Source organism: Erigeron canadensis, chromosome 8, assembly GCF_010389155.1.
Source record: "Erigeron canadensis isolate Cc75 chromosome 8, C_canadensis_v1, whole genome shotgun sequence".
Lineage (NCBI taxonomy): Eukaryota > Viridiplantae > Streptophyta > Magnoliopsida > Asterales > Asteraceae > Erigeron > Erigeron canadensis.
This window is the reverse complement of record NC_057768.1, coordinates 2,288,961-2,433,139: the sequence shown is the minus strand read 5'-3', so window position 1 is coordinate 2,433,139 and position 144,179 is coordinate 2,288,961. Positions and strand designations below refer to the sequence as shown.

Here is a 144,179-nt window from a genome sequence, read left to right as displayed (position 1 = left end):
TTTTAATTATGATGTCATAAATTTAGATATAACAAAAACAAACAATGGTTTGTTACAATCGGCCAAAAAACATTTTACATTTCATAACGCAAGCTCAACAATTTTATGTACGTTAATAACAACGCATATAATTGTCATTAGCAAGACCGGTAATATTAAATTAATTTGTTTAATTGGAAATCCTTCAATAAACAAATTTGAGTATTTATTTTTGATTCATAATTAACTAATAGCTCGCATCAAAATTACCTAACTAATGAAGTAGATATAGTAAAAGAAAAAAAATTGCATTGGTTGATAATTCATTAAAATGTAAAAACTTTATTAATTACAACACAAACAAAATAAAACATAGTATAAGAAGTAGAAAAGTGTTAATTTTTTCTGTTATATATCACATTTTGAAATTATTATTAGTATCGTTTTCTATTTTGAACTTTTTTTTTGTGTGTTTTTTATATTGGAATAAACTTAATTTATATGTTATTATAAATGTATGCGTATTACACCGTTAACTATGTTGTCAAATTTCCATATTTTTCATTTACATCATAATTTCTATAACTATAACAAGTTATCATAATATTATCCGGGTATTACCCGGGTGCTTAAGCTAGTATACTAAATATACCTATATGACTATATATAAACAATATATATAATAATAATTAATGATCCTCACCTGAGAAATAGTCAACCGGCCTTTCCCTTATCATGCAACCAGCAATATACACATCCACCATATCTTTTTTTTTTGAAATTTGAATTTTATTCACCAAAAGACCACCCACCAAATGAGTGGGAAGGTCACCAAATATGTACACATTTATACAATGTCAAAACAACACCATTTGTGCCAAGTAATCACATCCTTTTTCTTCCTAACTTTATACCATAAGAAGCTAATATCTTTGATGTCCTGTACAATCTTCTTAATGCTTGGTTTTTCTTTGTTGAACACAGTGTCATTCCTAGTCTTCCAAAGAATCCAGCAGGTTATGGACACAATTCCTTTAAAGGTCGACCTCCTTTCCTTGCAAAAACCAGCCGTCTTATGAAGATCAAAGATGTCTTTAACGTCGAACAAGAACACCGGTGGCGACTTGCACCACACCCCTACATGATACCAGACGTCCATGGCCACCCTGCACGAACAGAAAAGATGTTCCACGGTCTCTTCTCCGTTGTTGCATAAGCCACACATCAACGAGCCGAAGTTGCAGTTGCGAATCTTTAGAGCCATGTGAGTGGGAAGACGATCCAACCTGACCCTCCACATGAAAATGTTGCATTTTTTTGCTACACACTTGGACCACTTGAACACAAAGTTGTTATTGGTGTTCTGCTCGCTTCTAATGATACCTTTAACCGTCTTCACTGAAAACTCGGATTTCTTTTCCCCGTTCCAAACCCATCTATCTTTTTGGTCTTTGAGAGAGATACCCTCGAGAAGTATCCTGATCTTGTGTAGTTTTTCTTTGGCCCCGTCTTCCACTAAAACATTCCCATTATTCCAAATGGCCTCGAAGCTTCTTGTAACTTGGTCATATTTATCCGCAACCTTGCATTTTTTGTTTTTATCTATGTGAAAGAGCAATGGACATACCTGTTTGAGAGGTTCCTTGACGATCCAGGGGTCAATCCAGAAGCGCACCTCCTTACCATCGCCCACCTCTCCTTTCAGCAAGTTCTCTAACCCGATCCCGGACATTCTGGTCTTGTTCAGAGTTTTGACAATAGAGCTCCACACCCCACCGAGTGTCTTGTTGATCGGAAGTGTGGACCAGCACTTCCTAGTTTCGTGCAGCGCCACAATCACCCTCCTCCAAAGACACGATGCTTCAGTACGGAATCTCCATAACCATTTTGATAATAATGCAACATTGGAATCTGCCAACTTGCATAGCCCAAGTCCACCTTTTGAGACAGGTAAAGTGACCGTGTCCCAAGCAACCCAATGAATTTTTTTGGATTCCGTCGACCCGCACCATAGAATTTTCCTTATAATTCCTTCCAAACCATCAATAACCTTGATGGGGCCTTGAACAACGAAAGATAATATGTTGAGAGGCTCTCCAAAACTGCCTTCATGATTGTCACACGCCCTCCTAGAGAAAGGCAAGAAGCTTTCCACCATATCTATTACGTAATTATTATACCATAACAAGTCAAGGGACTTGATCATGATGATCAATAATTCAATATGATATATTTAATTGGTTATTGTTTCATAATCTATATTATGTTACTCGTATTAAATTTTTCTCTATGAATTTTAAGTTTCAATATTTACTTTCTTAAAATATCTCCTATCTATTCTATATTTATTTAAAATAACTATAATATCCTTTCTATCTCCTTAAATCTCAACCAATCATTTTTTTTTCTCTCTCATCCATAAATCATTTATTCATTCAATACCTTCAAAAAAATTTATCTCAAAAACCATAAATTATAAAAACCTATATGGGTGTTCTTAAAATTTCATGCTTTTTCACTAGACATGTCATTCTTAAAATTTATTCATACTAAGACTTTCTGGCGACGGCCCCACCAAAAAATCATGTGTAACACGCATGATTTTTCTGTGGGGCCGTCGCTGGAAAGTCTTAGTGTTTTTACAAAAAAGTCTTGTATATCGTAGTAGATGATGGTGGTGGTGTATAAGTTACGAAAATCAATGGTCCTTTTTTTGAACTTTTTTTAGTTGATCTCAAATTATCTTTCCCATATATATATATATATATATATACGAGCATAGTGCGCGCGCGTTGCAACGGCTAGAAAGTGATGATAATATAAAAGGGACGCGGTAGTGGAGAGCGAGGGCGGCGGTGGAGAAGGAGGGCGGCGGCGGAAGGTGATAGAAAGTCGATAAGAGTATGTAATGATTAGAGCAAATGGGGAAATGAGGATATATAAGGGTATTATGTTTAAGTAGGGGTATTTTGGAAAGAAAAAAAGTGCTGAATTAAGATATCCAATACTCTTTATAAGGGAGTATAGATATATATAAATGAAAGTTTGTTTTAATAGATGTTTTTTTTCCGAACATTAAATTAATATAGATGTTAATAAGGTTTTTTGTGTATCGTTAATAAACAGAGTAATATAGTTTATATTTTCTTTAATGTGGAGATATATTATTATTATTATGCGGATTAAAGTACGATCCACAATTGAAACATTTATGAGTTTTTAAATTTTCTCTATGAAGTTATGTTTTTAGTAATTATTATTATTAATCATTAAAAGTTAAAAAGTAAAAAAAAAATAGAACAATATTAGTCACACTCATTTAAAAAATTTGTTTTGTCACATACTCACATTCACCTGGTCCATAGACTACAAATAATCCAATGACCACAACGTGTGACATCCTATAGTTTTTATTCTATGATCTTTTACCTTGAGCCTTAGTCAATGTTAACTTGTCATTAAGTGACATATTATTTATGTGAATAATTTTATTATGTTATCTGGATAATTATGCGGTAATTAAATAGATAAAAATGTATCATCTATGTAGAAAAGCCGTGTCATGTTTCCGTTAGTGTAATATGTCGTTATATGGAGTTAATTTGTCATTAATGTGGTGTTTAAGTGAGGGCAAAGAGGTGATTTGGCATGAGACACAACAAGTTAGGGTACAATTAGAGTGTCATTCGTTTAACAAAGAGTTGCAGATGGAGCCAAAGATGCCACTGGCCGGCATAAACAAATGAACCTCAAGCTAGGGATTATTTCATAAACTATCATGACTATCTTTTCAACAAATATACCCCCACTTTTGATTTTAGGATTTTTATTTTTTTCTTTGTATTTATATATTTTTTTTCTCATACCGTTGAATTACAAAAAGAAGAATGTTGATGTACTTGATCCGCTCTTAAATTTGTTCTAATAAATTCTAGTATTGAGGTAATCATATATCACCCGCGCTGCTATTTTCTGTATACGTTTGTATCATTGTGCATTACTAGCATACCCGTCCGAAATCATTTGATGGACTAACCGCAACTAAAAATGACTAAACATGTCAGAGCTATTTCTTGTATTATACATCACCAGTTTTCATGTTAGGTTTGTACGTGGCAATATATCCAAGATACAATATTACAACAATTGATATGACAACATTTCAATCGACTTGTGATCATTATATAGACAAACATGGTACATGGTACATGCATGTTTTTCTTTTACAATGACATCAAACTACCTAAGGACTCAGGACTCAAGGTTAAGGTTTTGTTTTCATATTTTTAATACATGAAAAATCCATATACCATTATTTAGAAACGTTAAAAAATTGGTACACTACAAATAAACTGTCATTTAGTGGCACACAAAAAGTGTCACTAAATGTAAAAGAAGTGCCACTAAAAATCGATTTAAGATGCAGTGGCATACAAAAAAAGTGCCACTACAGGCGGTGCCACTAAAGCCTTTTTGTGGCACTTTTTGCTTGTGCCGCTGCAACCTTATATGTTTATTATGGCACTTTTTTGTATGCCATTGTTAACAAAATTCACTTTTGTGGCATATGTATTGTGTCACTAAAACTGCCAATGAATTTCAAGAAATTATGCTAATTTTTGGTTTAGCTAAACTAATTTGTCATTCATACTTATAATTAATTGTAATATAATAACAGAAGGAACATACGAAACAACACAAAGTATTATTAGTTCATTACCATAAATTGGAATAAAATTCAATTGTCTATTGATATTGTTCTACAAAGTACATACATTTGGAAATGAATTTAGCTAAATACAATACAAAATTATACACAGAATTGATGCTTCAGAAGCTATCATAATAAAAGCATTCTACTTCTCATCTGCGTTGTCCATACCTGCTTGTTCTCGCCATCACTTACACTTGTAAATTCCGGTTAACTAGCTCTGCACATATTGTAGCAGTTAATTCTTGAGATTCCAGGTAATATCACAAAGCATGAAAATATCATCATTTATATACCGCGCTATCTGATGAAAATTTAAAGCTTCAAGGATGATATTTAAGCAAATAAAGTACCCTGCGGTGCTTTATCTATAACCCATAAACAATCCATTGATTTTCACTTATAGCTAAAATAACAACTTTAACAGTAATCGATTGATTTTCACACCTAAAACAATTTGACTACAAGATAACATTCACCATTAATAAATTGAACTCAACAGCTAATAACCCAAAAAAATTTCCAACAACAATATATAAATTTATAAATCAAAATAATGAAAAAAACCTGAAATTAGAATCTTGGTTAATGTCCTCTCGTTCTTTCTCTCGTTCAACCTGTGAAACCCGATTCCTTGGACGATTATTTGCAATCAACATCACTGATAAGAATTGATATAATAGTATTAGAATAAAAAATCAGTCCTGAAAAAGCCTAACAAACATAAATATTCATAGATTAATTATGACTATATTATATATAGCTAGGATATTTATAGAAAATTGTAAAAAATAATAGAAGGACCTAACATAATAATGAATTAAGAAAAAATGAGAATGCATAAAAACGCGACTTAATTCCCTGAACCGTTGTTTCAAATCAATTAAAAAAAAACATTAGTTACCTACTTACTTGATGTTGTTTGAAACCTTAAGGATTTGTTATCATTGCTAAATGGATAAGAACCCATTTATATCTTCGAAATACATCTCAAATTAGAGGGACTCATGGTGGAGAGATTTAAAGTGTAATTTAGGAAAGATATCTGAATTAGAGGGGAAATGAAATAGACTAAAATTTTGAGGGCCAAAATCATTTTCTTTACCAACACAGACACAATTGGAGAATCAAAAGTTAATTAAATAAATTTAATGATATAAGTTTATATATGTAACACAAAATCTAGTTATTTATGATGACTTACTATATCTTGTTACCAAATACTATGTACATTAATGGCATAAGTTGTAAAGTGCCACTAATGTTCTCTTTCTATAGTGGCATAAAAGTTAAGTGCCATTAAAATCTTTTCTATAATGGCACATAGGGTATTTGCCATTAAAAAAATGTGCCACTAAATGGCATTTTATTTATAGTGGTACTTAACCCGTCTCACATATCCATAGTTAAGATATATCGATTTTGACATTGTTAATTAGTAATTTTCACTTATATAAGGTGAAATGACTCTGTTTTTTTCCTAGTAATCAAAGTGTATATATTTTACTTTAATTTTTAAAATTAGTTCAATAGAATGTCGTGCGGTTTATCTTGTATATCTTGTTTAAACCAAACCATACTAAAGATGAAGAAAAAAACGCTTTAGTACTGGTTTTTGTATGTTGGGCTACTTTACACCCCAATAAGGCGGAAACATGGGGCATTAATAGAAAAGCTGAGCGTGACATAGAAATTAAGTAGAGGCAACTAAATGCATTCAAGGATTGAGTAATCCATACATAATTCAAGTACAATTTCAAGTTATAAATCAAATAATGCACCAGGAACACAACACCATCAATAGTTTACAAAAATGGATCAAATGATGGTTAACGATCCTAGGCATAACCCAAAAGCGGGAGCAATGAATCACGGATTCACAAAAGTTCAAGCTCAATCCTATCGCATGCAATACAATCATCCTTCACGTCTTTGATTCACCTGATTACCTAAAAACTGTACTAAAATGCGTCAACATAAAGTTGGTGAGTTCATAGTTTTGACTTTAAGAAACAAGTTTCGGGATTACAACCGTTTAACCTTGATTAAAAATCATAACGATCATATAACCTTGATTAGGTCATTAAATGACCACATAACCTTGAAACCTTGATTTAGATCGGTAAACGATCACATAACCTTGATACGATCATATATCGATCATACAAGCTTGATTCAACGATTAAACGAACATATACCCTTGATAAAACAATTAAACGAGCATATAACCCTGATAAAACAATCAAGCGAGAATATAACCTTGATAAAACAATCAAACGAACATATAACGATCAAACAAACCATAAAAACACGTTGTACACTTTTCACCCCAAAATCATGTAAATAAGGGGGCTACGAACTCACATTTGCCTTGTATCGTCAAGTTATAATTTAATTGTCAGTGTGCAACGAGTTACAAGTATCCCGAATTCCTTAATGGTCACAACCTATCATTATGCGTATACGACACGATTATTAATATAGATACATTTCTCATTTCTATACATACCTATATATGTATATATCTATGTTAGGTTTTATACATGACTATATATATGTATCTATATATATATATATATATATACACATATATACATAACTAGGTTCTAGGTAAAATAAAACAACTATTAAAATAAAACAAATAAAACATTAAGTTTCCCTTTACCGTGCATCAGGATAATCATCGTGCATCAATATACATTTGTGTTTCATGAATCTTTGTTCATCAAATTTACCATGATCTAAGGGTCGAGATTTTGTTTTATTTGTTTTACTTTAATACTTGTTATATGTATACACGTATATACATACACACACACACACACATATATATATATACATATACATGCATACATAGATTCAAGTTCAACCGACAAGATTAGCTTAAGGATTCCCGTCCCTGGACTCTTCCCATAGGCTAAATACAACATTAAGGAGGACAAAAAACGTATTTAACAAAGCTTGAAACAGTTTCAACAATGGAAAACCCAAAATAAGAATCTAAGAAAAGTGGAGAACCACACCACTGTAAATTACGCTGGTGGTAGTGGTCGTAAGGTATGGTGGAGGAAGATTCAAGGGCGTAAGGTATGGTAGATGGAATGTGGTAAGGAACGGTGCCATGCAAAGTTGAATTCTGGCGTCTGGTAGGTGTAAACAGTAGGTGAGGTTTCAAAAACGAAAATGAGAGATAGAGGGGGGCGTAAGGGCGTAGCTTACGTTGGATCTGCACGAAAAACGAGCAGCAACAGCAAGAACCCTAGGAGAAGAGCCACAAACGCTAAAACTTGATTTTTGACTTTAAAAACGATTTGTGCAGCTCAAAAACGAGGTATTATCAGGAATATAACATGTTTAAACATGAATGGTGCTAACCCATCTCTTGAACTCAAATCATAACACCAAAATCTTACCCAAGGAGTCACTTGACCCATTTCAAAATACTACAAACCTTAATTCAACTTGGAATTCGGTTGGAGGGATTTAAAGCTCACTTTGAAGCATAATCGACATATTTAGACATTAATAAGTATAACTCATGTCACAATTTCGACTCAACACAAATCCAAGCATGGAAATCGAATTTGACCCATTTTGACTTATATGAATCCTAGATTTGACCAAATGAAGCTTTGACCTGGATTTGACCAATGATTTAGAAGGGTTGACTATAAAACAAGTTTATAATCATAAAATGATGAATTTGGGATGAGTTTACTAACCCAATTCTTCCACTCAAGTGATAAACCCGAATTTGAACTGATTTATGTTATTCCTTGCACCTCAAGACGCTGACTTTTGATATGATGTTAAATCGACGATGATAATGAAAACCCCAAATAAATTCTTGCTTGAAACATCAATTGTGTGTATTAAATTCTAGAGAGAGAGTGAGATGGAAGAAAAGTGGGTGCTCTTATAATAAATGAAAGAGAGAAATGTGTAAGCAATTATATGGGTGGATAGGGTGGTGGTGGAGGATAAGGTTGGGTCAACCATATGGGTCATGGGTCAACCATGTCCAGAGATAGTCCAACTTCACATTTCTAGTAAATTAAACACCACTGCCCAACAAACTATTAATTAAATCGACCACTAGATGCCAAGTAGCACACGAAGACAATGCAAGTAAAAACAATCATCATATCGTATATGCACCTTGAACTCGATTAAATTGTCAAATAACTCAATCATATATCACTAAATTAATTATAATTAGTCAAGCGTACATATACTTAACGGGTCTACCAAAGTTAAATTTCACGAATGTTACATTAGTACATCAACTTCTAGGAATTCAAATATCATTAGAACATTCGAAAATGCAATTTTCATTCTTTCCTTCATTTTTGGACACAAAATCATTTCAATCGATAACTTTTGATCCCATCTAATTAAAGAACCACACCATATAATGTGGGCTTGTGGCCAAACTGGAGGACATAAATGGACCCCTAAACCAAATATGAAGACCAAAAGATGTTTCTCTTTTCAAAAAGAAAACAAAGAAAAATGAAAAGCATATGAAGTTTATTTCGGTGGAGCTGGGGGGCCTTTCCATAGAAAAAATTGCCATATCCACAATTCTCTCTATATACAAAAAATATCTATAACTTTTAAAAATGAAACTAAAGATCCGGATTATGACTTTGAGTTATAGTCGTCTTATGCTACGTACACAGAATAGACCACTTCTAAAGATTATGACCGATAAAGATGTACCTTCGTATTTTTACTAGTAACTTAAAGTAGAGTTAAAAGATTGTTTAGACACGAAATTAACTATAATGTTATTATGAGAAAAGGCTAATTAATGAGTTAAAACATAATTGATCGAGTACTAAACATGTCTTGGTGTATCTTCTAATCTTCTATGGTCTTAATTAACACAATCTCTACTCCTTAATAAAGCAAATCCCCTCCCCCTATTAAATATTTCTGTCTTTGAAATATTTTATCTGCCCTTGAACTTTTTTGTTTTTTTTTCTTTACGTAATTACCCAAAATCCCTAATAAAGCAGACCGTTTTCCCCAATACTGTCGTCGCATTGCGCGGGTACCATGCTCGTTCTTAAAGACAAATTTGAATATAACAATGTAATCATAGCTACAATACACCATCATTTAACCAAAATAAAAAGGTCCCGACCAAACACCATCCTATAACTTGAAACAAAAAATGTCAAGCAATTTACCGATCAAGTGATCGAGGAATTATGTCATGTAGTTTTTTGAACAAAAAACTTCACAGGGCACGCACAAGGCGGACAGGCAGTGCAATACATTTTGGTTAGAAGGATTTTAGCCACAATATTTGATATTAAAGGAGGTCGCTTGCTTGATTTTTTTTTTTTTTTTTTGGGGGGGGAGGGATTTAAGTTTTGTTAATTGGAAAGAATCGACATCCTCTTGACCCCTAATAATTTCGTTTCTTGATTACAAGTACGTCATACATACATCAAAGAAAGAAAAAAAAAACCATACAAGAAATGCAACAAATTAAATGCAAACTCATTAAAGATATCCTATAGTCCTATGCATGTTTGGAACTTTGGATATACAAAATATAAAAATAAATTTGTAATGCTTTGCTTCTTAAAGTGTTTTGGAATTGCATATATATGTTCTCATGACATGCAATGTTTTAATTTTATTTTAAAAGATATAAATATATTTTTCATCAGTTAAGCTCGTCTTTAAAAATAAAACAAGAGACCATAGAACTAACATTATCTTATCTTATATGGCAATCCGGCTAATTTTGTGTCACTTACCAAATCGCTCTAGTCTTAACATGTAAGGGGTAAACCTTTATCGAAGGATTGTTATTCTTAAGTATTTTTGAAAAATTTATGATATGCATGGTAAGTCTATGATTTTTTAGAAGATTTTTATTTTAGTTATGATGTTATTTAAAATTTTTTTAAAGTAATTAACCTCTTAAATGCTCAATAGAAGTCCTAATCATTTATTGGAATGAAATGACTTATCCTTATAATTCAACTAGCTTTGTATCCGCCCGATGCAGCGAGATATAGGAAAAAAACACTGGTTAAGTAGTTGTACCGTGTTATTACATGAATGTATGATTTAACTCAAGTATTTCTTACCACCGTTATTATTTTTAGAGTGGGCTTTTTTTATGTTGATTGATTATTAAATTCGGTAACGCATGTGTGTATTTTGGTATACTATGTGAGCAACTTAAGGAAAGAAAAGGGACACGCGTAAGGTTTTTTTTAAGAGTATTTTTAGAATTCCAGGAATAAAGTATTTTATGATAATATAGATTAAAAGGGTAAATTGGAGATTTTAAAGGTAGAATGTTAAATTTTAGGGAGAGTAGTTTGTTTATAAAGATAGTATAGATAGTCAATATTATTAATTTATAAATTATTATCTTATTACATACATATATTATTTAAATATATATTTTTTTAAAAAAAATTTAATTGAGATGTTTGATTTGAACCCGAATTAATTAACTAGTCAAGTTAAATAAGAAGTCAAACTAGGGATGTGCAAATGATCCGACCCGCGAAAACCCGGCCTGACCCGCAACCCGCAAAAACAAGAAAATCGTAACCGTGACCCGGCCCGTGATGGTTCGGTTTGGGCGGGTCACGGGTTTCCTTCACCTTTTTTCGTTTTTGGCTTGACCCGCACAACCCGTGACCCGAAAATGCAACAAAAACTTGACCCGTGACTTGATCCGTTAGTCCTTCGGGCGGGTCGGTTCAAGCTGGTTTCGGGTCGGGTAACGGGTTTCGGTTTTTTTCTCATCCCTAAGTCAAACCACATAAAAATATCTACACAAAAATCAAACACCACACATTTATAGTTAGTATGGAGATTTTACAATTAAATTTTACCCTCAACCAACTCATTTCATATATGGCGGTACTGTATGGTGAGCGAGGCAATGTCCCCCTCAAAATTTAGTCATGATTTTAAATTTTTTATGAATTTTAAAAAAATTAGTTATTTAACATTTTGTCCATTTTGTCTCTTCTGAAAAAATTTTATGGTACCGTCCGTCGATAATGTATATAGCAACTGTTATGCAAAAATGGAAATTTGATAATGTTGTTCCAACATGATTTCACATGCTTTTTCTTTTATTATATATTTTCATGTGAAACATATATGCGTGGGTTTTAATTTATAACATATGTTTATAACAATATTAATATTAATACATGTGGATATATAACAATAACAATATAGCATGCAGTGGCCATAAGTACAAATTTATCTTTCTAAAATGATTGAACGAGAATAGTAAAAGGGAAATTGTTGTCGAATTATCATATCGAAACATGGGGATTAAAAAAACAAAAAACGAGATGATTAGAATTTGCTATTCGATCTTTTTGTAAATATATGTCGAATATCTTCTTTTTTTTTTGTTTATAAAAGATCTCAAAAGGCGGGGTTTTTTTTCTATTTGGGTAGAAGTTGAAAACAACATCTTTATCTAGGTAGAAGTTGTTTATAATGAAAGTGAACAAGTGTTTCTTGTCGCTAGTCGTCGACAACGATTCATGCTAGCTGCTTGTTAGCATCAACACGATAACACACAAAAGTATTCATCGGTAACTTATATCGATTAGTGACCCATGTCGATTAATAATGGCTTATGTTGATCATGCAACAAATTAAAGCTGACTTTTTGTGCGTCTATATATAGTAAATGGATCGTTTCTATAACTTCTATATTTTAGTGTTATATATATATATGAAACATACAAACAACAACAACAACATCGATCCAGTTTCGGGATTTGAGGAAGTGGAATGTAAATAATTATGCCTCTATTTTAGGATAAAAAGACCGATTTCATGATAACTTATGAAAAAAAGGTGTTATAGCTTATAAGAAAAAGAGGAATTGAAATATACAAACAAGAGTTACATAATTGCAATGCTTGTACAAAACTTCACTTTAAAAAGTGAAAACAGACTAACAGAGAGTAATACAGTCCTATTCAGCCACAGTATTACTCGTGCAACACAAATTCACCCAACAATGTGTGTTTTTGTTCCAAAAATTGTACTCTCACTCTCCCTCCTGTAATTTTGGATGATTGTGCTTTGTTTCTTACCCACCCCCTCACCAGGCCCCCACGTAATCACATTTCACATAGACACATACATCCCCTTTTTATCCATTATTACAAAATGTATTTTCGATTTTTAGTTAATGATTGCGAACAATTTTATATGGGAAGGTGGTCGCATTTAGAGGCAAAAATTAAAAAAACTAGAAAAACTGAACAAGGTAAAAACCAAACGAAACCGATTGGGTTGGTTTTGGTTTTGCGAAAACCAATAAAAACAGAACGACAAAAAACGAATCCTTGGTTTTTGGTTTTAAAATTTTTGCTTTTAGATAATACCCGATCCAAACCGAATTGTATTCACCTATAGTTCGATGTATCTATGTATTCAAAACTTTGCAACAATCAAGTAATCGGTTTTGATATGTAGTTCATGATGTTCCTAGTTTTTATCTGCTAATTATCTTAATGTGATACTCGTACAAGTGGTGCCGTGGTGGATACAAACTATAATAACGTAAAGTTAGACTATTTGCCATTTCTTTTGACCTAATTCGATGAAGGCCAGGGCATCTAATTACCCAATAACACTTTATCACTTTACAACACAGTTAGCTCGATACATTTGGTTTGGCATAAGGCGTGTCAAAATTTTAATGTTCATCGAATCATATAAAAGTTAGGGAAACTAATGCATTATATTATATGCTTGGTTAGTAGAGAGCAATTAAGTGTAAATGTAAAGAGAATCTTTATTTCGTGATTTTTTTTTATTTTTTTTTTTGAGAACTTTTAAGTTATGTATCAAATCATATTTGTTTAAAATTTGTTAAAATATGAAACGATATGTCATATAACAAACTTTGTTTTCAAAACCTTATAAATTATTATTTAATATATTACAAGTAGTTTTCTATGAAATCACGATCCTTAGTAATGAACTCATCTTCTTCAAATAGATAAACAAATATGTTTTTTAATTCCATCCTAATAATATGTATTTCATCTCACCTATTACTACAAGATACCAATCACAACCTTAAGTGTTCAGTTTTGGTAATTTTTGGTTCCAGTTTTTGTGATTTCTGGCAAGCTATCTGGTCCGCTTTTTTATATATATCAAGGTTTTCTTTTACACCTCCCTAATAAAGATAATAACAATTTGTTATTCTACTAGGGTAGATTGGATATCAAGGTAGCATTTGGGTGCCTTTAGTTAGCTATAAATAAAGGACCATTCTTCCCAATATAAGCGTGTGACAAAAGTAAATTCTATGAGTAATATATTGAATCATCACTCAATAAAGCCTCCATTTGAAACTTAAAATCACCCCCTTCCGGGTATATTGGGTCCTAATGTATTATATAAATTTGGTAATAACATATTTAATAATTAAACACTTCTAATTTTTTTGGTTCATGTATTTCAATCTGGCTCAGGTTAAGCTAATACAGCTTACCATCAGAATTTGACTTAGATCACACTTCATGTATTGTAATCTAATATCTTATGGAAGTAAATGTTCTTCAAGTTGCATCAACAATGTTCATAGCATTCAATCCAAATCGAAAAGAAGGATTGAAGATAGAAGACCAAGTTGGGAGTGAAAGTCAGCTTGTGATTATTAGTCAGCTTGGAAGCACTTAAGCAGATTGAGTTTTGACAAATGGCTCAATCTGTGTCAGGCAATCAAGCGAAGAATCAATCTGGATTGAAGATAAGGATAACTGATGTGACTAGGCACAATCCTAGCATTCCAGATTGGTGGTTTGGTTTGCATATGCATGTCTATACTCTTATTGACATAAAGAAGACTTATGATAGTACCTGGGGACGACAAGTACTATGAACAGGCATGATCAAATATTCACTCTGACATGCCAATGAAAAAAGAATACGTGGTTGATTTGGACACTAATAGCAGTAGGGTCTTTTCCTATAAAAGTCTCATTCATTGGTAACATATATGTCTCATTCCTTGGAATTAATCTCACACAAAGTTTTATTGCTCATACACACAACTTAGCCTGTGAAAGATCAAGTTTTGACTGATTCTTTAGAGTAGAAATTTACCGCTTGTAATTTATCTAGGTGAAAAAACTGTTCATTTTATTGAGACTTGAGATAAAGCATCAGTGTCGGCTTAAGCTAATTTGGGGCTTTAAACAAGACCAAATTTGGAGGTCTAGCTCATAAGCATATAATCTAAGTGTAGTGAGCTTTAAGGTTCAAACCTAAAAGGCATTTATATTATCAGCATGTTAGGAAAAAGAAAACTTATAGTCTTTACTTATAATACATCCTTTATTTGAATTTGTAAAACGATTTTTTTAAAAGTTAGTAAAAGGTTTTTTTTATCTAGGTGAAAAATTTGTTCATTTTATTGAGTGTTGAGACAAAGCATCAGTGTCGGCTTAAGCTATTTTAGGGCTTTAAATGAGCTCAAGTCTGGGGGTCTAGTTCATAAGCATACAATCTAAATGTAGCGAGCTTTAAGGTTCAAACCTAAAATGCATTTATATTATCAGCACGTTAGGAAAAGAGAAAACTTATTGCACTTCTAAAACTGTCCTTGGGATTTAGCCCAACTGGACATTTAATGTCTCTTATGTCTTTCAGTCAAATGTTGATCACAGATTCGTAACCTTTGAAAGGCATATATTGGGAAGTCCTTGCCAATGAGGTGGGGTTTGGGGGTTTTCTCTAACATTTAGTTGGTTTCCTCCAGAATGGTAGTGGGACTTCCACTGCCAGTCATGCCCTCCGATTGACTGTGTTGGTGACGTGGTCGATATCTATCGGATGATGAAGAGGCATGCCGCTAAGTCCAATCACCATTGCTGTTAAAAAAAAGAGAAAAAACTATATCAAAATGGAATAATAATCAAGCGTTGAAAAATGGAGAGATTCTTCGAAACTTTCCTCTTAATCACATATGGGGGCTGTTAAAATTGAGAGATAATATAAAAACCGTTTGGGGCTGTTAAAATTGAGAGATAATATAAAAACCGTTTGAGAGATTGGAAGAATGTAAGCATCATGACATGTAGCGGCATCCGTCTTATCCTAAGTTTTTTTAAGCCCAAACTGAATAGAGAATGATAAATCTACAACACTTTTTAACCATCTACAACAATTGTACATGTTATATTGTACATAGTACAAGTGTATACAACATATATTGTTGTAGATGGTTAAATATAGTTGTAGATTTATCATTTTCCAAACTGAATACATTAAAGCCTAATTGCTAAAAAAAAAATTGAGAGGCTTTATCATTTGGTGGCTCTAAGGCCATTGCCTAACCCACTTTTATAGTAAAAGGGTTTTTGATTTATAAAATTTTTATTTTTATACGTGTAATAAACTATCTTGGTGTTATTATTAACATTTTCCTTATTTTTAGCACCACAATCTACCCAGATATAATAGTACAAAGAATATATAGTATCGTATCAACACAAATAACGCATACCTTCCATCCCAAATTCCCAATCTTCCTTTATGGTCACATCCAACAAACAAAATCCAAACTCAAAGCTCTTTTTCACCTTGAATTCATTGCATTCTTTAACATTTTCCACTTAAAATAAATAACATATGTGAGAGTATTAAATGGCCAAATTCAGGGAATGTTTTTATTCCTAATTGTCCCTACCTGAAAATGAAAAATAATTTAATATAATATAAACTAAAAACTCATGTACACATGGATATGTAAAAGCCCATTAAAGATTTCTATGTTTACCATGTGGGGGTGCAACTTTTATCAACTAAATTTAACCAAAAGTAATATTCTTGGAGTAGTATGATATAATAAGTCCCATAATCTCCATCTGCTATACTTTTTTAATATGACAAATAAAATCAATTTATTATCGTCTCATTCGCCGGTCTCACGACTAAGATCAGATTAGAAAAGGTAAATGAAGTAGCACTATAATTGATAAAAAAAAAAAAAAAAAAAAATTTGACCATAAACTTAAACCAATAAGTTCTACTTTTATGCATGCCTTCCACTATTATAACGACATTAGAAAACGCAAATACATATTTTAAGCAACAAGAGATCAAGGGAACCATCAACAATCATTTCTCTCCCTTCAATAATTTTACCTTTATTTGTTGGTTGCTTTATTTTAGTTTAAAGTTTACTCAAATTGTCAGGACACATAACAAAAGTAATATTATTTACATTTTTTTTTGGTTTATTTTGGCTCTGTCCCAGTGCCAGGCATGCTACACTTCTCTTTATACTACAAGAAAACAACACAAAAGAGCTCAGCCTGCTTTTTCTTGGGTCTATCAGATTATTGTGTAAAATGGGCATCATCAAGTTTTAAACTTTAACCATATAAAACTCAAAAACAAGTCCATTTTGATTGCATTCCATCATTAAATCACTTGCATTTCAAGTTTCTTTGAAATGAGATTTCAAAGAAAGATTGGTGCTTTTTGTTTCTTGATATGTTTCTTGTGGCTTTTTGATTATTCAAATTGCTTGCTTTCACCTAAAGGTGTAAACTTTGAAGGTAAATTTGTTTCTGTCCTATAAAATTTTGTTGTTTTAAGCTTAAAAACAAGATTCTTGATGTTGGTTTTTGAAATTTCAGTGCAAGCTTTAATAAGCATAAAAGCTTCATTATTGGACCCTCATGGTGTACTTGAAAATTGGGATGCTGATTCTGTTGATCCATGTAGCTGGACTATGGTTACTTGCTCTTCAGAATCTTTAGTTATTGGTTTGTAAGTCTTTTTTCATAAACCTTCACATACTTTTGGTGTCTAGTGTGACAGTATGTGATTAACTATCTTGTTAGACGAAACGGTTTCTCTATCGTCGGTATAGATATGACTGTCTACATCCAACGTAATTTTGATGATATTTGAAAATTTGTTAAATGATCATTTTCAGGGGAACACCTAGCCAAAATTTATCTGGCACACTTTCACCAAGCATTGGGAACTTAACCAATCTTCAAATTGTGTAAGTGTCAATCAAGTCATCTAAAGTTTATAAAATGACCAAAATGGGAATCTTTTAGTAACATTTAATGTGTTACTATTTCACAGATTGTTGCAGAATAATCATATTACAGGGCCAATCCCAGTAGAACTTGGCAAACTTAAGAAACTTCAAACAATTGATCTTTCTGATAACCATTTCACCAATGAAATCCCTTCTTCTTTAGGCCAGTTGACAAGTCTCCAATACATGTAAGTTTGTTTAAGTTGTATGTAACATATTTAAATCATTCTATAATCACTATTTAGAGTTTGGGTTCCTTATCAGACTAATTTCGAAATTTTCAGGAGGCTCAACAACAATAGTCTTTCTGGACCAATTCCACAATCAGTAGCCAATATGACCCAACTTGCCTTTGTGTAAGATTTCTCTCTTAACTTAAAATTAATTACATTGCAACTTAAAATTAAATACATTGCAAAAGATTAAAATCGACGGAGAAACCTTTGAGCCTATGTGTCCTTTGGACACCGCCCGAATGAATATTTGGTAGAAGAATGATGCTAGTAGACCCGAAAGCGACCATCAAACATCACTACATTACAAACATTTTTATATACAATGTGATAGCTTTTGTAACATGCTATATGATAAAAGGTGGTTAGGTAGAACTTACCAAATGGTGTTTGTATGCAAACATACATCTCCTCAAGTACCCATTCACTATATTAGTATTGATGATTAGGGACCACTATATAATTCATCAAGTCCTTGTTAAGTACAGTTTTAACATGATAATATTTTGGTCATGTAGGACATACTAGATATACCTGCAATGTGTTGAGACACATCATTCATAAGTACATTAGTTGTGGTAATATTGAGGTCATATAGGCCCTACTTCACGGGGCTTATTTGTGAAAATGAAAAACACAACTTTTTTCTTCAACCAAGGACAACTTATTGCGAACATATTGAGGTTATGGAGGGTTATTGTGTGGATAATCAGCTTTATGAAACCGGAATAATTAGATAACTTGAATTCACAATAATCACTTGAAAAAAAATACAAATCCAAACATCTCCTTACAAAGTTTGCATCAACTGCAGGGACTTATCTTTTAATAACTTAAGTGGACCAGTTCCCAGGTTTCCTTCCAAGACCTTCAAGTAAGCTTTCCATTTTTCCCCTTTTTTCATGTGTATATATTGATGGATGTGTAATGTTTGTATCTAAATGTATATCTATTAATGGCAGCATTGTAGGGAATCCTTTAATATGCCAAACAGGAGCTGAAAGAGAATGCCATGGAATAACACTTATGCCCATTTCAATGACTTTAAACACTACTGATCAAGGTACTATGTTTTCCACATTTTCTTCATTTAGCAATCAGATTAGTTGATAGTTGTTAAGTATTTAATTCATTATCTCTGTCTTTTCCGAAGATGCTTACACTTTGCCACGACAAAAAAGTCACAAAGTTGCTCTCGCCATCAGTACAAGCCTTGGATGCATCTCTTTGCTCATCTTTGGCCTCGCGTTAATTTGGTGGAGGCGAAAACATAGTCAAGAACCTTTCTTCGATGTCAAAGGTTCGTAAATTTAAGGTGTAAAGTTTACGTTACAAACCTCTATGGAATAAACTGATTTTTGCTTAAAATAATGCAGACCGGCATCATGAGGAAGTTTCGTTAGGAAATCTACAGAAATTCCAGTTCAGGGAACTTCAGATTGCAACACATAACTTTAGCAATAAGAACATATTAGGGAAAGGAGGTTATGGGCATGTCTATAAAGGGCAACTCAATGATGGGACGTACGTAGCAGTGAAGCGCCTTAAAGATGGTGGTGCCGCCGGAGGAGAAAGACAGTTTCAGACAGAAGTTGAGATGATCAGCTTAGCAGTACATCGGAACCTTCTCAGATTATACGGGTTCTGTATGACTCCAACAGAAAAGCTCTTGGTCTACCCTTATATGTCCAATGGCAGTGTTGCTTCGCGTCTGAAAGGTACCATTTTTATTGCATTTCCAGGCTTCTTCCAACTCATAAAAATATATCAAGAATGTATCAGCTAACTGTCGTCATTTATTTCACATCGTTTTGACAGCAAAACCGGTCTTAGATTGGGGAACACGAAAGAAAATTGCATTAGGGGCAGCCAGAGGATTGTTATATCTTCATGAACAATGTGACCCAAAAGTTATTCATAGAGATGTGAAAGCTGCAAATATATTGCTTGATGATTATTGTGAGGCGGTTGTTGGTGACTTTGGGTTAGCAAAGCTTCTAGACCATCAAGATTCTCATGTTACCACTGCAGTTCGTGGCACAGTCGGCCATATAGCACCAGAGTATCTCTCCACTGGGCAGTCATCGGAAAAAACTGATGTTTTTGGATTTGGAATCCTTCTCCTTGAACTTATAACCGGACAACGAGCTTTAGAGTTTGGCAAAGCTGCTAACCAGAAAGGAGCAATGCTTGATTGGGTAAGTCATATATATTTGATATCAGCATATTATAAACATTTTTGTATTGGGGTAAAAAGTTTTTTAAATACAATGATAAAACTTATAGTATCGCATCAAAGATGGTCTTTTTACAAGTCATGATGAGATCATGGCTTTTTTCAGGTGAAAAAAATTCATCAAGAAAAACAATTAGATATTTTAGTTGACAAAGACTTGAAGAGCAATTATGATAGGATCGAATTAGAGGAAATCGTTAAAGTAGCAATGTTGTGCACACAATATCTTCCGGGCCACAGGCCAAAGATGTCGGAAGTTGTAAGAATGTTAGAAGGGGATGGACTTGCAGAGAGATGGGAAGCTGCACAGGGAGTCGAGTCAAGTTCAAAGTTCCGAACAGGGGAGCTTTCATCGTCAGAGCGATACTCAGACCTCACAGAGGACTATTCCCTGCTTGGACAAGCCATAGAACTCTCCGGTCCCCGATAAGTTAGCATTGAAGTAGAAATCAATGGGAAAGAAGGAAGAGAAGATTATATATATTTTTTTTACTTTGTATATGTTCAAATTTTCAAAGTGTAGTTGATTTTGAGTGAGTTATAGTATAATGTAGTTTTTTTTTTAGATATATAGTCATAATCTTTTTAAAAGGCAGAATATTATGAGTACAAAATGATCATTTAAAGGCTATAATATCCAAAAGAAATCTCCTGCAAGCTGCACAAAATGAAAAATAGTCATACCACCATCAATGTCACCGAATGACTAGGTTCGAATCTTCTTATGTAAAAATCTTCGGGTGACAAGAGAAAAGGTTCATAAACGGTCATGAGATACCCCGTTGACCACATATAAAGACTCACCTTCTCATGGTAAACTAAGCCATGAAAAAAAAATTCATTTGCTTTTTTTCTTTCTCAACTTATAAACAAATAAAGAACAAAAAGAATTAAAAGAGTCAACTTACAAACCAAGGGACATTCAAAGTTCCAAACACAAAAAAAAAAATTTTAAAAATTCCAAACACAAAATGACCCACATATATAACTTCTTTAACTTAGTTTATAGATACACGATTGAACAAACGTCAACGAAAACAAAGACTAGAAGTAAAGGAAAAATATTTCACTACCCACTAAAGTACTAAACCATTTCTGTTATGGTAGTTAAAGACTGATTAGAGTCAACATAGTTTGACTAAACTGTGTACCTACTAGAGTACTAGGCTACTACATGTCTACGAAAAACTACTGAAAAAAGACCAAATTTGGGCCAGTTCATGAGGTGATATTACATAGGGCCCATAATGTTTTGAGGCCAAGAATATTAATTCCACATTAAATGCTAAGGCTAATGCAGCCCAATATCCGGGCCCAACTTCTGTTCTGATATGCTTATTATGCCCAAAAACTGGAAGGAAAATATTCCAATCGCTGTGTATCTTGCATTTGCATTCGAAAATTAGAAATCAATAAAAAAAATAAAATAAAAATTTATTATCTTTTAAACGGAAAAATATACACTTTTTTTTCATTAAAACTTTTATTGGAAATGTTAGTTAGAAATTAACCCGAATAATTTAAGTACATGTCTGCGTTGGCGGCCGTATATGGGGTCGCCTTTTATAACCGTTAAGGAATTACCCCAAGTAGCCAATTGGTCGTTTAAAAAAAATTCTTTAAAATATTTAGGGAGAATTTTATATTTACTCAATATTAACATGCTAATTACATATATATCTAATTAAAATTAATAATTCTATATATACCTAATTTTAATTTAAATTTTATCATATCTGTTCATTCTCTCTTCTCCTTCCCTCAATTGATAGCATGGTTCCATTGATTAAGAGAAACAAGATCAGATTTATGAACTAATGCCGATTGTCATCCAAATATATGGTAGTATAAAATGCTGCATATATTCATTGAACAACGTAAAGCTTATGTAATGTATTTGCAAAACTAAGCATAGAAAGTAACTTCCAATGCCGTTTTTCATTGATCCAATGTATTTGCAAAACTAAGCATAGAAAGTAACTTCCAATGCCGTTTTTCATTGATTTTGGGTCCTAATACCGTCTTCGACGGTGTATGGGGGAGGTTGATATGTAGACAGTCTTACCCCTACCAAAGGTAGAGAGGCTGCTTTTATGTTCTACCATAGGTAGAAAAAGAACCTCCAGCCTTGCTGAGCATGAGAATCGAACCCATAACCTCTGTTTCCAGAGGCATGAGCTCCAACCAATGATCCAACCCTATGAGATTATCCACCTTTGACTTCCTATGCAACAAGCGAAAATTATCGAACATTGAATTTTAAGATTAACAATATCAATAAGCAATTATCGAATAGAACTGTATGAGTTTTAAATTTCATTCACTAGAAAAGAGCCTTTGAAGATGTAACCTTATACATGATGATAAAAATCTCATCGCAATTTCATCTAATCACAGTTGAAGAACTACAACCAAGTAGTCACACATCTACAAAAGGATTAAAATTCACCATAACGTACTACGCAATCCCAAATACTGATTTTCGTTTCAATACAACTACTTAAATCCATAGGTCATATTATTCGATACTAAATAGGCAGATGTGATACTATCTAAATTAAAAGGGGGAAGAGAATATGAGTTTGTTAGGGATCTAAACCCCTCACATGGCATAAAACCATAAAAAACATAGGGCCACAACATTTATTTAAAATATTAAAAAAATTAGTATGTGAGGATTTTTCATCTAAGTTGAGTGCATAACAGCCTCATACTAACTTTTCCCAAATTAAAATTGGGTATATATGAAATTATTAATTTTAATTGGGTAAATATGTAATTAGGGTGTTAATGTTGGGTATATATGAAATTCTCAAGTATTTGTTAATGTTTTTTCTTCCATAAAAGGCTACAAGTTAAGCCTATACTTATTTTTAATTAGATTAAATAAAACCTATAGTGAGATTATTTTTGTTTGCAGTCAAATTAATTGAAGCTTAAAATTTTTAATACTAGTTAATACGTACAAGTTTTTTTCTTAATATATTATTTGGATACCTAGCTAGCTATGACACTTACAAAATTAGTTGCAACATTAATTCGAATAAAAGGGAATTAAATCAGAAAAACTAAAAAAGTTTACCAACCTTTAGCCAAGTATATGCTCAAGTGCAACTAATTTCGCACTTTTGTTGCATACATACAAGTTTACGTACAACCAAAGGGAATTAGTTATTTAGCTAGTACGTACTACAAAGTACGAAATTGATATTAAAGCTACTATAAAACATTTCTCGATCACTATATCACACACACATTCCTACGTACGCTTCTTTCTTAAATTCATTTTATTTCATATCACACAATATATAAAAATAATATAATGATGACAATGACGACACTTACAACCAACATATCGCCATCACCATCAAAAACATACAACTCGTTTTGGCGATTTGATTCGCCGATAGTTTACTTGTTTGGTGGAATAGTTTCAATGCTTGCTGTCAGGGACGGTTCTACAATGGGGGCAGTGTGGGCAACTGCCTCCATTTCAATTTTGGTACAATGTAATTTTTTAAAGGTATATTTGTAATTTTGTTCTTAAAAAATATAAATAAACAAATACATACAAATATCACCATCGTTGTCATACGCCTCTTCTTTGGAAGTATGTTACTTATGTTGGAAGCATTAGTTTTGAGATAAAATCCTCTATTAATAAAGTAAAAATCTTGAGTTATTTTGGTTTTTAATAGAGTTTAAAAAGATAAGTTGAAAAAAGTCTTGATTTTTAATAGAGTTTAAAAGTAGAAGTTGAAAAAAATGTTTTATTTGTTTGAGTTAATGTATCATACATTGATAAATAATATAGCTGTGAAAATGATATTTTATTTTCAAATTATTATATAATAGTAATCACAATAGTAAGGTGAAAATTTATGTAGAGACTAAATTGCATATCATTGATTTCGATGAAATTATTTTATGTTGTTTAATATAATGCAACCCCTCCTTCTGCACATTTACCAAAATTGCAAAGACCAATGTTCAAGTTCCCATAACTAGTACTCACACGAAATTATTTTAAGAGTCCATATTTTCTAATTCCCATGTGAGGGTCAAATTTTTTTAAAAAAATTAAATTTTTTTTAAAAAATTTCTTTAAAAAATGACTCTAATAAATATACCGTATAAAATAATTTCTGGCTCTGTCACTGCTTGCTTTCATAACTGTCGCCTTAATCGTCAAACCACCACCCGTCAAGATGTTGAAAATAGCAAGGCGGAAAAGCTGTTTCGAAAAGAAGATCAAGGTGACGTCAGCCCTAAGATTGTTGTCATTATGGCTGGAAATATTCTCCCCACGTACTTAATTAGCCAATCCCACTGGTTTAAAGTGAGTGATATATAAATTCATTTATCTTTTTATTTGTTACTACTGTATTTAATTTTTAATCTTAGAGCTAGTGTGTAAAATTGATGAAACATTAAATTTTTTTTTTTAATACATAATAATTTTTAAAATGAATTTTAAGATTTTTGTTACCCAATTAATTTTAATTTTTTGTTGACGTATTCATGGATTTTTGGTTTATTTTTTTAGCGGTCAACGAATAAAGTCCAATAACATGGGATAATCTAGTAACGAAAGACGACCACATGCACAAGCAAAACAACGACAGCGCTGATTGCCCCAAATCCATCACGTTCGATATCTCGTTTATTAAAGTGTGAATGTGATCGAAGATGGAAGATTACGTACAAAATGGTAATTGAGATGTGGAGTTTGTACCTTGTGAAGAGAATTAAACGATAATGGGATGCGGCTGGCCGACGTCAGGATTAATTTGTTATTGAGATGTGGTAGGGTTTGACCATCACAATTCTTGTCAAGTCCAATTACTTAATTGTCCACACGTAGTTGCACGTTTATGGTTAATTTTTATATAGTAGATCGGTAGATCGTCCTGTGTTTTACAAAATTATCTACCAATAGGTTTTGAACTTTTTGTTTATTGAAAACATCAAAATTCTCTTTTGCTTTGACACTATGGTTTTTACATTCTTTAATGTAGGTTGTCAATGAATTCGGGGTCACCGGTTGAATATAACCAACCTGAACTTGTCAATCCATCAACGCAAACCCAACCTACCAACTAAGGAAAAATCAGGTTGGTAGTTTGATTTTAGGTTAAATAGGCTTCGGGTTGTTGGGTTGTTAGGTCAAATGGGTTGATTGATCGACTTATCTATACTTCTATATTTATACTATCTTATAAAGCATTTTATTCTTTTTTAAAATCTCAAAAGATGATTTGAACTACCTAAATTACCTCTCTTTTTTATTCACTAATTTAAATATCTCTACCTAATATACCAATAATACCCTTAAATCTCAACCACTCATTTTTCCCTCTATCCTCAAATCTCAACCACTAATTTTTTTTCTCTCTTCTCCATAAATTATTTTAGGGTTATTTACAAAAATGGTACCTGAACTATCCATCATATTACACAAATCATACCCATGGTTTATTAATTACGTTCGTCATACCCAAACTTACCATTTTTCCACTCGGACCATACCTGGACATAACGTCCGTTAGTTGTGATGTTAAGTGCCCCAAGTACAAGTACGAAATCTGTAATTTTCATTATACTTCAGGTACTATTTTTGTAATTTACCCTTATAATTAATATTTTAGTTAATAAAACTATATTTTATCAATTAGTATTATTTAATAAAAATTAATATTTCTAATGACTATTATTTAGTAATAAATTATAATTTTTTAAATTTTCTTAAATATTTTTTTAATATTTATTTTTAAAAAAATATTTACTTTTATTTTATAAATAATATTTAATTTTTACAAAAGATTCTTTCTATTCTATAAAAGTTATTAATTTTTATAATAAATGTACTTTATTAAAAACTATAAATTTATTGAATTATAGATCCATGATTATTTTGATAAATGCATATTTTCATATTTATTTATTTTTTTAAAAACTATTGTGTGGTGGACTGGTGGTTGTGTAGTACTAATGCGATACAAGATATTAAGACATTCTTTCTATTTACTTTTTTTAAAATAGGAAAATAAATCTTGAAATACATATCTATCAAAATCATTATAGATACACAATTCAAAATGTAACAGCTTTTTAATAAAATTTAAATATTAAAAAAATAATACCTTTTATAGACTAATCTACAATTTTTTTTATAAAATAAAATGTTATATTTTAAAGCAATATAAATATTTATAATATATTAATAAATTTTTATAAAATTATAATTGAGTACTACATAATAATCATTAACAAATTTTAAATTAACTATAACAATATTAATTGATAAAATATAATTTTATATAGTAAGGTATTAATAATAAAGGGGGAGAGAATATGAGGCTGTTAGCACCTAAGTTGCGTGAAAAACCCTTTACATATTTTTTTTAACCATAAAAATAATGGGGCCCAATAATTTATGCAAAATATTAAAATATTGGTATGTGTGGGGGTTTCACCAAAGTTGGATGCATAACAACCCCATATTGAATTGTGTATTTATAATGATTTTGATAAAGTATTAATAAATATTAATACTTATTAATAAATGTCAATAATTTTTATAAATAATATTAATAAGTTTTTATAAATTTATAAGTTTATAATTATAAATTTGTAAAAAAAATAATACTAATTTATAAATTATATTTTATTACTAAATAAAAGTCATTAACAATATTAATATTTATTAAATAATACTAATTGATAAACTATAGTTTTATAAACTAAAATATTAATATTAAAGGTAAATTACAAAAATGGTACCTGAAGTATACTGAAAATTTCAGATTTCATACTTATACTTGGGTCACTTAACAACACAACTAACGAACGTTAGGTCCAGGTATGGTTCGAGGGGAAAAATGGTAAGTTTGGGTATGACGGGCGTAATTAATTAACCCTGGATATGGTTTGTGCAATATGATGGATAGTTCAGGTACCATTTTTGTAATTAACCCATTATTTATTTGTCTAGTTCATTAAAAATGTTTTATCTCAAAAATCGTACGGAGTATATCGATAAATTATAAAAATTGTATGGGTGTTATTAAAATTTCATGTTCTTTCATTAGAGATGTCATTCGATATACTTTTGACTAATTTTTAAATCCCAGGGCGAAGCTCGTACGAGTAAAACATTTGCTATCACACTCTATGGCTTATCACAACCTATGACCTATCACCCCACCATCTTACCGCCGCAATGCGTGACAATTTCTCTCGTTAAAAAGTTATATAAGTTTAAAATATTTTAATGTTATCGGGTTGACCTGTTAACTCAAATGGCCAACCCGAATCTGAACAGGGGCAAGTATGAATTGATTTGGTGAAATTTTTTTTTTGGTTAAAACCAATACACCAAACTATTTTTTTGGGTTTTTTAAATGTCAAACCATTTATGATTGGTTTATATATTTTAATTTTCTGATTTTTTGATTGGTTTTTGGCTTCAAATGGGTGAGTTTTGATTTTAGATCAAACAAGAAAAGTACGAGTAATACAGTATAATACTCAATACTTCGTAGAATATCAAAAGTCTACTAAAAGAATCATTCGACAAACAACAATTACATGGCTTCAAATACTCAAAGTCTACTACAATTCATAAAAAAATTCATTTATCAAAATTCTTTTCTACTTAGATCTCGAAACATTCTTTGTGACAACCAAAAAAAAAAATCCCAAATACTACATGATCGATAAAACGCGAAGCCAATATGTACGCTTGATGGGTTACTCCATGGATTCCAAACGGCTTTAGAGTAGAATCTACCAATGTTGGCTCTCTTAAATTAGTAGATAAATCGTGACTAGCTAAAATATACATGCTTTCACTTGGTACAGACTACAGAGTTGAATATTTAGGCATTTCTTTCATTGCTAGTATCAAATAACTAGTGGAGTATTTGGATAAGAAATAAGTTATTAGTTTGGATGCATAACAAATAACTAGTGCAAATTTAATGATCTATTATAAACCAACAATAGATCATAAAACTCTCTAGTTATTAATATCAAATAACTAGTGCATGTTTTAGGATCTATTATTGGTTTACATGGATTTGTGGTCTGCAGAACTATAAAAATGGAAGTTATCCCTTTGCTGGCTTTCTCTTGATTTGTCTATGCGTTGCTTGACAAACATCATGATTACGCTCGACGACAAGAACAAAAACAGGACAACAAGGAGATTCTGGATTGGGCACAGAGAGGTATGGTTACTGGGGGAACTTATCATAAATCAAGTCAACTTTCGAAACTAATTTTTAAGATCCAAAAAGCTATATAAACAGACGAAGTATTGGTGAAGGATTATAACGAAAGAAGACCAAATTAACAGCAAAATAAAAGCTTGTAATCTTATCGGATAACATACTGAACTTGGGTTATAGGAAAGTTAGCCAAAACTTAAAAGAGACTAATCATACTCATGAATACTCGCCAAAATATCTACCTCTAATTCTTGATACCATGAAAAGTCATTGTATGAGGCTATCGTTTTCTGGCAAACTAACTGTCCTGGATAATGCCGGGCTAGTTTTTCATGTGAGAATAGAGATGTATTACTGACATTATGAGATGTTTTGGAGTTATATTGCGAATGTGGAATTAGCCCGTGGTTGCTTCTTTCTATTTGTGCCGGAGTTTTCATTGTACTTCAGACGGAAATTTTATACAACAAAATTGGCATGAGAAGACTGAAATCATCGCTTGCATAGAGCTTCTTATTCTTCCGTGCTCAAAATGATTTGGGATTTAAGTTTCATGGCAGGCATGATTGGATATAATATGTCAAAAGTTACACTTCTTTGCTACCTTTGCCTAAAAGACATCACAATTTTAAGTGCTTTGGTCTCATCATATATCAATGTAGCTTTCTAGCTTTTGTTTGTGGTGATGTGTCGATTTCCAGAATCACCGAGCTTTATTGATTGGTAATTTACTTTCCAGTATCTCTTTCCACTCTTCATCAGCAGATGAATTATTGATGCCCTTCTGTTAGTTCAATTTCTCACTAATTTTAGTTAGTCATACGCTCGTCTTCATGTAAGTAATTCCTCAAAGAATTCAGTTTAGCACTTGATCAGCTCCTACAAATGTATATTTAAATCATTTTTATTGCTAGAGCTTGTAATGATTTATGATATCATTAGAATGTGGGGCAAACTATATATACAGTATTCGCTATTAATTTAAAAAAGAATAAAGCCGACTTTTGCCAACATATACTTGTTTTAAATAAGCTTATTTCTATGTTCTGATTTACTTATTTTGGTAATTTAGTTGCTTCTAAATAGAGGTATTGCCTGCTTAATGAAATGCAGCTATATGTGTGTTTAAACGGAGAAGATATAGAATGATCATCTCGCTTGATATAATACCTTTTCAGAATGAAGTACCATATCTATTGTACTTGTATATATGTGCACTTGAAAACAAACTTACAGATCTCTCTGTATGTCTGTAAAGAAACTGAGAAAGCAGACACAGAATAGGATAACTGAAGAACCATATAGATAAGGTATTTGAATTTCTAAAAGTACTAAATTAGTATGTGTCATCATATTTAACCATATCAGCATTGAATGCTCAAGTGACAAACAAACCCATAAACACGAGGGGCAAAATATAGCTAATTCAAGTTTATGCGCTTTGATGTTATCTTAAGAGCGGATAAGGATTAGCCAGACTAAATCAAGGTTCGGACAAGGTGCATGAAATATAGCATTTAAGTGGACCTTTTCACATGTTTTTCCTTTTAGCAGCATTTTTTCTCAGCCACCTTGTGCTAGCTTATCCTGTCGACCTCTCTCACACGTAAGTGATGGCTACTATCTTGTGATTAACCTCAAAAGTAATTGCCTTTACTACTCACGATAATGTACCCGACTTTGCCTATCTTGTTTATCATGCCCTTTTTTATGCATTATATATCTTAAATGAAGACAGAAGCTGATAGCCTAAGCATGTCGCGGTCAATTCCAATATTTTATCTGAGTTTTTTGATATATTGTTTTGTTACTAAATATGTGTGATATCATAGGTTTGAATTATTAAAAAAAAAAAAGAAGATGTTATTTGTGCTACTTAAATTCCTCTTGGAACTATCAGAAAACATAGTAGCTAACTTAACGCCATCGTTAAAGAAAAAAAGACATGCGTTGTAGATGCTAGAACAAGTCTGAGGAACTTGAGATTGATGGGTTTGAATTGCTCTGCATATCATCAAGGTCCCTTAACATAGGGTAGGTACCATTAAGCTGCAAATCAGCAACCATTTGACGAAGTTCTGAAACTTCCGCTTTAAGCTGAGCATTCTCTTGAAGAGCTTGATCATGGGTTCCAGAAAACTTATCAAGTTTGTCAACAAGTTGATGATTTTCGTTACGAAGCCAAACAACTTGTGACCAAAGTTCATCTAGGTGTTTTTGCTTGCGCATACGCGATCTGCGTGCTGATTCTCTATTGGATATCATTCTCCTTTGCTTCCTCTCATTGATAATGCTTAGTTGTTGCTCATCTGCTTCATCTGAAGTCGAGTGGAGATATGTCGGTTGCAGGTTCATTTCTTGAAACTGGGGGTTCATATGAAGATGGTAGAACGGGTTTGTGGGCTCGTTAACCTTAAATTGCATAATCGGTGAATTGTGTAAGTATGTTGTATTTGGTCTTGAATTTTCAGGAAGAAAGTAGTGGGAATCATTAAGGTCACTGGCTTGCATGGCTATATATATATATATATGTGCAAAAGAATTATAGGTTCTGGATAGTATTGTAACAAGCTGTTATTGGAAGGCGAAGGAGAAGATGAGGTAAGGACTTTTTATAGTATCCGAAAAGGTTAGGCGTGGGTCCCATCAAAACGGGCATTATCGACGAAGACTCGTAGCATAAGAGTAGGGTACAATGTCTATGTATGAGGTCGGTTACTGTTATATACACTTTTGATATTTAGATGGCATGTGCCCTTGTATGGTCATGTAACTAGTCAACTAAATACATAATTGTTTCATGACAATTAATTTTCTTTTGGCCACTGATGAGCATACTATTTTTATTATGGATAGGATTTCAAATATGCTTTCATCACTCAGAGAGGGTGGTGGGGTTGTGGAGCTATAAGTAATCAGTGGGAAAAATTTTTGGTGCAATTAAAGCCAAGAACAGGAATGCAACAACTCTATTTTAAAGGTGACCAACCCCAGTATGAGATGGTTTCAAGTTGGCAAGATTAGGAGGGTGAGTCATTGTTATGTAAATGGGTAAGGTCAGGTTGGGTTGACCCGTAAACACTGTTTGTCCGTATTTTGAATTTTCTGATAAATACTTAGAAACTAAAATAGTTTTTTTAAGAAGATCATCGTCTAAATCTCTTAATGAAACAATGTGGGAAGTCTGCAGTAAAAATAGACTTCGCTTAACTTTTGACCCGTTTGACCCAATCCAGTTTTAGCTAAGTTATCTGATATGGTACATTAGGCCCAATTGAGATAAACTACAAAACAGTGGCATTGAGCCATTGACCTTATAAGAATTGATCAAAGAAAGGAAATTTTAGAAGCTAGGCAGCCCCTTTTCTGCAAGTAGAAAGATTAATTTTGAATCTTTAACTAATTGTCCACTTTGCTGTTTCTTGGGGGTGAGACGCGGTCATAGGAGAAAACAATACTAAACTAAGTACATATCTCTTTTTACTGCATATTTATTAATCAAGGCTTCTTATGGTGCAGTTACAGACCAATCAATGGCACATTATAGTAAAAGCAGGTTTTTCTTGGTCATTATTTCATTATACTAACACACCGTGGCAAATGATTAGTTTTCAAGGCCATTTTTAAATTGTAAAAAAAGAAAAAAAAAAGCAGCACCTTTAATTGTGATTGGCAAGTGGTCAAGCCAGATAATTGTGATGTGATGTATCACCATATAACATCACCTCTGAATGTATTCAAAACCATGTAAAATACTGTTTCTCATGGATCCTAATCATATTACATATGTTAATTACAAAGTATTAAGTTGTAGTGTTAAGTGCACCAAGAAGTAACCATTAATCACCTTATGCTATTGTGTATATCCAACTTTCAATGAATTGGAATTGTATGACGTGCTGACGTGACAACCATAAAAGTTGCCACATCATCAAAATCATCTCCATGTCATACTGTTACAAGTTAGAAGACGTTACAGATATACAATTCAAATTTTGAACTTATGGTTTGCTAGTTGGATACACATAATAGCATAACATGACAAGTTGGACACATACTTGAAATATATATATATAGCATTACTAATGAATGAATGAATGTTCATGACTAAAAATTTAAAACCGTACGGGAACATGAGTAGACTAGATCAAAGGTATTGTTGGACAGAAATAGACTGTTATTTCTTGTCTTGTCCTTATTTAGTTCTTACAATGTTCCATATATTTCTCTTGTTGCTCTACATATAGCATATTGGAGCATCATTTTATTGTGTAGGATTCTGTGTCTGTGAAAATGTAAGATTCGAAATTGTAGCATAATGAGGATATATACTGATACACAAATACAGAGCACACGTTCAGTCCACACGATGCACCGTACTCATTCAAGAATTTCTTAAAAACAGAAGATAACTTTTCTTGGTAGTCAAAAATTAACCATTTACCATGACCATGTCAGTAGCTTTATTATGAGTCAGTATAATTACACAGTAAATAGAGAATGTGTGGATTGTAAAGGGTCTGAAATAAATGATTGATAGTTAAAAAAGATACATTCCACCTTACTATCAGATTTTTGTTACTTTCTGTTTTTCATGATTCTAACTCCTGGAGTTGCCCATTTTAGCCTTGAATTCATTGAGGCTTGTCACATATGTTCAAGTTAAAAGCCAAGGAGATTATTGGAAAGTAATATTGACAGGATAAGGACATTGCCCTTAACTTACGGACTGCGTCCCACACGAAGGGTACCTGATTTAACTCCAAATTCTATCGGTAACATTTCCATTACAATGCCACCCACCCCACTATTGCTAGACTAGCTAGTAGCAGCCTCATTGAGTCTGCATTCTTTCTTCAAATATTTTTATAACCACTGCTTTCCTTTGAAATATATATATATATATATATAGGGAAAAGTGAATATGGCGTTGTCGGCTTGTCAGACACCCAATTTAGGTGAATAACCTCTCACATACTAATTTATATGATACATTGTGCATTCTTCCAATCTGTCTGTTACAATATATGATGACACATTCTGCATTCTTCTTCTAAATGCATGTCTTTGATTAAACATACCTAAAATAATCTGCGTAAAATAATCTTAGAATTTTAGAGTGAATTGTAGGCGCCGGGTGCATGATAAGCTCTCCTATAATTAGGGGGTCTACAATAGAGCGCGCATGGGTGAAGTGAGCACCAACGCTTTTCCTCTCTTGCTCGACATGTCCATTCAATATTGAAATTCAGTGAAGGATACTTTATTAAGTCTCAGGTGCTCATATTATTATGATGATGGAAGGCTACTTCAAAATCTTGTGGATACCATAACTTTGAACCCCATTTTGTGCACCCCACTCGGGTGAATTAAGTTGAGAGGGCACACGATTTCCATACGACAATCATATGTTTTACTAAATCAAGCTCTTATCCCTTGTCTACGGCCTTCGTCACACCAACTTTCTAGTATTTTATTCATTAAAATCTCTTATGCGGAAACAAAAGGCCCATTTTAATGATCTGCTAGTGCTTGGACTTTTTTTGATATAAAGTTTAACAAATGTAAGAAATTAAGATGAAAAACTACTTTCATCTATCCTTGTAGTAGTAATTAAGTAGTATTGGTACCCCACCCATTATTACTTGATTCATATGGTAGAAAGCAGTTTGGTTTTTGTTAGCAGTGATCATGCTAGCTATCAATTAGCTAAAGATATGGTTTAGATTGATGTCTCTTTTAAAATGATTAACATTATGACTCTTTAGCTGCTTGTGGACAAAGTACATTTGTATTATGGCTTCCAAAAACCTGAAAATCCCACCAGACAAAACAAGTTGTATTACCTCATCCCCCTCTCTGCGTAGGGTCGATTCATTACCACAGTAAATTAAATCTTTATGCATTTAATATTTCCTATTTGACGTTGGTGGCTTATTGGTAAGGTATTAATTTGACCTTAATATATATGATGCGAGAATGGATTAACAGGGGTTTTCGGGAGTCTTTGATTTTATCTAAGACATGCGTGTAATTTAGAAGTAAAAGTGAAATATGTTCCGGGGGAAAAAAACATATTTGATATATAGTTCACCAAATATCTTATTCGGGATTTCGGGTCACGATTAATACTCGACGGTTGGCCTAGTAGCCGAGTATGAAATAAAACGTTAAATAAAAAAATAAAATACAAAAAAAACATATGTTTCATTCAACATCGATGAATTACATATATTATTCAACGATACATGGGAAACCTTAATGAAATTTAGCCGATCTAAATAATTTAGGTTGAGTCTTTCTAATTAACCTAGCATAATCTTATTATAGCTGACTTAATGAGTCAACAAACTTTCATTAGCGTACACAAACAAGTGGCTAAATGTATCGTTGCCAAAGATCCTTTTTCTTGTAGTGAATTCATATAATAGACGGGCACCACGTCACGTCGTTAGCATTGAAAGAGGATAAGATGATGATCTCATGAGCAGAAATTGCTCTTTATTAATTTTGAAAGTATATATGTACACTATTTGCTATATTATATGTTCGTTTTAATTAATGAATAATACCAAGTGACACTGCTTGATTGAAGATACGTTTTTGTAAAGACGCATTGCTTCATATATGCTTACGTACCGTAGTTACAATAAAGTCCTGATCCACTAAGATCATGGCTAATAAAGCTATTTTGTTTGCTTCAAGCAATTTGTTATTAAAAAAAAATATTAACCTAAAAAGATACTACTACTTTCTAGATGATACATTTAATATTGTTATACATATTTTTTGTGTGAATTATATATCTTTCTTAGATGATTATATGTGTGTTGTCTTTTCAACATATTAGTTTAGATTAAAGTGGTAATATGAATATCACATCATAAATTTTGAATTGAGGCACGAACAACAATTATACAAATTATAGGGCCAATAAGGCAATATACAATTGAAGTTTGTCCCTTTATAGTACGGGTGACTTATCATTATATAGGTAAAAGGGTTTTATTCTGTTATGTTTAACTTATCAATATACTCGTACTAAAAGTATAAATTTGTATATATAAGCTTTATGCCGTCTGCTAAATGAGGGTTCCTAGTATCGCATTGGTACTAACACTATTATGCACATGCCACACAATACATGTTCAAGTTAGACGTCTCCACCCAGTATGTTTATATGTCTTGTACATAATAATAAGAGTGTTGGTCTTAGAGTAGCAGGATTTGTTGGGATTTTGAACGCTATTTATAATTGAGACCCTAACTTGTGAGGATCCGCCTAGGTTCGTGCATGTCTCTCATTTCTTATATTTAGAGGAGGTGAATTAATAAAGGATTTTTTGAGAGTCGTGATCGTGTAATTTAGAAATAAGAGTAAAATAACATGTTGACTACGCAAGTTCGTTATCATTCAATATGATATGTCGATTGTCAAAAATGAGCCCTTAATATAAATATTACATGCATAATAAATTTTGGAGGTCATATATGTACGGTTGCACACATCACACAATCTCGAGCATATTGAGTAACAACAAGGATGTTTTAATAACTAGTTATGTGATGCTCGAAAAAAATAGTTATTCCTGATTAATAGGATTATCTATATGGTCCTTAGTCATTAGGGTACTTCCGTAAAGAGGGGGAAATATATTCTGGGTGATAAAATAGTGTTAAGTGATTGTCTTGCATAGGGGTGATTTATTTGAATATATTGATGTAAAATTTTGTCAGTTGAGTCGAGTCTCCACGAGTACTCGTTACAAGATAGAACGTCGAGTAGGTCGAATCGGCTAATTATTCCGAGTATTTCCCGCCTTGGTCTCTTTGACCATCCGAATACTCCCCGCATAAACCTGAGTAATCTCAACACCCTAATCTAACCGACCTAAGAGCGTCTAGCGAATTCTGCGACCTTCCTTGAATCATTGCAACCTACTAGTGTTGGGATTATATAATTCCTACAAGAGTTCAATATATCTCTCTTTTAGTGGCGAAGCATAAGATAAAGCGTAGGATCTGGAAAGTCACAAAACGCAAATTGACGCTACAAAATATAATTTTTTAAACTAATTACAAATAAAACTATATTACTTATTAAGCGAGAAAACAAGGCAAGAGGTTCTCAGTTAAGCCAATAAGGTTGGTGGCTCATTCATAGAATCTTTAATGTTGGAAGGATCCATATGACTTCGAGTCTTACTTTATAATTAATTTTTAAACGTAGATTAATTAATAAAGGTTTTTTCAAAAGTCCTAACGTTGTTCTAACACAAAATACCTCATTTACCTTTTTTATTTTTACTTTGGTCAAATTCAAACATTTCTTTCATTATCATTATTATCATTATTATTTTGGATCAATAGTTAACTAGCTCTAAGTCGGATCAAGTGAAGTTTACTTTGACCCTATTCATCACAAGGTGCGGATCCATTATCGGAGGAACGGGCCAGTAATAAATTTATACCAGTAAATCAGTAATAAATTATTAAATTTATATACCTCTCCTCCAATTCATTAATTGGACTTATGAACCCTAGATTAACGGAGTTTACTCCATGTCCCAAAAAATGATCATGTTTGAGTTTTTTTTCTAAATTGTTCAACTTTTTAGTAGTTATCATCATTATCCAAATGACTCAATATTAATTAAGGAAGGCCTAATTGAGTTGTTCAAGTGTAGGTTAAAAACATAGTGATAACGACTAGTAATTTTGTCATTTTTTGAAGGTTAAGTGAAATGAGATGCTCATTTGTAATTGATCAACTTGATGCATGACTTGTGACATTTACCTCATGCTTTGTACCCACAAAAAGATGAGAAGAATTTCCAGGACTTTAATCTTGTTGATTGACTACTCTCAAATCAATAGAGATATGCACCCTGGGTATGAACAATAGTAATCTTTTGTGATTCTCTTTTTAAGAAATCGAATTACCTGTCACATACGACAAGTAATATATAAAGTAGTGTTAGACTGTAAGTGTTGAAAGTCTTTTGAATTTAAGTGTCAAAACCGAGTCGGAAAGAGATACGATTTTAGCTCTTAGGGGATTCAAATATATAAGCATTTTTTTTATATATAAATGTGACTTTATAACAATAACTCAACCTTAATATTTATAATTCAATTATTAACTAATTATTGAAATCAAATATATATTATATATATGTACAAGTATAATGAATATATATATAACTAACACATTAACTTATACTTATATATGTAATATATGTAGAAAATTTTTAACAATTTTGTGTCCTTTCAAACATGTACCCTGGCCTAAAGTTGGGTTTACCCCTCTCTAGGCCTCCCCTGTGTAAAAAGAGCAAAGTAACATTTAATCGTTAAAAGACAAACAGATGTTCATTTACTAATTTGGTTTAATCTTTACATGTCCTAAAAGTTATTATTATCTTCTTATTGTGTCACTTAAAAAAAATATATTTTGAATCATCATTTAAGGTAATAAATGCTTTTTCTTAGACCGTTAAAAACCATAAAAATAAAATAAATATAAAAAAAACTGAATCAGCATCGAATTATTTTCTTTTCTTTTAATATGTCACATATCTTTATTCCACCAACAGCAATGAGATGTCATGTCAAAACTCTATATCAATAGGAGACCAAAAGTGGACCGGTTAAAAATTAATTTTGTCACGAAGGATATATAAGTGAATGGGAAATGATCCCTATATGTGAATAAGTCAATTTTGATTAGATATAAAATTGTATACATTATAGACGTATAGTATGTGATTATTGTTATAGTTGTAAAAGTATAACAATTAACAACTTTTTTCTATAATTTTTGCTTCATTTTTTTTTCTAAATATATATTTATAACTATTAACAAGTAATTGTGTGGAAGGAACCATGTTTCCTCATTGAATCTTGTCCTAAAAAATCTCTTGGGATGGCTAAAAAACTGAATAAAACCGGCCACGAAAAAATAAACCAGTTAAGCTGTTACATATGAGTCAAAAAAAATAGTATTGTCACGGGTAACCCAAGCGACGTTTACCTATTTAATAAATTTTATACTTTATCTTTGCGTCATAAGTCATAACTTTAAGAGTGGATTTGATCAAATTTCTTTGAAATATAAACACCATTATAACACATTAACATGAGATGGCTCCTGCACGAAATCATGTTTCTTAATAATAATAATTACATACATCAAAAATATCAGCAATAGTTTGTTGTGATGTAATAAAAGAAAATATTTAAGTGTAAAGTGGGGTTGAATCGTTGATGTGTTTCTTGGATGTTTATGGTAATAGTTGGATGAAAAATTGAAAACCAATAACATCATGGTAAACCACTTAAACATAAGTGTTTCCTGTTGCATTGATTGATAACTACATTAGTACTTTACAAGTACTAAATGTACTATGGGAACTATTCTAAAACATTTAATTAAAAAAAAAAAAGAAATTCAGAAAATCCTTGTTATAGTTTCTCTCATGCATTAGCAATGTTTTCCATATACGAATCGTCACTCGACCAAACCGGCCAGGCACTAGTTCACAACTTCAACCAGTCCGGCACGTCTAGTGAACCAAGTCATGTCACCACCAACTTTTTACGTGAAAAAATGGAGATTTACAACTCATTTTCGTGGGATTTTGTTTTTACCATATCTATCTTCACCCAACATATAAGGTCCAAATATTGTCGTAGATTTTGTATGTCAAAACAGTGGATTATATTTTAACACACCATGAGACCAACATCTAACTGAAATTGACAAATATGACAGCTAGCATGCGTCTCCAATGGATAAACGAATTTCAAAACCAAAGTTGCGTGACAAGTCATGACGGGTCATGGTCAAGGTACTGTGCCCTGCCCACCCAAGGCTGGACACAGCCCCAGGCATACCTTTTCTTATATCCACTAGTGACACATCCAACATCTTGCAACAAATACGCGAACTTATAGTGCTCAATCTGTGGAGCCAGCAAGTGAGTTACTATGTTGCTATCCATAAATTGTTTATTCCTAAACTCAGCAACTGAACCCATGCCTTCAAACATTGTTATTTCATGGGGGAGGCCTTATAGCTAGTTCTATAAAGTTGCGGACAACATATTTGAGTAGCTAATAAACTTTTAGAGAAACAAAAAGTTAAATTAAAAAAAAAAAAGACCGATTAGCATATATCATGCCCAGAAGTACACTGTGCCACTTCAAGTCTGCAGTCATTAACAATTCAAAGAACTAATAAACTGGTGAGGATTTGGGTATAGCAGAAAATAAGTGTTCCAATACGGCAATACCTACTAAGACTAAACCAACCTAAAACTACGCACTAGTGAACAAAATTACCTGTAATGCTTGGCTATGCAAGATAATCATTGATCAATAACCAAGTACCCTTGCTGATAGAAGACATGTGTGGATATACTCAAACTTTGTTGGGTCTAAATGTTGCGTCGTTACATTTGCAAACTTCAATGTAAGGCAGTAAGGACTTTACTGACTACCGTCCTGTTCAATAAGTTTCAATCCTCGTGTTCTTAGCTTCATATGTATTTGAAGAATCATGAAATAGATGCAATCAGGTTTAGTTTATAGGAAATTGGCTACCATTGTATATTGACACAGACATTATATTAACTGCAAGAAATGAAACGACCGTCTGTTTACCTTCTGTGCTAGTGCAGCAAATTACCTGGATCCATGATCGTTACTCTGACGTATTATACTTTTGATGATTAATATCTAGGATTCCTTCAGGTAGAGACTCATTACAGACTTCCAGTAATACAGAAAACCCAGAGAGATAACTGATAAGACACTAGACTTGTTGATCCTAATATTTTATGATCATTTATAGTTCAGACAGACTTTATATTCACCAGTCTTGAATCTCGTATCTGTAAGCTTGTGCCAAATTTCTAAATGTATATAGAAAGATAATAGAATCAAAGTTCATCTTTTTGCCACTTGTTACTTGTAACAAACTAGGAACATCCCAAGATTAGATACTTATGGTAAAATTTTAAAGCAAGATGTCAACAACAGATTGAGCCAGTAAGTAAATCAGTTAGAATACATGAACCTATAGTGCTCAATCTGTGAAGCCAGCAAGTATATCAGTTACTATGTTGCTATTGATAGATTGTTTATTAACTCAATAAATGAGCCTATGCGTTTAAACGTTGTTATCACATAGGGGAGGCACAAATGCAAGTGCAAAACCTAAAGATCTCATGCATGTTTGTGGAGATTGAATTTGTATAAAAGGAGTATGGCTTCTTATTTGCAACAATCTAAGGAATGATCAATAAACATCAACAATAAAACTTCTGTGCGTTCATCATAGACTTCATATCTAGCATACCCTTAAAAGACCGACTAATTACAACAACACCATAGTTATTACTCTGGCTGTGCATATTTATGACCATGTAACACAAGTACATGGTTGTTACAGCTTATTATAGACATCAATAGCGGTAAAACAATAATCACGTATCTGATAGGTAAATAGTAATATATGAGTAGTTTGAATCCACAATGCAAGATCTAAATTTGTTGAATAAAACGGACTCTTAGTCGATGAAACTGAATTGATTATGCACTGGTAACTGATAGAAATGGAGAGAACTAATAGAGAGAATATGGGAAATCTTTTTGTTGTGTTATATTAAAACTCAAGCCAACGTACATTTAAATAGCAAACTGCCACAACTAAACCCACTAAGTTACACTACCACTACTAAACTAAAATTAAGCTAAAACTCCAAAATACTCGGTCAAAGAAACTGACCACTTCTTGACACACAAAACAACTAAACATATAACAAAACTACTAGAATAATTAAATAGCCAAACTTTAGACAACTTTGGGCTATGACATTTATTTCAATACCCTCTCTAAATGCCATAGTCAATCATTCCCAAGCTCCTGCTATGTTTCTGCAGTTGAACACCACTCAAGCTCTTGGTTAGCATGTCTGCACTCTGCTCCTCAGATTCAATATGTTCCAAATCAACTTCTCCCTTCAACACTTTTTCACGAATAAAATGGTAGTAGATTTCAATATGTTTTGTACGAGCATGAAACACCGGGTTATTAGCCAACTTAATAGCTGAGATATTATCATACCACATTCTAACAGGATAATCAATTTTATGGTTAAGATTCCCCAACAGCTCTACTAACCAGACATACTCTTGGGCTGCCTTAGCAGCAGTCCGGTACTCAGCTTCTGTCGTTGACAACGAAATGGTTGGTTGACGCTTACTACACCAAGACACGGACCCTATTCCAAACATAAAAACGTACCCGGTGGTAAACGTCCTTGTGTCTAGATCTCCTCCATAGTCCGCGTCACAATAACCAAGTAACTTGGGCTCTGCATTTTTCTTATAATGGATACCTTTGCCAACAGTAGCTTTAAGGTATTTTAACACACCGTTAATGGCACCAAGTGTGGCTTCCTTGGGTCCTGCATAAACCGGCTCAGTAGACCGACAACAAATGCAATGTCGAGTCTAGCCAACGTGAGATAGATAAGGCTACCAACCATCCTTCGAAACACACTTGGACCCTCGAGCTGTTTACCATCACCAGCACATATCTTTGCATTTCTCTCCAATGGAACAACTGCAGACTTACATGTGGCCTGCCCATATTTGTGTACCAGGTCACATGTGTACTTATGTTGGTGTAACACCACCCCATCAGATACATACTCCAGCTCAAGCCCAAGGAAATGTTTGAGCTCTCCTAGATCTTTCATTTTAAAACGAACTGATACATTTCTCTTCAACAAATCGACCTCTTCATCCACACCTCTTCACCCACATCTCTTGAGATTATTAAATCATCAACATAGACTAATACAAACACAACTTGTTCACCTATTTTCTTCACGAACAGGCTTGAATCAGCGGAGGTCAGTTGGTATCCAGACTGCTCCAGAAAACCTGCTATCTTCCCGAACCACGCTCTGGGAGACTGCTTCCAACCATAGATTGCTTTCCTCATCTTACACACGAATTCAGGATGTTGTACACTTTCAAATCCAATGGGTTAAGTCATGTACATAACATGATCTAGTTCTCCATATAAGAACGCATTATGAACGTCCATTTGCCACATTTTCCAACCCTTTGCTGCTCCTAATAAGAGCACGAACTGTAGTAATCTTGGCTATGGGACTAAAGGTGCCCTCGTATTCAAGTCGATGCTGTCGTGAAAATCCCCGAGTTTCCAAACGTACCTTATACCTTTCAATTGACCCATCAGCTTGCTGTTTAACTTTGTACACCCATTTACACGAAACTGGGCTAACATCAACTGGTTTTGAAACGAGCTCCCAAGTCTGATTATTGACCGAGGCATCCATTACAGCCTTCATGGCTGCAACCCATTCTTCTTTACCAACAGCCTAATCATAAGTTTGAGGCTCAAACAGGGCATCTTCTACAGCAACTACACGTGCATACATATCACCAAATCTTGAGTTCGGCTTGTGCACTCTTTCGGATCTTCTAACAGCCGGCTCAACAACTTGCTGAGCACTAATTTGACCTTGACCAGGTTGTTCTTAACTTGTATCTTCTTCATCGTTCTCCTTTGTTTCCATACTCAGCTTTGCAAGCGATGAGTCAACCTTTTCTTTCAAATTATGCAAGTCTTCTAGAACCTCGTCTTGCGGGCCCCACCATGATGCCATTTCATCGAATAGCACATTTCTTGAAGTGTATATTCGGCCTGAGCTTGGCTCAATACACTTCCATCCCTTTCTTTCAGAATTGTAACCTACAAATATGCATCTTGTTGCCTTCTTTCCCAACTTATCACACAAGTGGTTAGGCACAACACATAGCATACACACCCAAAGATACGAAAACAATGTACATTTTGTTTAGTTTTAAATAACCTTTGGAAAGGAGACACGTACTGTAAGTTCTGGGATGGCTTTCGATTGATCAAGTAGCAAGCTATTCTCAATGCCTCTTCCCAGAAACGACCTGGGAGGTTTTTGTCGTGTAACATGCTTCTCATCACCTCGGCTAAGTGTCGATTTTTACGCTCGGACACACCATTCTGTTGTGGTGTGTTCGGGCACGTAAACTAACGCCTTACTCGTCAATCTTTCAAGTATTGATCAAACGCATAAGACGTGTACTCGCCACCATTGTCGGATCGAAAAAACTTTACTTAGTAACCTGTTTCTCTTCCTGCTTCAGCTTCAAACTCCTTGAACTTAGCAAGAACAGCAGACTTTTCCTTCGTAAAGTAAACCCAAGTGAACCTTGAAAAGTCATCGATGAAAGTTACCACATACTTTTGCCCATTTATAGATGCCTTGCTTGTAAGCCCCCAAACATCCGAATGCACCAAAGCTAATGGTACCCTTTCTTGGTGATTTGATGACTTAAATACATCTTGGTGTGCCTTCCTGTTAGACATATGTTGTCTTAGGCCCACTAAAAGGCTACATAACAGAAGCATCTAAAGGCAGCAGGCCTTATTAGATGGGATGCTGTGCAGCCAAGCCTTATTTTAATTATAGGTCGCTTATTAGAACAAGGTTTAGGGTTAAAAGCCTAATTGTGTAGCCTTTATGTACTCGGCTCTTGTATATAAAATACCCTAGTTGCCCCATAGATTAGTTCACACACATTGTGTGAGATACCACGTAATATCCTGTGTCTTTCTCAATTTCCAGCATCCTTACCGTTGTTGTTCTGTCTTGTGTGTGTTAAACCTAACAACTGTATTAGAGCTAGGTCATACTTACAGAAAACATCCACCACAGCCGCCAAAAACAGCAGCCAGATCACACCTTTGCTGTGTTGTTCACTGTCTTTCCGATTTGGTCATTTATAAGCTTTTGAGATGACAGACGACGGAAAACTTAAGATTGAAAAGTTTGATGAGCTAAGATTTTAGTTGGTGGAAGATGCAAATAGAAGATTTGTTATGTCAGAAGGATCTACTCCCAGTTCTAGAAGATGAGAAACCCGAGGGTACTAAAGAAGAAGACCGGAAAGCCATGGATAGAAAAGAGTTATCAGCCATGAGGTTTGCTCTTTCTAAGAATGTTGCTTTCAACATAGTGAAAGAGACCACTGCAAAGGGGCTGATGACAGCTTTATCAAATATGTATGAGAAACCTTTAGCTTCGAACAAGGTATCCTTGATTAGGCAATTGGTGAATACTCGTATGGGAGAGGGTGAACCTGGTCTCACTCATATCAATGATTTTAATGCTATTATATCCCAGTTACAATCTGTTGATATTGAATTTGATGATGAGGTACAAGCTTTGCTTCTTTTATCTTCGTTACCAGCTATTTGGTCACCATTAGTGGTTTAGCTGGGAGGAGCATTGCTCTAACATTTGATGAAATTCGTGACTCTATTCTAGGTGAAGACATCAGAAGAAAAAGTACAGGGGAATCATCTAGTGCTCTGCTTAACACCGAGGGAAAACATAAGAGAAGAAGTATAAACAAAGAAAAAGGGAACAGCCATGGATAGAAAGGAGTTATCAGCCATGAGGTTTGCTCTTTCTAAGAATGTTGCTTTCAACATAGTGAAAGAGACCACTGCAAAGGGGCTGATGACAGCTTTATCAAATATGTATGAGAAACCTTTAGCTTCAAACAAGGTATTCTTGATTAGGCAATTGGTGAATACTCGTATGGGAGAGGGTGAACCTAGTCTCACTCATATCAATGATTTTAATGCTATTATATCCCGGTTACAATATGTTGATATTGAATTTGATGATGAGGTACAAGTTTTGCTTCTTTTATCTTCGTTACCGGATATTTGGTCACCATTAGTGGTTCAGCTAGGAGGAGCATCGCTCTAACGTTTGATGAAATTCGTGACTCTATTTTAGGTGAAGACATCAGAAGAAAAAGTACAGGGGAATCATCTAGTGCTCTGCTTAACACCGAGGGAAAACATGAGAGAAGAGGTAGAAACAGAGAGAAAGGGAAAAGTCAGGAGAGGTCGAAATCCAAGAAATGGGGAAATCCAAAGCCGAGAAATGATATTACTTCTTGGAATTGCAAGGAGATAGGGCAATTCAGCAGCCAATGTCCGAAACTACATGGTGATAAAAGCAAGAAAGAAATGAACATTGCCACTGCTTCAGATGAGTCTGATGATGCTTTGGTCTTATGTGTAAAGGATACAACTGAGTCGTGGATTATGGACTCTGGTGCATCGTTACATGCGACTTCCAGCACTGAGAATATGAAGAATTTCAGGATAGGTGACTTTGGCAAAGTAAAACATGCAAATAATCACACTTTACAGATTACCGGGATAGGGGACATTGATCTGAAAACTTCTTTAGGCACGATTTGGATATTGAAAAATGTCAAAGTTATCCCAAAGCTACGGAGGAAATTGATTTCTATTGGGCAGTTAGATAACGAAGGTTATGATGTCACGTTCGGGGGAGGACAGTAGAAAGTCGTCAAGGGTAACATAGTAATTGCCAAGGGAAAGAAAAGGGGTACTTTGTATATGGTTGAGGTTCCTGCAGATAGTGCAAATGCAGTTACAGATGAGTCGATTATGTCAAGGTAGTGGCATCAACGACTAGGCCATATGAGTGATAAAGGGTTGAAAATGCTTGTTTCTAGAGGAAAACTTCGAGAGTTGAAGAAGGTCGAGTATGTGTTTTTGGTAAAAAGAAAAGAGTATCTTTCGCAAAAACAGGGCAAACTCCAAAAGCTCGGAAACTAGAGCTTATTCGTACAGATGTGTATGGACCAACTTCAACACCTTCTTGGGGAGGATCACACTACTACGTCACTTTCATCGATGATTCAACACGAAAGGTATGGGTTTATTTTTTTAAGCATAAATCCGATTTTTTTCTATATTTAAGAAATGGAAAACCACCGTTGAACTTGAAATTGATTTAAAGGTTAAATGTGTGAAATCAGATAACGGAAGAGAATATGTGAGCCAAGACTTTCTTGATTATTGTGCTGAATATGGAATTCGAATGATAAAGACTGTACCGGGTACACCTCAGCAGAATGGGGTTGCTGAGAGAATGAACAAGACTTTGAACGAAAGAGCAAGGAGTATGAGAATCAATGCAGGTCTTCCGAAAAAGTTCTGCGCAGAAGGAGTAAATACTGCTGCCTATTTGATCAACCTGGGATTATCAGCACCGTTAGGTTTCAAAATACCGCAAGAAGAATGGAAAGGGAAGGCAGTGAGCTATGAGCATCTAAAGATTTTTGGGTGTAGTGCATATGATATCATTAAAGATCGTGACAAGCTAGATGCAAAAGCAAAGAAGTATATTTTCATTGGTTATGGTAAAGATAGGGCTTTGGGATTCTGAAAGCAGACAGGTGGTCAGGAGTAAGCATGCTACTTTTAATGAGGCTAAATTGTATAAAGATAGAAGTAATTCAAACTCCGAGGTTCAAAAACAACGGGTTGAGTTCGAGATTGAGGCAAAGAAGAAATACCTGAGCCTGTTCCCGAACCAAAAATCGATAAAAATGTCGACATATTGAAAATGGTAACGATGCTGAGTGAGTGGGAATATCCGATAGTAGGAGCTCAGGTTCTGAAGAACAGCAGCCTAACCAGACTCTTAAAAATTGGGTTAGGAGATCCACCAGACCTACAAAGCCTATATAGAGATTCAGCCCTTCAATGAATTACCTTCATTTGACAGAAAATGGCGAACCAGAAAGTTATTCTGAGGCAATTAAGTTGAAAGATTCGGTCAAGTGGAAATCCGCAGCAAAGGATGAGATGAACTCTTTGATGAAGAACAAGACATGGGTTCTTCAGAATCAAAGAGAAACATGATGAATGGAAATGGTACAAAGCAAGATTAGTTGTTAAGGGTTTTCAGCAGAAAAAGGGAGTTGATTATGATGAAATCTTCTCCCCAGTGGTGAAAATGGTGACTATCAAATTAGTACTAAGTCTCGTAGCAGCAGAAAATCTACATTTAGAACAGCTAGATGTGAAAACAGCATTCCTTCGTGGTGATCTTGATGAAGATATTTACATGGAACAACCCGAAGGTTTTCAGGTTGTTGGAAAAGAAGATTCGGTCTGCAAATTAAAGAAAAGCTTGTACGGTTTGAAGCAAGCTCCAAGACAGTGGTACTTAAAGTCCGATAGCTTCATGGTGAAGTCCGGATACAATAGATGTGAGATGGATGATTGTTGCTATTTGAAGAAGTTCAGCAACTCTTATATTATCTTGCTTCTATATGTGGATGATATGTTAATTGCAGGCGGCAATATGAATCAAATAAGCAAGTTAAAGACTTGGGTCCAGCCAAACAGATACTTGGGATGAGCATTGCTAGAAACAAGAAGGTTGGTTGTTTTGACACTATCCCAAGAGAAATACATTGGGAAAGTGCTAGACAGATCCAAGACGAAAAGGCGAAGCCTAGAAATACTCCATTGGGAAGTCACTTAAAGCTTACTAAAGATCAATGTCCTAAATCTGAAGAAGAAAGAACAAAGATGGCTAATATTCCTTACGCAACAGCAGTCGGTAGTCTCATGTATGCCATGGTTTGTACTCGACCAGATATTGCTTATGCAATAAGAGTGATTAGTCGATTTATGTCCGGTCCGGGAAGAGAACATTGGGAAGCAGAAGTGGGTACTCAGATACTTGAAAGGTACACAATCTATGGGGTTATGTTTCAGAAAAAGGAATCTTATTCTTAAAGGATATAGTGATGCTGATTTGGGTGTTTGTAAAGGGACATTTAAAAATACTACATGGTATGTCTTTACAGTGGGAGAAACAGCAGTGAGTTGGATGTCTAGACTTCAGAAAAGTGTGGCTCTATCGACGACCGAGGCCGAGTATATGGCCATTGTAGAAGCGAGCAAAGACACTGTTTTGTGACAACGAAAGTGCTGTAAAACTTGCTAAAAATCGAGTCTATCGTGGAAAGACCAAACACATTGGGATGCGGTATCATTTTGTCAGAGGATTAATGAGTGATGGAACTATCAGTTTGATGAATATTTCTCGTGCAAAGAATCTTGCACACATGTTTACTAAATCAGTAGTGTTTGAAAAGTTGAAGCTATAGCTTGAGTTGGCCTTCAGGAATAAGTAAAGAAGGCAGGGTAACTAGGGAGCAATGAAGAAGAGTATGGTTCTTATTACAGGTGTACAAAAGAGATTGAAGATAGATGATGAAGTTCGAGGTCCGAAAACACCAAGTGGGAGATTGTTAGACGTATGTTGTCTTAGGCCCACTAAAAGGCTACATAACAGAGGCATCTAAAGGCAGCAGGCCTTATTAGATGGGCTGCTGTGCAGCCAGGCCTTAATTTAATTATAGGTCGTTTATTAGGTTACTTGGAGAACAAGGTTTAGGGTTAAAACCCTAATTGTGTAGCCTATATATACTCCGCTCTTGTATATGTGATTCTTATCACTCAATAAAATACCCAAGTTGCCCTGTGGATTAGTTCACATGTGTGTGAAATACCATGTAATATCCTAATATCCTGTATCTTTCTCAATTTCCATCATCCTTACTATTGTTGTTCTGTCTTGTGTGTGTTAAACCTAACACTTCCCATATTCACATCCAGCACCTACTATCTCTTTGTTAACATTTAGCTTTGGCAGCCCAGCTACTAACCCTTGATTCATCATCATCTTCAACTTATCAAAGCCCACGTGACCTAAACGACAATGCCACAAATCCGCATTCTGAACATCCTTCGTCTTCTCTACATAAGCATGCTTAGCTGATAATACATACACCGTCTCTTTCTTGTGACCCCTCAAAATTGGAACAGAAGTGGTTTTAAATTCCTTAAACACGTACATATTTGCCTTCACCCGTCATTTGAGGAATAGATAGCAAATTTTTCTTCATCCTTGATACATGGTAAACGCCTAATAACTGCAAATTACACTGTTTATCTTGAGATGTAAAAATTACTTTTCCAATATGTGCAATTTTGTGACGAGAGTCATCTACAATAACCACAACCCTACTCCCTTCATATTTAGTCGGATTACTTAGTTTCTCTTTATCACCGGTTAAGCGATTTGAGCACCTTGAATCGACTATCCAATCATCAAGTCGATTTGTGTGTTTTCCTTCAGAGGTAACAACCAACGCGCTTTCCCTTTCTTCTTCAACATGAGCGGTTAGGGCTTGTACATCCCAATCAGGTCCGTCTTCCACCGTCGCCGTATTACCTTGACCAGATGGCTTGGACTTACAATTTTGAGCCAAATGACCACAACAACCACAACGGTAGCAATTGAGGAAATTTACAATTTCCATATTTGCCTTTTCCATAATCACGATCACTCGTTTCCCCCTTTTCTTTTTCTATACCCTCGTCCTTGTTCCCTCTCCTGGGCCCATAATAATTATTATTGTTATTATTAGTAGTAGCAGACTTGTTTAATTTATTTGTTCCTCCTTTGGGCCTAGAGCCATTCCTGGGTTTGTTAGCATATAAGGCTTCAACCTCAACTTTGGCTGGTGGACCAATACTCATATCACCGAATTGCTTAGCCAATGTCTCTTAACTCGCCAACAGATTTTCGAACTCACTAAGGGTTGGTTGTGTAGGCCACCCTTGCAACGCCGTAACGAAACCCTAGTAGTCAGATTTCAGCCCGTGTATAATGATACGCTTCATCCTTGCCTCGCTGATCTTGGACTGCGGGTCCAATTCTCCTATCTCTCAGCATAGGTTCTTGATCTTGTGGAAGTATTGGGAAATCGTCAAGTCCCGTTGGAACACCGACAACAACTTGTTTTCAAGAAGTTGCAACTTGGCATCATTCTTCTTTGAAAACAAGGTGTTGAAAGTGCTCTACGCTTCGTTGGGTGTCTCCACATCTCGGATATATTCCAAGACTTCAAGAGTTGTCTTCAGGATGAACATTGCTTTTCCCGACTTCACCTTCCACTTCTTCAAACTGCCACTTTGATCGTCTCGAGTAGGAGGTGTGGTATCCGTGTTAGGAACCGCCCTTAACCTTAGCACAGCGGAAGCGATTAAACAAGAAGATAACAACCAGAAAATAGATAAACGACACACGAGATTTAACGTGATTCGGCCCCAATGGGGGGCCTAGTCCACCGGCTGCAACTAGGTTATTTTTATTAAGCTCTCAACCATTGAAATTACAATTACATATGAATGGTATATATAGGACAGCTAGGATTTCTTGCTTGTTGAACAAGGAAACCAATTTGGGCTTCCTAATCAATAAACACGGCCAGCAGGCCCGTAAGGCCTTCATAAACCCAACAATCTCCCACTTGAAGGCCTTGCGATAAATTTCAGGCTGCCATTCAAGCAAACAATATCCCCGTCATCCAGTAACTCCAGTAATCTTCAGATAACCGAAATCCTCAAGCCTTCCGTTCCAAGAACAAACTAAAACTTCAAAACAGAAGTTTCCCAAGTCTTCAGTTCTCCGTGAACATGCTAAGATTTCAATAGAAACAGATAGAAACAGAAGTCTTCACAGGTCCAACTCTCAAGAACAAACCAAACTTCAATCCATGCATCCCAAGTGTATACCTACTTGCAGCGGCCCTTTTCATCAGTCACCTAAAAGGCCCATTGAAGCTGTAAACCGCTCCAATACGGTCAGACATAACTAACTCAGTCATGGAAAAGTCCACCAATGACTCATCCTCGATCTCAACCGGCTCCTACTGATTTCATATACCTGCTCCAGAGACTCCGGAGGAATAACAACACTCTCCACCAGCGGTAGCATCACAGGAAAGATTTCATTCGGAAACTTGGTCTTCAAAACTCAACGTCGATTTCAACATATGTCAACGCACTCCTCGTGCTCCCACTATTACAAAATCTCGTCCAAGTTCAAACCTCTGAATACGCTTAAACAGATTACCTGAAAGTCCTAGAGTCCTCTACCGCGAACTAGACTCGTATAACTCTCGAATCCGTGAGCCAAGACTTTTCTGCGAAAGTTGGTTCAATTCTTCCGGTAGTGCAGTAATCTGCACACTCCAAAAGTCTAAACAACAGATTCACCCGTGCTTCACTACAATAGGTAACATAAAATGAAGCAAACCATAATCTCCCACAAAAGTCTTCACTACCTTCCAATGAGTCCCAATGCATCAACCCAGACACATTCCCATAAGCAGAATTTTATCAACCTCGGACGACTCTAAAAAACCCTGAGCACCTCATGCACCCCACAAGTCAACTACGCACAGCTCCCACTTTCCCTGTTATTCCAACCCACGCTAAACCAGACTTCATGAGACGAACCTCCACTCGTATTTAACTATCGAAAACTTTCACCCAATACCAGTACAAAGATCCACTCACAAGTCAAAACACTAATCAAAATTGAACAAGGAATATACATCCACAGTTCCAGACCAGTTAACAGCAAACGATTAATAACGGTCGTTAGTTCCATGACTTTGGCTAATTTTTTTCACTCCTGACGACACTAGCAACCTGGAACATGAATACTTATAACTCAAAGTACTCCAAACCAGCTAGTTCTATTTTCTTCATAAACGGTACCACATCCAACAGAAATCCAATCCAATCCAAAACACATGTATATACCCGGTCGAACAAAGGCTTAACCCTAATCAACCTAATACCTTGTTTCAATGGACTAACTTCAAACGATGGTACTTATCTTCATTTCTTTTCTGATCGATCAAGGTAATATCACAGGAACAAACTTAGTAGCATCCACTCGCAAAAACCACATCCTAATCGTGAACCAGAATAACCCGAGATACAACTCAAACAATAGACTGAACAAAGACAATACCTCAACCTCTTATCAATGACGAACAAGAATGTGACGATGGTAACCAAGAACAGTAGCCAAATACCCTCTCGAACAAGAAAAACTGGAATAGTGCTTTTAATATCTTCCAATCGATCAATCAACACCAAATAACCCCAAAAAACAAGAACCCAAATGGAGTTCCAAGTGGCGGCGGCTGACAGCAGATACGGCTGCAACAGCGGCGACAGGCAGTTAACAGTGCTGAAACGGCGGCGGAACAGCAGCAAAACAGCTTCAAACCAGACCAAGAAACAGATCGAACAAGAAAGAAACGGCAGTAGCAGTAATTCCAAAAGCATCAGCGAACAAAGAAGCAAACAGCCTCTTAATCGCAACAACAGCAGCCAACCCGATCAGCAGCAGTTCAGTGGCTAGAACAGAACCTGATCACGGGGGTAAAACAGCAGCAGTTGCTGTAAACAGCAGCGGAACGACAGCAATAAATCAACATATACAGCAGGAACAGATCCGAAAAAACAGCAAGTTGGCAGGCTGTAGAAATACAGCGAACAAAGGAACAAAACAGAACCCTAATCGCGACACATACAGCAGCCATGAGCAAAAAACAGAGTCGAATCAAACCTAGCTCTGATGCCACTTGTTAGGAACTGCCCTTAGCCTTAGCACAGCGGAAGCAATTAAACAAAAAGATAACAACCAGAAAATAGATAAACAACACACGAGATTTAACGTTGTTCGGCCCCAATGGGAGGCCTAGTCCACCGGCTGCAACTAGGTTATTTTATTGATGCTCTGAACCATTGAAAATACAATTACATATGAATGGTATATATAGGTGACAGCTAGGGTTTCTTGCTTGTTGAACAAGGAAACCAATTTGGGCTTCATAATCAATAAACACAGCCAGCAGGCCCGTAAGGCCTTCACAAACCCAACAATCCGTACCATTGACAACCTCCCACAAATCTTGTCCTTGTAGGTAGGATGTCAAAAATGTAGACAACGTGTTGTAGTTCGTGGTGCTAAGCTTCTTCACACCTCCAACTAGTTGCATCTCGGCCATATCGAATACTTTGGATCAATTTGAAACTGAATTGATTATACACCGGCAACCAATAGAAATGGAGAGAACTAATAGAGAGAATATGGGAAATCTTTTTGTTGTTAGATATTAATACTCAAACCAACGTACATTTAAATAGCAAACTGCCACAACTAAACCCACTAAGTTACACTACCACTAAACTAAAATTAAGCTAAAACTCCAAAATACTCGGTCAAAGAAACTGACCACTTCTTGACACACAAAACAACTAAACAAATAACAAAACTACTAGAATAATTAAATAGCTAAACTTTAGATAACTTTGGAATATGACATTTATTTCAATAAAACTGGCATACAAATCAATATTATCTAAAAAAACCTTAGGCTTCTCTTGAATTTGTGCAAGAAATTCAAAACATTTATTACTTAAACTGGGCCAACTACCATTTTGGCGTAGATATCTCTAAATGTAGATAATAATAATAACAATTGTTACCAGAAAGATACATTAGCCTATGAAATAAAATTTTCAGATTTAGAAAGAAATCAACAATGCGTAAACTTCGATTTATTATAACTAACAACATCAATTAACACGAGTATTTTTAGAAGTTAGAAATATTAAACACTCCACGGTCCACAATCAGAAGGAATGCAATCTTTTGCATTACAACATAACTAACAGTCCAACATAACCACTATTTACAGACATCATGTCATATAAAATACAAAAACTTTAATGTCAAAGTGAAAGTTCAAAACCTGACCCGTCTCGCAACTCATCATCATCATTTTTTCTGTTCTTGCATCTCTCATAATCAACATCATCGGTAGGCAACTCAAACCGAGAAACAGGACACTCATTACGTATACTTAAAAACGAAACAATACAGTCACCATTATAATGATGTCTACACGGAAGTTGAGTCGCTTTCTCCTCAATCAAAATCTCATATTTACAAACCGCAGTAACGCACAAATCTCATGATCGTCATCTTCATTTAAACGACCCTTCTTCAACACCACCCACGGAAGACTGTCCACAAAGGATTTTGCAGCTGGGGGACTCCCTCTCAACACTCTAACAATCTCCACAACCGGCCAATCAACATATAAAATTCAGGCGTGTATACAAAACCACTCTCACCCTAATCTGTTTCGACCTCAAAGGCTCTAATTCTCGTTCAAAACTTCCAATTATTAACTGCCAATAAAAGCTCCCCCTCGGGAACCGCAACCAAAGCATCACAATCAGACGATATCTCAGACGAAACTGGAATCTTATGCTATCAATCACCGAAGTCAACCCATCTTGCTCGTTATGTTCATCAACTAAATCCTATCAGTATCAAAAGACAAATTTCCCAAAAATGGTCCAAATTCACATCCTGGATATCCTTATTTCCATCATTAACTTGGACTACTCCTCTAAATCAGATTCAGATTCAATCCCAGTAGCCCTTAACCCTAACTTTAACTCATGATCACCATCATCGTAATAAACTTAGCAAAAAGAAATAACCCAATTAGCATATATCATGACAGAACTGCACAGTGCTACTTCAAGTCTCCAATCGTTGGGTGCTTAGAAGTCAAATAACAGATAAACTGGTAATGATCTGGGTAAAGCAGAAATTAAGGGTTCCGATACCTACTAATTCTAAAGCAACCTGAAACTAGACACTAGTGGACAAAGATACCTATACCACTTGGCTATGCAAGATGATCATTGATCGATAGCCAGCTAGCCAAGTACCCTTGCTATTAGAAGACATGTATGAGACTATGAGTACACTAAAATTTTTAATGGGTCTATATGTTGCGTCATTACATTTGTAAACTTCAAGGTAAGGACTTTACTGACTACCGTCATGTTCAAAAAGTTTCAATTCTCGATGTGCATAACTTCATATTCACTAGAAGAACCACGAAATTGACACAATCAGATTTACTCATTAGGGAATTCGCTAGCATTGAATATTGACACAAACACAATATTATTTCCAAGAAATGAAACCACTGTCTGTTTCCCTGGTGCTTGTGCAGCAATGCAGCAACTCGATCCATAATTGTTACTCTGACGTATTATATATTGTTGATTAATATCTAGACTACCCAGAGAGAGAACTGATACGAAACTAGACTTGTTGATCCTAACATCTCATGATAATTTATAGTCCAGACAGACTATGTTTACGGGTCTTGAATCTCGTATCTATAAGCGTGCACCAAATTTCTGAGACAAATCTAGAAGGAAAGCATGATCAAAGTTCATCCTTACGTCACTTGTAACAAACTAGGAACTTCCCGAGATTAGATACTTATCGTAAATGTTTATCGATGTCAACAACAGATATCTAAATCTGACACTTAAATACATGAACCTATAACAGTAAAATGATTATAACATATCTGATAGATAAATCCTAGATAGTTTCAATCTACAATGAAAAATCTGGAATTGGCAAGCAAATCAATGGTATCTAATAAACTTAGGCTTTTCTTGAATCTAGGCAAGGAGATTGAGAAATACTTAAAACATTTGTTACTTTAAATGGGCCAACTACCATTTTGACGTAGATATCTCTAAACGTAGATGATAATAATAATTGTAACCAGAAAAATACATTACTCTACGGGGGGAAAAAATTTAGAATCAGACAGAAATCAACGATGCATAAACTTCCATTTATTATAAATAACAACATTGATTAACACGAGCATTTTTAAAATTTAGAAATATAAAACACTCCACGCTCCACATACAGAAGGAATGCAATCTTTTGCATTACAACAAAACTAGCATAAAACTATTTACAGATATTATATCATATAAAGTACTAAAACTATATTGTCAAGGTGAAAGTTCAAAACCTGACCCAACTCGCAACTCATCATCATCGTTCTCTCTGTTCTTGCTTCTCTCATAATCAACATCATCTGTAGGCAACTCAAACCGACAAACAGGACACGTATTACGTATACTCAACCACGGAACAATACACTCACCATGATAATGATGTCTACAAGGAAGCTGAGTCACTTTCTCCTCGATCAAAATCTCATCTTTACAAACCGCACAAATCTCATGATCGTCATTCAACACCACACACGGAAGACTATCCACAAACGATTTAGCAGCTGGAGGACTCCCTCTCAACGCTCTAACAGTCTCCACAAACTGGCCAATCAACGTATCGAATTCAGGTGTGTATACAAAACCACCACCCTCACCCACATCCGTTTCCAAATCTAAATCTCGTTCCAAATTATTAACCGCCAATAAAAACTCCCACTCAAAAGCCCCAACCGAAGCATCACCATCAGACGATATCCCAGACGAAGCTGGTATCTCTTCAATCCTATCAATCACCGAACTCAACCCCTCTTGTTCGTTACGTTCATGAACAACAATCCTATCAGCATCGAAAGACGGGCATTCCCAAAAATGATCCAAATTCACAACATGGGTATCGTTGTTTTCATCGTTAACTTCGGTTAACTCCTCTATATCAGATTCAGATTCAATCCCAGTAGCCCTTAACCCTAACTCTAACTCATGATCACCATCATCATGATTATTATTATTAACCGATAATCGGGTTTCTTGAAATAAATCAGTAACATAATCCATTTGATCAAATTCATCATTATTATTATCATCATCATAACAAAACAAACAATCTGGATAATGGGTTTCTGATTCTGGTTCAGACAAACAACAAGAAGAAGAAGAAAAAGATGATGACTTTGAAATTACCTGATGATTTTGAGAAGATGAAGAAGAAGGGGTGAAAAATGGATGAAAATTGAAGGTGTACGGAAAGTATTCTTCTTCGTGGTCAATGTTGACAAGATCATTATCTTGGTCTTCATCTGTTTCAAGAAAAGTTTGGATCTTTGTTATTTCAGCCATTTTTTACAAGAAAGATACAAACCCTAATTTTATTTTATTTTATCAGGGAAATCAAAGACTTATTTGCTTCTTCTAAGGCACACGCTCTTTGACAATATTTTGGTTTTTTAATCTTTCTTTTTTGTTGAATTAAAATTTGGATTAATTTTGTTTTCAGTCACATACGCATGATTGCATGAATGGATTTAAGCCTGGGGTCATGACTGTCCCACTTCAATTTTGATACAACGTATTCAACGTAATCTTTCTTTCATTAAAAAATACTCCGTATATTTCACTTATTATAATTTCATGTTAAAAATATAAAAATAATTAAAGAATACAAATATCGTATTTGTTGAAAGCATCCGTTTTGAAATAGACCACTATACTAAATCCATTAGAAGAATAACCTTATACCTAAAGGTTTAGATTGTTTTGACTTTTAATAAAGATTAAAAATAAGAGAGGTATAAAAAAGTTTTTTTTTTATTGAATAAGTGGGTATTTGTGGTTGCTTTGTTCAAGTGATTAACTGATTATCAAGATTGTAAAACTTAAAAAATCAAAAATTAGTGTTTGTCTACCCAAAAATCATACGAGTAATTGATTATTTGCGTTTTAGGATACTTTAAACGCAACTTTGGATAATACATCCCCCGCTTACCGTAGAAAACGCAATTATTCTTTGCCTGTCAATTCACCAAAATACCACTTCAATGTTAATGTAAATATTAATGTCGTCATAAATCATAAATGTACTGTCTCATCTGTTTGCACATGTTTTTAGTTTAGGACGTGTGTTTCGTATTGTCACTATAAATCAATATAAAAGTAGCACAGAATAAAAATGTAAATAACAAAGAATAAAAAATTATAAAAAAGTGTATTGTATCATTGTATGTTGTATTTTCATTTGCTCAATTTATAACAGGATAAACATTTTTAGACTATAAATTAAATACGTTATAACTTTTAGACTATAAGTTAAATACGTTATAATTTTATTTTATTATAAAACTACAATGGTTAAAACATAGCAGAATGCCTATTTTTGTAACTTCACATTTTAGGTTATTAAATAATCTAAATTGTCAAACACTATAAAGCTTATTCTTGTGATATTAAACAGTATAATCAAATTCAAACATTGTTCCAGTATAATCTACTTTGTTAAAATTGATTATCTGATTATGATTATTGAAAACGCATATCTATTTTCAAACCGTAATCTCAAACACCCCTTAAGTGTGTAAATGTGAATACATTAATGATATAGTTGTATGTGAAAATGTTATTATTATTATTATTATTACTATTATTATTATTATTATTATTATTATTATTATTATTATTATTATTATAGATCAATAATAGATACTTTTTGTTGTTTTATATATTACAACTCCTCGGTCAGCACACGTTCCAAAATTGTAAAGACTGATGTTTATGTTAAAGACAAATTTTTCATTAGCGGGCAATCAAGCTATACTTTATCTTCTTGAAACCGATTTTTGATCATTTGACTAAAACTGGCACTGTGGAACAAAAATTTCTTAGGGGCTTGTTATCTTTTCTCGATCCATAGCCCAATTTTTTTTTCTCGAAAATGGCTCTAATCTCTATATATAATAAAACAAGATTGTTTTTTATAGATATTATTAAAAAGATTTTGATGTGGCAAAACCATATTTCACTTAAAAATTCTTTTTTTTAATTATGATGTCATATATATATATATAAAATAGAAATAGTTCTTTACATGTTTAATAAAAATATCAATCATTTATTTAAGGAATAAAAAATCTCTCTTATATAATATTATTACAAATAAAATGTATTTTTTTATTTAGTTATTTATTAACTATATAATTATTGTTTTAATTGCATTATTAGATTTATATCAAGTTATAATGTTTTAAAAACAAATATTACATAAAATTTTTTAATTTATTTTATATTTTAAAATTTTAATTAAATGTCCAGGTTAAACCCGGGTTGATTAACTAGTAAGCTTAATAAAAGACTTTTAAATTTGACCCTTCGTAAAAAAAACTTCTAACTCCGCCCCAGCACACGCACATGGACATATTCTAATTAGGGTTTTTCTGTAGAAGAAAATTAAATAAGGTAATCAAAGAAAATATTTTTTTTCTTATTACACTACCTTTTTTTCTTCTTCCAGCTATTTATATCTTTTAGTTTTTATTTTTTCTGCCAGTTTTTTATATGTATAAATTTAACTATTTTTATATGTTTTTCACGCGGGTTATAAGCTAGTATTTTTTTTATCATGTTATGATATAATTGTTTTATGTGTTACAAGGTTGTAAATAACGCTCGGCGGTCGACCACCTTTAAGGTTAAATCTCATTTCGCGAAGTTATAACAGCGCTAAGACTATAATATATAAAGGAATTTATATAAAAAATATATATATATATATATATATTAGCAATATCCTAACAAAATTAGTCAAAAAAATGTCTTTTGACCATTAAGCTCCGTTAAATCCGTTATTTGACCGTTAAATCCCGTTATAAAGGCCGTTAAATCTATTATAACGACCGTTAAATCCTCAGACCTTTAAATTTACCCTCCAACCCTCTTAACGTAACGTTGGACCTCCGTTACCGTTATAACGGCCGTTAAGGCCATTATTTAGAACACTGATGTGTTATCAATTTATTTAGTTAGGCGAAATTTTACAATTTATCATAAAACTCCAAGATATATTGAAATAAAATCTACAAGAAAAGTATTTTAAATCTATTCGTTTATTGTAACAATAAACGTGACTAGATATTAAACTAGTTATAAATGGATGATAAAAAGTTTATTTTAGTAAATTGGCTAACATCATGTATAAATAGAATAACCATCCTTTTTTCTTTCTTTTTTTTTTTTAATTTTAATGAAAGCAAAATCCCTCGTTTTCTATCTGATTTCTCTCGTATCAATTGATCCTTAGTATGTATATTGATATCCATTCTATATATAGATTGTTAGCTATTACATCTCTGCCGCCTCTATATATATTGGTGATTCAAGAATCAAATTACATAACAATCACTATATATATTCAGTGGCGGATCCAGGAAATTACGATGGTGGGGGCAAAAATAAATTTTTTTCCTTACTCCAATAGCCTCATGGTAACATCAAAATAGTCCAAAATAGCGTTATTGCAACATCAAAATTGATCAATAAATTGCAGAAAACCCAACACCAAAACAGCTTCTTAGCATGACCAGATACAACATCTTTAGATGTGCAAAACCTCATCTAAATAGCTATGGCAAATCAGCACCTCTTCGGCAGCCTTAAATATGCAAGAAAACAACACTACGAACAACCCATAATCTACAACAAAACAACACTAAATACAGTCCTAAATCTGCAATAAAACAGCAGTCAAACAACCTACGAACAACACCAAAACAGCCATAAATCAATGTAAAACAACACTATAAACAGAATTAAAAAACAGCTTTAAAATCAGCAACTTTAAAAAGCGTTTAATGATTTTTCAGTTGTGACAAATTACAAAGAAATATATACTAGAAACTTCCTAAAACAAAAAAATTTTCATAAAATTATAACCTAATAGAAAGTAAATTTGGGGATTCAAAATACTTGTTCAATATCAAGGTAAAAGGAATGAATAATCATAGATTTAATGTGATCATGCGAATATGCAGTTATGATAAATAGATTCAATATCAAAATATTGTTGTTGGGGATTTGAAATACGTGTTCAACTTATGTTCTTATTGTTACTGACTTGCTGTATCCTTTTCCCAAAAGCTAATTGTTTGATCAAATAATCGCACTATGACTCAACCGGATGTGTGAGCTGGGTTATGGGTGTTGAACGGCGATTCCCTTACTATTAGAGGGTCCGAGAGACCGCTTTACGCGGGATGGTTTGATGGCTAAGTCGATTCGTTCGACTTAGGATTTACTCGGAGGATGAATAAACCGTATGTTAGGATTTTGGAATTATGTAAAAGACTTAGTTTAGTTTGAAAGACAAAAATGTAAGTCCCAATAACCATACCTGATGACATTTGAGGGTTAAAATTAAAACTTGTATATATGTGGGTGCTGGAATGAAACTTGTCAAAGAACAAAAGATTAAATATGTGACTTAAAAATAACTTTACGGTTAAATCTATACGAACCAAAAAAAAATTCTAGATTTGCATATCTAGTCTTCTTCTTCTACGATCCTCCACCCCTGCAAATTCATTTTTTTTCATATATGGGCTTTAATTTTCAATGTTTTTTGGGGGCCTCAAGCACCCGCTTGACCCAAGTATTCATTTGGGACGACCCTGCGGATCCAATGGTCTAGAGGAGGGGATATAGAACCCAGCCATGTGAGCCCAAAACCACTAATATTAGTATATATTTTGGCCAAATCTCATAACAAAAACTAAAATGAACCCAACCCAAAAATTAAAAAGAACCCAGCCCAATAAAAAAGTATATTGTGGAAGTAAAATTAACTCTCTCCGTTAACAAACCTAATGAAAAAAACGTGTGATTAGTGATGATATACCCATACGGAGCTCGTACCCGAAGCAGAAGCAGCGAACGAAGTTATCTTCGTACAAGTAAACCCATAACGGAGCCTAACCTCCGATTAATATGATCATCCCGGAGCTCCGAAGGTAATAAATACCGAGCTCCGAGGAGATATACAATAAAGGACGGATATAATCTATTTCGCAATTAATCTTATTAAAGATATATACTAAAGCTCCAATATACTCGGACATAATTAGGTAACAAGATTACCACAAATCTCCTCAAGAAGGAAACAAGATATTTACAAAAGAGGAAGAGATTTATCCTAGTTCTCTTACCCTCCTCTTCAAGTTATCCACCCTCTATATAAATAGAGGAGGAACCTCACGGCATATTCATTCTAATCATCCTTAAGTCGAGCACAAATCGACTTATAAACCCTTACAACTTATTCAAATAATTAAGATATATATAGTCTTTGGTTTGGTTCGGTTTTAATAATCGTTTTTGCATATGAAACCAATACCCGAACTGATCCGTTCGATTTTTGGAAAACATAAGCCAATCCCATCGGTTTGGTTCGATTTTCAGTTTTCTTGGTTCAGTTTTTTCGATTTTTTTCGGTTTTTAGTTTTACGGTTCAGTTTTTGTTCACCCCTAGCAGTGGCCTTGTGGTGAATGGAAAATTTTGGTTTGTAGGTACTGTACTACTGTACTTCACAATTCTCATAGTCCTTCCTATAGTTATAAACTGTTAGAATATGAGCACATAAACATACATAATCACGAGTAAGCGCAACGGAAGAAATCGAAACATATATGCAATCAAATTAATTAACAAAGACTAGAATTGAGTCGTGTACCTTATGCAAGCTCCAATAAAAATAATAATAATGAGATTATTATTAATGCTTAGGGTTTAAAGCAAAACCCCTCTACGATCGCACACTAGACACTCCGAATAACGTATGCTAGTACCCGATCACAAATCAAACAAACCTTTTGCTTGTACCTTAAACTTCAAAGTCGAAACCCCTCAAAGAGAAGGAATTTCGGCCACTTCAAAGAGAAAGGAAGAAAAAGGAGAGAAGTGCCTATGTGAAAAAGGTGTGTGAAAAACCAAGAATTAAGCCTCTATTTATAGGGCTTAATTAGGTTAATTTTAGTTTGGAAAATAAGCAACATAAAGGCTTAAACAAGCCTCTAAGTGGTCGTCCCCCATCATGGACTTTAGGTCCAAGTCCATTTTTTGATTTTCACATTTTAATCCTCCTCTTTAATCAATTAAATATAAATAACCCTTTAATTATGTTTAATTAATCATTTCGTGATCAAACTAATCAATATATTACTTTAATATATCAATTAATACTAGCGAGTTACCGTGTCATTTCGTGTGACTCCGTAGGCTTAAACTATTCCCGGACATGCGATTTATAATAAAATGATCACACTCCAACATAAACTACCAGGTATATATTTGTCTTTTTTATTACAAGTTGTTTAGTATATCCTGCATATACTAAATTACTTTATAGCCAGAACAGATCAACAGTAAAATAATTGTGGTCCTTTATAGTAGCAGGTTTGTTTTTTTCTTTACTATCTTTGTTATAGACTAGGCTCCCAAATTTGATCCCCTTTAAGGCCACCAAAAATTTTGAGCCGGCGCTGTGGATCCGCCCTGACTATATTATCTCTTCTTAAAACAGAAGCTTTTGCTATGTGAAAACAAAAGTTTGTAGACATAATTTTATACACACACATACACAAAAAGTTTTATCAAAAATATCAAACACGCAATATTCTCAAAACCTTAGTCAAGAGGTGAGAACGATGGAAAGAAAGCAATGTGGCAGATCTTGAGTAAAAGAAGGGGCTGTGTTTTTTTTACTTAATTTGTTATTGCATGGTAAGATGTTCATATTTGATTAGAGAATATATACAGTATTTTACGTCAAAACTATTCGTAAAACGAAAACAAATGAACTACATTTTTGATCATTATATATATTTGACAAGAGCTCATTGGTTAATTATCCATTATTGCATTATTAGTTTAATTTTGTATGAATTAGAAAAGATTGTTAAGTATTAATGAATTTGATTAGGTTTTAGAAGATCTTAAAAACTTGGAGGAAACTTTTAATGAAAATAACCGTGAAAATTTGGTAGCACACGGTGGCTGGGTTTATGGTAAGAAGAAAGGAGCAACTACCGAGGATGATGAAGATTGATGTTCATCCTAGTCCATTCAAGGCGGTTCGAGTAGCAGGGCTCTCTTGTAAGCCCAACCGGGTGATACAACCCACTAATAGTACAAAACATAGAGCTGACTATAGGAAAATAAAAGAAAATTCATTCAATAAAATCTTCACCAAATTTGCGAATACCAAAGCTCAAGATGAAGGTTTGTTTTGATAACATTTTTGCATTAAAAATGTTTATTAAAAATGTTATCAAAATAGTAAGTAACTGCTCAGTGCTGTCTTCTGCGGGTTTTGAGCCCCCGGGAGGTTAAGATGTAGGCAAATCTTACCTCTAGAGAGGCTGCTTCCAGTTTCTACCTAAATGGTTGAAAAGACCCTCCAACCTTTGCATGGGATGAGGATCAAACCCATGACCTCTGTCTTCAGAGGCAAGAGTGTTTACCATTGATCCAACCATGCTGCTTTATTAAAATAAACCTCCATATTTCTTATTTCTGAGCTATCCAACTATCCAAGTAAGAAGGCTTGAGCTCTGGCATTTGCATATCTGTATTTTTGGTGAAAATCATTGAAACAATTTTAATGAATGAATTTGTTGTCTAAATAAATTTGTTCCCTTTTCCTGTAATCAACTCCATGTTTTGTATTAGTAGTGGGTTGTTTCATCAAACTGGGCTTACTAAGAAAACCTACATAGCAATATTCCTTAATTGTGTAATTTAGTTTTAAACATAATTAATGGCAATGCAAAAATAAAAATAAATGAATTAAGCATAAGGCATCGGGTTAAAATGCACCTCTGCCCCAGAAGATTTATTGAAAGACATAAGGTTTCCGCAAAGCAATTGAGGGGAGTTCATAAGGAATATTGCCATGTAGGTTTTTTGATCTTCAGTTGCAAACGCTATTTTAATTCATAAAACAACACTTCACGCTTGAGAGTTTTATGTCCTTTACTTGACTTGATTGAAACTACACTTTACGCTTCTATTCACCTTGCAGGGATTTTAGTTTGTTAATGTTCCTAGAGACTGCAGATAGTTAAATAACTGAAGTTCGTTAATAAATATTGGTAGCTGGTTTTCAGTAAAGAATATACCATATAACCAGTCTTTAAAGTAGACATGAAGTGACATACTCACAGATGACAAATACCATATAATCATTCGACAATTCCTTTTTCTGTCATCTCAGTGGTGCTTCTCTCAACATCTGTTTAACCTCCACCAAGTTATTTTCCTTTAAAAAAATGTTATATAAAGACCATGAAAGGGATCTAAGTATCAAGACAAGATTAAACAATGAACAGACATTTCTCCGCTGACTTGACATTTAGGCTTCAGGCAATAGAAGTGGATTATCTTTTGTGGTTCAAGTGCTTGTTCAAACCAGTCAGGAATCTGTAAAGCCCATCAAGCTAGAGGTGAAGATACAGGCAGAGGGTGTAATGGTCAAAATGAGTTGGGTTGACCAATATATTTTTTGTACATTCCCTTTTTTATTTCAGTAAATCATATATAGGATATTGTTTCAGTAAATCGTTAATGTACGAAATATGTTAAAAACATGATCTGGTATATAAAAGAGAGAAAGAAATGGTCAAATCTCAAAATTCAAATAATGGTAGTCACAATAAGATATGTTCCTAAAAGACAACAAACATACGTAACGAGACACCTCAGAGATAGTACCAGGATATCTATTTTCAGGTAGCACAACATCAAGCCATCCATTAGAATGAATATGATATATAAAATTAGGAACAAGTGTATCCAGTTTAAGCAAAACATGATATTTACCAGTATCCAAATGCAATAACTTGGTGAATGAGTGGTCACAAGTCAATTTTCTGCAAGCAAGTTGCAAGAATGATGGGCCAATGTTTGGATTTGTATTCTATAACAGCTGCAACAGTAAAACTGATTATCTGAAGGATGATACACCTAGACAATAAGTACGACCTTACTTGAACAGGATCTGTCCTGTAGGCTCATTACCTGTGTATTTTGGATTCCTGTCAAGAGTTTGACCTTCATTAAGCTACCATAGAGTACAGAATTCAAAATTTGCCAAATACTAACATCTGATGATCTGATTACTACAGTTTCATACATCACTAGCACATCCAAAAAGCACTTTCAGCTACACCCTGAATCAATAGTATTTGTGTTTTTATTCGACGATAGGTATCACACATTTGGAACAGAAGTTTCAGGAATCATGATTCATGCATGTCTATTTTTATTATATATTTTTGGTGAGAACGTGAAATATATTACTCCAAATAATATTTACAACCATGCATGTCTATTTGGTACAATAAGAAATCAAGAAAACATTACAAAGTACAATTCATGATAAACCACCTTCAACCCCGTCGCTTACTCAAACGCCACGAGTTGGGTTCATTATACCTATCATATAGAGGCTCGATCCTTTCTTGTCGTTTACGTTTTGACATCTTTGTGGGATCAGACACCTTGAAGAACCTTGGTGCCAATTCGACTAGCCATTTTGGATCCACAACACAAGCCTCACGCATGTATTCCTTTGTTGTCATCACTAGCTCATGGTAGATAACCCAATCTGGTTGTCTTTGCAAAAGAGTGCTACTTGGGTGTATGTAAACCGGCTGGTTCTCAATTATGGTACGGTATCCCTCTTGAGGATCTTTCCGGGAAGCATGGAAGAAAAATCCGGCTGTAATCGCCTTCTGTATCTTGGTGAAGTTCTTTCCGGCACTCACAATATCCAACTTGTATCTGATCATAAAATGGGAGTTAGCAATATGGACAAGAAACACACAGCATTAACTGTAATAGAAGAATTCAGATACTCAGATTTCCAGAAATATGTGGTAGATTGGCAAGTCAAGTATGCATCAGACATTCAATTCGGTAACAAGTTGGATAAGGTTCGGGTGTGCAGTGTGCTAGCCACAAACGTTTTGTTAATACTCTTATCTATTTTTTGGAGCTTAATATTTATTGAATATGATTAAGGAAACTATACTGTTAGTCAGTTACAACTTACAGTGGTAATTCAAGTTTTGTACTGATACAATTTAGAAAAATATTATGCTTTCTATAATCTTGGGCAGCATTTGACTCATTTACCAGTTTCCAATTTGACTAGATTTTATAATGTTACCGGACCCGTAGCATAACCTAAAGCGGGTTGTCTGCGCATATATGGGTCACTGGAGACGCATGTACAGGGAGTTATTAAATCTACTAGGGCAAGATTTACAGCATTGCTTTCACTTTTAAACATAGATTCAGAAAACAAATATGATAACAAATTAACGTAGTCAAAGCAAAGAGAACTTACTTGTTCATAATAGATAAAAGTTGCTTCCTGACATCTTGGGCCCTCCTAAGCGATCTTGACTGAACAAAATTCTCGAAACACCATGGTACCGAAAAGTTCTGGGCTTTCCAAGCCTCGTAAACAGCAAGCAAAGTAAGATGATCTCCTTCAGGTTGGAAAAACTTGGCTTTCTTTTGATCGGCTTGGGCTTGTTTTTCCTGAGGTCTGTAAAAGATGTTTCCGGTTGTAATCATGGCAATGATGGTCACTATTTCATCACTACAACCCAAATCAACACTAGCTAAGAGCATTTTAGATAATGGAGGTTCCAGAGGGAATTCGGTCATTTTTCTACCCAGTTTGGTCAGAAGCCCTTCTTCATCAAGAGCTCCAAGAGTATAGAGCTGTTCCAGTGCAGAAATCAGAGCTTGAGGGGAAGGTGGGTCCATAAAATCGAGAGACATTAGATCCTTTATCCCCATTGCTTTCAAATTTAATGTAATCAATCCAAGATTTGTTCTTTGAATTTCTGGAATTGAAGTAGGCGACATTTCATTGTTAAATGCGCTCTCGGTGTATAACCTGTAGCACTTTCCTGGTCCTGTACGGCCTGCACGCCCAGCTCGTTGCTTAGCTGATGCCTGAGATATCGGAGTAATGACAAGTGATTCAATACCTTGTTTCGGGTTATACACATTCTGCTTGGCAAAACCAGGGTCAATGACATAAAAGATCCCATCAATGGTCAAAGATGCTTCAGCAATATTAGTGGCAACAACAACCTTTCTCTTCCCTGGTGGTGCAGGTTCAAAAATCCTGGATTGCATTTCACTAGGAAGGGCACTATATACCGGTAATATGATCACTTCGGGCACATTTTTACCCAAACTTTTCATCCTCTCATATAAACACTGGCAAGCATGATCGATCTCCTCCTGGCCGGTCAAAAAGACAAGTATATCGCCCTCAGGTTCTGTCAAATGGATCTGCATTACAGTAATCAAAGCTGCATCAACATAATCACTTTCCGGCTGTTTGGTGTAAAGTATCTCCACCGGAAATGACCTTCCAGGGATTGTGAAGATATTGCAGTCAAAGAAATAGGCAGAAAACTTCTCAGCATCTAATGTGGCGGAAGTCACAATTAATCGAAGATCGGGTCTTCTTTTGACAAGGCCTTTTAACAGCCCAAAGAGGACATCGGTATGCATTGTTCTCTCATGAGCTTCATCAAGCATTATCACTGAATATTGAGATAGGTTTTGATCGACCAGAATTTCCCTCAACAACATCCCATCGGTCATGTACTTGATCACAGTCTCTGGCCCAGTACAATCCTCAAACCGAATTGAGTATCCAACTTCTTCCCCTAGACGACAACCAAACTCCTCAGCCACCCTCTTGGCCACAGACGTTGCAGCCACCCTTCGGGGCTGGGTACATCCTATTTTACCCTTTGCAGTATAACCTGCTTCAGCTAAATACTGAGTCACCTGAGTCGTCTTCCCTGAGCCTGTTTCACCAATAACAACCAAAACCTGGTTATCATTCACAGCCTGAACCAATTCATTCTTCAATTTACATATAGGCAAGCTTTGTCTTTGTTCTTGGAGAGAAAACTTGGATCTTTGACCAAATGTTAACGCTGCTTTACCACTATAAGAATCTTTCTTCCATTCAGGCATGTCAAAATCTGCAGGCAACCCGACTCCCCTTAACTCCTGTGCTAAATGTCTCTCCCCTGACTCAGGCATGGGGTCTTCCCATGGACGATTCAAATCTCTCGGTATAGAATCAAACATTCCTCTTTGCTGCAGCTCCCTAACTTCTCTCCTTTCTTTGATCAACGCCGACTGTATAGCAGCAGCTCGACTCAAAGATCCCTCAGGGTTTTTTACCACCTTCACCGGCGACATATCCAACATCAAACGACAACCTGACAAAAACGCCGGTTTTTCATCATTCAACACAACTTCAACCTCTTCATCATCTCCACCTTCTTCTTGCTCATCGTCATCATACAAAATACGACATTCTTTCTTCCTAACATCATCCCTAACCTCTTTACAATTATCGATTTCTGTAACTTTTCGACCCACATTATCACCTTTAACCCGAGTAGAGTCCTTACGAGACAAAATCGTATGGGTTACAGTAAACAAAGTACTCACTAAATAAGCAGGCATCTGATCACCCCCATTTTCCTTTAACTTATGATCGAATTCGTCGACAGTTTTACATTTTCGGCCTAAGTTTGTGACAAATTCAGCTAGAGTTTTATCAACAATACCTAAATGGGATTCGATTTCTTCAGAAACTTTCGATATAACTGAATAATATTCTAATTTTTTCAAACTACTGCCAGCTTTTAATATTGCCATTATTATATTATTGTTGCTAATGTGTGATATATATATATAGAAATTGTTATATACCTCACTGAATATATAGAAGAGGAAGATATATCACATATATATAATATATATATAATACGTATAATCGGCGGTTGATGTAGACCGGAATTATGGCGGCTGCTGCTTCTTCTTCTTCTTCACGAAAAAACGATGAATTATGGGCTTATGGCGGTTATTGTTGTTGTTGATGGGGTTTTGAATTGGTTTTGAGTTTTTAATTCTTATTTATAGAAACACGAATACAAAAATTTCTTATACTTTTTTAATATGGAAAGTGATATCGTTAAATTTATACCAGTGATGAGTTGGTTTAAGTTTCCAAATTACATTAAAACGCGTTATGTTTTGTACGAAGTTAACAAGTAAAATAGAAAAGTGGTATGGGGCTGTTATGCATTCAATTTGGGTGAAAACTTATCACATACTAATATTTTAATATTTTGAATAAATGTTTGGCTCTTTTAAAAAAAAGTACGTAAGAAATTTTTCATCCAACTTATGTGCCTAACAGCCTCATATTCTCTCTCCAAATAACTAACGTAATATATATATATATACATTCTCGATATATAATTAAAACCCGTGCATCTTTTTCTGAGCCGTCTCACAAACTTCTTTTTTTAAATAATCTTGTGGGGTCCACAGTATATCAAAGTTCTCTCTCTTTTTACTTTCTACATCGCTGCATACAAATTGCTTTGGCCCACTTTCTTTCTTTTCCTTTTTTTAATATTTAAATAAGGCCTAAATCATAGTACACAATTATATGCATTAGGTACATCTTTTATGTGCAGAGTTTTTTATTCAAAATGTTGTGTTCATTCATTTTGGAGTTGTGACTTGTGACTTGTGAGCAGATATCTAGCCCAATATATAAACCATATTTTTCATATTAGTATTCTTAATAATATTTTATTAATAAAATGAATTTCAATTACTCGTATTACTTTTCTCACATATCTTAAAAATTATATGTGTCGTGATTTTCAAAGACACTGTATCTTATTCTTTTTGTGCTTTTCGATTAATTAGACGTTTTTATTTCGTTTCTTTTTCAATTTATTATACAATGTTTCCACAACGAGACACATATTACTTTTATTTTTGCCGTCACATCTTGGATAATGAACATGTGAATATCATAATTTACGTAATACAGCATACCGTATAAGATAACGTAACATCTCCCGGGCAAAGCCCGAGTACCTTTTGTTTCTTTATCCAGTGGGGGCCACAGGCATTTTAAGTTTTCTTTCTTTAACGTTAGTCCCTACCGTTAAACATGTGTGCAACGATCGTCCTTATCACAACAACATATTATAAAAACTCTAACATGAGCTAAGTGACGTTAACTTCTTTTACACAGAAGTTTAAGTAACGGATGAAACTAGGTCCTTTGGTTAAATGCTTCTTATATATCTGACGACAGTTACAAAAGTTGTTGCAAATCATGTTTATTTCTATAACGGATACAAGAGTAGTATAAGAGTATATAGTCTATTTTATTTTTTCTTTTTTTTTTCGTTTGTGTCACATTCTCAATTTTTTTTAATTAATCATACATAATGTAGTTTTCACACAATTAACATTCGTTTATTATTACTTGAATTATTCAGATAATTGAATATGTAAATGATCATTATATTTAATGTTTGTACACGACAATACATTTTCAGACACACGTTAAATAAGAAATAAACGAATGTGTCTCCCACCTGTATCAGGTTTCTATAAGCAATGTCGTGTCTCCCCAGGCAACGCCCGGGGTTACATAACTAGTATATATATATATATGGGAAAAGGAAATATAAGGCTGTCCGGCACCTAAGCTTAGGTGTGGAACCCCTCACATACTAATATTTTATTATTTATTGTTTAATGAATAAATGCATGGGTCCCATGATTTTTATGGATTAAAAAAATAATATGTGAGTGTTTCACACCTAAGCTTATCTATAATATATATATATATATATATATATATATATTTATATATATGGTAAGTAAGTAATAAATGTATAAATAAATAGTATATCTATAATATAGTATTAATTATTCGATTATTATAATAAAGAAACAAATTAAGATATATAAATTAACTAGCTAATCAACCCGGATTCAATCCGGGTTAACTAATAAACGTTTTGTAAACAAACTGAATGATATCTGGATAGCTTTAAAATATGTTGTTGTATTAAGTTGAAAAGTTGTTATAAATTACGGAGTATTATGTAAAAAACGAAACTAAACGGAAACAATAGTTGTGTAGTTGTGGAGACACGCTAAAACACATTCGGTTGACAAAAACAAAAACAAAAAACGTTATCTAAAAAAAAAGTATTATAGCTTTCGGTCTATTATAACGAAAAAATTGGGTGATTAAAATCTTACAAAATAATATGGATATCTAATAAAAATCTATATTAATGATAGATATTTAAAAAAAAAATGATATTTTGAATTTTAAATCAAAAAGTATGATGATGTCATAATTAAATTAAAAGGATGTGTGGTAATACAATTTTTAAAAAATATTATGTCATCACAATCTTTTTTTATTAATATAATAATATGATAGATTAAAGGAACACGTATTGTCTAAATATCATGATATGTGATTAGAAAATTATATTCGTGTTTTAGTTTATTGATGATAATATTAAAGATTTAGGTTGTGAGTTTATTTAGCGTGTAGCGTAAGAAAAAAATTTTCAATAACAAAAACATTGCTAATTGCATGTTAGCTTGTAGCCCAAGTTGGACTGCCAAGTGCCAACTCTTCACGCCAAAGACATCAAATCCGTAATTCATTAATATTTGTTGAAATCTAGGAGATATATTTTTGTCCACTCTCACCCAAGTGACAAACTTAGACCAAATCCATAAATCATTAAAACTGGCTTATTATTTATGGATATAACTAACTATGACCAAATATCTATGTTATATAATAATCTTATAAAATGTATATGTTATGTAATTAGCTTTAAAATCCCGATTATTAGATGTACCTTACCAATCAAAAACTTATATGTGGCATCTTATATGGTTGCCACATATACCCGATTACGTCTAATAACCAAAATTTGAAAGTTTATTACATTACATAAATATTTTACGAAATCTTTACATAAAATATACATTTTGTCATAGTTAGTTACATTCACAGGTAACAATCCCTTAAAACTTAGGGTTATAAATATAGAAGCATGAAAAAAAAAATTCGTATATTATAATATAGAAAGTGATATTGTAAAATATATATATATATATATATCATCATGTTGTGGTTTGAAGTTTTCCTGTGATTTATAGGTTACAAGTTCAAATCCCTATTAGTCAACTTTCAGATATCTTTTTATAAGGGTTTGGCTTGGCTATACCCAAGGGCAAGGTTTACCCCTATTAATCATCATGTTTTCAGATGGATTGGTAGGGAGTTTTTCCCCATTGGGTACTTGAAATACGCATTTTTCTACTTCGAGTGAGCTATTTAGCACGGACCTGGTTAAGACGACGTATGCTAGATCTTTCGCTGTCAAATCACAACACGAAATTTCAAGCGAGATTCACTTTTCATAAAAAAATTAATGCTTTTTCTGCAAATAAAAAGCTAAATCATAGTCCTAACTCCTAAGGGAATCTACGTACTATATAAATTAAAGAAAAATCATGATAGATATGCGATTTTTTAAAACTTATCTTATGTGATATTTTTATACATTTTTTTAATTTAATTATTACATCATTATACTTTATTAATTTAAAATTCAAATATCCTTTCCTATATCTATATAACTATTAAAAAAGTAGTAATCTAAGTTTTTTAAAGACATCTTCAAAACTAAACCTATACTAAAAAGTTGCCACATAGGATTTTACCTACATGACATCTCTATAATTTTTTTGACAATATTTATATATCTTTAATCAAATTAAATATTAGATACAAGAATAAATTATTACTTTAAAGTTAAATACAGTAAATATTAAATAAATAAATGAAAACTATATAATACAAAATTAACAATGGAGATCCTGTTACTTTAAAAAAAAAAGTATCGTACGTGCATGGGGGGAAAATGCAATCTTGAAAGTTATATCATGAAATTTCAAGATTATAGAGAATTATATATTTCAAGTTTTAGTAGTTGATATTGTTTACAAATTGCATTAATATAAAAACTATATATTTGTTTATCGAATTTTTATGTATTATTTTGAATGCTTGAAGAACGAGCAACACCATAAAATATAATTGAAACTCTTTCTTGACATAGTTTTATTATACATTATAAATATAATTGAATAACCATAAAATATAATTGCATAACCATAAGTTTATTGAGTATGTTGCTTTTTGTTGATAATATTATTGATCTTTTACATTTTATATGAGTAACGAGTGAGAATGACTTGGTATGATTTGAACTTTTTGTTGACTGGCTTTATCACTATTTGTGATTTGCAAGTGATAGTTGTTTGCCAATTCTAGGATGGAGCCACAAAGAAAAAAAATCAGAATACAAGTGATTGTCGTTAATGTTTCTTTTTTTTATTTATCTTATAAATTTTGTATAATTTAGAAATATCTACCAAATGGTTATATATAATATGGTGATATAACAATAAAAACAACAAAACATCATGAACCAATCATGAATACATGTATATCTGAACTTTTATTTTTAAGTATTTTTGGACACTAATTATAACAGCTCGCGCATCGCGCGGGTAAAATACCTAGGATTAAAACAGTAAGAATCCTGGTCTTCTAAAGCCTTCTTTCAAGTTAATGCTAGCTTTAAAAATTGCCACATAGGATTTTATCTTACGTAACATCTTCATAATTTTTTTACTATATTTATCTTAAATTAAATACATTACTAAATTTTAAATATATAGAAACTATATACATACAATATTTAAAAAATAAGTTACGTACGTAAATAAAAAAGAAGCACCATTTGTTTGAACATTTAGATCCACTAGATCTAAATTTGGTAAACATATTTGACAAACTGTTTATGGATTGTGATCATTCACATATATGCTATATACAACGTAAAATTCATGAATATCCTTATTTGATAACATTTGCTTAAAACATATAATTCGTATATAATTTTTGGCATAACCATTCAAAGACCCACGAGTTATGGTCATTTATTCATCACCTTGAATCAAACGTTTAATATATTATAAGCAATTTACCGAAAATTGAAAGCAAACCGTCCGTGGTTTTACAGACTGTACACTTAATGGTAGTCGAAGCGGGCAACCATTGTGTTGTATATATCCACAAACATCATCATCCCTTAACTCAACCGTAGAAACCCCATTTAGGCTTCACCTATTAGTATTGGTATGTTATACATTTATACCATCTTTTTATGGTTTCTAATTTAATACTCATGAATATGTTTATTAATTAAGTTTGTGATAATACATCAATTTTAAATTACCACATAGGATTTTATCCTATTTGGCATCTCCATACATTTTTCATAATACTTATCTTATAATACTTCTTCTCAAACCAATATAATTTATTTTATTAAATATAATATAAAAATACTAAATCAAAACTATATACATAAGATATAAAAAATAATCAAAACTCATATTAAATTAAGAATAAAAAGTTGTCCAACACAATTGTGTTGTTTCTCTCCTTCGTTCTCTTGGCGGAAACACATAAAATAAAGTAATCAAATTGGTTGTTATTCTAATCACAAAACAAAGTCTATAATATAATGATAATAACAATAGTTACTTGAGTTTTACAAATGGGTTTTGGATTAACGGAGATAAAATACCTTATTTCTTAATTGTAATCACCAAACTAGGTTAAATGACTGTGATATCGATTGTGATGTCAGAAAAGATAAAAGGTGATCAGAATGTTCCAGGATTTAACCATGAAGGCATGAACTATAACATAATTGATTTCCACAAGATAAACCTGTAGATTAACTATTTACTAATGCATAAAATAACTTTTTTAATTAGCTGCGCATCGCGCGGGGTAAAATACCTAGTATATATATATAATATATAATATATATATATATATCATTAATATAGATTTTTATTGAATGTTCACATTATTATGTAAGATTTTAATCACTTTAATTTTTCGTTATAATATGCCAGAACTATGGTTTCTCTCAGGATAACAGTTTTACTTTTTTTTTACCAACCATATGTGTTGCAACGTATGTTGACAACTACACAACTTTTGTTTCTGTTTAGTTTCTTTGTTTACATAATACTTTATCAGAACATTTTAACTTATTTCACGTTGTTATTATACATTTTAATTGACAACATATTTTAAAGCTACTCAAATATTATTTGATTTCTTTGCAAAGTGTCTATAAGTTAACCCGGGTTGTCTAGGATTGATTAGCTAGTAATTAAGAAAAATCCAATAATAATAGCGATTATTATTATAGTATACTACTATATTTAATTATAGAAGATTTACGATGTGAGTTTATTTAGCGTGTAGTCCAAGAATTTTCTTTTTAATAGTAAACATTGCTAATTGCATGTTAGCTTGTAGCCCAAGTTGGACTGCAAACTGCCAAACTCTTCACGCCAAATACTACCAAAAATCCGTTATTCATTAATATTTGTTGAAAACTAGGATATATATATTTTTGTCTGCTCTAGTGACCAACTTAGACCAACTCCATAATTCATTAACTAGTTTGATATTTAGCATGTTGTCACCGATATTTGTTTTTATCAACAATAGCACAATCACACCATTGTACATATGGCATTTTTGAAGTTCATAAAAACCACTTGATCATAAATCACACCATTGTACATATGGCATTTTTGAAGTTCACAAAAACCACATGATCATAAATGTTAGTCATATCAAATATATTTATTTAATGAGAGTATTATAACCACGTTACAAATTACGAGATAGGTACCCGCACAATGCGGCGGCGGTGACGGCAACGGGTGGTGCTAGTGGCGGTGGTAGTAACGATATGGTTATTAATCTTAAAGTAATTGACGTAAATGGTAATGTGATTATTTTATGGTTAAGGGATGTATTTTTTGTAAATAACTTTATTAAGAATATTATAGAGATATTAGGTGAAAGTATTTTAATTAATTAATAAGGGAAATAGATAACTTGGATAAATATGAGTGTAAAATATTTTAGAGATATATTGAGTATATTTAGTGTGTGAGTTAGGAATGTGTTGAAAATTAAGGATATTTTGGGTATTTTAAAGGTAGAGAGTTGAAAAGAGGGAAGAGTAGTTTGTTTATTAATATAGTATAGAAGTATAGATATAGATTAGATATATATATAGAAGTATAGATATAGATATAGATTATATCATATATGTATTTACACTAGTCTTAATACCCGTATGATATACGGATTGATAATATATTAATTATATAATGATTACTTGTTAGGTCCAGTTTTTACTGGACTAGCTCCAGACTTGAAGACTAGAGTAATCCTGAAGATTTGTCCAGAAATTATGGAAGTCCAGTAAGCGTCTACTTGTACAGGAAATCTGGAGTTCTCCAGATTTGCTTATTGAACTTCACTCCAGTCCAGATCTACTCCACTGAAGAACATTCTCACTGAAGACAAAGTCTGAAGTTTGAAGAAGAAGACTGACATGTGGCGGAGCCCACTGGCAGGCTTACCAGATCAACAACTGGAGTCCTTGTCAGTGTTCTAGACCTTACAAGTCTGAACACTGATTACGAGGAATTGACTATATGCCTTTACACGCTTTTACCCGGATATCTCTTTTGTCCCTTGTAAAGATTTTACACGCGTGTAAAGGTGGTTGGCTAAAAGGTGACAAGTCACTACCAATGTGACTTTATCCTTGTACTTTTAGTATTGCATTTAAAGAAAACACCAAAGTTCCTTAAATGCTCCCAACCACATTATTTTGCCTATAAATACTAAGTCATTTTTCCTCTTTCAAATTACTTTTGCAATTTGGTGAACTTGCCTAAATACTCTCGATCCAAACAGTTATACTTCACAACTTTAAGTATTTCGATCAAGGAGATTATTTAGCAAGTATAGATCACTTGTAATTCATAAGGTTGTTTAGATACTTACCTTGGTATTATCTAGGTTCCGCAACAACCTTGTATTTTGTTTATACATCAATAAATAAAATACACATTGAAAATTACTTTCGTGTTCCACCTTTATTTAACTTGCTTATTTATTGCTTAAGTCTTGTATTTACTTATTTATATTCTTGCATTTATATATACGTAAATACTAGTCCTCATCTAGTGCATACTTGACTTGTTGTATTTTACACTCGTTGGTTAAACCATCGGTGAGGGACTTCACATTACTTTTATTATTCAATCATGTTTTAATTTATTGGTAGATAGGTGTAATATCATAATTATGCTCAAAAGTTTGTCAATAAAAATAATAATCAAACATATATATTATTTTGTTCGGAGAATTAAAAAAAAAAATTATGTGACACCTGAATTAAGGGTTTGTTTGCATTTATTTTTAGTTTTTTCATCAAATTTTGTCTGGATTTAGTGAGTATTTGGATTTAAAGTTTCTGTTTCGGGTAAGTTGATAAATAAATAATTGTTATTTGTTATATGTGTCAAATGAACCACCTGAATAATATATAAATTATTATTATAGAAAAGAAATACGCTTGATAGATAAATAACGAACGAAATGCATTTTTGGTCCCTGCAGTTCCATACCATTTGCAATTTTCATACAAACGTGCACAAGGTTGTGTTCGTGGTCCATGTGGCATCACACCAGTTGCATACTTGGTCCAAAACTAACTTGTCGTTTCTTTTTCTCCGTTAATGAAGCAATGTGCCTTGCACGTGAGGGGAAAAATCATAGATTCTAATTAATATTCAGCTTGTTCATTACTTCTTCCACTTCCATTAAACACAAAACACCCGAGATCTACTTTATACTATTTCGTATCCATATTTGCATCTTCAATCCAACACAACTCTTAAAACATTCATATGTATCCAAATTTTCTATATCCATCTCAATCAACCTCACAATAACAAACAACACCCATTATTTTAATGTTCAGAAAATGCTTGATAGCTAATAAGTTTTCCAAAGGAAAAAAGGGGGGGGGGGGGAGCATGAAAATCCCGTTTTTGTTGAAATCAAATTTTAAGATTGACATTTTAACTAAAGTCTCATGACACCTATACACTCAGATCGAATGATTGGTTTTTTGCTTAAAGGTGGAGGTCAGGTTTTTGAACCCCAGAAAAATTAGTTTGAAAATTTAAACCTTTATGCTTGTTTTGGTTTTCCACCGATGGTGGTGGTGGTTTCCGGCAATGGTCACTGTCAAAAATAGTAAATGATTGTGCACCGAACTGCGCAAGCCTTATGTAATGAGTTATGAGTGAAAGGGGTTTTTATTTATTTTTGTTGGCGATTCCCCGAAGGTAGAAGCGATGCTCCTTTACGCCAACTAAGGTTATTTGATGTGATGGTCAAATCTTATTCGACTTTAGTTAGGGTTTTTGGTCAATCCGTGATCATATGAATGTATATGTTTTATGGAGAAATCTTTCTCCTTTTATAGGAGGAGGTTCCTTGGGGGAGAAGGTTAGGGTTTTCCCTTTCCTTCTTTGAATCAAACTCTACTTGTCATGTTTATCCGATTTAGTTTCCTTATGAGAATATCTTAGAATATTCCGGTCTAGGCAAAGATATGTTTATTCTAGGAAAGGATTTGTGCTAATCCTTTGATTGATCGATCGAGTTAGGCACCTCCGGGCTTGTGATCGATGTCGTTGGACCGATCAAAATTATAACTAAATACCACTAATTAGCTAGGGCAAGTAGAGTATTGTATCCACAGGGAATCAAGGGAAAGTGTTAAACAAGTTACAAGAATTAATTGAACTAGACATAAACTTAAAATGATTTGATTGATTGATTTGATTAACAACTAAACTTGATTATAAATTTAACACAATAATGCAATTAAGTAAAAGGGATCATTCTCATGCTTTAAATTATGTTTTCAAAAGTTTAACCTAACTTATGTTCGTTGGAAATCACATAGACATGATTCGTTATAAGCTTGGATTGAATGAACGTTAAGAACTAAATTAATCGGTTGTGATGATTCACGATAACGAAAACCGGGGAATTGACACAACTAGATTTTCTATTCATTAACAAAATTACAAGTTCATAAGAGATTCTTCCAATAATAATTGATTAACAAGAATTTGAAATCAAAAGATAGATGAAATTCATTCAAGTCATAAACTAGTAATCATTCAAACAATCCAAACAACATTAGATGTTAAAACACAATTAAGAATTAAACATCTAATCCACTTTGAACATAAGAAAGATTAAATACAATTGTCTTACATAATTGTTCACATGAGAATGATCAAAAGAGAATTAGCCTATAATCTTCATTATTGATAGCATCATTGATTCTTCAATTAGGGCTTGAATCTCCATGGAATTGTGATTTGATGATGAAATTGGGGTGTTGTGTGTGTTAGAAAACTGCCCAGGTATATGAAAATATGAATTGGTAACCTCCAAAGTCGTGAGTGAAAATATGAATTGCCCAGCTATGGCCGTCCCAGACTGCCTCCCAGAAATGGCGATTTTCCAGATTTTTGCTTTGACACTTCTTGACTTGATTTTCGACTTTGCTTGACTTCTTAATGATCCATTTAACTTCAATTTGTCACCAAAGACCTGAAACATTTAAACAAACATAAAAACGCCCTAATCGTCTATTAACATTCACAAAACATGTCCATTTTCATATTTTAAGATTATACGAATTAGGCATTTATCGCATTCCCCAACTTAACTCTTTTCGTCCCGAAAAGACATTCATCATGTGACAAAACTAATTTACAATCCTATAATACTTTCTATCGCCAAGAAACACCATATAAGAATTATATCAATTATGCATATTTGTAAAACTCAACTCTCAAGCAATCTTCAAAGTACACTTGGGCGAAACTAAATAATGCAAACCAAACCACATAATACAACCAACTCACAAGACTTACAACTATCAAAAGATTTACGACTAGCAATTAGAAATATATAAATGTGCAATTAAACCTAATAACCCTCAAGTTTGCCACAATACATGCATCACACTCTCACAATCGCACTCCCCTCGGGCTCATATTTGAATGAATTAGCAAAAGATGTGCCAATATATATATATATATATATATATGAAGCTCTCAACTCATTATTGCACACTAAAAGTCATAGGCTAGTACACAAATCGAACCAAGACCTCATAACTCAAACTATCACTTCGGTATTCATACAAGTTTAATGGAAATAATGGAATGAAATACGACAAGGATTCTCATTTGGTTGATTTACTAGAATGATTTCGGAACATTTCAATTTCTGGTTCTTTTGATCAACTTACATGGATAATTGAATTGAATTTCATTTATGACCATATACTTTGACTTTCTTAACCGGATTTTTCAATTTGACTTCGATTTGTTCTTTCTTTCAATTCATCATCATAAACAACACAATTTTGAACTATTAACGGATTTCATGACGGAGTGAGGTGAAATATGGAGTGATTTGTATGATTGTTTATAGTTTTAAGCACATAATTCAAGCTAGAGGTCTCGACACGGTAAGTGTACTAGTTCTAACCTAATGTACAATATTGGTTCACACAATATAATATTCATGATCACGAGAAATAATGCTACGCTAACAATCTAAATCAATCGTTGATGAGGCGTTTTTCTTTCATGAAATTGAAGGATATAACGGATAAATAAATGTGATACATGCATTGCGACTCACAATTGGCATATTACCTTTATTTGCACATTTCTATGTTTTTACTTGCTAGCAACTCTATCAAGCGGCTCATAAGTCAATCATGTCATGTAATCTAGCCTACACTACCTAGCCCCACTTACATGTACTCATCCAATCACAAGAAAATCTCATTTTACAAACATGTATAACTAATATAACTCGAACATTTTCTCTTTGATTCAATTCCATGTTACAAGCAAGTAAATCAACATCTAAACTAGAAATATAAATGAAATTAACTAGAAATTAAATCTACCTACGAATTGAAAATGCAAAAATATAAAACAAACACAGAAAAGCACATAGTCACACAAACGAAATAAAAAAAATGGATAGAAGGTACCAATCACTAGCGTGGACCCTGAGGTGGTCCAAAGATGGACTCCATCAAACTCCGATACAAAGACTGACCATCAAATGAATCACGGGCAGCAGTAGAAGAAGAAGCTGCAGAAGATGATACTGGGGGATCACTCGGACCAGTCTCCATCCGACCCACACAAGACTGCCGTGGGAACCACTCAGAATCGTGGCTCTGAGGATAAGCTGGATGTTTCTCCTCCTCATAATCTCTTATGGTCTGAAAGTTATAAACTGGAGGAGTCTCAATAAAAGGAAGTCCTGCAGTGTGATCCTCGTGATGACGAACGGCTTCAGTATATTGGAATCTTCTCCTGATCTCCAACTCATGAGCATATGCCATTGCCCGCTCATAATCTCTCTGTTCCTGTCGCCTAACTCTTGCTTCTTCAGCTTATTGAGCAGCCAAATCCCACATATGCCTCTCAAAAGAAGTCCATCGATGATAGTCACTAGGCCGCTTAATCCCAACACTCGGCCTATTTCTTCCTATCCCTGCTTCTAACACACCACCACATATCCTTGGTATTTCTTCCTCATTCCCTTCATTATCACCATTGAGCTCACCTTGCTCGTCAACATCCACAGGCCCCACAAGCTCCAATTGAGCCTCAACCTCCTCCAAAGTTAACCAATCCTTAGGAGCTATCAAACGCCCCATTGACTTCAAATCCTTTAGAATCCTACATTGTGGTCTATCATCCAAAGCCCACTCAGTTCCATTCAACAATTTCTTCATGGTAACAACAACTTGATTAACCGGAATTGTGGGTGAGTCAATTATAGCGGCTTTATGACTCAAGATTAGGCGAGTAATGAGCCTCGGATAAAGAATGATCAATTTAACCTTCTTGTTGCGGCCCTCCCAAATGTTTGTCATGATAATGTGTCTAAGTGACAGATTCAACCTTCCCGTTACCAAAGCATACAATACTACAACTTCTTGTAACCTTATTGAACCCTTGTCACTACTTCTTGGACAAATATTCCAACTAATAATGCTCATGATCAAACGGGGTAACGGTTTCAACCTAGCACGGCTCAAATTCTTGTTTACATTCAAAACATCTCGAGGATAGGTGAACAACTCGGCTATCATCTCTACCAAGTTCATATCCGGAGCTACCCCATTTGATACATCATCAGACACAAAATCAAATGACTTTTTCGATTTAGGACCTAAATCAAACTTCACTATTTTATCCAAAGTTTCAAAAGACATTGTGACATCTTTACCATCCACCTTACCGACTAACTTTCATCCAACTCATGAGCACTATACATTTCTACTCACTTACAAGAAAGAATTTGTGGAACCAATAACAATATAATCATTCAAACTGAAAACCCCCAATGTAATTAATTCTCAAGAACTAAGACTTGAATTAAAACATATAGCTCATTTTAATAAAACCCCCCCAATTTAATCAAACCCATGAACCCTAAATTTAAAATTGTTAGAATAATTAAAATTACTCATACCTTCAAGACATGGAAATGATATAGAGTTAAAATCACATTTCTTTCTTTCTTTCTTCTCATGAATTTGAAATTCACCATATGCATACACCTCAATTCACCCGATTTAATTTACTAGAAAGCTTGGAAGCTATTATTGTTATCATTATCATCTTTTAAAGAATTCTTTAATTTAGATAGAAACTAGGATTTCACAATTGTTAAGAGAAAATTGAAGAAGAAGAAGAAAAAGATAGTAGTTGTAGTGGGAAGATGTTACTCACCAACAAAAGAATGGCTGGCAACTTCCCCACATGCCACGTCCATTTTCATTTTAAGAGCATGGGGTATGGTCTCCTGATGCCGACCCCGAATAGTGACTTGGTAGCCGACACCGTCCACTTTTTCATTAGTTCCCATTCTATGCCGGATTCTTGATCGGGGTTCTTCATGAATATGCCGATGCTCGGCGTTCAAATTTCTTCTTGGACTTTTGTGAAATATAAATTCGGTGCACATGGGTTATTATTTATTTACATAGCATGATGTTTATTTAATATAGGATGATGGATTGATGAGTCTTTATTCCATAAAATAGATTACTAGAATTTCCTTTAAGGTAAAAGACAAGAATTTAAACAATAGAAATTTAGATTACACTAAAAGGAATATAGAAGATAGAGTTAAATTATTTGCTGGCATTCTAATTTTATGACACGTTTTATAGCATAACTTTATTTTAATTTTTAACCCTTCAACTTATTCTTTTTTTAAAAGATAGATAAATTTATTTAATACATATACGAGAGAAGGTACCCGCACGTTGCAGCGGTGAGATGGTAGGGGTGATAGATATAGAGTGTGATAGTTCATAGGAGGTGATAGGTCATAGAGTGTGATAGCCAAATGCCTTAGCCGTACGTATTGAAAAACAAGTACGTATTGTAGACGATGGTGGTTGTAGTGTTGGATTCATCGGAGACTTTGCCGTTAGGATGTTTTTAAAGAAAATGGGTTTTGGCCTTTTGGGTGAGTGGGTGGGTGGATAGAAAATTACCATCAAATTAAAGTCTCGAAGACAATGAGCTTTTCAATTTTCAAGTCCATAAACTTTGACTAGCTTTAACAGTACTAACTTAACCTCTTTTCCTTTTTAATAGGCATTAATTAGTGAAACTTAAATTGAAAAAACAAAGTAGCTTAACAAACTTTTATGTTGTTATTATTACTCTTAATATACTTATATTTAATTATTATCAAATAAGAAGTAGTTAAAAAAAGTGGTGTTCTGCGTGCTGGATGGTTCTGCATCCATAACTGTCTAAAACTGATGAAATGATGAAAACTGATGTGGCGCTGAGATGACAGTTTGGATGGTTCTGCATCCTGTATCCATACCTGATGCTCTAAGTGAGTATAATACCTGCTAGACACTAAAATTCGAACTAAATTAATTGTGTATCAAAAAATAAAATATTAGAAAATTATTTTAATGTAAAAACTACAAAAGATTAATTTTCATTGGTCTAAAAAAATATAGGATGTTACAAGTCCATCATTCTATTAATAATAACCTTTCACATGCTAATTTTTTAATCTATATAAAATTAAATCCTTAGTAAATACTTATCCATTTTATTATTATTATTATTATTATTATTATTATTATTATTATTATTATTATTATTATTAACAAATATATATAAAGTGCACAATGACGTTTATTTATAGATTCAAAGGGTTATGTCGTAAAAATTTGATTTAAAAAACCGTCGTTGCTGTATATGTTTAGAACAAGGGGATTGATTTTCCCATATATAAAACGGGCAAAAAGAACACGGACGTGCATTCAGTAAGCCAGTTGAATCCCTAAACCCACCCAAATATGACTTCCGACATGATGCCCCCACCCCCTCCTCGCCACCTCACCACCACCGCCGATCAACCTCCGTCAACAGAATCGCCCCCAATCGAAACCCCCCTAAACAATACAGAAACTACACTTATGCCCCCTCCACCTCCCATACCACAACAACAAGTTAACTCAGATACTCCCATCGTTCCGGCCGATGAAGATGTTAATAAGAAACCGTCAAGCAATGCAGTTCCGTACACTATACCGTCATGGAGTGAACCGCCCTGCCATAATTATTATCTTGAAGTACTTAAAGAGGGTTCCATCATTGATCAATTTCATGTGTATGTCCTATATCTATATCTATATCTATAATTTCTGTATTTTATGTAATTTGTCTAGTGTCTGCTTTTCTTTGCCCTAGGTTTTTTTTTTTTTTTTTTTTATAATTTTATAATTTTAAAGGTCAATTGTATTATATCCTATGATGCACCGAAACTCCAAACAGGTAGGCGTTCCCATTTTGGAAACTCCATGGGAATGGAAACTCGTAGAAACGTTTCTTTGAAGTTTCCGTATATACCGAAACGTTTATGTGAAGCTTCCATACCGTATCTAAATAGTATTAAGGTTTCAATGATCTTTTTCTATTTCAAAAACAACTGCCATCTTGCGACTATGCATACCCCAAACACAAACCAACTACATTATACAATTGAGATCACCATAAGGCTTTTTCTATTCTAAACTTGATTAGTAACCGGTCACCAAAATTGATTAGTCTCAAGTCTCTCTTTATAAAAAGCCAATATATTTTTATTTTTTAATTTTTTTATTGCCGTATCTTTGCCGTACCCGTATCCTAAATTTTTCAGTTCCGTTCCCCATTCCCGTATCGTTCTCGTGCTGCTTTGCCGTATCTGTTTCGGTGCTACATAGATTATATCCAGAAAATATACATATGTACAAGTATAAGTAACTTGGACAAGCCCAAGTACCACATTCCAACTACTTTTAGTACCACTCTCTATCTCACAAACCACTCCAAATCTATATCAAAAACAAACGGTCAGAAAAGACATACAAAAATCAGCCATTCTCCAACCAAATATAGCCAGTATACAAACAAACAACCAAGACAACAGCATAAGCTTCTTGACTGCACCAGTATGGGACCAAGTAGTCCCATCTTACATGACTCACTATTCCCATACGCAAGAGCAGCCAATCAACTCAACACTGCAGCCTTAATTAGCCTTTAAAGAATTATTAGACCAACTCAAACTCCATCTGTCTGCAATTCTTTCAACATAAAGAGATTTCCTTACTTTGATACCCATAATCTTGTGTCTAACACTGTCTCTGATTACTTGACACATTGTATCCATATCTCTTTCTTGATTCTTGAAAATTCTAGCATTCCTCTCCTGCCATATATAATACACAGCAGCGGCTACAAGTAGCTTATCGACTACTAATCCAAATTTGTTGTTCATTCTTCCTCTGGCCAAAAATCTGACCACTTCCTGAAGGCTTGCCAAATCTTGCATTTGGAACATGTAATGACTTAAATTCTTCCATATACTTCTAGCAAAATCACATTGGAAAAACAAATGACCATGACTGTCCACATTTTCTCTGCAGAAAACACACTTCAATTCTGCATTTACACTCCAATTCACCATTTTATCTTGAGTTAAAAGTTTTTCCTGAACTGCTAGCCACAAAATAAATGCATGCCTTGGTAGTTGGTATAAATTGCTTAAACCGAACCACACTCTTCCATTCCACATCTGGCCAGTTTTCTCTCAAGTCATGCCAAGCTTGTCTTGTAGAAAATTCCACATTCTGATTATTATTGGTCTTCCACATTACTTTATCTTTTCTCCCATTGACAATATTAGGAACCTCAATATTGCTAATACTAGGAAATATATCACCCAGCCATCTAGCCACTTCCAACTCCCATTAACAATCATTCTATCAACAGTAATATTATCAGCAACTCTAGCATCATATAAGTCCCTTCTGCTAATAAATTCATTAAGAGGGCCTTCCACACACCACTTGTCATACCACATTGAGGTATTCATTCCATCTCCAATTTCAACAAAAATATGATCTTTCACCAAATTCCTTACCCCAATCACTGTTTTCCAAACCCAACTGTCATTTTTATCCAATTCATGACACCATATACTTTTATTTTTTTAAGTTTCACCACATTTACCCATTTTGCCCATAAAGATCCTTTATTCTCAACAATTTTCCAAAATTGTCTTACCAACAGAACTTCATTCCATCTCCTTAAATCCTTAATGCCCAATCCACCTTGTTCCTTTGGCCTGCACACATCTCTCCAAGCAACCCTTGCTTTACCTTTTGCAGACTCACCAGCATTTCACAAGAATCTTTTAAACACTTTCTCTAACTCCTTAATAACTGTCATTGGTAGCAAAAAGACTGATGCCCAGTATAATTGCATAGAAGCCAACACAGAAGCAATTAGTTGTATTCTTCCTGGATATGACAGTTTTCTGTTTTTCCAACTTTCAGTTCCGCTTCTCACTTTGTCAACCAATATATTACAATCCTTGACCCCCATTTTTTTTTTATCCAAAAGTGGAACTCCCAAATATCTTACAGGAAGTTTTCCACACTTGAAAGGTAAAATATTAAGCAACTCACCTTTATCCTTCTCACTCATACTGCCAAAAAATATGGTGCTCTTGCCCATATTAGGTTTCAAACCAGAAACTTGACTAAACTCATCCAGTGTCTCTCTCACAATCTTAAGAGAACCACTGTTTCCTTCGCAAACCACCAATAAATCATCAACAAAGCACATATGAGATAGTTTCAATTCCTTACAACCAAAACGATACCCAAAATCATTTGTTTCCTCAATCTTCTTCTTAAAAATGAGACTGAAAACCTCCATTACCAATGTGAAAAGATATGGTGATATGGGATCACCCTGTCTAAGTCCTCTCCCCCCTTTAAAACAACCATGACTCTCCCCATTCAAGCAGATAGAAAACTTAGTAGAGGTAACACATGCCATAATCCATTTGATCATCATTTTATGAAACCCAAACTTAGATAAAATGGATTCAAGAAAAACTCCAGCTCACTGTATCATAAGCTTTCTGGATGTCAATCTGCATTGCACATCTCTTAGGCCCATGTTTTCTATTATACCCCTTCAGTAGCTCCTGAGCAATAAGTATATTATCTTGAATATGCCTTCCTGGGATGAAGGCACTTTGATTGACACGACACTTTGATTGACACTAAGAATTTTAGTAAGTCCTTCCTGAATTCTGCTTGTGAGAATTTTGCTTATGCATTTGTAAATAACATTGCAGCAAGCTATGGGTATGGGTCTGAACTCAGAGACCTTATTAGGAGTACTCACCTTAGGAATCAATGCAAATAATGTGGCATTTATGTCCCCTAGGAGTTTACCAGAAACAAATAACTCTCTAACAGCCATGCACACTTTATTTCCTACAATATCCCAAGCCTTCTTGTAAAAACCAGAGGTATAACCATCAGGTCCTGAAGCTTTGTTGCTATCTATACCAAAAATAGCACTTTTGATTTCTGAGTCAGTCACAGGTCGTATCATGTGAACAACATCATCATTACTCAACACATTGTCAAAAATATCATCCATCACTGGTCTTACATTATCGTGTTTCACAAATTGCTCAGCCACATCTTCACCTTCATATCTATTCCCTTCTTCATCACATATACTATCTACTCTATTTTTATTCTTCCTAGACTTCAAAATTCCATGAAAATAGGCAGTGTTCCTATCACCCTCTCTAAGCCACTGAACTTTAGCTTTTTGATATAACTTAATCTCTTCATTAGCAACCTCCATGTATTTATTCAATGCATTAGCTGCTGCCACCCTAATCTGTTTATTATGAGGCTCTTTATCCATTGCCTCTTGAGTACTGACCATTCTTTCAAAAACATTCCCATTGCTCCAACTCAATTTATTCAAAGGTTTTTTCAATTTCTTCATATTTTGAGTGAGTTTATACATCTGACATCCCTGTATATTATCATCCCATTCTTTACTCACAACCTCCTTGAACTCCTCTTTGTCAGCCACAAAATTGGAAAATTTAAAAGCTTTAGCCTTTGTAAAATAACCACCCTTTATTGTCATAATAGCTGGACTATGATCAGATATATTATAAGGCATAAAGATCCCATGAGCTTGAAACTTATTCTGAAAATCTTCATTTACCATAATTCTATCAATCTTTTTAAGAACAGAGCATTTGTTATTCCTCAATGACTTAGTCCAGGTATAATAAAATCCAGTGCTACTTAGGTCCTCAATCTCCCGTGCATTCACAGCATCATTAAATTCTTGCATTTCTATAGATCTACTAGAACCCCCATTTGAATGTTCATTCACTTCCAAAGTGACATTAAAATCACCTAAGAGCACCCAAGATCTATCCCCTACAACCTGTTTATGCATTTCTAACTCTCTCCACAAATTCCTTCTATTACTACCATTATTACTTGCATATATAAAACTGCAAAAAAATTTAATTTTACTAGAAATTACCTCAATGTTACAAAGCATAGATTGTTTGGAAGCATCCATGACCATCAGCTTCACAGTGTTAGGATTCCATCCAGTCAAAATCCTGCAACAAGATGGAGTATTCTGCACATTTGAAGTCCAATCCCAACTCCCAAACACTTTATTCCCAACCTTCTAGATAGTATTCAACTTCAAGTGAGTTTCAACAAAAGTACACACTTGTAATTTTCCATTTCTAATAAAATTTATAGCTTCATTCTGCTTCATACCACTATTCATACCTCTTATATTTCCAAACTGCCTAATTAAAATCCATTATTAATAGCAATGACACTCAATTTAGCAATTGAGCATCCCTACCCTGTATTTCATTAGCCACCAAAATGCAAGTGGCCTCATCCACCTCTTCAATTATATCCTCCTCCATGGAAATACCTTCCAAATTATTTTATCTTCAGCCATTCTTTATTAAAGTACTGTTGCATCTCTATGGTCCACTCATTAAAAACCTCAGTACTAGGCTGGACCCTTTTGACCAGAAAATCATCAACTCTCAGTTTGCAATAATCTGACAAACTTTCATCATATTCCTCATTCACCTCTTCTTCACCCAAGACTTTAAATCTATTAGCACTTTGTGGGCTATTTATTTTACTTGGTTCTCCTTTACTCTTACTACCTACATCCTGCACAACTGCCTGTTTTTGTGTATATTCCACATGAAATTTCCCTTTGTTATTTACCTCCTTTCTGCCATTCTGTACCACATTCCTTTTATGGAATTTTTTCTTATTCCTAATCTGTACAAAATCATCCTCCTGCACACCTTTATTACCAGAACTCTCACCTATTGACATGCCACTATTAACTTTATAATATCCCCTCCAGTTTGTTTTTTACACATCTTATCATTATGTCCAAATACCTGACAATGTTTGCAGGTAATAGGTCTCCATGTATACTCCCCATCCACATGCTTAGTTCTATCACATTAGCAGCTCCATCCTTGTATAAAATCTCAATCTTATCCTTCAAATCTTTCCCAGCTTCTATCTCAATTAGTACTCTAGCAAAACCAATCCTACCTGTTCCATTATGGCACATGGAAGCTGTCATGCTATCCATCATGAGTGGCCTGCCTAATCTACTAGCCAAGGTGCTTATTCCTCTTAAACTCCATGCTTCTAAAGGCAAATTCACAAGTTTGATCCACATAGGAATTTTGGTGGGTTCTGTCTTTTCCACATTCACATCAGGGTTCCACTTTTGAACCACTAATGGTTTCCCATTAACCATCCATGGGCTCTGTTCAACAACCTTATGCAATCCTTCGGTGCTTTTGAACTTAAAATAACAAATACCTTTATTATCTTTAATCACATCTCTAAGCCCATATTTTCCCCACATTCTTCTTAAATTGTATCTCAATTCATTCAGAGTCATACTACATCTCACAAAAAAACCACAAACAGTCATCTGCCACTTCTTGCATCTTTCTTGAACAAGATCCTCTTCAAAGATAACTACCTCCTCACCATTATCATATAAACCAGTAGGCAAATTTTTATCAACATTTTTCCTATTATTCACCATATTAGCATAAGACAGTTTATTCACATTGCTCCTATTCTTATCCAGTTCAATTAGACTCAATATCACTGCAAGCTTCTGAACACTTACCTTCAAGCTTATCACACTCCTTCTCAGTATTTACCTCTACATTCAGACTATTCTTCTCCTGTTCACCATTGTTATTGAATTTATCCTCTTCCACATCAGCTAATCCTTCTGATGCCTCTCCCTTTTCCTTTCCACAATTAATCTCCATTTCCTTATTATTTTCTTCTTTATTATTAATTTCCACCACATCAAATTTCCCCATTCCTACGCTGACGTCATCATCTTTATTATTGTAATTCGCCATATTATTGGCTTTATTCTTATTATTCATCACATAATCACCTAAATTTATCGGAGTTCTAGTATTTCTACCTGAAGATCTTTTTTTAGGCATTTTGGAAAAAAATCCCAAATTCTAGGGGTTTTTATTGCATCAGAAATTTTACAAAATTACTCCAATGGTGTTATGCGGACTGTAATATAGAACGAAAATAGATGAAAACCGAAGAAAATTGATGTAAAATCAAGAAGAAATGAGGTTTATTAATGGCGGATTTTTGAATCTAAGTTTCCCGCCAGAATCGCCTAGCCGGGAGAGAGAAAATTTGGATTAGTTACAAATTTTCTTTTTTTTAAAATTTTATTAATTAGCTTTATATAATAAACTGTTTATGTTTATATTTAAATTGTATGTATATTTACTAATAGGTATGAGAAGGGAGCTTACATGTTTGGAAGAGTAGATCTTTGCGATTTCGTTCTCGAACATCCAACCATTTCTCGCTTTCATGCTGGTAAACTCACTCTTTACTTACGTATATTCCCTTTTTAGCGTCCGTATTATACTGATTCCGTGTCTAGATATGATGCCAACATAGATAGATAGTGTACCCGTCTAAACGACTGGTGTTGAATTTTACGGTCTAGTATGGTCATAGCGACATAGCCAATGGATAGACACCTAAACGACATGCCTTATTAGTTGTTATGTAAATTTCTGCGTATTGAGCGTATGTTACTAGTACGTTTTATTTTCCACACAAGTGATTAATGTCTGCTTAGTGGTTAACTTAATTGTGGATATGTAAAACCATCGAAAATAAAATAAAAAATAGGCTTTAGTGTGGTTTACGTAGGAGTAAGTATGTTTATGACATATTTACATGAATTTATATACATCAGAGTGTATAATTTTGTTTTTTTGTTGTAGATTTATGTGTCCTGGTGTATGTCCTTCGTATTCCTTTTGGTGTTTTTTCTTTGCAACCATTTACTAAGAGGGAGTCTGTTTTGTTAGGCCGCTTCTTATAGGGCTTCTAGCCCGGGTCCGATGCTGATCCAATCCCAGACACCGTTAGCACCGGCACGTCTTCGTCTGCGTCCAAGTGGTTTATACCATTTTCAGACGCGTTTTCAACACTAATGTCGGTCCAGATTGTGCCATATTATAATTAAAATTTTTTTTGGAATAATCTCCTTTTTGAATGTCCCTGTATGTCCCGATTGTATGTCTGCGTATAGTTTCTATATGTATAGCCACATATGTAGAAGACAACATTTGCTATATATATTATAAATGTTATCTAAACCCCTGAAAAGTTTTGAATTAACCCCTGCACTTTTATTAAAAGTTTTATGTTATTTGATATAGTTTGATTTTTAAAGTTATTATTAATAAAAAATTTATTTGTTTTAATTAATATTAATGTAATGTGTTTATTATTAATAAAAAGTGTATATTTAATTTTGTGTAAAAGAAAAAGAAAAAATAAAATATTGGAAGAATAGGGAGTTCTAAGGAGTGAGGTGTTCTTGGAATGTTATAGGAGAGAGAGAAGATGATGTGGCTGAAAGAATAGGGGAAGAATAGAGGAAGAATTGGGGGCTTATAAGGAGATGCCTTAGTTGTAAGTGCTTTTTTTGCCAAAATAAGCTAAACCCTGACACTCAAACACTTAAAAGTGCCTTTTGGCTTTCACATATATGCAACTAAATTACTTGCACTCCCAAAGACCCCTCTAAGAAATTTTTATGAGTTTGTTATTAGTTTTGAAGTTGGGATTACAACTAAATCACATATATTCTCTTTTTATGCCAGTTATTCAGTACAACAAATCAGGTGATGCTTTCTTATACGATCTGAGCAGTACTCATGGGACTTTCAAAAATAAGAACCAGGTATTGTCATTATAACTTTTTACATCAATACAATTAACCATCTTATTATAGCCATTTTCACGTTTATACTGGTATGCGCCTCTTTGTACATATGTGCTTCAGGTGTACATCTGTTTGTTGTAAATGTAGCTAGTTGGTGTAAAATAGTATTTCTATATTAATTGTCTAATATCAACATTCAGGTGAAGCAAAAGGTATATGTGGAGCTGCATGTTGGTGATGTTCTGCAATTTGGCCTGTAAGTTGTCGTGTTTATATGTTATTATTTTAAGTTAATGGTGATTTGTACCACTGTTTTTCAGCCTTGTCTTTTGGTTCATCTATAATATGTTATTATATGGCTTTCTTTATGTGCAGTTCATCTCGGTTATACATATTTCAGGGACCGTCTGAGTTAATGCCTCCAGTAAGTCCCTTGTTTTATATGTTTTTTTATGTGATTATTATGACAAAAGCTCACTGGTCATCCATTATCATTGCATCATTAGTTTAGTTATGACTGAAAAAAGATTGTCGAGATTCTCTTTAGGTACGCTTATATATCTATAATTACTTGCTTAAATACCCATATCTTTGCTTGTTGTATTAGGAAAAAGACTTGAAGAGTATCAGGAGTGTTAAAATGGGACAAGAGAGACGTGACATGGAAGCTTCACTTCGGCGAGCGAAAAGGGAAGCAGCACTTGCTGATGGTATCTCTTGGGGAATGGATGAGGATGCTTTTGAAGAAAATGAGGTTTGCATAATCACTTGCTACTAATAGTGAAATTTGTTTTAAAATAGAAAATGAGATATGTTGTTCTGTTTTGTTGTGTTTGGGATATTGTGTTGGAGGTTTATTAACTTTATTGGAACTATATGTTAGGATGACCTTGACGAAATAACATGGCAAACTTTCAAAGGACAGCTTACAGAGAAGCAGGAGAAAACCCGTGAGAAAGTTTTGAAGAGGCTTGAAAAGGTGAATGTGGTGTTATCTCAAGCAATTCAGAAAAGCTTTAATAATACCACAAACATAATTTTCTTAGTTCATCATTTATCTATTCTGTATTTAACGTATGTATATTCTTTACTGGACTTTGATCAACGGACTACAGATTGCTAACATGAAGAAAGAGATAGATGCTATTCGTGCGAAGGACATTTCTCAAGGTGGTTTAACACAAGGCCAACAGACTCAGATTGCTCGTAATGAACAGAGAATGGCTCAGGTTTGTTTTTCATATATGTCAATATTCTTTTATTCATCTTGCAGATATATACGTCTTGATTTTCAATGTATATTTACTGAAAGTTTCTGAATGAATTTGATTAGGTTTTAGAAGAGCTTGAAAACTTGGAGGAAACTCTAAATGAAAGTATCCGTGAAAGTTTGGGTGCACGCGGTGGCAGGGTGCATGGTAAGAAGAAAGGAGCAATTGAGGATGATGAAGATGAATATATGAGGTATTTTTCTAAGAAATACTAAATGCATAGCTTATTCCACGCCGCTTGTTACACCTTGAGCTATTTAATTGGTTGATATACTTTACAATATAACAGTGATGAAGATGACTTCTATGATCGAACAAGGAAGAGGTCATCTAAACAGAAGGGTGCAGATAGCCGGTCAGTTGAGACAGCTGATTCTCTTCTAGACAAGAAAGATATTCTCAGTAGACAAATTGAAGAAAAAAAGAAATTCCTCGATGATGAGAAGAACAGAGCGATTCCTGAAAAAGATGACGTGGCTGAAGCTGGAGATGAACTGGATGCATTCATGACTGGACTCTCTTCTCAGCTAGGTTTGTAATATATCTCTTCATTACTTCATATTGTAGTAGTTGTTATGGGGGTATGTATTTAATGTTTCTCTATTGCAGTGCATGACAAAGCAAACTCAATCCAGAAGGAATTGGACGAGCTGCAGTCTGAGCTAGAACGAGTACAATACTTGTTAAAAATAGCTGATCCTGCTGGAGAAGCTTCTAGAAAGAGGGAATCTATAGCAAGTGAAGGAAAACCAAACATTTCCATACCACCTGTTGTGAAAAAACCATTCTTGGAGAAGCAGAAAAACACCCAAAAACAAATTAATGTTGATGTCACTATAAAAGCAAGCAAGAACGACGAATCGTCTGATGTTGTAACAACTGCTATACCACCTAAAGCCCCTGTGTATACAATAACTAAGCCTCAATGGCTCGGAGCTCCGGAGAAGAAAGAAGAAAAGAAGCCACAGGAAGTACCCTTGGTAGAAACGGAATCAGATCAGTTTGTAGACTATAAAGACAGGAAAGAGGTTTTGGTGAAAAATGAGAGTGCTCAGGTGAATGTGGACTTGGGACTTGCAGATATAGCACCGGGTCTGCATATAAGAAAGAGAAAACAAGTGGAGGAACCGGAAAAGATTCACAATGGAAATTCTGATTCGGCTGAGGCATCTGGAGGAGTTGATATTGCATCAGAAGCTGTAGCATTGTTGCTGAAACACACTAAAGGGATCCAAGCAATAGATGATGAAGAGATGATACACACCGAAGGTATTGCCGCAGATAGTAAAGGAAAGAAAGGCAAGAAAAAGGCGAAAAAGGTTTTGGGACCCGAGAAACCTTCTTTTTTGGATAGTGAAGCTGCTTACGAGTCTTGGGTGCCTCCAGAAGGTAAAATTTATTCCCACCTGTTCGTATTAAATGATAGTTACATATTACTTGATTTTAATCTGTGATATCTCTGTGCATCAGGTCAATCAGGTGATGGGCGGACCTCACTCAATGATCGTTTCGGATACTAACTGCAGATGCTAATTCATGATTTTGATACAGAGATCCGTTATGCAACATTTCAGTTAAAAGAACTGTCAAAACCGCTCATAATCAGCACCGTTTGTGTATACTAATGATCAAAACCAAAGCCATCCACACACCACATCAACCAAAACCTTGACGATACAGATCTGGGAAGAGAATTTGCAGCAACTTTATGTATCATGTTTTTGGTGAAGAGGTGGTTCTCGTGACCTTGACCTAAACCTACGGCAAGTTATGTAAAAGGTAGAAAGAAGAACCAGTTGCAGTTTTGCATCATGTATTTTAACACATGTACAAGGATAGATTCTATTAGTAACAAATTACATAGTTAAGATTAGTTTGTTTGATGTTATGTATGGGATTATGGTACTCATGAAATGATGAAAATGATCATCAATACCCGCATTATAAACTACGATCTACCCACCCTAGGTGCTTCATTAAACGTTACTAATCGTTGCAGATAACAAGAAATGAGATACCGAAACTTGTCACATTTAAATCACAAATGTCGAAACCTGCGACATGTTCAAATAAGCGTAGCATTGAAATATTATGTACTCTCATGAATAACTAAAACTCGACGGAGATATCACAAGACAAATCCCTGGTTTGTTTCAGGCCCGGTCTTGGGCAAATGCGAAAGGCTCAATTGAGCAGGGCACAAAAAAGTAAGGGGTACCAAATTTTGTATACAATACGTCACTGAGTCACTTTATATATTGATATATTAAATTAATTTTGTTGCTAAAGATATATCTACAGGCAAAAGATGTTGTTATCTTATATATTAAAGTCCACTAGTCTATCAATATCTTATGAATTATATTATTGTTTTATTATTATACCATACATAATAATCTCATCCTATATTTTTTGACGTTAATATATGCAGATAGTCGCAAAGAGTAAATACGCAAATTGGAAGTTTTCATTGTTCAAACATATATATTGATTTATATACTTTGATTAATTTTTTTATGTGAGACATAAACAATTATGGTATTAATTATCAAAACTTAAATTTTGATGCATTTAAAAATAAGTTAGAAAACTTTGCTATAGTTATTTTATATTTTCGAACGACATTATTGTTATGGTTGTTTTGATACCTTTTTATATATACTTACTATACTTCAGCCGTTAATAACAAATTTTGACGTTTAATGGACACCATTAATATATTATCGAGCTGGGCACCCAAAATTCATGGCACGAGCATGGTTTCTTTCTATTTTTGTATTTGTATTATTGCAAGTCATATAATTAATTTTTATTGTGTAGAGTAACCAACCCTGTATATATCAAATCAAACCAATACACAAAATACCAAACATCCCATCCATGACCACCAGTTTAATTAAAAAAACATTCTCCCATATATACGAACAATGTTCACATGGAAAGACACTGAATCATGGAAAACAAGCACATGCCAACATGATTATATCTGGGTTTGTACCCACTGCCTATGTTACTAATTGTTTGATCAAAATGTATATCAAATGTTCAAACATGGACTATGCACACAAAGTGTTTGATAAAATGCCTCAACGAGACACAGTTTCTTGGAACACTATGCTTTCCGGGTATGCTGGGAATGGAGATATGGGTATGGCTCAAATGATGTTTGATTTGATTCCTGATAAAGATGTGGTGTCGTGGAACTCGTTGGTTTCTGGCTACTCGCAGAATGGTAGTTTTTGGGAGTCGGTTGAGGTTTTTATACGCATACGACGAGAAGGTGTGGGATTGGACGCGGCTACATGTGCTGCTGTTTTGAAGGCGTGTTCGGGTTTGGAGGATTGTCGTTTAGGTGTTCAAATTCATAGTCTTGTTATTCGTATGGGGTTTCTTTATGATGTGGTTGTAGGGAGTGCGACTGCGAATATGTATGCGAAAAGCAAGATGTTGAAGGAGTCTATAAGGTTTTTTGATGAAATGCCGTTTCAGAATTGGGTTTCGTGGAGTACTTTGATTGCTGGTTGTGCTCAAAATGATGAGTTTTTTGATGCGTTGAAACTGTTTAAGGATATGCAAAAAGAAGGGTTAGGAGTTAGTCAATCGACGTATGCTAGTCTTTTTAGATCATGTGCAGGCTTATCCGCTTTAAGATTTGGTTCTCAGCTGCATGCTCATTCCTTAAAGATGAATTTCGGTTCTGATATTATAGTAGGAACTGCAACTTTGGATATGTATGCAAAATCTGGTATGTTATGTGATGCCAAAAAGCTCTTTCACAAGTTGTTGATTCATAATCTACAATCATACAATGCCATTATCATAGGTTGTGCTCGCGTTGGTGAAGGGTTCGAAGCATTGCAGCTATTTCGTAATCTGATGAAAACTGATCTTGGTTTTGATGATATAAGTTTATCAGGTGCATTTAGCGCATGTGCAGTTACCAAATCATATATAACCGGAGTGCAATTACATGGGTTAACCATCAAGAGCATGTTGCAGTCCAACATTTGTGTTGAAAACGCCATACTTGATATGTATGGAAAATGTGGAGCTCTGGCTGAAGCGCGGCGTGTGTTTGATGAAATGCAAGTTAGAGATGCTGTCTCTTGGAATGCAATCATTGCTGCATATGAGCAAAACGGGAAGGTAGATGAAACTCTTCAACTGCTTGTTTGGATGCTAAGTTCAGGTTTGGAACCCGATGAGTTCACTTTTGGCAGTGTCTTGAAAGCTTGTGCTGCTTTGCAATCTTTGAATCTTGGAATGGAAGTTCATGGTAGAGTAATTAAATCGGGAATGGGTTTGGAATCGTTTGTTGGAAGTGCTCTTGTAGATATGTACTGCAAATGTGCAAAAGTCGAGGATGCGGAGAAGCTCCATGAAAGGATGGAGAAACAAACAATGGTATCATGGAATGCAATTATTTCAGGGTTTTCGTCACACGAACAAAGTGAGGAAGCTCAAAAATTCTTTTCTCAAATGTTGCAAATAGGAATTAAGCCCGATAACTTCACGTTTGCAACGGTGCTCGACACGTGTGCGAATCTTGCAACCATAAGTTTAGGAAGACAAATACATGGCCAGATCATTAAACAAGAAATGCAATCTGATGTGTTCATTTGCAGCACACTTGTTGACATGTACTCAAAATGTGGCAACATGCAAGATTCAAGATTAATGTTTGAAAAATCCCCAAATAAAGATCTTGTCATATGGAATGCCATGATCTGTGGATATGCTAACCATGGACGTGGAAATGATGCTATAAGTGTATTTGAATCCATGAAACTGAACAATGTAAAGCCAAACCTTGCCACTTTTGTGTCTGTCCTTCGAGCATGTGCACATGTGGGGCGTGTAGAGGAAGGATCGCAATACTTTAACTCAATGCTTATTGACTATGGTTTAAATCCTCAATTAGAACATTACTCTTGTATGGTAGATATATTAGGTCGATCGGGTCAAGTTAACAAAGCCGTAGATCTTATTAATGATATGCCTATGAAGGCTGATGATGTTATCTGGAGAACATTACTTGGTATTTGCATGTTGCAGAAGAATGTAGAGGTGGCTGAAAAGGCAGCAAGTTCACTTCTTCAATTGGACCCACTAGACTCGAGTGCATATATACTTCTAGCCAATATATATTCTGATGCTGGTATGTGGGAAGAGACAAAAATGATTAGGAAAATTATGAGGCGCATTGGGTGTAAAAAAGAGCCAGGTTGTAGTTGGACGGAAGTCAAATCTGAGTTGCATATGTTTACTGCTGCGGACAAAGCTCATCCTATATGCAATGAGATTTATGAGAAGTTGGATGAGCTAATTTGTGAGATGACACGGTCAGGGTATGTGGATGATCCCAGTTTTATATTCAACGGTAACAAGGTACTAGAAGAACAACAAGAAGTCCATTCCGTCTATGCAGTCAGATAATTCTTTGCATCTGAGGTTTGTCCAACTTGTACATTATACACATACAAAACAATTTTTTGCTTTTCTTGTGAATTTCACTAATGTCAGAATTTGAGATGTTTTTTATTAGGTTTTGTCATTAGCGATTTACTAGCTTGTATGACTTAAGCACCTCATGTATCTTAAAGAGGTGAGCCTACTGATAGGATTTTGTATGATGCTTATAAAGTTATGACATTGACGATATCTATGGGGGTGTTTGGTTTGCAGAATTCGTTGGAATTCGAAAGAATTGGAATCCAAATTCCATTCCATATCCTGTTTGGTTGACAGAATGGAATTCGGATTCCATTCCATAACTTGTTTGGTTCGTAAGGAATTGGAATTGGAATCCTTTAAATTCCATCAAATTAAGGAATTCAAGATTCCTTGGCAAATTAGATGGAAAGTTTTGAATTCCAATGGAATTCGCAATTTAACACTTCTAAAATTATTATTATGTTTTATTTAATAGATATTATATTTTTCTATTACTATTATTTATAATAATAATAATAATAATAATAATAATAATAATAATAATTAGTTATTATTATTATTATTGTATTAAATTATAATAATAGTTATTATTATTATTTATATTATATAATAATATAAAAATATCAATAATTATTATTAATGAAAATAATTAGTATTATATATAATTATTATTATTATTATAATTAATAATTACTATTATTATTATTTTAAATAATTAAATAATAATTACTATAACACCTCCTTCCTGATAGAGAACGTATTTTTAGTTCTGATGCTTCAAAATCAATTTGCTAACTCATTTAACTCTCATTTTAAAAAAAGATTGTATTTAAAGTATTTATTTGCTAAAACTCTCTTCTTTTTTCTTCAGAAAAGAAAGTATATATTGGCATACTTTTACTTCTTTAATGCATCAACAGAAGTTTTATATCTTTTCCTCTTGTTTTAATTGAAAGTTCATACAGTTTTCATACTTAACAAAACACAAGATCATTTGTTAATGGTTATATGTAAGTAGCATATTAAAACATAAGATTATTTTATGACACAGATTTTGTGTGTGACTCTGAAATTACTAATAGGGGTTGGCTTTTACCCATGAATATCTTTTTGCCTCCCACACAACTTGAATCGATGTCTTATTTTTCTCCTTGTCTCACAGATCAGATTCCGGAATTAGAAGTAGGATCTTGGTTCCATTTTTTGGTACTGAATTTCGATATGGGTTTTCTGGGCATATGTGCTTATATCGATTTGAAAGTTCTAATGAAATATAGCATTTGATGTTGTAGTCTTTGAAAATACAATAGTCACGTCTGATGGAACTTATTGTCTTGGTTAAGTAAATGGAAATGTATTAAACTAGTCCAATATCTTTTGTATGTATTCAACATAAGTGAGTATATTGTATCTATCTACCCCTCTAATATTGTAATTGTATGTATTCGGATAGACGTGGTGTCGTGGCATTGGTATAAACTGCCACGTTCTGTGCCACATCATCAGTTTACAAGTATCTAATATGTCGGGGATACATGAAATAACAATATTCAAAAGATGGATACACACAATACACTTATTTAAAGTTGGATACATACTATAGATCTCGTGCTATAGTCGGATGCATTTACAAACACTTATACCTAATTGTTTGGCTACTTCTCATTGTCTCAAGATGTTATACAGTAGTATAGAAGAAATCTTACTCTCACATGTCAATATTATTTAAGTTGTGTCCTATTATTTGACCCCTAAAGATATGATAATCTCGAAGGTTAAGAACTCATTATATTGAAGTAGCAGATAGAGTGACTTCTAAAATGCAAATCTAAACACCCGTTACTTGTGTGGGCTTATAAACAGATGGTGCTTTAATTGTTATGAATTCTATGTAAAAAAAATCCATAGAAATCTGTTTACAAGAGGATGACGAGTGGAAACGGAAAACATGCTAATGAGAGTAGATTAAGAAATAGCAATTAAGTGGTTGTTAATGATTAAGTACAATTCTTACCCACCAAGATAGTGGAGCTTCCTTTACCGGGGCAGTGTTTAAATTATCAACTACATGTGTGTGTATTAGGACAGTGAGTCAGTGACATTGCCTACAAGTATGTGAGCTAGCTAGTCAACAGATGTTCATGTTATTTGTGTGATTCTGGTTTTGAGTCTGATTTTGTTTTTAAATTTGCAATACACTTTCATAATAGTGATACCATACAAATGCAATTTTAGAATGATTAAAACCAACCAACCTTAATGGTTATATGTTTCGAATCTTGATTTGTAAGTAATGTACTTCTTCATATTGTAATGGTTATTATGGGGATATATAAGTAATTTTCTCTATTGCAGTGCATGTCAAGGCTAACTTAAAACGGGAGGAATTAATGTTATTGCCACTATAAAAGCAAGCAAGAGCGGGGAGTCGTCTGAAGTTGTGGAGACCAAAGAAGCTGATACGAACCTAAAGCTAGGTGTAGAACTTACTCCCAAAAGCTAGCTCAAAGGAGGAGGGGACACCTAGGCTTATAAACCACCAACCAATCCCATACTTGGCCGATGTGGGATCATATCAGAAGCCTCGAGAGGCACCTTTGGTTGAACCGGAAGCAGGTGAGTCTGTAGGCTAAAAAGACAAAATTCTAAAGAGGTTCTGGTGAAAAACAAGACTGCTTAGGCAAATGTGGACCTAGGATTCGCAGATGCAGCATCAGATCTGATATAAGAAACAGAAAACAAGTTGAGGAGTCAGAAAAGGATAATATTAGAAACTGTGATTTGGCTGAGACGTCTGTAGGAGTTGATATTACAGCAGAAACTGTAGCTTTGTTGCCGAAACACACAAGAAATTCAAGCAATCGGTGATGAAGAAATGATTCAAGTTGTGATTGTCGCTGGTGAATGGTGATAATAAAGCCAAGGAAGGAAAGAAAAAGGTGAAAAGGTTATAACTCATTTCAAGGCCCAAGCAATAGGCGGTGAAGGAATTATTCATGGTGAGATTGTCACTGGTGCCTGGTGGTAATAAAGGAAACAAAGGAAAGAAAAAGGTTCCCGAACCCTAGAAACTTTGGTTTTCGGATCATGGATGGGTGCCTTTAGAAGGTAAAACTCATTCCCATTGAACTATCGAACCATAATTTGCAAAATTGCATATTTTTTCTAATGTGATATTTTGGTTGCATCAGGTAAAGGCATGAATTCGTTAGATGGTAATTGATGATCTCGATGTAGAGATCAATTGCCAATCATTCCAACTAAAAAACACCCTTCAACTGTGAAAACCGCTTTTACTAGAAACATTCGTGTATTTTAATGATCTAACACCAAAACCATCCTCATACCACATCAACCAAAATATAGATATTCCATGCTTGGGATGAGACCGTGCCTTAACCTTATGTATTCTGTTGGTGCAGAGATGGTCTCATGACTCAAACCTATGGCAAGTTATACGAAAGGTAGACACGGGACCTCTTGGAGCTTTCATGTAGTTTTCAAAACATTTATAACAAATATTCACTCGTTTATAACTAATTACAGAGTTGAGATTAATTTGTTCCATGTTATGTATGTGATTATAAATTTATAATGCTCATAAGTTTGATCCATGACATAAAAAAGCTGGAAGTATAAATAAATATTGTTTGATCAAATTAATAAGATACAAACATCTACCTACATCAATCAATAATTTCTGATAGTACAAGGAACCTAAATAATTTCTTCAATCCTTTCTCTTGTATGGCTGGAAATTTATCATTCCGATGCCGTTCCACTTGCTTTCTCATGATACAATCATCTACAAACTATGATCTTCCCACCCCAGTTGCTCCATTAGGCCTAAAACAATCGATATTGCACAAAACCGCTGATCGTACTATACCTCCAAACCTGCCACCATTTGTTACATCAATCAACACAGCATAGAATTACAGCATTCAGAAGTAACAAGAATGAAATAACAAAATGTAACCCTACCGGTCAATGCTGTTTCTTGCTTTCTCAGGTTGGTCAATGGCATTGGTTGACTTCCTGGCATTTTCTGCATACTTTTTTGACTTTTCTCTCCGGTCAACACTGGATCTTGACTTATCTCTACAGTCTGTGCTAGGCCTTGAGTACTCTAGTTGATCTGTGCTAGGCCTTGGTTTATCTCTACAATCTGTACTACTACGATGTTTATCGCCATGATCCGAAAGAGATCCTGAGAAGTTTTTCAAGCAGGCCGACTTCTCAACAGCTGATATAAACTTCTTGAGATGTCTTATGTACTCTGGGTAGAGCTCTAAATCACAATGATTGCCACCTTTAACCCATAATGGTTCATACTTCTCTACGCAAAGCTCCCAAAGCTGCTTACCATGAGAACAATCTACAACATCATCCGCAGTTCCCTGCATCATATCAATATTCGATGCCATCGGCAGCTATTAACTTGTGTGGGTGTGTAATAATTGTTCTTAACATAAAGTTTTCAACACGACAAATGTTGCAACATATGACATATATTTAGTAAAACGAAGGAGGGGAATATTTACTTACATGAATAACCAAAACCGGACATCGGACTAATGGTATCTTGTCAATATTCTGCATCAGAAGAAGATACAACCCATCAATATAAGAAATTGTCTCCGCAAATGCAAGTGCCATAATGAATGGGCTGGTTGAGTAACAGTAAATAGGTAATCGCTAAGTGAGTTATAGTGGATCAACTTTGGTTGGACCAACCCACCTACACTTTTTAGTCATTTTCTTGATATATATAAATGACTGATGCAGCATGGAACTACAATACTACACATTAAATTCTTTTTATTATAACATTAATCAACTTTGACCTTTTATTCAAAAATTGTTAGACCCCTTGTCAATTAAATACAAATACAAACAAAAGAGACCCATAAATGGAATTGCTCTCAAGTACGACTAAACAACTGAGAAATAACTATATATAAGAGAACCAACCTTGTATATATCAAACCAATATGTTCGTTTCACAGGATACATGACTCTAAGTCCAGACAAGATTGGGCTATGAAGCACAACGGCCCTTAATCTTGACAAACGTGATGCTAAATCTAGAGTTGGTCCACTACCAACAGATTGCCCGTATAATATAACATCCTCTTCTTTCACGCCATATGTCTCTACCAGACATCTATACGCAGCTTCTATGTCAGCATAAGTGTTATGCTCAGTTGGCTACAAAGATTATCAAACACAACATGGTTTAATGAATTCATCCAATGATATCTAAAAATTATTGACCTATGTTTTAGATTACTTTACCTTGCCAGAGGATCGTCCATACCCAGTGTAGTCATATCTGGCCACAAACAAAAATGCACATTTTTAAGTCATTAGATAGCAGTAACTCAGCTGAAAATCCACATAAAAAGAAACAGTTTTATCTAAAACCATTTGGATTCTCTCACACTCAATGAGCAAGTCCTTGGTAATCTAACAAGTGGTCTATAACCTATATGTACCACATTTTTAAGTTCTAACACCTTATAGAAAATTCACTTCATTCAAAAATTTGTTCAAACTCTATCATACTTTGTAAAGTTCTTGAAACACATTTCTGACAATATCTAACAAAAGAGTCTCCAATTTGTCAACAACTTACAGACTTGCACCTTCAATGATCTGGTAGGATTGTAGGAACGTCTCACCAATTACCACTGAAGGATCGTAAACTAAGAAACATACATCATCTTGTAACCGAACCAACGGCCAAGAAAAACACATTTAAAACAATAAATCACTACCTTTTTCTCCAGATATTCTATATTTTATAGCATCTTGAATAAAATAACACTCGAACAACTCATATGCATCCCTTTCGTCACCTAATGATTTATACTCGTAGAAGTAAAACATTACTCACAATTCGGAAGCCGGGGTGTTCAAAGGTTCTTAAGGCACCCAATCCAAATTTCACAGATTGGTATAGGAGAACATGTTTGGAGATGATTGTCTACATTTTACCTCCCCCATACCTTGTATGCCTGTAAGATTTAGTTACTGTTGTTTGGAAATGTATCCAACGGTTTATATTGTGTTTTCCAACTTTAAACGTTGCTATTGTGTGTACTGTCTACCCAACTTTCAGATATTGCTATCGTATGTATCTGATTGTATGACTTTGCGTTGACGTGACACGTGACAACTAATATAGATGTCATGTAGCGACATTGCGAACATATACCTATATCTACCAAAACTACCACCAACTACATACAAAAGCAATACAAGCATTCTAAGTTGGATACATACAATAGACTTTGGGCTAACATTGAAAACATCCCCCACACTCCTTTGGTATATCACCAAATATACAACCTATAGTTTCACCTTTTATGCTTTCATCTAAAGACAATCCACAATAATAAGGTTATTATTACTCTAAACCTTAGCACCTAAAGCAATAAACTAAACCTTCAAATCAACTTAGATTTGAAATTATCACAAACAAAACTGTCATCAACTCATACCAAAAACAAACAAATAAAAACTCACAACCCCCCCCCCCCCCCCCCCCCCCAATGGATGATGAACACAAGATTCAAGATGCAAACTTTAATGAAAAAAATGTAAAAAATATTTTTAAAGAAAAACTAACCCCAATAAGTTGACTCTGAGATGAAGGCTAAGTTCACAAAACAGCTCATACATCTGACCAACATCAGCAGCATTCCCATGTGAATACAACACAGTTAAACTTGCACCTGGATTCTTTACATACACTCCAATAATCTCACTTCCTTTCTTTGTTTTAAGCTTCAAAACGTCGACGTTTCCTCTCTCTGCTACATCTGTCATCTTGAGCTTATTTCCATTAGATTCATCTACAACCACCCTGTATGACGGCGGAGACGGCGGAAAAAAGGCAAACTTGGCCGCCATGGATGATGTTACACCACCCATCTATGAAATCAAGATCAAAATTCCAAGGTTTTGATATGGGTATAAAAAATTTTGAAAATCTTGATGTGGGTATGTGTTGGATTTAGATTTGGGTGTATAAAAATGATTAATTTATTTATTTGTTTATATTTTTTGGGGAAATGGGGATGCACCCAGTGAAGGTGTTGTGTGTGAGAGAGAGTGAGGGAATTCCGGCGAGGAAGATGAAAGGGGGGGAGAGGCACGTGTGAATTACTAATAAAGTTTAGAAGAGATTGCAAGTAAAGAATGCAATGACTGAAAGAGAAAGATTGATAACATGAGATGATAATATGAGATGAGTTTAAAAAAGTTAAATCTTGGTGTTTATGTGTTTTTGCCACCTGTCTAACTAAATAGGTGAAATGTTTTAACTTTTGGACCCAGACAACCAATGATGTTTTTGTCTTTTAGTGGTTTATCTTAGCATTTCATGCTTTTAATCTACATTAGTCACAAATGCAATGTAAATTAGTGGAGTATTTGTTAAGGAAATAATTATCCTCTTAACAAAATAACTTTCCTTCAAACTGTTAAATGATGTCATGTGATCAGAGAGCAATATTAAAAAAAAATAAAAAATTAATGGATTACACATGTCACCTTCTAATGGAAATGAAATCAACTTAAATCATAAATGTATCACTAGTTTTACTATAGATTTTGGTTTCGGCTCTATGAAGTGATAAGTATGTGATTTTTCTCCTAAATCACGTGTAACGGTTTATAGTTTGCATCTCGTAGTTTATAGTATGTGCAGAGTTTCACTATTGTATGATGAAGTGTCCTTTAATTTTTAATATCGGTTGAATGTTTAAAGGAAGATTACTTGTTACTTTATAATCTAAGAAACGCTTTTTGTGTACGAATGATAATTTTAACGTTAATGCTTTTTAGGTTAATGATTTTTTTTATACAAAAATGTTAATAATAATGTTAAATTTAATTTTTTGAGTTAGATCTAACTAGTAAAATACTTGGATCTCCTAGAGGCATTTTGAGTGTATTATATGTTAAAAATTAATATGTCAAATATTAATATATTTTTCTTATTTTCCTAAGGGAAGTGATATATTCACAACAAAAATTTGTCATTTACAATGATTACACGTATTTACTGCATATTGTACAACTGTCTAAAGCAGATAATTGTTGTAGATGGCAAATTTGAGTTGTGAATATATCATTTCCCTTTTCCAAACCTTTGTATTTGGTGGTACTGTGGCATATTGATAGGTTCATTTTTCATGGAACACCCCCAATGATATAATAGTTTTTTTATTATTATTATAATATTATTAAAAAAATATAATTTTTTAAAATCTATTTCCTCTACTTTCTTTGATTACTTTAAATGTGTAAGAAAAAACTTTTGCTTCAATAGGTTTAAGAATATCAATCTTTTAAAGAAAAAAGTCATTCGTCTCAATGATAAAAGCTTTTCAATAGCTTTTTTGTATAAAAAAAAATAGTTATTCTGTCAACCTACCATTATGGATTCCTTAAAAAGTTATGAATCATATGTAAATCTTGTTTAGAAGAGTTGTTACTAATATTGTTTAGAAGAGTTGTTGAAATTATGATGTAATCAGGTAAACTTATTAACTTTTTTATAGCTCAAGTTGGCCCAAACCCAGAAATGATTAAAAACTGACTAAAATCGAACCGAAAAAACCGAAACTCAATGATTTTAGTTTTCAAAAAACGAATTATAATGGTTCAGTTTTTGGTTTTAGTCAAAAACGAACCCAAAGTGAACCATACTCACCCCTATGGGTCGTGTCTCGTTTTATATTAGGCTAAATCAACTTATCTACCTAAAAAGCTACAGTCTTCTTACTTTAATTAATAAAGTTATACTGTATTTTAATAATGACAAGCTTAAAACGATCACCGAATATTTCATTATATTTTAACAGATTCGTTACAAAATAATGTAAACATAACATCCTGCAATTGGAAGTTTGAATTATTCTTGATTGCTACAATGTACATATTATGATATTAAATATCACATTTGATGACTCAAGCCAAATCTCCACAAAATTTGACTTTCTTACATGAACTATAAACTACATTTTAGTGATTAATACTTAATAGGGTTAACTTATGATAGAAAATGAGCGTTAGTTGTTGATTTTAGTTAAATAATGTTAAGTTCTATTGTTGTTTATAATGGGTATATGTAAGCAATAGTATGAGACTATGAGAGGATTTTCAATGGAGCTCATCAATATTCTCATCAGTAACCTCATTAGTTAGAGTCATGCCAACATATTTAATTGTATTGACCATTGCCAATGAATTTCATCACTTAATTGTTTTTATTAATCTACGCACATATATCCACATTCCACAACACTCCCGCACAAAAAAAAAAAAAAAAAAAAAAAAAAATCCGTATCATACACGACACATCAAATTCATCACTAACTCATTGGTACGCCATACTAGACTGCAACCGATGAAGGGTATATAGACTAGTGGCGTTCGCGTTGGTTAAAAACACAACCGATGATACTATTGATGAGGGAACCGAAGTTCCCATTGAAAAGCCCCCTTAGTGTTCATTAGGCCTTTCCTTGAGTCACTTCTTCCCCACTTCTTCCCGTTTTCTCTCTCCTAGAACACCCTCCTCCTTATACTACCCACTTCTTCTATTATTCATCCATTATTTTATTTTTATTTTTTTTAAAATTGAACAAATACATAACATTACTTAAATATAAAACATTACATATTATTTTTCTTATACAAAATTAAACTAACTTAAAAACAAATTAATTAACAAATATTTTATAATTTACTAAAAATCTATATATAAGTTTGGGGGTGATATGTCCATTTATATGCATATTCCCATATTGATTCTAAGTCGTTTTAAGCTTAGTTATGTGCAAATTACATATATATATTCGATGTTTTGATGGTATTGTTAGTGAATTCAAGCTTAGAACAGGTACAATGGTTAGAAATGGCATTTGGAAGGTCAAAAGATGCATTAAGATGGTTCTTGGACGAGTTCGAGTGAAGACCGAATGAAAAATACAAGTTTTGTGAGTTTCGAAGCTTTATGCGGCACATAGAAGTGGTGTGCGGCGCATGGAAATATGTAATTTTGATCAGAAAATTTGGCAAAAGTTCATGTGCGAGGCATAAAAATGGCATGCGGTGCATAACGGGCAATTACTGTTCATAAGTGAAGTTTATGCGGTGCACAGCTCTTTTGTGCGGTGCATATGGGGTGCCCAAATTATGGAAACTCTAGTTTGTGCGGTGCACAGATTCCTTGTGCGGTGCATAAACTAGGTCGGCAGATTTTCTTTTGATATTCACTATAAATAGAAGACCAAAACCCTCCCATTCGATATACAATCACCTCTAGTCGATTTTAGGGTTCTTTGGGGCAATACTCAGCAGCTTTTTCGTCCATCAAGGTCCAAGGGTTGTTCGTGAGCTTCATGGCATTCGGTTATCGATTTTCTTAGCGTTTACTTGTTTTCTACACATTGGTACAATATGTTCTCTTATACTTTTACTCTTTGTGCTTTGTTTATGATTATGAGTAGCTAAATAATTCGTCATCCACTGAGATGAAGTGATACATTGACTATGGTTGCATAATCTTTTGAATTCAAGTTAATTTGATTTAACGTTGTGTCGTAATCTTAGCTTATTAATTCTTTGTTATTTAACTCTTAATTGCGGATAGTTTGCATGATCTTAGTGGTAACTAGGCTGTGTAAAAGTTATTTTGATTGCTTGGTTAGAAGCGATTGTTTCTATGACGGGTACGGTAGAAAGTAATTAATAGTTAATAAGAATTAACGAGTTAATGGTTGGGTACAATCAATAGACACAATTGTTATCTAAATAATCAAAACAATTAGTTGACTAGAAAAGTTATGAAAGGCGTCTTGGGGTACCGGTCTTAGTAATGGAACTAGTTAATTAAGGGAATTGAATAAAATAACGAACTTGACGGGTAACGAGTTAATGGTTGGGTACAATCAATAGACACAATTGTTATCTAAATAATCAAAACAATTAGTTAACTAGAAAAGTTATGAAAGGCGTCTTGGGGTACCGGTCTTAGTAATGAAACTAGTTAATTAAGGGAATTGAATAAAGTAACGAACTTGACGGGTACGGGGTGAGTCTTTGTTTAATTCTCGGTTATTAATCAACATATTCGAATTGGTTCTTCATTTAAGTGCAACCTAAATAATGTGTGTCATGGAGTCGAAGTGGATGATCTTCACATCCTATTTGATATAAAACAATTTTCTTTTCGATAAATTCTTAGGAATTTCCAACTCTTTCAATCAACTAACTTTTAATACAAAATCAAGATGACGTGGTGTCTTTAAAAACCAAAATCTCTTTAACTACCTAAAACTCTCTAGCTCTTTGTAGTCTCCGTGGAACGAACCTTTACTTACTTTAATCTATATTGCATACGAACGGGTCCACTGCCCGGTTGTGTGTGGCATTCGATTCGGAATATTTTTAAGGATTTTAATTTAACTAGATTTTCACACATCAGGGGGTTAGAAGTAAACTTTTAAAACTAAAACAGTTAGTTTGCAAAATATAATAAAGTTCAGGGGTTAAAATAAAAATAAGTATTAATTTAGTATTATATGTACATCATCTTCTTCAATGTATATATCTATATGTATATATCGATCTTTTATTCTCCTGCACACATCTTCAATGGTTTGTTTATGTCTTTTTTTTAACCGTTCATCGTCGACTTGGGCCCCACAAACCAACCAAAACGCGCGTTCAAAGTTAGAACAAACGACAAGGACGCAGGGATCGACGCCGACCATGCTAATACCGTCGCGGCGTCGGTATGCGTCGGACGCCCCAAAACGAGCCTATAAGGAGAGGCCTTAATTAGATAAAATTAGAAGTATTAAAATAACATTTGTACAAAGTATTTTTAAAAAGATATATACATTGCTCATGTATTCTTTCTAGCTCTTTGCTGGAGTTCTGTCTTAATAAATTCTTTACGTTCGGAAAAAAAAAAAATATGCCATATACATTCTAAAGTGATTAAAGTAATAAAAATAAGATTTTTTTTGCAAATGTAATCTTTTCTCACTTAGAAAGACGATTTTACCTCTCACGTGAGGGTACATGGGCTATCTGATGCATGGATTCGTTAAAATGGACTAAGCGTGCAACGAAAGTAGAGGCGGAGGGAGCATGAATGCTAAAATGGGTTGAGGAGAATTATATTAAATCACAAGTACGATTTTTGTAATTAATTAACCATCAGCTCTTTTTGGATGGAATAGCCTCCTTTCAAAAGACAATAATGTTACATTTATGACAATTGATAAGTGTTAACTTTAAGCAAAATTTTAGGCATGGATCTCTTATCATGTGTATAGTAGGGGCCATCAGTATAGATGATACCTTATTACCTTAGGCTTCTTTTTTTGAACGACATCATATTTTTATTATTAAAAAACTAGCAAGAAACAAGAAGAGCACAATTAAAAACCTGAAAAATTGCAATGAGAATGAGCACCAACATTTCCAATCTAAATCACGGTGTTTTGATCTTGCATAAAAATATCAAGTGCTTCATTTCTTCATATTAGGGAAAGTGTTCGCGCATTGCGGCGGTGAGATTGTAGGAGTGATAGGTCATAGGAGGTCATAAGTCATAAAGTGTGATAGTCAAATGCTTTATCCGTACGGGCTCCACCCTCGCATATAAAAATTCGTCGAAAGTAATATCAAATGACATATCTAATAAAAGAGCATGAAATTTTAAGAACACCCATACAATTTTTATAATTAATTGATATACGTTTTTTGAAATAAAAGATTTTAAATGAATTAAATGATTTATGGAAGAGAGAAAAAAAATGAGTGGTTGAGATTTGAGGGTATTATAGGTATATTAGCTAAGGATTAAATTAATGAATAAAGAAGAGGGATATTTTAGTTACTTCAAATAAAAATTGAGATTTTCAAAAAGAGCAAAATTCTTTATAAAATTGTATAGATATAGATATAGATATAGATAGAATAGATATTTGTCTCGGGTTGATTTGTTTGTTGGAAAATATGTTGATTTATGATCACGTAAAATGAACGTATGTCCGAAAAGTATTTAAGCCTACGGGGTCACATGTCTCGACACGAATGTAACTATAATTAATTAACATAATTAATGTAATTTATTAAATAATTAAAGATCACGAAAAACTAACGGACGTCTATTAAAATGTTAATAGTTAACGGTACTTAACTGACGGACTTAATGAAGGAGAGATTTGTAATTAAAAGAAACAACTAAGATGCCCTCTAGAATGTTCTAGGGGGGCCGGTCGAATGGAGGGTTTGAAAACCCTAAACTTGGTCATCATCAAGTTTCTTACTCCTATATAAGGAGGGCTAGGTTAATTGTTTTTAACACACAACTAAAATTTTAGGGTTTTTCTCTCCTCTCCTCCCTCTCTCTTGGCTTCAGTCGAATTCAACAAAACAAAGGGTTTTGGGTTTTTGTTTGGTTCGAATTAAAGGAGAAGTCAATCGTTGCCGGTTCGTGATCAAGTACTAGCATACATACATCATTGTGTCGTGTGTGCAAACGTAGAGGGATTTACTTCAAATTCTCATAAAGTTTCTTACTTTTCATCTCCAATTAAAGGTACATGCTTTCTTTCTTGGTTAATCAATTAACTACATAGATCTATTTTTCCGCTGCGTGCTTTGTGATTTGATTCGATAATTTGTTATATAACCCAACAGTGGTATTACGAGCCTACTATGTATGTTTCTTGATTACCAATTAAATCAAAACTTGAAGGGGGGTTAGGGTTCTTGATTTTTAAAATTTTCGGATATATATATACATATTTAAATTGATTTTGTAATTTAAATAAGAAAAAGGTATTATTTAATATATATATATATATGGTTCGAAATTTTCCAGAAAATTTTTAAAAAAAAATTTGTTTTTTAGGGTTCCTAATCCAAGTTTTGATTAATTACATGTTTATGTGATAAATTGCATGTATATATATGGTGTACCTTTATTTTTAATGGTTAAAAAGAAGTAAAAATCATAAATTTTTCATGCAAATTATTCATAATTATTAATTAGATATATTGATATGAATTCTTGATCATTAGGGTTAATTATGCTAGATAATTGAAGAATTAATTGTGTGACAATGTGATTATGCTTTGTGAAATTTCCTGTTTGACACCAGTTCACTAAAAAAATCATAACTAAACAACTGTAAGGAGTTGGAAGCTCAAATTTTTACAGTAGATGCTTGACTCATAGGGCTACAACTTTCGTGTTTTGTGATAAGCCCAGTTCGGCCTTCTTCAGGGCCAGAATTGGTCGTCAAGCTGCTGGATTTTCCAGATCAGCATCTTGTAATTATGGTAGATAAATTTGTTATTATATTTTTGGCTTAAGCAATAAAGGAAACTTGATGTATGTGGTCTCTTTCCTTATGAAAGAGGAGCCAAATCTTATACCATAGTAACCAAAATTAGGTTGATTACCTTAATTGTTAAGTTGTAAATTTAGTAAGTTACTTTAAATCGTTAAGTTGTATATTTAGTAACTTACCTTAAATTGTTAAGTTGTATTTTTAGTAAGTTTAATTTTGCTTATTTTATGAAAATTGTATGCAAAATTGTTTTTAGAAAAATAAACTTGACTAATTAATATCGAAATAATGATTTTGTTTATAAAATTGGTGCCCTAAAATCAAAAGATACACCGGAGCTTCTAAAAGGGTGAGTTTTTAATTGCGTCCATCGCAAACATTTGCTCTTGCGCTTCTTTGTGAGTTCAAATGGAGCTACAAAGCTCTTTTGTATTTAAAGGCAATAAAATTGAGTTTTATAAACATATTATGTTTAGAAGATATGCATGAATCTTCAAAACATAGCTTTTTGATCACACATTAAATTGAATGACCCAATAAACTTAAGTCATTTGCCATCCAATTTGTCAAGGACACATGTGGCTGTTGTTTTACTCACTGGTACACAGTGGTGGACAATTTTGCGCGTTCTTAGTTGGACGACCTAAAGCGAGTTAAGCGGTGAGACCTTGACCCGTGGCAAAAGATAGGACAAAACATGACTACAAAGGATCACTTGATGAATCAAGTGTCATACGTAGGTCCCATACTTACTAGGAATTGCACATGTAATGCAATTATTGATCGTCACTTACCTTTTGAGTGCAATCATTTCTAGCAGATCAACTGATGAAATGGTTGCATGTCAATTGGATCCTAGCCTTAATGAAATTAATTGTTTATTTTGTAAACATTGGGTAATTAAATTTCTTAAGGATTTATTATCGAAAATACTGATAATTGAACTTGAATCTGTTTTGTAAAAGGCAACAAATCCTTCACAAAACATACACCAATCGACTTTCAGGTCGATGCTAGAAAGAGAAAACTTTCTGAAACCAATTTCAATGACTGTTTTGTCAATAGAGAATTGTTCTAAGAGTTGAAAAGAAAACCGATGTCATTTGAAACTTAGATACCGCTATTCCTGATGCGAATGCCACTGCTTTGCAGTTGGAAGCATAAAATACTTGGTACAATAGACATATTGAGGTTGCTTATTTGATGCTAGAAGCATGTCTCCTGAGCTTCAAAAGGCAATTCGGATTGCAAAATCCGTGTGATATGATCAAATAACTCAAGTCTATGTACGGAAAACAAGTTGGAGTTGAATTACTTGAGTTAATTGAGTCACTCCATAACTTGAACACGAGTATGGGAAACCGGTAAGTGCTCATGTACTCAAGATGAAGAGTCACTTTGAGCAATTATGGAAAGGTTAAAACTATGCATTTCTTCTGCCGATTCTTATGGGCATAAGAGACAATTACAAATTTGCATAGCATAGTTGGACTTCATATCAAGTTGATTGAGTATGAAGAAAACCTTTCAAGAAATCTGAAATACCCCAAGTTCTTATGATCAAGGGGGAAATGGTTTAGAAAGCAAAACAACCGTAAAGCTAAAGGCAAGAACTTAGGTAAGAGAAAACAAAGTCTTTAGTCTCAAAACCTTAAAAGACCCTTTGGAAAAAGGAGCATACGACTATGCTAAGGTGAGACACTGGAAGAGGAATTGTCCTAAGTATCTAGCTGAGTTGAACAAGAAGAAAAAGCAAGTTGGTTTAATCAGTTCTTCAAGTATCTTCTTAACTGAATTATAAGTGTTGATGAGATTCAAATGATAATTCAATAGCAAAAGAGTTAAGTTAACTTGGACTCTATCTTTGACATTGTCATCTTGTTTAATTTTTGTCAAGAAACGCATTTAAAGACTTCCATGTGAAGATATCTTACAAATCAAATGATGAATCGTTTGATAAATGTGTGTCTTTCGAATTACCGTTAGCAAGAAAAGCATTGAAAAACTTCAACATGAAGGGATCTTACAATCAAATGATGAATCATTTGACAAATGCATGTCTTGTGTTTTCGGAAAGATGACAAGAATACCCTTTCCGCATAAAACCGGAGAGGGCTAAGGAACTACTTGGACTAATACATATCGATGTATGTAGCCCTTTTAGACATATGTCAAGGAAAAATGCTAGCTACTTCATTATTCTATGAATAATTTTAGTCGTTATGGTTATGTTTACTTGCTTAAACATAAACATGAAGTGTTTGAAACATTCAAAGAGTTTAAAAATGAAGTAGAAAATCAACTCGGCAAAACCATCAAGATTCTTCGTTCGGATTGAGGTGGTGAATACTTAAGCCAAGAGTTTAAGGGTTATCTTAAAGCATGTGGAATTGTCCAACAGCTTACTCCTCCATACACTCCTCGGCATAATGGAGTGTCTGAAAGAAGAAATCGAACCTTGCTAGACATGGTGAGATCTATGATGACCCTTACAACTCTCCCATTTTCATTTTGGGATTATGCTCTAGAGACTGCTGTACGCATTCTCAATATGGTTCCAACCAAGAAGGTTGACAAGATGCCGAATGAATTATGGCACGAAGATGTCCCTAATTTGTCTTACTTAAGATTCTGGGGATATGAGGCACTTGTGAAGCGTGATACGCCTGACAAACTTGAAACCCAAAACTATTAAGCGCATCTTTGTCGGATACCCTAAGGAAACGATGGGTTACGACTTCTATGATCCCGCCAAAAACACTGTTCGTGTTGCTCGATATGCTGAATTCTTTGAAAAGAAATTAGTTCAAGAGAACAGTGGGAGGGTTGTAGAACTTGATGAGACTCAAGAGGAAGATGTGTCACCTTCTGAAGCTCCTAGCAATCATCAACTTGGGGGGGAAATGTTCAAAGTGATGAACCTCAAGTTGATGATAATGAAGCGATTCTACTTCGTAGGTCCGAAAGGACAAGACGTCCTACCGAAAGACTATGTCTGATGGTAGAAGAAGACATTGTTGGAGATCTCAATGAGCCTCCAAATTTCAAAGCTGCATTATCAGATCCGGAATCTGACAAATGGCTTGAAGTTACGAAGGTGGAAATGAAATCCATGAAAGACAATCAAGTCTGGAGCTTGGTTGATCTTCCACAAAATGCTCAAACTGTTGGGTGTAAATGGATCTTCAAAAAGAAGACGGACATGGATGGAAATATACACACCTATAAAGCTCGTCTCGTGGCTAAAGGTTATACTCAACGTTTCGGTGTTGACTATGATGAGACCTTTTCTTCAGTCGCGGACATTAGAGCTATTAGGATTCTCTTATCCATAACTGCGTACTATGACTTTGAGATATGGCAAATGGATGTTAAGACTGCCTTCTTAAATGGTTACTTGGATGAAGAAGTCTATATGGATCAACTTGAAGGTTTTATTGATCCAAAACGTCCCAACAAAGTATGCAAGCTTCAAAGGTCCATTTATGGACTAAAGCAAGCATCAAGAAGTTGGAACAAGCTGTTTGATGAAGAAATCAAAAAATTTGGTTTTGTTCAAAACCCCGATGAGCCATGTGTATATCGCAAAGCTAGTGGGAGTAATGTTACTTTCCTTGTCTTGTATGTTGATGACATATTGATCATAGGAAAACACATTCCAATGTTGCAAGATGTTAAGTCCCATCTTGGAAAGTGTTTTGCCATGAAAGATTTAGGAGAAGCGACATTTATTCTTGGAATCAAGATCTACCGAGATAGATCAAAGCGGTTGTTTAGATTAAGTCAAAGTGCTTATATCGATAAGATCTTGAAGCGTTTCAAGATTGAGAATTCTAAGCATGGTTTCGTTCTCATGCAAGAAAGACTTAACTCATCTAGCAAGAACAATGCTTCTACACCTAATGAGGTGGAGCGTATGCGAAAAATCCCTTATGCTTCGGCTGAGGAATCTATTAGGTATGCGGTAAGATGCACTAGACTTGGTATTGCGTTCGCGCAAAATATAGTTAGCCACTATCAGCACAATCCTGGATAGGATCATTGAATTGCTGTAAAGAGTATTCTTAAGTACATGTGTGCTACTAAAGAATTATTCTTGGTGTATGGTTGAAATCCCGATCAAATTTTCAGATGGTAATAGAATTTGTGATGTTTGATTTCAGACTGATAAATATGATTCAAAATATCAGTCGGGATACATCTTCATTATTTAAATGAAGGCACGGTGGAATGCTATGAGCTATAAACCACAGTTGCCATGTCTGGAACAGAGTCTGAGTACATTGCCGCCTCAGAAGCCGCAATGGAAGCAGTCTGGATAAGGAAGTTCATTAGCGGGCTTGACGTGATCCCCTCGAATGACTTACCCAATGATATGTACTGTGATAACACTGGTGCATTAATCATTGCCAACGAACCCGGAGTTAAGAAAGGTGCCAGACATTATGCTAGACGATATCACTATGTTCGTGAGCAGATCGAACTAGGGGAAATCAAATTACTCAAAATTCACACAGATTTTAACTTAGCTGATCCTTTCACAAAAGCTTTGTTTAGGCCTAAGCTTGAAAGGCATGCCGAGGGCATATGACTTAAATTAGCTAGTTATCTCATGTAAATCTGTTGTTTCGGTATTTGGATAAGGGATGTTAAACAATTTATATTTTCCATAATGAAATAAAGTACTTGATATGTTTGATTTCATTTAATATTAAATTGTGTCCTATATTTGCATGTTTAATCCTTGAATATTTTATTAAATATTCTAAATTGTACATTGTCGATTAATTATATGGGAATATAATTAAACTAAGACAAATCTGAGTGATTGGTTATATTCTTGGAATATATAATGGATAGTCCCACCAAACTCGCATGAGATCCATAGTTGATGCATATCGGACTACCCCACTAACGAATTATCACTTTATGGATCGACGTCATTAAGTGAAATTCGTAAATGGTTACTTTATCAATCCTTAGACTTGAGATACAAGCAGGTCAGCATGTATGAATTGCACTTACTTGATATAGTTCTAACTCTCCTGAATAAGGGAGTACATAAAGGGCCATTTTCAGTAAATGTGGTGAAATATGATGACTGACACGTGTAGTCAATACAGGATTTGTTCCTTTAACTTGAAAGTTGAAGTATGATACCATTTGGCGCCCTCATTAGGACTAATTAAGATGTTTGCATGGCCGTGCCCAAATAAATCCAGATTGTTCTCGATTATATTTGGCAATCATTACATAGTTATAGAATGAGAAACAGAATCGTTAAATTATGAAATGACATCGATCCATATTCATATTTAACAAGGTATCTGAACAAAGGGATGATAAATTCCTCAACCATTTAAATATACTTTAATAGACTATACTTAAATTTTTCTGGGAGCATTGGCGTGTTGCTAGACGCTAATCAATGTTATTACCTTCATTTATTACGAGCTCAAGTGGGAGCTGTTAGTATATGATCACGTAAAATGAGCGTGTGTCCGAAAAGTATTTAAGCCTACGGGGTCACACGTCTCGACACGAATGTAACTATAATTAATTAATATAATTAATGTAATTTACTAATTAATTAAAGATCATGAAAAACTAACGGTCATCTGTTAAAATGTTAATAGTTAACGGTACTTAACTGACAGACTTAACGGATGAGAGATTTGTAATTAAAGAAAACAACTAAGAGGCCCTCTAGAATGTTGTAGGGGGCCGGTCGAATGGAGGGTTTGAAAACCCTAAACTTGGTCATCAAGTTTCCTACTCCTATATAAGGAGGGCTAGGTTAATTGTTTTTAACACACAACTAAAATCTTAGGGTTTTTCTCTCCTCTCCTCCCTTCTCTCTTGGCATACATACATCCTTGTGTCGTGTGTGCAAACGTAGAGGGATTTACTTCAAATCCTCATAAAGTTTCTTACTTTTCATCTCCAATTAAAGGTACATGCTTTCTTTCTTGGTTAATCAATTAACTACATAAATCTATTTTCCGCTGCGTGCTTTGTGATTTGATTCGATAATTTGTTATATAACCCAACAGAATATTGTGTCGTTTCGAGGCTTCCAAACATGCTAATAGGATAAATCAAATAAAAACTTTTATTGGGTAGTTGTTGGATTCATATTATGCACATCAATGTCTACTTGGTGGTTACTTTTGCATCAGGCTTCGATGTAGCAAATTATAGGTTGTTGAACGGCGTAAATTTGGCTAAGACTAATTATTATGGGTTGTAGGGGCTGCATTTTTTACATAATTTATATCATGTTTTACTTTCGGTGAATTTATTTGAAAGGACAAGACAAAACAAGAAATAAAATAAGTGTCGTACATATATCATGCATCATGATCAATAACCTAAGAGGATTTAATAATATAACTATTACAACAAAAAGAAAACTAACAGAGAACTCAAAGGTGTTCGATTCTTCCCAACTAATCTAGTCTTCTATAAATATATTTGATTCTTAAATCTTAATTAATCCTCTTTAGATTATATTAGTCTGGTGTCCGCTTGTTGCGACAGCTAAAAGGCAACTGTCAATATTAGAAAAACCCTTGTTGATGGTGAGGAATCCGGGGGTGGTGGTTGGGGGCGATGAATCCGACGAGAGAGAGAGAGAGGTTGTGATTTAGTTGTTGATGGTAATGAATTGATGACAAGTGTTGCGATAGCGAGATCGGCTGGAAAAAGTGATATGTTTTTTAATTTTTTATATGGTTTCTTTATTTGTGGGTTTAAATTTTAATAGGGTCATTTCGGCATTTAGAGAAAAAGGTGTAAAATACAATGTAATTAAGGAGTGTATTATGGCAATAAAAAAAAGCTTAAAACTTAATCCCAATACCCTTTAAGGGTTTATAGATATAAATATCTCACATTATATATATATATATATATATATGTAGAGATCCAGAGAGAAGGTTCTTAAAGAGAAAAGGTTCCTTTTTATTTTTTTTTAGCTTGTTTTTTTGACTTTTATTCTTTTTTTCAATTTTCTTATTCTTTTTTTAATTAAATCAATCCATAAATTTTTTTTTAAAAATAGCTAAAAATAAAAAAATTCTAACCCGAGTTAGTGAGTTATACATGTAAGGGTACGGTACGGGCTTCACCCTTAAGGATATTAATAAGGAGTAGCTGGTAGGAGTGATAGGTCATAGAGGGTGATAGGTCATAGGGGGTGATCGGTGATGGGGTGATGTACCTAACGGGCTTCGCCCTTAGCTATTATGGCTCGCCATAAGCCGAAAGGCTTCGCCTATAGCTTACGGCCTATGCCCTTTGAAAAAAAAATATTTTTTAAAACTTTTTTAAAATTTTTATATGGAATAAGTTAATTAAAGAGAGAATGAAAAATGTGGAAAAAAAAAAAGAATAAAAGTCAACAAAACAAGTTAAAAAAAAAAAAAAAACGAACCTTCTCTCCCTTTCTCTCCTTAAGGTACCTTCTCATTTGATCTCTATCATATATATATATATGGCTACCATAGCCAAGAGAAAAAATAAATTTGTCTTTAAATCTCAACCTTTTAAAATAAACTAAAAACTTAATCCTCACCATTGAAAATAAAAACTAATCTAGGAAACTTAGTAATTACCCTCAAGTTTTTGCTTTTAAACATAAATGCTCCGTTAACATATGAAAGAAAGTTTGACTAATTGAAATGAAAATAATTAAATATTTTTGTCATAGAAAGTAAAGAAATCAAAAACATATATATTTTTATTTGAATAGCAAGTTTTTTTTTTGAATAGCAAGAAATCATCAATATAATCTGCAAACCCGAAGTTATTTATAAAATATGTAAGTTATTATAGCTGAGTTATTTATTTCATTGGTGTATAGTATAATTTAAAAAATTATAAAAAGGATGCAATTTATCATAACTGAAAATAAGTTTTTAATAGTAGGATAGTACGTCATTTTAAATAAAAAATTGAGCAACAAAAAATGTTAATCATTGTGTTTACTTGAACATATTGTAAAAAAAAACCCATTTAGCTTATTATGTTTATCAAATTAAAATTCTTTTGAACAAGTTTCGCCAAAATATTTCAACATTGACTTTATATTATTATGAAAAATTCATATAAATCTGAGTTTCGAGTTGTCAGGTTAAATGGATTGTTGGGTTGATTTCAGGTCAAACATGTTATATGTCATTTGGGTTATGGGTTGTGATGGTAGGTTGATTTTTAGTCAAATGGTTTGTGGGTTGTAAGTTGTCGAGTTAACGGGTCAAATGGTTGACGGGTTGACTTATAGATTATTTATAAATAATTAATCATAATTAAAAAGATGGTTTTTAGATGAACATAGTATGCCATTCTAAAAGAATGAGCAACAGAAAATGCTAATCAATGTGTTTACGTTAACCTATTGTAAAAATAAAAAATCTGTTTAGCTTATTATGTTTATCAAATGAAAAAACTCTCTAGAAGAAGTTTGCATTTTAAAAATGATTTTCAGATATGATTTTTTTTAATGAAAAATTCAAAAATTTGGATTAGCTGGTTGTCTTGTCGAGTTTTATATTGACGGGTCAAATAAATTAGTAAGTTGATTTTTAAGTCAAACGGGTCATTTAGGTTGTGGGTTGGTGGGTCGATTTTAGTTCAAATGGGTTGTGGGTTGTGAGAAATTATATATATAGGGTAACACTCCAGTGAAAACACTTTTAAAATAAGACGGTGAGAACAGTTAAAAACATCATTTTGATGCATTAAAAGTCAATAAAACTAACATAGTGCATTACTAACTATCATTTATTTAAGTGTTTAACAACACATTGATCCGTCAAAATTGAAAAAATCACGTTCTTTGGTTTTGTGCATCCATCTTGGATGCATATTCTCAAAATGATGCATCCAACAAAAAACGTGATTTTTTTTATTTTAACGGATCAATATGTTGTTAAGCACTTAAATAATGATAATTATTTATGCACTATGTCAGTTTTATGGACTTTTAATGCATTAAAATGTAGTTTTTAAGTGTTCTCATTTGTTCTCATTTTAATTTGGTTCTCATTTGATAGCCACCCTATGAGAAGTTATATATATATATATGACTACCATAGCTAAGAGAAAAAAATAATTTTGTCTTTTAATCTCAACCTTTTAAAATAAACTAATTAAAATCTTTTTATATTTTTAATGTGTAATACATATATTAATTGTTTACCCGGTCAACGACCAGGTATTGATCTAGTTAGTATAAAATAATATGAATCTTGAGGTTTTCGTTCGGCTTCAAGTGAGGATTTATTTGAGGGATTTTCAAAATTTTGAATTTTATCTTATATATTTGTGTAATATATAGAGTTGTAGAAAAGATAAATAAATATGAAAGCAATAATGAGTGTGAGCGTGAAGGCCAAATAAATGTGTGTATGTTGACGGACTGTCTTTTGACTGGAGTGGATGTAGGTGTGTCTGAAAGGTATCGACAAATCCATCGATGTTTCATTTTGTTTTTGTCATGATGATTTTTTAATTCATGGTTAATGACAGAGTAGTGAGGACCAACACATGCACTAAACCAATCGCCAGAAATTAATGATTATATAGATACAAATAATACAAACAACAATCTATACTACTATATAAAAATTATACACTCTTGTTTAAAAATTAAAAAAAAATTATGAAATGACCATCTTGTAATATATATCCACCGCTATTTTGATCATTATCTTTACATCAATTACCACCATCACTCGCCGCTGACAACATCACCGCTCGTCGCCAACACCATCTCCACTTGTCACCGACACCATCACCATTCGTCGCCGACACCACCAAACCGTCATTGCAGCTACCACCGCTGTATTGCGGGGAATCATGCTAGTATTTGATTACGTATGATTTTATTATCTTTATCTTTATCTTTATATACACTAAAAGATAATAAATTAAACTATCAGCTTATTAACTCTCAACTTTTAACAAATTGAAAATTAATGTCATAGTTATAATTTAAAAAATTAAAATTTACAGTTTACAAATCTATATACAATTAATCGATACATACTAATTAAATCTTTAAAACATACGTACCAATCTTAGATAAATCACACATTTAAGCCCAGCTAACAGGGATAGACCCAACTATTGCACAAGTTAGTGAACTACGGATATGAAGTGAAATCCAACTAGCTAGTCTTATAATAATCTGTCGTTCTTATAAAAAAACTCTTTTAAATGAAACATAAAGATAAAGATTAAGATAAGTATGATAACTCATGGTATTAAGGCTAGTATATAATGTATAACGAGCCTATTACAGGAAATACATTTTTACCTAAAAAGCCTCGATAAACACTTAAACAGCCCATCAACACTTGTATAGGTAAAAGGCCAGCCCAGCCTATTAGCCTGAATAACGTAAACTCTTTCCTAGATAAAAGCTCAGCCCAGCCACTAACCTATATATACCCTAAACACTTTCTTAGATGAAAGCCCAGCCCATTAACTTAAATAATAATATTGAAAGTTAGTGATTGAAAGTTATGTGTTTATAAAAATATCAGTGACAATAATTTAGTTAAGACTGATCTAAAAAAATAATAATGATCAGGTACATGGACAACTACATGTTTAAGTCCCGCACCATACACTATTCGATAACTTTTGCTTAGTGACAACATTAAATTTATATAGAGAAATACGAGTATTTATATATAAGAAATTATGTTTAGATAATTGTTTATGAGGAGACATCTATATACAAATATTGACTTTTGTGTATAGTATGGGGAGTTTTGATAATTTATTATTTAAAGCATGTGAATGCCATCATATTTTGAGCGAATTTTACCACCTAAAGCATGTGAATGCTATACACGCAATACGTATTTTTATTATAGAAGATAGAAACCATGACATTTACTTGCACTCTTTTCGAATATTAAGTCGATATGCGACATCAGAGAAACCTCGCCATATAATGGTGAAGCCTTGTACATGCCTTAGACAACGAGATGTTGATCATGGGCCGTTACAAGTATTCGGAGAAAAAAACCACAAAACTTGTCATCCCTAAGGATTGAACTCAAGACCTTGGGTAAAGAAAATAAAAAATGATAATTTATTATTTAAAGATAATTAAATACAAAAGAAATTAAAAAGAGATAAGTTACAAAGATCGACAATATATTATTAATGTCATTAAATTAGTTTTAATATTCAATGAATATTTACCGTAGTTTGCAAAATATAAAGAAATATTAAGTTAGATCAAGTGGTTTGTGCATAATATTAAAAGTTAGAGGTCGACGTGGCAAAAAAAGTGTCACATGAGAATTAAAAAATATAAATTTAAATGTTAATATATCTAAAAAGACATTAAAATTATCATAAGATAACACCTAAGCAAAAAGCCTAATTGGCACGAAAAAAGAAGTGTCATATAGGAAAAAAACTATCTTCTCTTAATTATATAGAGAGATACATATAAATTAGATTATTAACCCACATCGCAGAGTTAATATATATGATTATTAATCAAATTTGTTGACACAATGCAGCGAGAGTAAATATTTTTAGCATGCTGCTCCATGATTTTTATCGTGGTTCGTTGCAGCTTAGGAATCGTATTTCTCCGCATTGTACTTGTTTATGAAAAACAGCCGTTACCTACCGCACCAACAAGTAAACAAACATAAAGAATATATCACTGATAATCGAATAATCAGTTCCAATTAATGGTTTCTTTGTTTTGCTTAACAAAGAGTTGCTAAACTTAAAAAATAGCTTTCCAATGCATGTATATATAAGCGTACTGTTTAATAAGGAAACAAGTATTTAATTGGTGATTAATTAGAATCATGATAAATTATTAGGGGGTGTTTGGTAGGAGGGAATCATAAAAAATGGAAATGTAATAGAAATTGAAATAGTGAGAAAGAGAATGAGTATTTGGAAAGAGAATGGATTCCGTTGTTTGATATCTACAGAGAATGAATATATAAAAAAAAAAAAATTTTAAATAATAATGCATTTATTATATATAATATCTTGAAAAGAAAAAAAAAAAAAATTTTCTCCATTCTCACTCATTCTCTACAATTTGTAGAGAATGAGAAGAATGAAATTGATTCTCCTTTCTCTTTTCTCATTCCCTTTCTTCAATGTTAACAAACAAGAGAAGTCTTTCTGATTCCCTTTATCCTTTTTCCATTCCATCATACCAAACACCCTTAGGGGGTGTTTGGTACGAGTGAATGATATAGAATGGAATCAAAATTGAGAATGGAATGAGAAAACATGGAATGATTCTTTTGTTTGGTATAATTAGAGAATTATTATTACGAATTAGAAATCAACCACTTCTCTTGTTTGGTCAGGTTAATTATAGATAATGGAAATGACTTTTTTTATAAAAAAAAAAAAATTGGACTTGTTTATAATTTAAATCTTATTGAAAAGAAAACTAAGAAACTTTAGTAGCAACTTATCCAAGATCGTGTTTTTCTGCTGCAAAGATTTCCTCTCAACAATATTATCACCAAGTCCAAGATTGCCACTGATAGCAATATCATGCACATATTTCACAAACGGAAACCCATCAAAAAGATGTATATATCGAACATTGTAGAAAAAACAACAAAATATGATTTACCTGTGTCATGAAGATATCAGTGAGAGCATCATCATATAGATTTGAAGAAGCAACGATTGGATTATTAGATGAGATTCTGGAAAAAAATTTTGAGCCGCCTAATGTCAAAGAGGGGTTAGGTTTCCTAAAATTTTTAAAGTTTTGATCATGTGCAATGCACATGACGTTGCATATTTATACCCTATTACTTTTGCTCCATCTGTTGATTCCACCGCACAAGTGGCTCTCGTCTTAAATTGTCATTCACCTCCATTCTTTTCTATTTTGTAAAGAATCAATTAGGCGGAATGGGAAGGGAATTTTAATTCTCACATTCCATTATTAGTTGCAAACAAACAAGAGATGCATCCTCGATTCCATTTCCTAGCATTTCATTCCCTCCTACCAAATACCCCCTTAGTCTTCCTATCTCAAGCAGAGATGGATATAAAAATTTGATTTACCGGAGGCAAAAAATTAAATTCATAGCGTTTAAATGACAAAAATACAACGACATAATATTAGCTAACAAATTGTTAATAGCGGAGCCGTGAAACTAATACATAAAAAAAAAAAGCAACAAAAACAATTATAGAAAAATACCATATTATAAGACAAGAAGTCATCGATCAATAAATTTAAAAAAATATAAGCAACATAACTATCAATAGATTTAAAAAATATAAGCAACATAACTATCAGTCATGATATATACTGTAGTGTTTTTTTTTTTTTTAAAAACTCATAATGCGTAAAAGATAGCAAAAAGGCTATTTTTTAGTTATCAAGGGCTATACCCGCGTAAGTTCTTAATTTCATCCTCCTCTTAGACCATTCCCATCGGTTGTTTGATGGTTAAAGTCGGTCACAAATATAATATAAAAATTAGCATAATCTCTAAAATCGTACCGAACAAGTTGGTCCTCAAACAAACGTCGGAGGATATTATAATAGTATCTTTTTGTTATCACATACCCCCTCCGTCCCAATTTAAATGTCATAGTTTGACATTTTCGGTATTTTATGTCTAACTTTGACCGTCTAGATATCTATTTGTGTTACGTAATATATGACGTAATATATATAAATCGATTAAGTTTTAAATATATTTTATAATGATATAACTTTCGTCAAGTATTATAAAACACAATTAATAATATTAACGGTAAAAGTTACAAAAGATTGACTTGGACAGTTTAACTTAGACATTTAAATTGGGACGGAGAGAGTATATAATAGTATGACTTTTCAACAGTATCCATTTAATTTAATATATATATATATATATTTAACTTTTTTCTAATATTTTAAGGATTTTGAATGTATTTAATTTTGTTTAGTGGGATTGTAATGTTGAGTTTATTTAAAAAACTATATATTTTGATTGGGTTGTGAATGAAGTGTAAAAATCGATTATAGTTGGGTTGGATAAATATAATTGAGAGAAATTAGTTTTATAAAGAATAATATCGTTGGGTTGGAATGTGAATGGAAATGGTCTCATTTCACCAAAAAGAAACTACTTATTTATAATTTAGAGTCATTTATCAAGCAAATATGAAATTAGTTATTGATAATCAACCCCAATAATATCTTGTTAGGTTTCAAAAAAATAATTTTTTTAAAAAAAAAAACAAAAATCTTAATTGATCAAGTTAGAAATATCTTGATGTTGGATTGAAATCAAAGACATCTTGAGCATTTAAAAGTCAAGATTTGCCTAACATGACTTATGTTAGGCAAACTTGAAGGAATCCCCTCCTCAAATGTTAAAGACTAGACCTAATACCCGTACGATGTACGATAGTGATGAACGCCTAATTTGCATAATCTTAATGGATAAAAATGACACTTGTTGTGCTTATTATTAGAAGATTAGGGCGTTTTTATGTTTGTTGAGTGATTTCAGGCCTTAGGTGATTGAATGGAACTAATTGGGTGAAGAAACGAGTCAAGAAAAGTCAAAGGCAAAAATCTGGAAAATCGTCATTTCTGGGGCACAGTCTGGGACTCCCAGGAGGCAGTCTGGGATGGCCCTAGCTGCACAAAAATTCCGAAAATTAGGGTTTTTTTATATTTTTCCGTTTATATCTCACTCAAACACGAACCGGGAAGTTACCAATTCATATATTCACATACCTGGGCAGTTTTCTAACACACACAACACCCCAATTTTATCATCAAATCACAATTCCATGGAGATTCAAGCCCTAATTGAAGAATCAATGATGCTATCAATGATGAAGATTATAGGTTAATTCTCTTTTGATCATTCTCATGTGAACAATTATGTAAGACAATTGTATTCAACTTTTCTTATGTTCATGTTGGATTAGATGTTTAATTTCTCATTAGTCTTTTAACATCTAATGTTATTTGGATTGTTTAAATGATTACTAGTTTATGACTTGAATGAATTCCATCTACCGCTTTTGATTTCAAATTCTTGTTAATCAATTATTATTGGAAGAATCTCTTATGAACTTGTAATTTTGTTAATGAATAGAAAATCTAGATGTGTCAATTCCCCGGTTTTCATTATCGTAAATCATCACAACCGATTAATTTAGTTATTAACGTTCATTCAATCCAAGCTTATAACGAATCATGTCTATGTGATTTCCAACGAACATAAGTTAGGTTATACTTTTGAAAACATAATTTGAAGCATGAGAATGATCCCTTTGTTTAATTGAGTTATTTTGTTAAGTTTATTATCAAGTTTAGTTTTTAATCAAACCAATCAATCAATCGATTTTGAGTTCATGTCTAGTTTAATTAACTTTGTAAAATTGTTTAACACTTTTCCTTAATTCCCTGTGGATACGATACTCTACTTGCCCGTACTAGTTATAGGTAAATAGTTTTATTTTTGATCGGCTCAACGACAACAATCAGGTAGCTATATAGATAGTATCATAAAGAAATTCAATTGCCTCATACATGATTCGTGAGTATGAAATAAATTATAGTTAAAGTAGATCAATGATCAAAACTAAATTATAATAAACAGTAATGATAAATATAATATATGTTTACTTAGAGTTTTGAATTTACCATAAATTTTTAAAATCACATCAAAATCGGAACTCGTAAGCATAATGGATGACGGCAAATAGCGGATCGTAAACTTAAATTTTTTAAGTCTTCATGTTAATAACTTACTATAAGTTATATAAGTAATAGGAGTTGAATAATGGAAAAATAAAAGGAGACAATTTATTAAAGAAAAACAATTAAGGTTATAATGTCTTTTATATTAATAAGTTAAAAGTTAAAGTTTAATTCTAAGTCTAATAAGGAAATTGAAATTATATGTAATTGAAAAGGCTAACTTAATAAAATAAATAAATTAAAAGGACACGTGTCGATCAAAGATGACGTCACGTGTCGTTTTAACAACATCTCAATCCTGTTTTTAATTTATTGGTAGATTGGGTTAATTCATAGTTTTTAACAATATCAAGCGATAATAAAATAAACAATAAAAGCAATAAAAAAACACAATCTCATTGAACTTTATACAATCATAAAACATATAACTTTGTAATCTTAATATATAAAATAGATTCTGAAAATATTAAAAACAAAAGGGAAAAATACATAAAAAGGTAAGAGTATTCACAATGGATCCATCCCCATTCGTTCGTGGCTCATTCTCGGTTGATGGACAAGCGCACACAGTTAGGCGTGACTCGTCCCTAGTCTCGTTCTCGCGCGTTCGTTCCCCCAGAAACGAGTGTTTCGCACTTTTTTTTTCTTTTATAACTAACGGCTTGTTTTCAAAGTTTAAATAATTTTACACTAATGGTCCCTAAAACGGCCATATTTGATATTTATACAAATTTTATACTTTTGGTCCCTATTTATCATATATATATAACACACACTCTTCTACACAAACCATTATCATACAAACAATTTATCTATTAAAAAACACATTATTCTACACAAATAATACACATTCACAAAAGAAACATGGTAAATAACATACCAAACATGACCGTTCACGCTGCAAAAATGGGGATGTAGGATCACATGCTTCAAAATGATGCAAACAGATCTGCAGTTAACAATGTCATTGACAACTTGACTGCCAACAAAGCAACACTCGCAGCCGTAATTGAACGATTTGAAGCTGCAGAACATGCTCGCAACGCCTTTGAAGTTGAGTACATTACTTATCTTCGGCAGCACATCGACTGACAAACACAAGCTATTTTCTAGCTTACCGCAGCTACTAACACGTTAAACTCTACTATAGACCACGCATTATACTAGCAAGGCGCTATCAGTGATGGTCGTCTTGATGATTATCTGACCGACCCTGGAGAGGAGTACGCATCTCCGCAACCTAGCGACCATGTCGGGTCTCCTGAACGCTATCGGTACATTCATCGCAATGACAGCGACAATAATGTGGACTCGGACTACTCCGATTGTTAGTCTTGTGTATTGTGTTAGTATTAAGCGTGTTTATTGGTAAAGTGTTAGTGTTAAGTGTGTTTATGTTTTTATTGATCACATGTTCGTATTATGTAGTAATGTTTTATTTTATTGTATTGTATGTTATTTATTAATGAAACTTTTAAGTGTATTTTTATTAAAAAATTGAAGTTGTATAAGTTAGAGGGTTAAAAGTGTATAATTAAATAGATGGTAGAATATTAAGTGTAAAAGGTAAATTTAAATAAATAGTGGGGGTCCTAGACTAGTTCTGGCATTGTAGGTGTTTTGGGGGATTAGTCCTTGGTTAGTCCTTGGGCAAATGTAGAGCTGACAGGGACTAGTCATTTGAGAATGAATGACACTCACTGTGAATGCTCTAACCTATTTACCTAAAATTCCTAAAAAAGGTAACCTATTTAGTTTTCGTCTATTTAAAGGATACAGTTTTCAAAAATTCCCTAATAAAGGGAACATCGTTAGTTTTTGACACTAGGCCTCTGTTAAGTGCCACACCACCACTGGGCGCCGCCAAGGAATCACCGGAAAATTGCCGGCAGGCACCACTACATCACTATCTCCACCTTATTCCACTTTATCACCTCTGTTTTCGAGTGATTAAGTGCATAAATCGATAAATTGAATCTGAATTTGTTGTGGTTTTGTGATAAAAAAAAACATAATTTTTATTTTCGGACCTCGAAATCGAGTATTAGTGTGTTTTTCGTTTTTCCGGCGAGCTGTCGAAATTTTCGGCAACGTTTTTGGACTGTAAATTTAGTTAGGATTTGTTCGAGATTGAATTTTGAGTAGATTGCAATAGGTATCATGTTCTGATTCGAAAAGACGAAAGAGTAATCGTGATTTGAAATTTTCCGGCGAGTTGTCTAGTTTTCTGGAGAAGGAGATCGAACTTACTTTTGGTCAGGTTTTGTTCGGAATTCATTTCTGAACATGTTGCAACCGATTTCAGGTCCTGATTCGTAAGAACGAGGGAGTAATCGGAGGTCAAAGTTTTTCCGACGTGCTTGTTGCATTTTCCAGCAAGAGAGGAACATGAAGGGGTTCTTCAGAATTTCAGGGGGTTCAAAAAGAAGGGTGATGTTCCCTTTATTAGAAAATTTATGAAAACTGAATACTTTAAATATACGAAAACTAAATAGGTTTCTTTTTTTAGAATTTTATGTAAATAGGTTACGTTTTTATGTATTTTACCCAAAACAAAACTCCATGCATCAAATAGATTCACAAACATTAAATTAAATATAATAATAAAGAGTAAACAAGGAAAAGAGAACTTCCAAAACCAAAAATCTCATCGCAAATTTCGGTGATACGGAAAGATATGATAACAATCTCAAAGGTTTTAATTATGTATTTCCGTAGCTTGTATCAATATATCTTTATATATACTAAAAGAAAACTGACCTAATAGCTTTTAACCAATCAGATCTCTCAATTTTTTCAAATTAAATCATGCTTATGTCATCATTATTTTTACAATTTAAATTTTAATTATAGATAACTAATTAAATATAAAAATATTATTATATATCCACTCATGCTAATATCCAAAAAATATTACGAGTAATTATTATATTAAATTACCAATCAAATTAAACTAAAAAACTATATAAACCTTTCACTTAGAGGCTTGGAGCGTCGGTCCTTCAACGCGAATTTTCAATGTCAAATTATACTTCTTCTAGCTAGCAGTACGTTAATAATTTGGTTATTCGTTTGTTTTATTTTTCCTTATTATTATTTGTTACCTTTTACATGTTTGAAGTTCAGAATTTTAAACGATAATCAATGTTCATTCGGTCAATAATGCACGCTAAAATTTATTTCGGTTTCTTATACGTAGTAAATTTTAATTTGTTGTTTATATATCGTAAGAGGGCTTTTAGAAACATGCTTTAACTTTTCTGTTAAAACAAAGGTATCATCGATATATGAATATTAGTCAATTTTATAGGTACGTTCGTAGGAAGTTGACTTTAATGAGTTTTGACATTCATGACATGCAATAGGAACAACTTTTTTAACTGTTTTTATTTGTTGTATATTTAACTTTAAAAAAATTAGGGAACTGTTAAATTATAATTATATAAAAGTTTTTTAACTGTTTTTGTTTGTTGTACCTTTATCTTGATAAAAAATCGTTAACAGTTGAATTATAGTTATATAAAAGTTTTCTTTCTTCAATTCTATGCAATAGGAACAACTTTTTTAATTGTTTTTGTTTGTTGTATTTTTAACTTTAAAAAAATTAGTGAACTGTTAAATTATAATTATATAGAAGTTTTTTAACTGTTTTTGTTTGTTGTACCTTTAACTTGATAAAAAATTGTTAACAGTTGAATTATAATTATATAAAAGTTTTCTTTCTTTAACTCTGTTTAGTTAAGTTGCAATATAGCCGAAAATTATAGCTTTATGTATATAGAATTTAATATAGAAAAAGAAATTTAAAAACTTTTTAGGGTTAGGTACATCTTGATATATTACTCTCATATATTATTTTTTAGATATTTTACATTCATTCATGTATCTATCTATACTTATGTCATGAAGTTATTTAAGTTTTATTTACCATGTAGAACTTTTATATAAACCCGTATATTTATACGGGTCTAAAATCTAGTATAGATACCAAATTTAATATATATGTTTAGATGTCGGCCACAATTATAATTAGATAATAATAAAGAAACATTGAATTATTAAAATTCTAATTTAATTTATTTGACTAAATGGACACTTGTCGCTCCAAGACTATCATGTGTCGTTAAATAAAGACGACAATCCTGTTTTAGTTTATTGGTAGATAAGAAAGTAGTGATGTAAACTACATTATTAACCAAAACTGATAAATGATACTTGATTTTTCTTTTTCATAAATGACTTTTGAAAATATTCGAGTTTTATATTTTATGGTATAGTACTCTTAAATATGTACATTCGAAATTTTTTTCACATCATTAGACAGAGGACATTGCCTTTTTAATGTCTACATATAAATAAAACATAATAAATCATAGCGGCAAGTTTTGAATTTAAATCATATATAAGTGGGACATAATAAGACATACTCCGTAATATTAATATTATTAAATATTAGGAAAATATTAATCACTTTTTGTGTATTTGTAATATTAAAATAGAATAAAATAATAAAATATTGAATTAATTTAGAGGCTCCCAACAACTATCCCAAAAAGGAATCAAAAGAGGAAGAAGAAGAAGAAGCACCCAACACCAAATGATTACAATCCCTCCCAAAAAACAATCTTTTTTTTTGTTTCTATCCAAAATCCATCTGTCTTTTATTCACCCATAAAACCTTGATTTTTTGTTCATTATAAATATATATATATATTTCATTGTTTATTTATTTTCTTGATGAATCTTTCAAGAAAAAAGTGACCCATTACACCATCAAGGTAATATCTCAAATTTGACTTAAAGATTTAGAATCTATGCTTTATATTTGATGATCTATACAATATTGATTCTTTAGAAGATGCCCAAATTTGACTCTTGAAAATTTTAGGTTTTTTTTGTTGGATTTTTTGAACACATAATTGAATTTTGATAATTGTTTGGATCTTTGTAACTTTATATGAAGAAGATTGAATCTTTTCATTTGGGTATTAAAAAGTTTCTGACTTTTTTGGTTTAAAAGCATTGATTTTTAGATTAGGGTTCTTGAAAAATGGGCGGCCACTGGAATACTAATTAGGATCCCTCTCTCTTTATGTTTGCAAAATGGTGAGCAATTTAATCTTTTTGATTAGGGGCTAAAGAAAGTTTAAGTCTTGATTAGGTTCATACACTTGGTAATTAAGAAGCTCTTGTTTTGAAATTTAGGGTTCTTGAAAAATGGTTGTTGGTATTGGAATTGGCGAGTCTTCGGATTGTGGGTCAAGAGATTTAATGTCCCAATTGGTTAGTATGGGTGGGGATGGGGTGAGACAAGTGAGTTATTTTGGCGGAGGTGGGTCAAGGAACACGAGCCCGATTGGTCGAGGGGTTGGGTCGAGGAACGTTAGCCCGTCGAAACAGAAGGTGGTTAAGACAAAACCGAGGGGCTTAGATGAGGAAATTGTTGCTAAATTTTCCAAGCCTCCCCACCCTGATGTTCAAATGGAAGATGATATATGGGCTATGTTACCTGAAGATTTATTGAATGAAATATTAGCTCGAGTCCCACCTTTTATGATCTTTCGTCTGCGTTCTGTTTGTAAAAGGTGGAACTCAATTTTATTGGATAATGGCTTTCTCAAGTTTCATTCACAAGTTCCTTCCCATGGACCTTGCCTTCTTACATTTTGGAAGAATTCAGAATCTAAAGTACCTCAATGTTCGGTTTTTAGCTTGCCATTAAAGCAATGGTACAGAATTCCGTTCACATTCCTACCTCAATGGGCTATTTGGTTGGTTGGATCTTCAGGCGGGCTTGTTTGCTTTTCAGGTCTTGATGGGTTAACTTTCAGAACACTAATCTGTAATCCTCTCACTCAGGCATGCAGAATTCTGCCACCTATGCATTATAATCAGCAACGACAGTTAACCCTGGTTGTTGATAGAAAGCAACGGTCTTTCAAGATTATAGCTGCAAACGATCTTTATGGTGACAAATTACTGCCCACTGAAGTGTACGACTCCAAACTTAATATATGGTCTGTGCACCAAAAGATGCCAGCTGTTAATCTTGGCTCATCAAAGATGGCATTTTGTGATTCTAGATTGTATCTTGAAACGCTTTCGCCTCTTGGGTTAATGATGTATCGGCTTGACACAGGGTATTGGGAACACATACCTGCAAAGTTCCCAAGATCTTTATTAGACGGGTATTTGATTGCAGGCAACAAGAAGCGTTTATTTTTGGTTGGAAGAGTTGGGCTTTACAGTACTCTTCAAAGTATGAGAATATGGGAGTTAGATCATGTGAAAGTGATGTGGGCTGAAGTTACTAGAATGCCACCTAAATACTTTAGGTCTCTCTTGCGGTTATCTGCAGAAAGATTTGAGTGTTTCGGACAAAATAATCTGATTCTTTTTACATCTTGGAATCAAGGGAAAGGTCTACTTTATGATGTGGATAAAAAGACGTGGTCTTGGATTGCAGGTTGTGCTCTTCAGCTGTACAATAGTCAGGTATGTTTTTATGAGCCAAGATTCGACGCTTCAATCTACTGAAACACCAGCCTTAACTTTGATGTTAACCTGAAGAAACCGGCTTCTAAAACTTTATGTGGGTTCAAATCAGTGACAGGTTGACTTATAGTCATTGGTGAAGAAGCCGATAGTCCAGGGTTGTGTTTAGAATTGGGTGTGTGCCAGTGTATCAGAAACTTTTTATTTCATTTTTTAAAACTTATTTATACTTTACGCAATTTGGTTATACATTTAAGTTATACCTTTTTAAGCATGCTGGCTGTTTTAATGTTTTGTATATCGAAAACTTCGTGTCCCATATGTTGGAGGCTTCCCTTAACGGTGAACAGGTGGGGACTAATCTTGAAACATAAGAACTAAGAATGAGTTTTAAGGTTGTTTGAAGCTTTGAAGTCACCCTAATTGAGGTAGGTATGAACTTCTCAAATTACTTTGCAAAACTAAGTTGTTAGCTTCAAGCTAGGTGACATTTTGCAAGGGCCAAGTTTGTTGTAGTGAAGGTTGGACTGAGTTTACTCCAGACTGGGCTAGAACTGAACTAGAAACCCGAGATGTGCAGTTGTAGGTAAGATCTGCTTTGGTCATAAATATGAAAGTTATAAACTTCAAATGATGTTTGTGGACGCAAGTTTAAATCTAGTACTATTCATGATACATGTGTAATGACTGAGAATATTGAAACACGATCAACTGAAACGCATTCCATGGACTTAATTCTAGTCATTAACTACCAACCCCAAACTTTTCGTTACGTTGTCTATTCCACTCTTTTATCAATTCATTCAATTTTAAGTTTTTAACTAATCATAAGATAAGGAGGATGCGAGCTTGGTCCTGTGTTTCCATCTCCACATTACATTTCTGATGTTGAATGATCAAATTAAAGAACATGAAGTATACTGGCCTTGACCCAAATGTCGGGACACCAATGTTGGTCATATCTTGTATATGCTCAAGCTCAACATCAGCCAAACATGGGAGTGACTGAGTGGGTAAGTGTGTTGGCAAGCGAGACATAAATTGATAAGAGATCTAGCTTACATTGTTTTTGTTACTGTATCAGATACATTGAAAAGATATTGTCAAAAAAGTTACATTTTCACACGTAAGAAAGATTTTAAAAGAAGGTTGCAGTTGTATAAACATTACGACTAGATCAGTCACTTGAGACTATGCAACTTCGTTAACAATAATTATTTGCTCGTACTTTTTTACTATCTCATCTTTACCTCCTGCCACAATTTGAATCTTAATGTTTATGTTTAACACCGAAACCATAAGCTTTTAGTCAATCTACAGATACTAAATATGCTAAACTCAGGTTTGGTTGTGTATATACTTTATATCTAGGAATGTCTCATTGTTCAATTTCTTTTCAAGAGGTGTTGGCTAATAAGGTGGAATGTATTTTTGTTTGTCTACTTTCTATCGGTATATCGATATATGGTCATTTTTCGCTTCTAAAGAGTTATTAAAAGTGTGTACTAGTCTTATTCTAGGTACCGCAACAAATAAAACGAGTAAACAGAAGAGATTTTTTATATTCAGGTTATCTAAGATGGTGAGTCTTTTTGACTATTTCTCTGACTACCCCATAATGTTATGAGGAAATAGAACACGTAACGACTAGGCCACTTTGGTGGTGGTTGAGATATCGCAAATAATGTTGGCATAACGAGTTTAGATATAATCTAAAGCATAGTTTACTCCAACGATTTAACTAAAACTTCATTTCTTTGTTGTAGCAGTTGGTTAAAACTTGTGTATGGTTGATAATTTTATGTATCGATCAATGATTTATATGCAAATATCAAATATGAGCTCATTTAATTAGTGCCATTTAGATTTATTTTATGTTTTATAATTTTAATAATTCAAAGTAAATTGTAACGTCAGTAGGAAACAGTAAAACTTTAGTTGCTAGTTTATCTCCTTCGATTCTTGTCGAACGAGTGAACGTTCGGCACATTTTACTCTATTAATTATACCAAGTAGCCTATACTTCACCCACCGTTATTCATTTACATATAATCAAGAAAAGCTAGCTCTCCAAGTTTATGGACATCCTAGCTAGAATATGTAATTGTTTTGTTTATTGTTGCTATGTATGTATATTGTTGCTACCAGAATCAGGTTACGTGTTCCTGATCATTTAGTAACTAAACTCAACTATCAAAATTACAACACAACCGCCAGACTGCTAGAGGAAGATGCTCTGTGAAAATGGAAGATCAAAGCAGGCAAGACTATGTTTGTGTCAAAGACAACGGTACAACACGAAATGCCCAAACACATACGTGATTTAACAAATCCGTATACGAAGCTACAGTTTTTAGAGAATGAACTTCTGCCCATGAATAAACACAAGTACTTAATACCAGAATTAATACTTTCACAAAGTGAAAACTTTGTGCAGAGAAATTGAGGAACCCGATCCTCAAGCCAAGATAGCTAGGTACAACCCCCATATGAAAGACTAATTTTTTATTGTTTCCAACATTTATCTATGGATGTGAATCAATATACGAGATAATTAATTTTTGGTTAACTACAAGGCGTGCGGGCCTGCCCCTTTTTTTAGTAGGTGATTCACTACCGAAGCTAAGAAAAGGCGGGATCAAGATTCACTACGAGCCCTTGTGAGAAGCCAGATTCATTAATTTCTTGAGCTTAAGGCCTCAAGCTCAAACAAATTATTATAGTCCAATTACCATAGAAATATGTTTCTAAGAACCGGCTTAACATCATTTATCATAAGATTGGATAGGACATCATCATTGAGATATAACACCAAGGATTATACATGAAATATTAAACTACAAGACACACATAATGCTAACACATAGTTATTTCTTAACATTCAGTAAAATAGTTATATAATCGAAATAGCTTAAAAGACCAACATTGCATTTTCGAGTTGCTTTTGGAATGGAAAGAGGAAAGGAAAAAGAAAAATAAATAATGGAGAAAATATTAATTTAAGTTTTTTCAAAAAAAAAAAGGAAAGAAAATGGGAGGATAGGAAAAGTGAAAGCCTTTTATACCCCAATAAAACTAATCATCTGAGTCTAAAAAGTTGCAAAAAGCCTTTTAAACAACAGTACTAATAATCAAACTCTCAGATAATATGCGTAAGACATCAATCCTTTCTAACTATACTAACAACAAAAATGCATCCACAGAGTTGATTAACACGGGGAGAAATGTATCTGAAATTTATATAGAACTTGGAACCATAATGATGTGTAGACAACCAAACTAAAAAGTTCCAAGCACCACAACTGCTGGAGAAACCAAACCTATCAAGTCTCATAGAACCCAAAAACAAATCATCTTTTGAACAGCCGCAAATCTAAGAAAGAGCAAAAACGTTTGAAAATCTAAATTCCTGCATAAAATATATCAAAATGGAAAGTATGCAAGTACTTAAAGTGTACAAGGTAGCCTGTAATCTGTATGAACATGTATTTGTGCACATATAGAAAGTTAACTTATACCAAAGTTTGATTTTTTGGACAAGATAAGTGAATATAACTTTTTCATCTTGGAATTAAGGGAAATCTCCTATATAATGTGGATAATAAGATGTCGTCTTGGGTTGCTGGTTGTTCTCTTGAGTTGCATAAATATCATGTATGTCGTTTTGTGCAATGATTTAATACTTTACACAACTAAACTCCTAGTATTAACTTACTAGTTCTAATATGGGTTCAACCTAGGGACAGCTTGACTCTGGGTCAATGGTGAAGTCATTGGTCATATGGCTATATGTTAAAATATGTATTCACGTATGCACTGCTGTAACCAAATGATACTATGTAGATTATTCTGCAACTAATGTGTATACAATGTATACTCCCAACAACATGTCAAATGCATCAGCAAATATGCCAAAAAGAAACAAGATGATATTCTTGCTTCATTTTGTTACTTTTCAGCTTTCATGGATGCTGGCCATTCTTAGTAAATGATTTTGCTGCACCTCTATGCAACCCACGACTCCTGAGAACTCTTCACCTCCAAAAGACATGGCGCTTTGACTCTCAGCCCTGGTCAAATGCCGACGCTTTAACTTTGTTATAGCCTGTGAAACCTCTGCAATTGCTGGTCGTTTTCTGGGTGTTTTATGCAAGCATCTGTGAGCTATTCTAGCTAGAATCCTAACTTCTTTGAGATCACATTCTCCTGCCAGTTTCTTGTCAAGGATTTCATCTGCACCGTCTGAACTCATGGCTGCCTTTTTTTTTTTTTTACCAAATCCAAACCCAAAAATAAAGAAAATCAACAACTTTCACTCCAAGATCATAGTAACTTGGAACCATCAGTTTCAAAGTGAAATAAATCTATCGCAGTTCAGTTTTAATCATGAAGATCAGATGCATTAAAATAGGAGTATAACATTGTATGAATATACTTAGGAAAGGACTGCTCAAAAGACAGGTATCATTCTAACGATGTGCACTGCAGTATATCAACTCCCTTGGTCCTAAATACTTGGTATTTGGCTATGTTTGATCAATAATAAGATATTAAGATTACATATATTATTCGATATGAAATGATTTTATCAATATCTCGCAAACGCCTTTCTTATGGAGATACATGTAATTATTGGATTCTAAGCTATTTCACTTATTTGATCATGATAGGAGTAATGGTTTTGCGACAGTCAGTTAAGTAGCATGGGTAGATATAAACAAGACAACACATGCATTTTACATACTCAAAAACGAAAAATTGTAGTGTTTTGCAGCTAACACAAAGAATAGATATTTGTTACTGTATTGTATTGGTTTAACTTTTTTGTTATAATAATACATATCAATATATGATGTTGTAAATTCTGGATCCATTAGCGTTGAGTAGGTTGTGCCCAGGCTTTTATATATTTCGTATAATGTACTAATTTAATAACGCTAAAGTTTAAAATTTTAGTACATCTTTGTTAACAAACCTATGTGAGAACAACTAACCAGGATTTACAAAATCAAAATAAGGCATATTTCAAAAGACGGGGCAGCTAGGGAGTGGAGGATAAACTTACTAGATTAACATACTCAATGAGATTTTGTTGTGGATGAATGGCTGTAATGAGTTCAAATAGGATAACTCCAAAACTGTAGATGTCGCTCTTTTTGGTGAATTTGTTTGTCAATATATACACAGGATCTATATAGCCATATGTGCCTTTAACGCACGAATGTCGATCATCATAAACCTCCTCTTTTGACAGGCCAAAATCAGCAACCTATATATTATAATTGTAGTGAAAAACTCATTCATGCATCCGGATTATAAAACTCAAAAAACAATCCTTGAAACAGGATCTTGCCTTTGCTCTCATTAAGTGGTCTAGCAAGATATTAGCAGACTTTAAATCTCTATGTATGACAGGCGGCACTGCCTGCTTGAAGAATTAACTAGCATAAACTTCACATATTATCAAAATATGATAACAGACGAAAAATGGAGAAAGATAATTGTGTACCCCATCATGAAGATACTCTAACCCATGTGATATGTCAAGAGCAATTTGAAGCCTTTCTTCCCAATTCAAGGTGGGCTTCTCTTCATCTAAGCATGGTTTTAACATAAAATGATAATCGTTAGCTTGAAAAGGGGGTGATTAATCTACTAAATGAAATTTGATGTGCCTTCTGAAAGTAAAATTTTAATAAGAACTATATAGTGTTTGGTTAACCTACTTCCAAATATCTGGTTCAAAGTTCAAACAACAAGTTTACTAATAGCTGCAATAAACCTAATTATTAAAGGCTACAGTTAAGACTTTCACAACACACATCCCACACGGCCACACCCCCTAATTTTCATTTAACTTATAAAAAATATAGATCTTGTTTATTGATAAACTCCATTGACAATGTTAAACCCTCTCATGCTACTAGCTCAACAAAGAAGAAAAACACAAACATCAAGAAACAGAGTAATCAACTTACTATGTAGAAAGCTTGCCAAGCTTCCGTTCCTCATGTATTCATATATTAACATGCGTTGCCTTTTATCTACACTATACCCAACTAAATTCACTAAATTCCTATGATGCAACCTTCCTAGAAGAGACACCTGCAAGAAGACATTAGAGCAATGAATACTGGTCAGGATGATAAAAGAGTTGCCTCTGGTAAAAGTGGCAATTTCGACCCATTTACTTAAGACTGGGTTGTTTTGATTACATCTTAACTCAAACAGGTCAAATGGGTGGAAAGTCAACAAACTCTATTTATTGTAGTGCATACAAACTCTTAATCTATGTATCTAAAGTTTACAACTAATAATGCAATAACTAATAAGTATTGTTATCTAATCATGATTAATGCATGAGTTGTAATAAATTCACCAAAAATTGTTCACCTGTCAACCCAACCCAAGTCAGTCAGTTTCCACGTGTACTAAATATGACCTGTTCAACTTGTACCCCTGTTGGCATTACCTAACCCACCCGAGTCGTCCAGCTTACTGCCTCTAATTACTGGGAATCTGGGATTATACAAATAATAGGCTGGAGTGTTGGACCTTACCTCAGTTTGAAATTCCTTCTCCCCTTGCTTGGAATTGGAAGCGAGAGTTTTCACTGCAATAATCTCACCAGCTGGCATCACAGCTTTATATACAGGACCGAAAGATCCTTTTCCCAATATAGTCGTAAAGTTTTTTGTGGCCTTCTGGACGTCCCTGAAAAGTGTAAGGGTTGTAGGAACCATATCTTTAAGGCAGCTTTACTTTACATAATACAGTTATGATAAGATCGCAAAACAAAGGATGTGAGTTTCTTCTGCTGATTAATCTACATTATCCTCTAAAGCTTTAAAGTTTTCAGATAAGCTTCCCAAATGATTCGCATATCGTGAAGAGACAATAAATCAGTGTTAATAAACATACCCTTAAACTTAGCATTGGATTGATTAGCATGAATTCCATGATAATGTGTCTCAACTTTTTGTAGCTTCAACTGATTTACCCTTTCATGCCACTTGATGGAAACTATAATGCTTCAATTAAACTAAGTCGACGACTAAAATTATTTAGGAGGTTTAATGCATTACATGTACCCTTTCGATTGGTTTCATTTTAGCTTAACTTTTCACGGGTTGACTCGTTAGAGAGAAACAAAAAAAAACTAAATTAACTCATTCATAAGTAAATGGGTTGAAGTTTCCACCTCTACTCCCACATTTACCATGACACTTCTATCTA

At 33.6% G+C, this 144,179-nt stretch overlaps 9 protein-coding genes across 12 annotated transcripts in view; 4 read left to right on the top strand and 5 right to left on the bottom strand.

The window, feature by feature from the left end:
- Positions 1 to 17,046: 17,046 nt before the first annotated feature.
- LOC122579408 (protein NSP-INTERACTING KINASE 1-like) lies at positions 17,047 to 20,844 on the top strand. Its single transcript, XM_043751581.1, has 11 exons — positions 17,047 to 17,283; positions 17,365 to 17,497; positions 17,667 to 17,738; positions 17,825 to 17,968; positions 18,065 to 18,136; positions 18,828 to 18,887; positions 18,976 to 19,076; positions 19,167 to 19,313; positions 19,390 to 19,731; positions 19,832 to 20,211; positions 20,356 to 20,844. Exons 1-11 carry the CDS (start codon positions 17,178 to 17,180, stop codon positions 20,677 to 20,679), a joined length of 1,881 nt encoding a protein of 626 aa, XP_043607516.1. The 5' UTR covers positions 17,047 to 17,177; the 3' UTR covers positions 20,680 to 20,844.
- Positions 20,845 to 30,362: 9,518 nt separating this feature from the next.
- On the bottom strand, positions 30,363 to 31,027 carry LOC122580509 (basic leucine zipper 43-like). The gene has a single exon (XM_043752785.1). It carries the CDS (start codon positions 30,989 to 30,991, stop codon positions 30,440 to 30,442), a length of 552 nt encoding a protein of 183 aa, XP_043608720.1. The 5' UTR covers positions 30,992 to 31,027; the 3' UTR covers positions 30,363 to 30,439.
- A 24,951-nt stretch (positions 31,028 to 55,978) lies between these two features.
- Positions 55,979 to 57,353, bottom strand: LOC122579230 (E3 ubiquitin-protein ligase CIP8-like). Its single transcript, XM_043751351.1, has one exon. It carries the CDS (start codon positions 57,243 to 57,245, stop codon positions 56,184 to 56,186), a length of 1,062 nt encoding a protein of 353 aa, XP_043607286.1. The 5' UTR covers positions 57,246 to 57,353; the 3' UTR covers positions 55,979 to 56,183.
- Positions 57,354 to 66,218: 8,865 nt separating this feature from the next.
- On the bottom strand, positions 66,219 to 69,730 carry LOC122579397 (probable pre-mRNA-splicing factor ATP-dependent RNA helicase DEAH5). Its single transcript, XM_043751567.1, has 2 exons — positions 67,298 to 69,730; positions 66,219 to 66,729 (listed from the first exon to the last, which is right to left on the bottom strand). Exons 1-2 carry the CDS (start codon positions 69,655 to 69,657, stop codon positions 66,336 to 66,338), a joined length of 2,754 nt encoding a protein of 917 aa, XP_043607502.1. The 5' UTR covers positions 69,658 to 69,730; the 3' UTR covers positions 66,219 to 66,335.
- Positions 69,731 to 85,173: 15,443 nt separating this feature from the next.
- On the top strand, positions 85,174 to 96,815 carry LOC122578368 (kanadaptin). Its single transcript, XM_043750316.1, has 12 exons — positions 85,174 to 85,588; positions 92,149 to 92,234; positions 93,539 to 93,618; positions 93,801 to 93,856; positions 93,976 to 94,024; positions 94,208 to 94,354; positions 94,484 to 94,579; positions 94,716 to 94,829; positions 94,934 to 95,064; positions 95,161 to 95,402; positions 95,481 to 96,260; positions 96,342 to 96,815. Exons 1-12 carry the CDS (start codon positions 85,275 to 85,277, stop codon positions 96,389 to 96,391), a joined length of 2,145 nt encoding a protein of 714 aa, XP_043606251.1. The 5' UTR covers positions 85,174 to 85,274; the 3' UTR covers positions 96,392 to 96,815.
- Positions 96,816 to 97,735: 920 nt separating this feature from the next.
- Positions 97,736 to 103,892, top strand: LOC122578099 (pentatricopeptide repeat-containing protein At3g02330, mitochondrial). 2 transcript variants are annotated; one of them, XM_043749978.1, is made up of 3 exons: positions 97,736 to 100,322; positions 102,681 to 103,433; positions 103,748 to 103,892. In XM_043749978.1, the coding sequence occupies exon 1, from the start codon at positions 97,752 to 97,754 to the stop codon at positions 100,305 to 100,307; it is 2,556 nt and encodes an 851-aa protein (XP_043605913.1). In that variant the 5' UTR covers positions 97,736 to 97,751; the 3' UTR covers positions 100,308 to 100,322; positions 102,681 to 103,433; positions 103,748 to 103,892. The 2 variants fall into 2 exon arrangements, with proteins under 2 accessions (XP_043605913.1, XP_043605912.1); XM_043749977.1 differs by having other exon boundaries at positions 103,517 to 103,892.
- Positions 103,893 to 103,944: 52 nt separating this feature from the next.
- Positions 103,945 to 107,559, bottom strand: LOC122578100 (alpha/beta hydrolase domain-containing protein 17B-like). Its single transcript, XM_043749979.1, has 6 exons — positions 106,960 to 107,559; positions 105,624 to 105,660; positions 105,300 to 105,536; positions 104,874 to 104,921; positions 104,310 to 104,725; positions 103,945 to 104,222 (listed from the first exon to the last, which is right to left on the bottom strand). Exons 1-6 carry the CDS (start codon positions 107,262 to 107,264, stop codon positions 104,138 to 104,140), a joined length of 1,128 nt encoding a protein of 375 aa, XP_043605914.1. The 5' UTR covers positions 107,265 to 107,559; the 3' UTR covers positions 103,945 to 104,137.
- A 27,430-nt stretch (positions 107,560 to 134,989) lies between these two features.
- LOC122578418 (F-box/kelch-repeat protein At5g15710-like) lies at positions 134,990 to 137,182 on the top strand. 3 transcript variants are annotated; one of them, XM_043750375.1, is made up of 2 exons: positions 134,990 to 135,226; positions 135,654 to 137,182. In XM_043750375.1, the coding sequence occupies exon 2, from the start codon at positions 135,666 to 135,668 to the stop codon at positions 136,983 to 136,985; it is 1,320 nt and encodes a 439-aa protein (XP_043606310.1). In that variant the 5' UTR covers positions 134,990 to 135,226; positions 135,654 to 135,665; the 3' UTR covers positions 136,986 to 137,182. The 3 variants fall into 3 exon arrangements, with proteins under 3 accessions (XP_043606310.1, XP_043606309.1, XP_043606308.1); XM_043750374.1 differs by having other exon boundaries at positions 135,482 to 137,182; XM_043750373.1 differs by lacking the exon at positions 134,990 to 135,226 and adding an exon at positions 135,304 to 135,554.
- Positions 137,183 to 140,763: 3,581 nt separating this feature from the next.
- Positions 140,764 to 144,179, bottom strand: part of LOC122580032 (calcium/calmodulin-regulated receptor-like kinase 2) — a 3,839-nt gene continuing 423 nt past the window's right edge. The window contains exons 2-7 of the mRNA XM_043752302.1: positions 143,504 to 143,657; positions 142,922 to 143,048; positions 142,453 to 142,538; positions 142,297 to 142,368; positions 142,009 to 142,212; positions 140,764 to 141,201 (exon numbers count right to left, since the gene is read on the bottom strand). Coding sequence (XP_043608237.1) covers positions 140,899 to 141,201; positions 142,009 to 142,212; positions 142,297 to 142,368; positions 142,453 to 142,538; positions 142,922 to 143,048; positions 143,504 to 143,657 — 946 coding nt within the window. The 3' untranslated portion in view covers positions 140,764 to 140,898. The remainder of the gene's footprint in view (positions 141,202 to 142,008; positions 142,213 to 142,296; positions 142,369 to 142,452; positions 142,539 to 142,921; positions 143,049 to 143,503; positions 143,658 to 144,179) is intronic.

What these genes read in the sequence shown, in the direction of transcription:
- LOC122579230 (XM_043751351.1), bottom strand. Translation starts at nt 57,245, where the DNA reads ATGGCTGAAATAACAAAGATCCAAACTTTTCTTGAAACAGATGAAGAC.
- LOC122580509 (XM_043752785.1), bottom strand. Translation starts at nt 30,991, where the DNA reads ATGCAAGCCAGTGACCTTAATGATTCCCACTACTTTCTTCCTGAAAAT.
- LOC122578368 (XM_043750316.1), top strand. Translation starts at nt 85,275, where the DNA reads ATGACTTCCGACATGATGCCCCCACCCCCTCCTCGCCACCTCACCACC. An exon ending in GATGTTCTGCAATTTGGCCT is followed by an intron (nt 93,857 to 93,975) that starts GTAAGTTGTCGT and finishes CTTTATGTGCAG; the next exon opens with TTCATCTCGGTTATACATAT. An exon ending in GATGAAGATGAATATATGAG is followed by an intron (nt 95,065 to 95,160) that starts GTATTTTTCTAA and finishes ACAATATAACAG; the next exon opens with TGATGAAGATGACTTCTATG.
- LOC122578100 (XM_043749979.1), bottom strand. Translation starts at nt 107,264, where the DNA reads ATGGGTGGTGTAACATCATCCATGGCGGCCAAGTTTGCCTTTTTTCCG. An exon ending in ATGGACGATCCTCTGGCAAG is followed by an intron (nt 105,537 to 105,623) that starts GTAAAGTAATCT and finishes TAATCTTTGTAG; the next exon opens with CCAACTGAGCATAACACTTA. An exon ending in ATTGGTTTGATATATACAAG is followed by an intron (nt 104,922 to 105,299) that starts GTTGGTTCTCTT and finishes CTTCTGATGCAG; the next exon opens with AATATTGACAAGATACCATT.
- LOC122578099 (XM_043749978.1), top strand. Translation starts at nt 97,752, where the DNA reads ATGACCACCAGTTTAATTAAAAAAACATTCTCCCATATATACGAACAA.
- LOC122578418 (XM_043750375.1), top strand. Translation starts at nt 135,666, where the DNA reads ATGGTTGTTGGTATTGGAATTGGCGAGTCTTCGGATTGTGGGTCAAGA.
- LOC122579397 (XM_043751567.1), bottom strand. Translation starts at nt 69,657, where the DNA reads ATGGCAATATTAAAAGCTGGCAGTAGTTTGAAAAAATTAGAATATTAT. An exon ending in CTTTTATCTATTATGAACAA is followed by an intron (nt 66,730 to 67,297) that starts GTAAGTTCTCTT and finishes TTTTATGATCAG; the next exon opens with ATACAAGTTGGATATTGTGA.
- LOC122579408 (XM_043751581.1), top strand. Translation starts at nt 17,178, where the DNA reads ATGAGATTTCAAAGAAAGATTGGTGCTTTTTGTTTCTTGATATGTTTC. An exon ending in TAAAGGTGTAAACTTTGAAG is followed by an intron (nt 17,284 to 17,364) that starts GTAAATTTGTTT and finishes TTGAAATTTCAG; the next exon opens with TGCAAGCTTTAATAAGCATA. An exon ending in ATGACCCAACTTGCCTTTGT is followed by an intron (nt 18,137 to 18,827) that starts GTAAGATTTCTC and finishes CATCAACTGCAG; the next exon opens with GGACTTATCTTTTAATAACT.